Here is a 144,179-nt window from a genome sequence, read left to right on the forward strand (position 1 = left end):
ATTTTAATTAGTGGAAGATCCATTTATTACACAGAAATAAACATCAGATGTACTATATGTAATTTCTGAAACTGTAGAAGATTTAAATATTATTACACCAACCTCGATGGAATGGTGAGACTATAAATAATGGTAATATTAGCATAATTATTTAATTTTTGTTGTCTACAACATTTTGTTTCTTGCAATGTGTTAAGGAAGACTCAAATATTTAACATAAAAATTTTCCTTTTTTTCCGTGAAAAATTATTAATTTAATTAAAATAATGACATGCTATTCATTCACATTTCCATCCATCATTATGGTTAAATAGTTACGGATTGTCACACCCACAATACGGATTTGAATTCTTGGCAAGGCCTTTGGTAGGGTTAAACGTACTTTTTGACCTATGTGTTGATTCTTATGTAGTTAGGCATTAATTTTAAAAAATGATAGATCAGCTATAAGGACATTGATAGGCATATATGATGCATACACAATCCTCTGTATGATCTGTGAGTGTCAACTCTACTTTCTTGTTCTTAATAAATTTATTAGCTCGAAGTAGAGCTCGAGGCAAAGTGCAACTAGTTGAATGAGTTGGGAGTAAATATATTCAGGCAAAATGAGATTGCTATTTGTGTTAGGGGAGTGTTTGTGAAAATTTCAGCTTGTAGAAAAGTAATTATTGTAGAAAAAGTTTAAAGTTACGGCAGAATTAAAAGTGGGTAATTTTTGTAAAAAAAAGTAAAAAAACAGATAAAAGCTAAATTAGATAGTGTTTGGGGAGAAATCACTTATAAAATAAATTTAATTGATTAAAGACCATTTTGTGAACATATATTAAAAAAAGATACTATTTTTGCTTATATTTATATTTTTTGTTTGTCAATAATCATTATTCTTTCATAAAAAATAATAAATTTTATTACAATTAGTATATTTCATATTTATATTTTTAAATATCTATAAAAAATTAATTTAATAATGCTCTCACTAAATAATTATTTTATTGATTGATACACAATAATTAAACTTGTATCAATGAAAAAAATATATCAGTTTATTAATTAATCATAGCCATTTAGTTTATGTTTTTTAATAATAAAGAAATAATATAATTAGATAATATTGCAAATAAAATATAAAAATTATAAAATATTAAATATGTAAAAGTGTGAATTTGATTATTGTTAAATTATTCAATTTATTTAGAAATTTCAATACAACTTTAAAGATGATTTTTTTAAAAAAAAATAAAAACGGTAAAGTGGAATTAAAATTATTATAATGAGAGTAAATTAGTAAAAAAATAAAGTTGAATTTATTTATAAAAAGCCAAAGAAGTAGAAGTACGTACTTCTAACTTTTGGCCTAAAAGCACTTTTTTTAACAGTTTTAGGGAGTGTTTGCATGTGTTTAAAAAAGCACTTTCGAAGTGTTTGGAATGTCAGTTTCTGCTTCTGAAACAACTTAGAAAAGTGCGTTTAGGCCAAAAGTTAGATACACCTTGGGAGAGCCTTTAACTGTTTTGGTTTTTTCTTTTGTAAATAAATCCAACTTTATTTTTTACTACTTTACCCTTATTATAATAATCTTACATCAACTTTATCGTTTTCAATTTATTTTAAAAAATGTATATTTAAAGTTGATATCAGAGTTATTTAAATATTAATTTGATTTTTAACAATAATTAAATTTACGCTTTCACATATTTAATATTTTAAATTTTTATATTTTATGCGCTATATCATCTAATTTTATTATTTTGTTCACTTACTATTAATTGATTAATTAATAAAATAATTATTTTTCTTTGCAATCATACAAATCTAATTATTGTGTATGAATCAACAATATATTAGTTAGTGGTAGCATTATTAAATTAAACATATTTTTGAATATTTTTAAAAACATAAATATGAAATACTAACACGAAATAAAATTTATAATTTTTTGTAAAAAAATCATTATTAGTGACAAACAATAAGCAGGAAACAATATCTATTTAACATATAGTGACAAAACAGTCTTTCATCAATTAAGTTTATTTTAGAAGTGATTTTTCTCCAAGCGCTATTCAATTTAACTTTTATCTGCTTTTTACTTTTTTTTACAAAAACTACCAACTTTTAATTCTGCTACAACTTCTAACTTTTTCTGCAAAAATCACTTCTTTAAAAATAAAAATTTTTGCAAACACTTCCTTAAAAACAGAGACTAGCATCCTAAACACTTCAAAAGTATTTTTTTAGATTCAAAAATTGAAAAGCATTTTCGTGAAGCTCGCGAAACCACTCCCTATAACATGATATAATTAAGGACAATTATGATATTGTAATTTGATATCCCGTCATTAAATGATGGTGCAAAAGCATTAAAATTAAGAGAATAATTAAAAAAAACTCATCTTCAATCTCAAAAAATTAGATATTGGAAAAAATACTTAATTTTTTAAACAATTCCGACAATAAATTTTGCAGGTATTTAACAAAAGAGCTTTAACATAGACTAAGCATGATCGCTTGCATATATAGATAGATTACTCCGTAATTTCTCCCGAATTAAAATTTATAATTGGTTAAAGTCTAATCATCAAACCAGGCAGTTCAACACACGATGTTTTTAATTTTTGTCGATTCAAACACTTTCAAAATGCATCCGTCTTTTATTTTAGGTCGTTAGTATTCATATCTTTTTTTTTTTTGTAGTCTACAAGGCTTGAAATTTAGCTCTTAATACAATAACACTTTATTTACAAATTAAAGAAGGAAATAAAATTTTAAGATTTTGGAGGGGAAAAAAAATAGATGTGGAAAAGCTTTAAATAAAAATTATATTTACACTCGATTGATTTATATATTACTAACCTATTGTTTGTATTCTTATTGTTTGTTTTCATTTAGCAAATAGATTCCTCCGATAGTCAAAATTCATCAAATTTATTGATATTTAGTCAAAAAATTAAATAAAAATTTATATTTACACTCGATTGACTTATATATTACTAACCTATTGCAAATCAAATAAAATTTTTCTTACGAAACTTTAGGGGAAGGTAGTGTAATTATCCAACAAATTAAATTATCTTAATTTGCCGTAATTAACATATATAAAAATTCAAGAATATATAGATACACATATATATATATTTTGTTCTACAACTTTGAAATTAAAATCATCACTAATACAAATTAATTTGAACAACTTAAATATTTAAAAAGATATATTAAACTCATTAAAATTGTCAAAGAAATCAAGAATGTTATAGTCAAATTAATATCTAGCCGAAAATAAAGGAAAAATAATTTGAGGGGACTGCTTTTAGATTGCAAAAATTCATTAGTTTCAATAAATTATAGTAATTTCCCCTAAATTATTATTAATTTTGCTCACGAACGATCACCGGTCTTTTCACTAATAATTATATTGTATAAACTGGTCAGGGTATAGATATCACATGTGAAGAAACATACTAGCTAGTCGTAGAACGTTTGGGTGTATTATTAATTAAATAAGAAATAATTATACTCTCCTCTAAAATTTAATGTAATGAGACATAGTTTTCCTATAATTTGAAAAATTATATCTAGCATTTTTGAACTCTGCTTTTATCCAACTTATATGTTCTGTCGTTTGGTCAAAATTCACTAACTTTGTTGATATTAACCAAAAAAATGATTGAAAATTGACTTATTACTGACCTATTGCAGGTCAAATATTTTTTTTCGAACTAAACTGCCCTTATAACGGTGAAGATATACCTCCTCACATGCATTAATGCGTGAAGACTTACGAGGGTAATTTGATCATAAAAAGATTTATTTGACATGTAATAAGTCAATAATAAGTCAATTGGGGATGAATACAGATTTTTTTCGTTAATATTAATAAATTTGGTGAATTTTGACTAACATGGAGATTTATTTAGATAGAAACAAACATCAGGATTGACAAACATAATTTTTCAAACTATAGAAAATTTATGTATAATTATATTAAATTTCAGAGAAGAAAAGTATAATTATCCATTAAATAACGATAGAAAAGAGAAAGAAATTATATATATATGATGATGGGAGGGACTACGTATGTAGGTTAAGAATCACTGGTGTAGGTGTTATGGGTGGAGACAGACACAAATGGATGGGGACATTGCAAAAATATTGTGAGTTATGTCCAAACTAAGGTAGTTTTCATGTTGCTGCTTCAAATCCTAGAGGGTCCTATCCTTTGAGCTACATGACACTTTGTGCTATGTCAAAATGCCCCCATCACTATCCAATCAATTTACATGCTGTCTCACTCAATTTATTTATAAACTTATTAATAAAATATATGATAAATTATAGTTATTTTTTATATAATTCGATATAATTACGAATATTTCCTCTTTGTTTGAAAATTTTCAAATACCCCATCTAGTGAAAACTAATTACGTAGCCTCTAGAGAATTCATGGGGAAGACGATCTGACACCATGAGCGACAACCATTCAATCTTACTTTATCCACACCATGAGTTTTTTAATTCATCTTACTTTATTTTAGACTTTGATATCATGAACTAATTTATTTATTTATTTATTTTTTGCTAAGGCAGTTGGTAAGGCTAATTGAGGTAATGTGTTGAATATTTTTGGATTAATCTACAGCGTTATTTTTCTAGTCCATGAGTTATTGTGTTTGTACTATGATTTGAGAGTTTGATCAGCTTTGAAATTGCTTCAATTATGTTGATGAACTGAGAAGGGATTTTGTACAGTGGACAGGGTAATTCATGGTGTGAACTCAATGATATGTAGACATACATAAGCATCATTCATTTGTTGCATATATTTTTTACGGATTTTAATGCATTATTATCTCGAGTCTTAGAAGAGAGGAATCCACTAATTTCTCGGCAATGATAGATTTGGTATAACTTAAAAAAGTATATCAGATTAACTCGAAAAAAATTCTAGCTTATGAAAATATTTGCTCGTTCCTGATTTTTTTTTCCAAATCGTTCTTCTGCTAACTTTAGTAATTTATCTCAATAATAGTAATTCATCTCTCAGTTTTTGGTCATCCAATTTTTGGCAATTATTTTATTAAAATAATATATTGATAGTTAGTGCACTTGTTAGTAGCATGCACTTTTTGCAATCACTTTTCCAATCAAAACACAGTCAAAAGGTGTGTTCAAGTCCCACGAATGTGAATGTATATCTACTTCTATATTAGTTTATTGTTCTTTTATTTAATTTAAATTATTAATACATTAAAACTATTTTTAAATTTAAATATATTGAATCATGTAATAAATCATACGCTATAAAAAAATCAAGACAAAAAATTCGTGAAAAATCAAATTGCAGGTTGATATTTAATTTTTTTTAATTCAATTGAAAAAAGGAATTCTTGATTGAGCTATATGATTTTGTGTAAATACATATCTTATACCGAAGAATACAAAATTTGGTCAATTATGGAATTTTAGACAGTGTGTGTCTTATTATTGTCTAGGCCTAAGGCTAAGGGAATGGGAAAGCCCATCTTTAAGTAACCTCTTGGGCTAAAGAGCTAATCGGTTGGGCTAATGGGCTATAATCACGATATCAATGTCTCGGATCATATATTTTTCACCCAAAACATGGAAAACATCTCTACAATTGACGATTTGTGACACTGTAAATGCCATCATTTTTGTGATCGTTCTTAATTCAGAAACCTGTTGTGTTGAAAATCTAGTCGGTTGAGAAAAATGAGCTAACGGTTATGGTCTGATGTTTGTTATGCTCGTGATACGAGTTGGAAACTTTTGCCGAAGTGTTTAGTATGGTTAAATGTACGTCTTGTTGTTAGATTTTGAATTTTATTGACAGTATGACGCTATAGAAACCCTGACCAGGATGCAATCCTTTGTAGTAGGTGTATACGGAGTCACAACTGTACTTTTATTTTTATAACATAAAAAAAAAAAGCAAAAGAAAAAACAAAACTAAAGACTAGTGGCTTATAGGAATCCTTACTTGCACAGAAGGCACAAACAAAATACTGCTTGACGAGTCTGTAAGTGTCAACTCTACTTTTCTATTTTGGTAACACAAAAAAAAAAAAAAGGGAATAATAGTTATTAACTTATGGAGCATTGTACTATTAAACTTGAGGATCTTAATACCAAGAAATTGGTATAATTGAAAGTTTGATTTAGATTCTAGAATTTGATGTGAGGGTCACAGCCACATACCCTAAAATGACACTAACCTTGAAATGTGGCTTAACAGCTAAATGGGCGAATTACGAATATCTTTCCTTAATTGAAAAATTACTAATATTCTTTAATTTTAATGATCGTTTAATAATTAATTTAATTTAATAGATTTTCATTCATCTTTTATGGTGAATTGACCAAAACAACATGGATCGATGGTTCATGTCGACCATATCTATAAATATATCCCTATATGCGTCCATGTACAATTTTTTGCTTTCTAAATTATTTCTTACGAGCTGGCTTATTTTCTTTACGAATTACTAACTTAGGCATTGAGAAACCATAAAAAAATCACCGAAGCATTTTTTAAGCTCTTCTTGCACTGATTAAATATATTTATGTCATTTACGTATGTGCAATGATTCTATGTACTGTTTATGTTCTTTTGAACTTTTTTTATAGAAACAGGAATTATGTGTTATATCAATATCAATAAATTAGTAATATATATATATATTTATTTATTATATTAATAAAATTTATAGTATAATAAATTAATATTAAGTAAGATAAATATCTATTACGATAAAAATCTCTATTAAGTAACACAAACATCCACACCTTTGATCAAAATTGAGTCTATGGCTTCAACTTATTCATTGAAACTCAGTCAAAACCCCTCTTTATGCTCTTTTAATTTGACAAGAAGTTGTTTGGTGATTTTCGCACGCTATTAACTAGGGATAATGACACATCCCTACAAAAATTGATTTAAATAGAAATATATTACTCATTTTAATAAATATAAATAATGAGTTTCAATTACTAACGTTTTTTATTGGTTAAATTACCTTTTTAGTCCCATGATGCGATTTCCGTTTTAGTCCCATTTTGTATCAAAAAAATTTCGACTTAGTCCTATACCCCATTTTTTTGTCAAATTTCAATGGAAGAATGGAGATTCCGTTAGTGCAATTAGAATTTACTATTTTACCCTCTTTTGGAGAAAAAATTGGAGACGAAAAAATAAACAACCAACCTTTACAAAATTGAGGGGGGGGAGGCCAAAAAGATGAAAAAAATATAAAATCTCTCTGTGATATTGAAAATGTTCAAAATACCCTTTATAAATAATAAAGTATTAATTACACACCCTTTGATATGAAAAAAAAAATTCAGAAAACCCCCTAAGGCTAAAGTTAGTGGTAGATGCACGTTGACTGCGATTATGGGTTTTAAAAGTTTTTTTTTTTACAATTTTACCCTTCTCTCCAAGCTATTATATATAATATTATAGATGTTGTATAAGATATATGCAATGTTAAAGTTGTTAAATTATATAATTCAACAAATTTTAAAATAATATATAGATATTTATTAACAATAAGATATTCTTTTATATGTAAATATATAAATAGTTAATATTTTTTAATTAAATTTAAAAACAATGGGTAACTTACCTTATTCGTCCCATAAAGAAGGGACTTTTCCTTTTCAATCCCACAATTTACGCAATTTCTATTTTAGTCCTATATTTTAACGGACTCTCCATTCTTCTGTTAAAATTTGACAGAAAATGGATTTTGGGACTAGTTGAAATTTTTTAATAAGGAATGGGATTGAAAAGGAAATCGTGTAAACCGTGAACCTAAAACGGAAAAGTTCATTTTTTATAGGACAAAAAAGGTAATTTAACCTCTTTTATTGTAATTGATTGACCAATATGACTATTTTCTTAACAGAAAATTTTGTTTGCAATATAAAAAGATTAATTACGAAAAGTTATTTAAAATATTAAATTTTGTATTCTCGGGTTTCATTTTTTCTTAATGTTTAAATAAAGGAAGTAGAGGTTAGCAGGACCACTTTAGAAGCAATAAATAGAGGGTGTTTGGACGAGCTTATAAAATTTTTAAAATATTTTATAAGATATTTTAAAAAAATATCGTATATGATATTCCAATATATTTGGTTATTTTTTTAAGAAAATAAGATTATAATATTTAAAAATAAAATATTGTAAGTTTATGGAGTTGTTAAAAAGTAACAACGAGTTCTTAACTTAATTTAAACCTTTAACAAGTTAGTAATTTTTTTAAGATTAATTACAAATTTATCGTTAGTAATACAGCGTAAGCTCAACAATCTTATTTTATCCAAACATTTCAAGTTCTTGTTTTGTGAATATGATATGACACTTTATAAATTTCAGAAACGTCTAATAAAATGCATGAGCTTATAAAATATTTATTTATAAGTTCAACCAGACACCATCTAAGAGTGTGTTTGGCTATGTTTACCAAAATGTCTTATAGTATGTTATAAGAACTTAAAGATATTTAATCTTATTTTAAAAATAAGCTCTTAAGATATTTAGATACATAAGATGTCAGAACCTATAAAATGATAGAGTATTTGACATAATAAACTTTCCATTCTGTAATAATGACTAAAGAAGTCATCAAATTGTTGTAATTTTAAAATCATGGAAATAGATATCTTTGTATTGGAGGAAAGAATATCGATTATATGAAGGGTAAAAGTGAAATACAAATAAAATTATGAGTCTGTTTTTATTTATTGAATATTAAAATTAAATAGCTTATACGATATTCTAAAAAAAGTTAGGCAAAGTTAATTTCTTTTAAAGAGTTTATAAAATCTAAAACGTTTTATTTTAGAATCTTATAAACTCTTACAAAAAATTAAATAATTTTTATGAGCTTATAAGCTTAGCCAAACACCCTCTAAGTCTGAATTTTCAAATTTTAAAAAATGGGAACACATTTTTATTCCTATAAAATATAGGGATAATTACACTCGCCTCCCTGAGGTTCGTGCATTGGTGGAAGTACGTATAGGCTCTCTGTAGTTTGAAAAATTACATCTAACACCCCTGAGTTTGCTTTCATCTAACAAATAAGTCCCACTGTTAGTCAAAATTTATTAAATTTGCTGATATTAATAAGACGAATGAATGAAATTAATATATACTCTCGATTTATTCATTACTGACTTATTGCAGGTCAAACATTATTTTTGAACTAGTTACCCTTATAACGGTGAAGATAGATATCATCACATGCATTAACGCGTGAAAATGTATGATTGTAGTTTGGTTATAAAATTTTTTTTGACCTATTATAAATCAGTAATAAGTCGAATTTGATCCAATTAAAACTTATTTGAGCTCGACTAGAATAATAATCAAACCAAATTCAAACACAATTTTTGAAAACTCAATAATAATTCAAACAAGTTTGAACAATAATATGTTCGGCTCGACTCAAATTATTTTACACCCCTAGGGATAAATATATATTTTTTTCTGATTTTTTGTTAATATTCGCATATTCGGTAAACTTTGACTAACGGAGGGACTTATTTATAAGATGGAAGGAAACCTAAGAGGTGTTAGATGTAATTTCTTAAACTACAAAAAATTTATTTGTAATTACACCAAACCTAAAGGAGGGGAGTGTAATTATCCCTATAATAATGATAATTGATGAGGACATTTGGACTTGAGGAGTCAAAATAAATTAAGATCATTGTCATGTGGTCCTAAATTTATTCTTTCTTTCTTATTTATTTGCAATTTTCTTTCTTTTTAATATATAAAAGAGACAATTACCTAATTATATCAATATTTTAATAAATTGAATATACATTATGTGACAAATATATCTATATAACCAAAAAAATCATGAAAGTATATTATATATAATAAATGGTAACAAACTCGCATAAAGTGCGACATTATGTGACAAATAGCCAACGTCTAATTGAACTCAAATCTATAACTTTAAAATTGTACATGAAACATCAACTTAATTTAGCCACTAGACTAAAACAACATTAATACGACTTCGTTCCTGTTTAAGGATAAATCATACTTATAAATTAAATAAACGTCATATTCACAATGACGCATGAGGAGAGGAAAACAAGACAGCTTGATGATATAGCCAACCTAAGAAGATTAGTATGTGTCGGGAAACAACAGATGGATAAAATTTTATCCAAAATTGCAAAATAATTTGTCCGAAGAACTCGAATTTTCCATTTCAACGACTTACTTGCGTGATTGAACAGAATTTCAATTAATTACAGAATATTATAATAATCATATATGATCTAACCATTTATATAGAAACTCATTAATTGTTGTCCCTTATTAGAATGATCCATTTTTATTTCTTTTATTAGAGTCAATTTACTTACCAGTTTGCCTACGAACCTCCTTTAAGCTGCCCTAATACTCCTACCTGGCAGCCTAGCTACAACTTCAACTTTTAGGCAAAACGCGTAGCTCATTCATGATTTTGCAATAAAAAACAAGCCTTCCTGGAAGTGAATCAAAGCAGATTTTGATCCTCACTATTACAGCTGTTGAGAAGCTATTAAGATCCTGGTTCGAGTTCTGTTGAGTTCTAATACTTTTTTATTACTCTTTAAAATTATATGAAGCTCTCGAGTGACCTATTACATATAGAATTAAAAAAGAAGATAAAGAAACTCCTAAATCAAACACCAACAACTCAATAACTCAACTCGTTCGTACTTTGGATACCAATATAACCATTGAAGGTTGTTGAAGTGACTAATTCTTGAAAATTAGGAGGCCGGAGTATTCTCGGATCCGAGGCCGCTAATCAGTTCTGAACTAGGAGTTTGGGGGCTTATCATCCAAAGTACATTAGGGTCTACAAGCATTCTTGTTGGAGCAAAAAAGGGACCCAAATCCAGCAAATTATGTGGCATTCTCATCCATAGATCAAACTCATACCTCAACTTGTCAATATATCTCATTCTTATCACTATAACAATAATTATGAGACATACCCCTTCTTTCTGATTGTTACGTTCCAATACAATTTCATCTGCAAATTGCATGGCATATAAAATTAGGTACAACTTTAATTTAGAAGGAGATATTTCAAAGGGTTAATTATATTTAAACCCCCTCTAAAAATATGAAAGTATTCTTTTATTATTTTTAAAAATTCATTGTTTACATCCGACCCTCGAATTTGGACGAAAAATACTGATATTAGCAAAAAGAATTGCATACATTTTTATTTTTACCCCGTATTTAACGTTTTCATATATTAATTTTGTACTTATGAAGGAAAAAATATGATGATGTTAACATCACTCTTTATATATATATATGTATGTATATATCACATTTTCTTTATAAGTATAAAAATATACATCAAAATGTTAAATAAGTAACAAAATTAAAAATTTATGTAATTATTTTTGCTTATATTGGTATTTTCCGTCCAAACCTAATAAAAAGGGATAAATTGAGAATTTCCAAAGGAGTGTAATTGTAATTTTAAATTTTTTTAAAAGAAAGTATAATTTAATATTTTTAAATGAGATTTAAGCGTAATTAACCCTATTTGAAATATCCAATGAAATTATCCTTTTTGCGTAATATAAGATTTTCATATACGAAGTGGATGTTAATTCCGTAAACATGTAATAAATAGAAATATATTAGTAAAATAATTCAAGTTCAGTGTTCAAAATTAATAAAGATGTCGCAATTATTAATTGGATAAGTTTTTATAAAGTATCAATTAGAAAAGCATACCTATTTTTTAAAATTAAATAAAGATCAAAGGATCATGGATTAGACAATGATGCATGAATTTCACAATCCATGTGTGTATGTCCAGTTGTCATCGATCGTCCAACAAATTAATATCTAGTCTCTACTATGATATATATTCGTATTTCTTTTTAAATATAGGGAAATAATTTGAAATTATTGAGTTACTTATATTTAAATTAAAGGGTTGATTAATTATACTTAACCTCTCTTTAAAATACAAAATTAAATTTTTTATCAAAAGAATTTTGAAATTACACTTGCACGTCCTTCAAAAATTCTCTATTTACATTTGACACCATTCCGTTAGAATTTGGACAAAAAGTACTGACATTAGCAATAAAGCAATTACATAAATTTTCGATTTTGCTTCTTATGCAACATTTTCAAGCATATTTTTGTAGTTATAAAGGGATAAATGTATTGTACACAAATGTAGTGAAGTTAACGTCATTACATTTTTTCGTTATAAGTACAAAATTATTATATAAAAATATTAAATAATGGATAAAATTAAAAATTTATGTAATATTTTTTATAATATTAGTATTTTTCGTCCAAACTCTAACAAAAGAAGGTTATGTGTAAAAAAAGGGTTTAAGTGTAATTTCAAATTTTTTAAGAAAACGTGTAATTTTATATTTTTAAAGAAAAATCTAAGTGTAATTAATTCTAAAACCAACTTCATAATTTTTTTAAGGTTGCATGGGAGAAAAGAAAATCAAGTATCCGAGATTAATGCAAAGGATTGCCTATGGGGTATAGGGTCTATGAATTTGATTTCTCTAATAATTAGTCGCATTATTCGATGGATATTTGAGATTAGTGACACTTTTAGTTACACGATTAATGTAATCTTTAAAGCGTTTGAATGAGATGGAAAATGACGTTTTCTCCTTCTTGCATGTTGTTCAAAACGATGGTCATAAATGTATTATGCTAAGAACTCAAGTAGCAATTTTAAATAATTATTACAAAAGTTGTCATTTTCGTACCCACCTAACAGAAAACTTGAAAAGACTCACTAACGTTCTTGATAATTTACCTCTTTCCATAATAGTTTGAAATATCGGTTTAAATATTTTTTATTATAAAAAAAGAATTTTTTTTAATATATTCAAATTAATTCATGTAATAATAATGCGAATTGCGATCGCAAAAAAAATAACTTTTTTTAATTTCTGAATCGGAGTCGCGGACTGGGTCAGTGACTCCAAGCCGAAAATTAAACAAAAAAGTAAAATTTTGTGGAGTCTGTTACCGCGACTCGCATTATTAACAGTGAAGCCTTTGTTCCCATCCGCTGCCCCCTAGCTTAGCTTCAATTATACTATTTCTGTAGGTGATCATAGAAACCTTATAAGGGAGCAGTAGAAGATATTGTAAGGGGTTAGAACAGCTGAACCGAACAAAGCAAAAAAAACTACCATAAATCGTTGTAAGGACAAGACGACTATGATTGCTAGATAGCAGGTATGAACTAAAAGCTGTAGCCTAACCTAGCAAGGCCAATCCAGAACTCCTAGCTTCTACCGAGGGAAGCCTTATGCCAATCGACCGACGATGGCTCTATATCAGATAAAAGCTACTTGGCTCCACTTCATGCGGTATCTAACTCGAAATTTGCTTTCAAATCAAGTATATGGGAGGTGAATCAGAGGAAGAGAAAGCCCTCGTGTTTAACGGTATTTTTAATTAATTTAAATATATTTTTAGAATTTCTTTCTTTTTATAATTAAAAAATAATTAAACCATGAACTACCCTTCCCCCCCTATTGAAATTTATTATCTGATAGGTTTTTTTTATTGTAACCTTAGCATTTGTCTTCTCCTCCTTTTTAGTAGATCATGTCAACACTTGTTGAGGTTATGTTTATAATACATAAATATATTGTGTTTTGTAAAACATTATAATTATATATTTTAAGGTTGTAATTTAAATTTACATCGATATCTTTTAATTTAGTGTATTTATAATTTTATAAAGAATAATGGGTATTTGTGTAATTGAACCTAATATAAGCTATTTATCCTTTTTTCTTTTCTTTTTGGAGAAAAATGTTGATGTGTGTGTATTATCAAATTGATGTTTTCTATCACCATGTTTTATTTGTGTTTTTTGATAAACGAGCAAAAATATACTAATTCAATGTTAAAAACAATAAACTCATAAGTTGAAAAGAAACTATGCCTCTTTACGACCTTGCCCCTTATCCCTTTGTATTGTGCTAAACATGGCATGCTTTATGGAGGAGGGCTAGGGATGTAATTTCCTTTGATTTTTTTCGATGCCCATCGTGATTCATGAATTTCCAGTCTCCTCAGTTCTTGCACTCTAATAATAAAAGACGAATTACGTTGATAGTTAATGCTAACTTTATAATTTGATTAGACTTTTATTTCTTTCATACGGAAAATTCTAATTCGGATCCAACTCGATTGAACCTGAATTAATCATATGATAAATACAATGCACTTTTCATATGATAATTTGGTACTATCAAACCTAGTAGGGACAAGAATTTTTCCCATATCATATTGAATTTATTGATTATATGCAAGATCGAACGAAGAAAAGAAAAATCCAACTTAAAGCTTCACAATCTCGGATTCCTAGTGCTGAATTTAATGGTAGCTGGTACGTCTGTCATTGCTACACTACACACCCATCTCAACCAAAACACATAATTGGCTTTCAATTTTTAGTTTGTTAGTCTATATATATTAAGATTAGTTACAAGAAATGCCCTCATTTTCATAGATTATTATGATTTGACTAAGAATAATGATGTGATATATGAAAATTTGATGTACATTTTCTTTTTGGGGAAATAGCATTTTTTATCCCCTAATTTAGAATTTTTTTTACTTTTATCCCACTGGTTAAAAGATTCTTACTTTTGTTCCCATGACTTTCAAAAAGTTGTAGTTTTTGTCCTATGCATTTTTCTGTTAGATATTTAATAGAAAATGTGACGTGGCCGTTAAGTTGCATTCAATCAAAAGTGCCATTTTTTGAAAATTATAGGACGAAATGTGTGAATTTCGTCACTAATTGAACCAAAAGTGTGAAGACTTAGCACGTGATTTTTTCCGTTAATATATCTAACATATGTACTGCTTCACCTTTTTAATTGAGTGATCCATAATAAAATATACGAATATATATACATATATAGCTGCCAGTTTAAATATATATTTGGGGTCTAAAAATTGAATCAGAATGACAGAATCTTTCTTACATTCTCAGTTTCGACCTGAAATTTATAAATAAATGAGACCATATGTGAAACAATTTTATTGCAGATACTTTGACAAATTAGGACATGCACCGTACGAAGCAGAGGTCAAGTGCACCCCAAGACGTGCACTCAGGTTTCGGTTCGAACCGTCAGTGTGTCATGTTGTGTATGTATGGTCATTTGTCTATTTCTACGGTAGTCAGTTACTAGTAATTTGTGACACATTTTCTAGGTGTGTTATAATTATAAATTATCTCATTATTTATCTTTATTTACATGTCTAATAAGAAATAATAGGTATTTATATATTAGAATAAATACGACTTTTTGCTATGATAATCTACTATAATTAAAAATAATAAAAGTAACAGATACTAATTAACTACAACTGCATAACAGTTATTAACCGTTGTTTCAGCAATTGGGATCAAAACATTTGCTGCAATTAAAAAATATGAAAAATACTTTGGAGATAAGTAAATCCATTGCGAATGTTAATTAACTGTTGTCAGAACTTAAATTTCTCATCGATTTTGTCTGATCGTAGTAAATCGTATTGTTTTTGTTATGGATTTTAAATCATAGTAATTTATAAAGTCGGGAATGATTACTTTTTTGGGTAAATTATAACAACCTTCCTGAGGTTGAACATAATTACGAATATCCTCTTATTGTTTGAAAAATTACCAGTACCCCTTGATTTTAACAGTCATTTAACAATTAGTCCAATCCGTTATGTTTCCATCTATTTTTTGTATTAAACTTACCAAAATTCCCTTGTGGAGTAAACATTATAAAAATATTTTAATTTTTTTATGGACTAAGTGGATGATTCTTTTTATAATTTTTTAACTTTTTCCATCCACCCTATTCAATATTTTTATAAAATTTTATTTTTTTAAAAGAAAAAAATATAGTAAGGGCAAAGTTGATAAGTTCATACTTCCATCCAAGGATTATATACTTTTATCAAACATCAGAAAGGTATTTATAATTTTTCAAATAATAAAGAGATTTTCGTAATTACACCAAATTTTAAAACAGATTATTGTAATTTACATTAATTTTGTTTAAGTGATAGTATCCATGTAGCTGGTTCAAACCAACATAAATGTTTAGGGGAATAATGATACAACATTGTAATATACATTACATTATTCTCTATTAGCTGAAAATAGCGTCCTCGTATCTAACTAAAACACGCTTTCATTAGTACTTGTCTCGCATCCACTTTCACATGCATCTCATTTATGCTTCCTACCTAAATTAATACTGTCAACGCTACACCACATCTGGACCATTATTCTTTTTTTTTTTTTTTTTTTGAGAGGGTGGACCATTATTTATTAATAGGAAAAATAATAAGTTTAAATTAGAACGAGCTTCTTTAAGATTTTGTATAATTATAAATATTTTTTTATTATTTGTAGAATTACCAATAACTCCCTGATTTAACGATTGTCTAATAGTTAGCTCAATTCTTTAGTTTTCATAAGATTTTCATCCATTTTTTTGTGATGGATTGATCAAAATATTGCTGTGGACTATGAATTATAATTTTATTTATTTTTTAATTTTTATTATATTTTTTTAAAATTTTTCTATCCACCTTGTCCAATTGTTCTTATAAATTTATAATTTTTTTTAAATAAAAAATACAGTAAGGGCAAATTGACAATTCCAGACCTCCACCTGAAAATTACATAATTTCAACAAACATAGGGTATTTGTAATTTTTCAAACAATAATGGGGTATTTGTAATTATGTTAAACCGTAAGGAAAACGGGTAAGCTCTGGCGGAAGAAAAAGACTAAAATCGCAAAAATTAAAAAAAAAATGTAGGACCAAAATGCAATACCAGAAAGTTAAAAGGATAAAAACACTGACAAAAATGAGCAAATAGAAACAATAGCCACCAATTTCAAAAAATCAAGTGAGATGCACATAAATTTTTCGCAAGAAGGGTGAACTATCGGCAAAACTTATAAAGATGCAAGAACAAAATACTACTTAAAAAAATTAAAAGACGAAAACACCAACTAACCTAAGTTACGGGACTAAAATTGCATTCAAGCCAACTAAAAAATGTACTATGCAGGTTTATTGAATTTCTTAAATACAATCAATTTTACATGGACAATGTTGTTGGGAATATTTAAAAATTAGTACAAGCGTCTATATAATAAAGTACATATTAGCCAGAGAAATAAAATAATGTTTATATAATTAAATGGCTTGTTTTTATGTGTGATATTTTAATTGAAACTACACTCGATATTAAAAATTTTAAAAACGATAATTTTTCCCCTCAAAATTTACAACAAGAAGTTTGTAAATGCATTTAATTGTATTTTTAAACTTCCGTAGAAGTTGAAGACAGAAACAAGTGAGAAATTTTCTCTTTAATGTGATTAATTAGACTGTTTCTGTTAGAATGTATAAGAGTTGAAGAATTAATGCTTTCTTGTTGAGTATATTTATGTTTACTAATAATTATAAATAAACGATAATATCTCATTTGATAAACCGAGCAATATCTCGATTCAATCAATTCATCAATATGATTAAGAATGTTAAATAAAGTACAATCATTCACATAAAATGAGACAAATACTCATACGCTCGATGGAGACCTTGAATTTATTTATGGAATCTCAGCTTTAGCCTTAACAACTGGACTACGACATATTAGAAATGATGAGTAACAGAGAGTTGTACCAAATTAGAAATATGAATGTAAATAAGCGACCTGCAATGTGAATGATGTAAATAAGAAAGTTGTACCAAATTAAAAATGAATCGTAATAGAGATTAATAAATTCTCCTATTCTAGGACTATTTAGAGCGAGAATAGCCTGGAAATGAGTGTAATAGATCAGGGCAAAATATTTTTTTAGTTCCATAAAATAAGGGTAGAATTTTTTTTGGTACCACGACTATTGTAGGTGACGCTTTTAGTATCATAAAACACAAAATTACGTCTTTTAGTCCTAAAAAAAATGTTATTTTGGGTCTTTTTAGTCCCAAAATTACAATATTTTTTTAGTCCCAGAACCACAATACACGTAACTTTTGGAGATTAAAAATACGTAAATATGAGTTTTATGAGACAAAAAGCGATATCTGCCAAAGTTGTAGTACCAAAATAAATTTTGCCATTATTTTATGAGACTAAAAAAACATTTGCCCCATATATCATTTAGGAGTCCTGTGAAATTTAGTCCTCCAAAATTTTCAATAATTTATAGTAATGATGTGAAACGACCATCTTAACCCTATAGCTCTATGAATTATAAACCAAAAGAAGAAAAAGAAAACCTCATTATGCAAAAATACCTTGATAGTAGCAATAATCAAATAAAGAAGTTCAAAATATTTGCTTAAGAAACCAAGTTTGCCTTTCTTCTCAAGTGGAATATTATAGGATAAACTACAATGAGCTCTTCTGAAATTTGGTATAATTATAAATATTTTTTATTATTTAAAAAATTATAAAATACTCTTAATATTTAATGAAATTATGTAATTCTTAAATGGAAGAAGTACGAATTGCCGACTTTGTTTTTGTTGTATCTTAATTTTTAAAAAAATAAAAAAAGTATAAAAATTTGGACGAGCTAGATGAAAAATTTTGAAAATACGTAAAAAAAAAAAGTTACTTAATCCATAAAGAATTTTAAAAAAATAAATAAAATTATAATTAATAGTCCATAAGGATATTTTGCTCAATTGATTGTGAAAAAAATGAATAAAATTCTAATGAATTGGTAGTTGTTAGACAATGTTTACAATTAAGGATATTAATAAATTTTTCAAACAAAAACAAGTATTTATCAGTCTGTCAAATTTCAAGTCATAAATTAATGGGAGAAAGGAAAGAAATTAAGGATACTTAAAGAAGGCTAACAGTTGTCTGAAACTTTGGGCCCTCACCTCCAAAATCTCTTTTTTAGAAAGCAGTTGGAAGAGTTGGAGGAGAGCTTCCCTATTCTCTCATGCACACATAACAAAAGCTCCACTCACCTTCTCTTTCTTTATGGGTTGAGGAACATCAGCTACACACACAACAAGAAATGCACACACATTTTTCATCTCATTCTCAAAAGCAGCAAATAAAGTAGAAGAAGGGCAGCTTGTTTGGACGTATCTTTTTCCCTCTCATTTCTGCTGTCCTTTTGTTCTTTCTTCTGTTTTCTAGTGCGGGGAAAAGTTTCGAAATTTGAAGTCAGTTCTGGTTACAAACAAGAAAATTGAAGAGACCCTCTATATATATTGCTCTGGGACTCCCAATGAGACATGGGTTCAATCTGGAAAATGTTGGGAATCAGCGGTTTGGTTTTCACAGTCTTGTTCCTCTCGTTGGTTTGTTCTTCAGTTAGAGCTGACGTTTCCTATGATGATAAAGCATTTATCATTAATGGGAAAAGGAGGATTCTTGTTTCTGGTTCTATTCACTATCCAAGAAGCACTCCTGAGGTAGCAGTTTCGAATCTTTTGTATTTTTGCCCCTTTTGATTTCTGGGTAATGCTATGGATATTTACAGTTGATTCATTCACTAATTTGTTGGGTACAGATGTGGCCTGATCTTATACAAAAGGCTAAAGATGGAGGGTTAGATGTTATACAGACATATGTGTTTTGGAATGGGCACGAGCCTTCTCCTGGAAAAGTAATACAGAAAAATTTGTCATTGTGTATTAGTCTATTGCTCTTGTTGTTATGCAAAAGGAAATGGGCATTTTCAAGAAATCAATCTCTTTTGCCTTTATTTTCTGTGTAGTATAATTTTGAAGGGCGTTTTGATCTTGTAAAGTTCATCAAGCTGGTACACCAGTCCGGGCTCTATGTTCACCTCCGAATCGGGCCTTACGTTTGTGCAGAGTGGAATTTTGGGTGAGGCTAACATTCATACAGATGATTATGTTCAAATGTTACTTAAACCTTGAGTTTGGCTTAGCTGAGCAAATGCTTCTTGACCACTGACTCTACTTTCATCCTCTGTTCTGATTCAGGGGATTTCCTGTTTGGCTAAAATATGTACCAGGAATAGAATTCAGAACAGACAATCAGCCTTTCAAGGTTAAAACACTGTGGGTAGTTTATTGACCATGTGAACTTACAATTTTCTTATCTTTACTGTTCAAACTGTGAAGGTTGCTATGCAAAGATTCGTCCAAAAAATTGTCGACATGATGAAGTCAGAAAGTTTGTTTGAACCTCAAGGAGGGCCAATTATCATGTCACAGGTCCAAAAGAGAGTGCTTTACTTGTGATTTCTTTTTGTTTTATCCACACGTTTTGGTAATTTTGTTTTGACCAAATGTGTGTTGTGGGGATGTTTGCAGATAGAAAATGAGTATGGACCAGTAGAGTGGGAACTTGGAGCTGCTGGTAAAGCTTATACTGCATGGGCAGCGAAAATGGCTGTGGGACTGGATACTGGTGTTCCATGGATAATGTGCAAACAAGACACTGCTCCTGATCCCATTGTAAGAAATTCCTATTGTTACAATGTCTTTTCTTCCTCATTATTTCTTTTGTCCTCCCTTTTTTAAGACTTGGGACCGGTGTGGGGTCGGGGTAGGTAAGCGGGAGTCGGGAGTTAAATTTATGACTTATCCCCTAATGGACAGCCCAGCGGCTTGGATTCAAGATCTTGTACAGAAGTTTTGAGTTCGAACTTGGGTGGGTGTGAAAGTGTGTTGGTTGTGTCTGTATTAAAAACTATATATATATATACACACATATATATATATGACTTGTTCACATTCTAAATTTACTTGTAAAAGTTCACAGCGTTAGTAAATATTTAGATGAAAATGCTCTTGTGCTGTATATTTTTTATATAGTTAGTTATGTGTATGAGAAATTTGCAGTCTACATTCAACAAATTCTTTTTTAGAGAACTTTAAATCCTTTTATTAATTAAAAGAATAATGTTTTATTTGTAATCCAGAAAAAATAATTAATAATTTAAGGGATTCAAGAATATTAATTAGCAATTTAAAATCAAAGCAACAAATTAATATAATATGCAAAGAGAATATTAAAGCTTAAGAAATTATTTTCTGATTAGTTGAACTTAAATTTAATTTTTTCTATCATACTCATGTATTAATCAAGTTTTTGAGAAGGCATAAAAATTTACTTCCGAACCATACAATGCATACTCATCCAAATATTTATATTCTAAAACATGAAATTTGTTTTTACCGAAGAGAAGTTACTCACTTAAATCTAATAAAGATTACTCATTATAAAGCACTGACTAAATTCACCAAATTTTTGGAATTTTTACAGTTTAAAATATTCCTTGGAGGTGATAGGAACAAAGTACTGACTTCTACTTATTGGCTAGAATTCCTTTGGGTTCTACAGCTGACTTAATACATTGTTTCACTCATATAGATAGATACCTGCAATGGTTTCTACTGTGAAGGCTTCCGTCCAAACAAGCCCTATAAGCCCAAAATGTGGACTGAAGCCTGGAGTGGCTGGTGAGTTAATGCACTTGAATATATTTCTACTGCTGTTTCATATATACACCATATTGCTCTCAGACATAAGGTCATTTATTAGTCAGGGGTTTAAATCTGATCAATTCTGTCCAAGATGTCTTGTTGTTAATAATATCCCTCTTTAAGCCTCTTATATTTCCTTTAGGTATACACAGTTTGGTGGCCCTGTTCCTCACAGACCTGCTGAAGACTTGGCTTTTTCAGTGGCTAGATTTGTCCAGAATAATGGTTCATTCTTCAATTATTACATGGTAAGATGATTTCTCATCCTCTTTGAAAGAGGTCGATTTAGTGGAAGAATGGGGTGAAGAATTCGCAGATAAGAAAATCTTATGTTTCGTTTGCTTATATTCTTGGCTTCAGTACCATGGAGGAACAAATTTTGGTCGAAATGCAGCTGGTCTTTTTGTTGCCACCAGCTATGACTATGATGCTCCAATAGATGAATATGGTAACTGTGTGTAACATCAGATATTTTTCTTGCCCAGCTTAAGTTTTAGAACTTATCTGTTCATTGTATTTTGCTGATATTTTTCATTGGTACATGATCTAATATGAAATAGGACTTCTGAATGAGCCAAAATGGGGGCACTTGAGAGATTTACACAAAGCAATTAAGCAATCCGAAGCAGCTTTAGTTTCATCTTATCCCACGGTCACATGGCCTGGAAAGAATCAGGAGGTAAATTAGATATTAACTTACGTTAATCCAACTAACAAATTTCACCCTTGTCATGAAACTAGCTTTTTGCTATTAAAATGTGGTACTTACTTCAGCTCGTCATCCCATCCCCAGGTTCATGTCTTCAGATCAAAATCCGGGGCTTGTGCTGCATTTCTTTCCAACTATGACCGTACATATCCTACTAAGCTGACCTTTAGAAATATTCAATATGATCTGCCCCCTTGGTCGATTAGCATTCTGCCCGACTGCAAGACTGAAGTTTACAACACTGCGAGAGTAAGGAAACTGGTTCTTCAGTGGGTTTTCCTATGTTTTCCCTACTGTCTCATTGCATAGTGTTGTTGAATTTAAATGGGGACAGTGTTGCTTCATGCAACAAATCTTCCGCAAAATCAACCATGTAGACATAAATGAATTACATGCATGGGTGTTAATATTTGATATGATATGTATTTCTCGGCAGATTAGCTCCATGAGTTCCCAGGCAAAGATGGTACCTATAAGTGGTGATCTAAGTTGGCAATCATATAACGAACAAACTCCTTCTGCTGATGACAGTGACACACTAGCAATGGACGGCTTGTGGGAGCAAATAAATGTTACCAGAGACTCCTCTGATTATTTATGGTACCTAACAGAGTAAGTCTTTCGGTGATATCTTTTACTAGGGTCTTTCCTTTAAATGTTTTTGAGAGACAATACCAATCTTTATTGGTTATTGTTAGCTTATGTCATTGTTATACAAGTTCTGTTACCCTTTACAGAGTTGGTATAGCTTCTGATGAAGGATTTCTGAAGAGTGGACAGTGGCCCCTTCTCACAGTTATGTCAGCCGGTCATGCCTTGCATGTTTTTATCAATGGCCTGTTATCAGGTGAGTTAGCACTCTTTATCTTTTAATCACGCATATCTTTTTCATGCTCCATCAATGAATGTCTTACGTGCTTCTGGTTTTGTTGTAGGAACTGTGTATGGGAGCCTGGATAGTACGAAATTAACATATGGTGGCAATGTAGATTTGAGAGCTGGAATTAACAAAATATCTTTACTTAGTGTTGCTGTGGGTCTACCGGTTGGTCAAACCTTCTTCTCATGTCATTCATTCAGATTGTTGATCCTTACAGGGTTTATATCAAATCAAGTTTTCAGTTCACATTTGTTTTACTTAATCAATCACAGAATGCCGGTATGCACTATGAGAGGTGGAATACGGGAGTTCTTGGTCCCGTCACTTTGCAGGGTCTCAATGAGGGGACGAGGGACTTGACAAAGCAGAGATGGTCTTACAAGGTTTGTGCCGTTCTATCATTACAGCTTCCTTCCCTTTTCTGCAGAAAATACTTGAAATTCTTAAGAGCCATTGACGGTATACCCCTCCAGAAAAGACATGATTAACGGTTCTACAAGCTATGCAAGAGTTGTCAGCACCAGTAATCATTGTCATGATTCAGGAAAGAATGTATTGCAAAGTAAATATTTAATGAGACAGAAAGCTGGGAGTAACGTTTTGTTTATTCTACATGTATAGGCTGGTCTGAAAGGCGAATCACTCAGCCTTGACACTGTCAGTGGAAGTTCTTCAGTCGAATGGATAGAGGGATTGCTCTTGGCTCAAAAGCAACCTCTAACGTGGTATAAGGTCAAGTGGTGCTTAGCATTAATGATGAACTTCAACTAGATGTTAACTTAATAGACCTAATACATTTTTCTAATACGACTACGTCTGTTTGTCTGCAGACGACATTTGATGCACCAGAAGGAAGTGATCCATTGGCTATAGATATGATCAGCATGGGGAAAGGTGAAATATGGATAAACGGCCAAAGCATAGGCAGACACTGGCCAGGATATAAAGCAAAAGGCAGTTGTGGTGAGTGTAACTATGCTGGCACATTCAGTGAGAAGAAATGCCAAAGGGGTTGTGATCAGCCCTCTCAGAGATGGTAAAATGCATATCCACACTTTTGTTCGCGTCACTATATGACTTTGATGAGCAAATCTTACAAAATATTCATATAAAACTGGAAACATCAGGTACCATCTTCCGCGTTCATGGCTGAAATCAAGTGGGAATCTGTTGGTTGTATTCGAAGAATGGGGTGGTGACCCGACTCAAATCTCTTTGGTTAAGAGAACAACATAACAAAGTACGAGCACAATGTCGTTCAAGTGAAGATACCTGAATGGAGGATTTTACTTCAAAAACTTCTCTTCAAGCTTTCATCCAGAAGCCCACTGATTGCTTTGGGGGATGACAAATTGTAAAGTTATATCATTCTCCAGCCTGCAATATAGATAATGCACTTGAAAACAGAAACACATGTAAAGATGCATATCTGGTCCTCAACCTATTTTGTCGAGACAACGATACTTGTGTAGGAGTCAGTTGAACTCGAATGTAATGAAGCTACTTGCTAAAGTACATGTCAATGAGTACCAGGTTTATTGGAATATGCTTGGAGAAAAAAAGACATTGTGAGTTGAAATATCCAAGTGCACTAAAATCTTTATAAATTAATAATATCAGAATTATATAATTTTATTAATTTAAAGATGTATTAACTAATTGATAAATTAATAATTTATCAATCTAAAGAGATTTATTCCGATTTAATGAACCTATGTTATTCTCGATGAATAAAATGCCTTAGCAACTAATTATGCGAAAGGAAGCACTAGTAGCGGCAACAACTCTTTGCAATTTTTTGTTGCAGTAAGGTTCTGGATATAGTAAGAAAAGTCAGAGATAAAATACAATTAGATTTCAATTTAAGAAGAAACAAAGAGTAATAGAATCATATTTTACTAAGTTGTACTAGTTACATTTATAAGTTAATATAATTATTAATTTATAATATTGAAGGGACCATAAATTTATATAAGAATCTTTCTAAAAATTATCATCTTATTAATTTATCAAAATGATTAATTTACACATTGACCCCAAGTCCGGACCGAGAAAAAGTGTTATTTTAGAGAAGTTATTAATTTTTTCAAGTATTAATTTATAGATGTTGGAAACTACCATATTGTTAATCAGTCTGTCACATGGTACGAGGTGGCTTCATCTTTTTAATTCAGTTACCATCTATTCCGTTTCTTGGTGAAGTTTCTCCAGACTACATTCAGTTTGCCACCCAGGAAGGGGTGAGACATGGATAAAAGGCAGCCGCCATAACTGTAATGATGTTGACAGACCCAAGGAGAAGAAATGCCATTGCCAAAAGCCATCTAGGAAGGGTAAGAACACGTCTAGCACTTAACTAACAGGTGATGTTAATTACAGAAATAAGCTTGCACATCACTGGTAAATCAGTGAAATCTTACACACATTTCTGGGTGAAAGTTAATAGGCACTCTGTTGTACTTGTTTTTGAAGAATGACGCGGTCACACTGCAAATTTATTTAGTCAAAAGAACTTGTAATTATGATCAAGTATCAGGTCTCAAATGAGCACCCAGTCTTAACAAACTAAAGTATCACCCAGGCATAGATAAAGAATCTGCATCATCATAATTATCTCCCCCACTCCCCACACAATAGCCAGACCACCCTACAAATAGAGAAAGAGATCGACATTAACAATAACTCAATCTCTCAGTTGCAACTTTCTTATCTACAATTTCATACATGGGACTGTCTTACATCTATACACACAGATCAGATCTATCGAGGCTGCAAACACTTCTGCAAATATAGCAGTCAGAACTCATTACATGACAGCAAGGTTTTAAGAGGCAGAGCGTGTCTTTCTGCTCAGACAAGGAAGCTATTACACATTCAAAGCATCACATACATAATCCAGATCCTTGTTATTTTGAAAAACATCTTTCCCTTGATGTCTCCACCTGATTACTCTAGTGAGAAGATCTCTTTGCATCTGGAGGCCGTCTCCATCAAATTTAACTTGAAGTAATCTTTTGATACACTTCAAGAAATAATTACCACTCTTCAATTTCAGTTGGCAGACAAAATTCAGTCCCTCCTCTTCAGTTTCAAACATAGAAGGAGAAATCCTTTCAGTTACATCTGTTATATCAAAGACAGTTTTACATCCTGCAATAGCCTCAGCTTCCGTGTACTGTTCAATCCATGTCATTGAGTTTCCCTGCAGATCATATTTCCATCCAGAATTTTGTTTATCTGAAAACTTCTGGACAGTCCCAGTAGCAGCATAGTGCAAAAGCAGGGCACATCCTGCTGCATTCAGGTGATTAGCATACACAAGCAAGATGCCTAACGGGATCCTCCTTAACAACATGTTTTGGTGAATGCTGAATTTTTTTGTATTGGAAGTCATAAGGTGAACGCTTTTTCCAAAAACCTCAATGTACATGTCTCTAAATTCCTTGAGCCAAAGCCAAACTGTCCAACCATCCAGCTCAGGGGAAGTTATTCCATCCTTATCATGTAATTTAAGCCTACTAGTTTCCTTCATGTGAACCCTTTTTATGTCATTACATTCACTTAAGCTGGAGCACTTCAGAGTCCATAATTCTGAAACTTTAACTAGATGATCAACGATGAGATATTGATCAGATTCGCTGATGGGGTTCAAAATCCATGCAATAACATTTGCTGCTGCTGTGGAAGAAGATACTTCTGCATCAGGCATTAGATAACGCTTGATTGACCCAGGGATGGATCCGAAATGGAAACTATCTACAGGACTGTTATCACAAAAGAGCAACATAGATGCAAAAAAGAACCAACCGGGGAAGTTCATCACCATAGCCCTGTACGTCACTATAAACATTAATATTCCAGAAATAAACAAACTTCAGCTCAAATGATATGGTTATTATGGGATGGACAATAACATACCACATAGACTTGTGATCTACTATATTGATCTTGGTTCCAGCTTTCTTAAAAGATGTGACTGAATGAACTCCAGTGTGAGAACGTGCAGCACTTATATTGTCAATCAAATTCTGAAAATATTCCTGAGATATAGGTCCAGCCAAAATTCTCAATAAATGATGCTCCTGGGGAAAATATGCATGAGAAAATGGGAGCTTTGACCCAACTTCCATGGATATGCCCCACCACATTGGTCTCGAAATTACATCTAGCACTTGCCTTACAAACTCAATCTGAAGCTCCATTACAGAAGCCAAACCCCTGTTATGTAAAGCCAAGCCTACCAATTGAGTGGCAGTAATCAGATTTTCTAATTTGACTATAATTTTAGTGAGCGTTACTACTACAAAAAGAAAAATAAAACAGGATACTATAAGATTCTGGACTCGCCAAGAGATGCTTTGTACCCATCTTATTCCCAAAGAACAAGGTTAAGTACTTCACAGACAATGCGATATGCATTATGGTTACTAGATTTTACCTATTTCGAGAACGATGTTGGTGCAAAAATAGCATAAACTGAAGCTCATGCTCAGAAATTGTCCAGTAAAAAGTAATTGGAGGATGGATGACTCAGGTACAAATATTAAGAAATTCAATATAGGGATGAAATACTTACGTCATCAAGAACCACCCATGCAACAAGGCTCTTGTCTCAACAAACACTGATGGGGAAAGTACAAGGCAAATTACTTTGGATCTCCACTCTGTCCTATCATAAAATTCCATACTTAGTGGAAGAAACGGCCTTTTAATGATTTCTTCCAGAATTTGCAATACGTCTTGCTTCAAAATCATGGGATCTAAGTGCCATAACAACAACCTGCAAAGTAATAACAAGCTTGTGATAATTACTCATCCTTACCTCATGGTACAGTCAAAATAAACCAAATGAGGGCATATTAAAGACTTAAAATATATCTATTTGTCAGATTTAAGAGCAGGTTAAAATTCGGCAAGAGGCCAATTGCTAGTCATTGCTTCTAGGAGCCACTTTGAGATACCCTGAGTAAGCCTTTAATATTCACATCCATTTGGCAAAGTTATGGCTATTGGGTGCTTAATACTACTAGGTCCCTGTTCCAATACAGAAAAGGATGAATGCACAACCCCTCAAGATTCTGATATCCACAAAACAGAAAGGTAGAATCAAAACAATATTTAAGGTCCATCAAGGAGAAAATTCAGAGGACATGAAAAGGGACCTAATAGAGGCACTCTGGGAGGTTGTTCACTGAATGCTAATACTTGACCCTAAACTTAAAGCATCAACAGATGGTACAGCATGGGATAGCAAGGAGAAATGATCAAGCAAAAAAGGAACCTGATCTCATTGACTGGGTAGTAAAGGATTACTAATCAAATAAAGCAATCAGAAAGCATAACTTAAGAAGCAACAGGAAAATAACCAAAGCATAAGATTCCTATGAGCACGAAACTTGAATGGAAGCATGTAGAATATACTTTAGCAATGACATTTGTTTAGAAGAAACGAAAACCAGTGTTGAATGGTAATACATTATGAAAGTACTTATGCACCGCACCTTAAAGGTACTTCTCCATCCTTCACTTTGAATTCATCCGGCAAATGGCAACATAAGTTTGCAAGAGCAGAAGTGCTGGAATCACTAAACTTCACTTCAAGATTAGAAGTTGATCGTATTGGACGCGGAAAGCAGGGCTTAAGAGCTGCCACTCTGATAACAGCATACAAAAGCAAAGCACAAAGATCATCTGCAGCACATAAGTTCAATAAATTTCTAGTTTTGAGAGTGCTGTGTATATGCATAACTCATAGACATCTTTAATACACAGTTCAAGCATTTATGTTTTTCTTTTGCATGCTCCAAATTCTAAGTCATTGAAAATGAAAATTAATGCAATCCAAATCTCAAGAGCGATTATACAAGCTATGATTTCAATTTTCCATTTCCCTTTTGGTCGTTATGAGATGTATAGGAGTTCATACAAATCATGTGATCTACAAAATGCTTTGTGTAAGGCAGTTTTCCTGTTCAACCAATCTCCGTCTGTGACCAAATTCTTTGAATGCCAAACATAATGTAAGAAATACCCAAATCATCCAGGCAAAAACCAAGAAAGTCAGTTTGAAATTAATCTAAGCATAGAATGTGGTATTCAACCAAAGATAGGAGCACTGAGTAAGCATGGAAAATGTAAGCATCACTAACCTTTACGTCCTTCCAATTTCCCCAAAATATCAGCACACCTTTCCATAACATTGGCACAATCGCTTCTGGAAACCAATCCGCCTACCCTCAAAACCCGCTCTTCATTGGTTCTCAACACCGTACACTCAACAGAAGAAGATAATATAGTGACAATTGTTTTTACTGTGTATTCAATCACCGAATCATAGACCTACAAAAAAAAATCCAAAACCAAAAAACAATAAGAAAAAAAAATGAAAAAGAAAAAACTTACAGCATTGAACTCCGATAAATTAGTGGCGGATAAGGCGCGCGCGCGGGGGGCGAGGGGCATACCTGTGGAGCAGTGAAGCACATGAGAGAGAGGGCGGTGTCCAGAATGCGAACCCTGGGGGCTTCACTCAGGTTGAGCGAACGGTTTAGATCAGAGATAGAGAGGTCGACTTCATTTGTGGCCGTCGGATCTTGGGTTTGGAGATTGGATGCTAGTGCCGCGAAGAGAGAGGTGATCTCTGCAAATCTCGACATTGGATCGTAGAGAGAGGGAGGGAGAGAGAGAGAGTTTCCCGCCAAAAAAGGTGAAGAATGGAGTGACAGTGCGAGCAATTTGAGCTTAGGGCAGTCTTCGCCTCGGTCTGAGACGCTGCGGACGGGCTTAGCTCCTCAACCAACTTTAGCCTATCTTGGCGCCAAATAATTTGAGTCCAGTAAAATGTATTATTATTTTATTTGAGTTATTGAAAAGTTTACGAATTTATGTCTGAATTTGATTTAATTATTAACTTAAATTAAATTTAAATTAATTCTTAATTGAATTATATATATATATGTTCGAGTTAAGTTTGTTAAGTTTAACAAATTAAATTAAATACACTTTTATCAATTGATTTTAAGTGAGAGTTGAATAATTTAATTTATTTTCCAACTGAAACTTAGGATCCAAACCAATTTCGGGTCCTTTACAACCCACAATACCTCGATTTGAAGTTTGCGGTACCCAAAATTTGGATACTCGATTTAATCGGGTCATCGGGTAGATTGAGTACTCTTTTTTATTTTACAAAATAGAGGCCGTTCAATATATTATTTTAATTTCTATATTAATATAAAAAGAAAGGGGTTTCATACTCACAAATGGCAGTTAATGACACTGCTGACCAATTTTTTGTAAAATAAAAAAATGTCCTTCAACTAATAAAATAACTAACTCATTCCACTTTCTAAATTATACATTAACTAATAAATTAGTTTTTTCTTTTCTTTTTAATGTAATGTATTAATTTGTATGATTTGTTCTTATTTATAATATATTTTAAAATATAAAAAATTATTTATTATAAGTATGTAGGAACGACACGCCACGATGGATAGTTTATTATAATGAAAATTTTAAAACTAAAAGAATTAATTTTAATCAACTAAATTAAATAATAAAATACTAAATAAATTGAAAAAAAATAAATTAATAATTGTAAACTAAAATATAAGAAAATTAAACATCAAATATTAATTTTTGGATTTTTGATAGATTGATTTAACCTTTTTCTTGAGATATTTTGGGGATAGAGAACTACAAATTATTGAAGAAAAGGAAAATAAGAGAATATTTGGAAAGGATTTTTTGTTGGGAAGAAAGAAGAAGAATATTTGAAGGAAGGCGAAAAAAAAAAGATTTTTTTTTAATATTGGGTACTTGATCGAGTAGTTCGAGTAGGACTCTACCACCCAGTCTTGATCCGAATTCTTAAAATTGGGTATCATGTTACTTGATACTCAATTTTTATTTTTTTAAAAAAAAATGATAAAAAAATTCAAACCTGCTTAGGGCTCGAATTAAATATTTTTTAATATTTTATAAGATGTTCTGATAAGTTTATAAATAAATGTTAGAGTAATTCTTAATTTGACCAAAAATTCACAACCTGAAGGAAACCATTCTGCATATTTGGAGTTTGAACTTTTGTCATTTCTTTTTTATTAAGACTTGTAACTATTTCATGAGGGTTACTAACTTACTATTATAAAATCCGGATGAACTTTGCTTAACTTTTTCTAAAATGATCTTATAAATTCTGTATGATTAATATTTCATAAAATAAGCTAATATGTAAAATTGATAAAAATATTTTTCAAAAACTAGATATCAAACTGAGGACTGCGTGAAACGACGACTAATTTTTTAATAGAAAAAGCTTCCCATATCACACCCTCATCACATCTCACAAGATGTTAAATATTCTATAAGCTTTAATATTCTTTTTTCAAATATTTTGAAATTTATTTCTTGAAGTAGGACATGTGTCCTTCGGATCCGTGGTTTCATCGTACTCCGACAGATTGGGCTCCTTCTAGATGGGGAGCTCATTTATCGAGATTTCTTTACTGAAGGGACAATATTGAGCAACATATTTGTGACTAACATGTGATCCTCTGAATGGAACTATGTCCAAGTCGTGCATGCCATATTGTGTGTTATTTTGATTATACATCTTTTTTTTTGTTGAATTTACAACATGGCGATGTTAGGAGTAATAGTATACAAATTATTTGTCTAATGTGTTTTTGCAAAAATAAGAACTAGACTTATATATGGAACAATTTACATTAGAAATAGAAAAAGAGTCCCTCTTGATTCAAAATGAAAATAGAGATTATATTTATAATCAAATTCGATGCATAAAGACAATTATTTAGAACTAAACTCATATTTTCTCCTACTACTAAGTAAACCATTCCTATGGGTACTGTAACAAAGGTTGCGCCATTTCCAAGCCTAAGGATGGTGCTTCCTTTACATCACTCATTTATCCTTGTCATCATCTGCATGTCATTGTATATGTGAGCTCCACTACCAGTATCTAATATCTATAAGCATCATTAACTGATAAGTTAATTTCAATAAAGAATATATCAGAAAAATCCGAAGTCTGCAAGGTACTCTTGGAATTCCTCTTCCAATGCCCAAATTTTCCCCAATTGTGATACTTTTTCTTGTGAGTTCTGTTTCTTAACCCTAGCGTGAGTGTCTTTGTTATTGTTGTTCTTCAGAGAATGTCTCCCTTTCTTCACTTTCTCCTTTTTCGTCTTTAAGGCCTTAGGGGTTGATGACGAACCAACCAAGAGAACAAGCTTATAATTCACTTGTTTGTGAAGCTCATTTAACATGGATGCTAGCATGTAGTACCGAGCTTCAAGATTATCATCAACTTGCTTGTGATATTCTCTAAGCTCTTCCTCCTATCAACCTTCAGGGGGATTAGGCTTTGGTGTGGACTCGAGGACATAAGTTCCTTTTTTGCTTTCAATGAGAATTTTCAGATTTCAAAGCCAATCAATATAGTTAGAGCTCGTGAGTTAGTGTGTGTCAAGAATTGATGCAAGTGGATATTTTAATTTTTTCAAAAAGTATTTACAAGAGACAAATAGCATAGTGTAAGCATTCATTTATAAAAATATCTTTATTCTTTAAATATCTCCCACTATTTTATCAAACTTCGGTCACCTTCTTATGGGGTATCGAGAAATCATATTTCTTAGTAGGTCTGAAGTCCAACTGAGCCCATGAATGTACTAGCAAGATAAGCAACAATTGCTACTTCCATTAATATGGAATATTCAAGATACTTTGCCTCGTTTTTCTCTTAGACCCCTAGTTCGGGAGGCATTTATGGTACTCAATATCAAGCAATACTATCATATAACTATGACGATGAAGTAATTTAAATAAGCTAAACACCCTTTTCGTTGACGTCTACTGCACAGATGGAGCTAAATTTTAAAACCCAAGTCATGGTGCAATAAGCGTTCACCTCTACAAAGTCCCTTTTGCCGTCTCTGATATGTATACTTTATAGCAAAGCCAGTCAGAGATAGCGTACCAAGAAAAAGATCAAAAAATGGTGAGCAGAAAGCCGAGAATTGTGATAATTGGCGCCGGAATGGCAGGGCTCGTCGCCGCTAACAAGCTCTTCAAATGTACAAACTCGAAGCAACTCTTCGAGCTCTGCGTCGTGGAGGGTGGAACCAGGGTCGGCGGCCGGATTAACTCGTCGGAGTTCTGCGGTGACCGGATTGAGCTAGGGGCAACCTGGATCTACGGAATCCAAGGCAGCCCAGTCTACAAAATCGCTCAAGAATCAGCCTTGCTCCACTCTCACCAGCCCTGGGAGGGCATGGATGGCTTATTTCTCATAAGCAAATCACGTAGCAGAAGGTGGATATGAGCTTGATCCGTCGTTTCTTCAACCGATCTCGACCCTTTTCAAGAATCTGCTGAAATTCATTGAAGGACGATCCGTTGATGAAGATGGTTTAAGCTCTGAAATAGTGAAGCGTTGTTGGAGCAATTGTGGCCCTGGAAATCTGAGTGTTGGATCTTTCCTTAGGGGGGGCCTGGAGGCTTATTGGGGTTTTGTGAAAGATCAGAAACCACTCGATGGGGTTGGGAATTGGAGCAGGAAATCGCTGGAAGAAGGGGTTTTTGCCATGCATGAACGCGCTCGCAAGGCTTATTCGGCAGCAGATGATTTGGGAACTCTGGATTACAATGCAGAGACCGAGTATGAAATGCTCTCAGGGGAAGAGATAACTATAGCTGGAGGTTACTCCAGAGTGATTGATTCTTTGGCTTCTGTTTTACCTGCTGGGACGATTCAGTTAGGCCGTATAGTGGAGAAAATCGAATGGCAACCGGGTGGCTGCAGCCACGAATTGCGAATGGGAAATGGGGACGGCGGTAGGCCGGTGAAGCTGCGTTTTAGTGATGGATCAAGTATATCGGTTGATCATGTAATAGTTACTGTCTCACTTGGAGTTCTCAAACGTGGGATTCGCCAAGATTGCAATATGTTCATTCCTCCATTGCGTAGTCACAAGATTCAAGCGATTTCCAGGCTTGGATATGGGCTTGTGGATAAGGTCTTCTTGCAACTGCAATCCGATTATCAAGAAACCAATGATTTCAAATTCCCCTTCTTGCAAATGGTTTTTCATCCACCAGATTCTGAGTCAAGGGACCCCAAGATTCCCAGATGGATGAGGGCGGCATCTTGGCTGTATCCAATTTACTGCAATTCAAGAGTTGTGCTGTCATGGTTTGCAGGGAAGAAGGCCCTTGAAGTCGAATCTCTGAGCAACGAGGAGATCATCAACGGGTTCTCAACCACCGTCTCAAACCTGTTATCATCAAAATCACATCCCCAAGTGAACTCCACTTGCCAGAAATCACTAGATGGAAGTGAGGATTCTGGAGAATGCAAGCAAGTGAAGTTTGATAAAGTATTGATGAGTGAGTCGGGGAGTGATCCTCTCTTCTTGGGATCATACAGCTACGTAGCAGTTGGATCAAGTAGAGATGATATGGATGCATTGGCAGAGCCATTGCCACAAAACAGCAGTTATCTTGATTCCCTTCCATCACAATTGCAAATTCCTTTTGCAGGAGAAGCCACACACGGAACACACTACTCCACTACTCATGGAGCTTACCTTAGTGGGATCAGAGAAGCCAACAGGCTTCTTAGACACTGTAACTGTGATGTTGTATGAATAGCATGTTGATGCAACATCAGAAACTAGTAAATGCTGTTCGTTTTCGCTTTTGTTTTTATATATATCATGATATTGTGAATGATATAAATATTCAGTGCTTAGTAAATTTGGAATTTGAATATAATGATTGATATGCTTTATAAGGCCTAGTTTAGTTGTTGTTGTTGATTTTTTACTGCTATCAACGTGTGTACGTTGGTCTATTTTATTTGTTAGTTATAAATATTTTATAGGGATAATTACATTGTTTTTTTCGGAGGTTTGGTGTCATTACACGTAAAGCTCTCGTAATATAGAAAATTACATCTAATGCTCTTTAAGTTTGTTTCTGTCTAATATATAGATCTCGCTGCTAGTCACAATTTATTGAATCTGTTGATACTAGCAAAAAAAATTTGAATGAAAATCCATATTGTTTCTCGATTGACTTATCACTGACTTATTGTAGGTCAAACAATTCTTTTCCTAACCAAACTATCCCTATTTTATATTGATAATTGATATATTGCTTGTTGATAAATGAATTCCATATTGTAATTATATTTGATTCGCTCAATATATATATATATGTATATATTGGCTGATATGTATTTTATGATCTTCTAAAACAGAGTCTTTTTGAAATATAATTAATGTTTTTGAGAGTTCTATTGATGAAAATAGCTTGTAATTTAAAAGAAAAAATTGATATATCTTACTTCAAATTGGAAGAATGAATAAATCTAAAAAAATTTAGAAAGACATATATCTCCTTAAACTTCAAAATAGGGCTTGAAAGTAAATTGGAGGAAGTATATATATATATATATATATATATATATATATATTCACATTGATGGTTATCAAGATCTACCCGTACCACAATGGTTAAAAGGTTTTCACGAAAATTCTAAGATTAAAGGTGTAACACTCTATAATGAAACTATAACTATATCTTTTCTAAATATTACACTTAAAATAAATCATGTTAATACATACATATAATATGCACATAATCCATGTACTGTTTCAACAATTCTATTTCTCCAAAGGTTGTATACGTACTGTTTTCTTTTCTCATTTATATTATTATATGTATAATACCCATATTATTATTATATATATTGTAATACTAAAACGTGACACCACTTGCCACCCACTAAATAGTGGCAGCCCACGTGTGAAAGGGTCCAAATCCACTAGTAGGACCTATGTGGACGACTTGGCTTGAGCCAAAGCTCTTACTCTCTCACCTCAACAAGGTAATTGACAACAAAATAATTTAATTCAATCAAGTGTAAGTCAAATGCTTTGTGGCCTGAATATCGTCCCTAGCCCGAGCATGTTTTTAAGAGAGTTGAGGAGCTAGAGAGGGTTAATCGGCAGCAGCATGTTCAGTTGGAGCAGACCATCTTGTAGATGAAGTCGTCTTTCTTTTGGTGCTAGAGTGCTAAGCAGGACTGCACCTCTCAAGACTGCACCTCCTGCCGGTGAAGAAAATATTCCCTTTTCCGAAATGAAGGGGACTAAGTTGGTAGCAGGGTCTTCTTGATCAGCCTCTCTCCTGTCATGAAAAACAATTTATTTTTATAACTAGTTTATGCCCGACTAATTTTACTTCTTCTACTCACTTGTTCTAAACATGCCTTGCTACTTGTGTTTTTATCTCCATGTTATGTTGTTGATGTATTTTCTATATAAATATGGGGGCAGTTGGTATGCCTTTTGTACTACTTTCTGCAACAGTAGGATATTGGGATATCTCAATATGCTTAATACATGCATAAAAAACTCATCAAATAAAAAGTCAAATATGCCCATCTGGCATGCAAAATATGTTTTTCTTTAAAGTAGATATTAGGTGTTTCCATTCGATGAGTATTCCTAGCAAATAAGTTGGTGTAATATAACAAGAACACTTAGCTAAGTTTAGCTAGACAGCATATTTTTGCTAGGAGCAACATCGCATGACTTGCCAGATGGTGGTATGATGTTTTGAAGCAATGCTTTCTTGTATGCGTTACTATGTTGTTCAAGCAGGATTGCCAGCATCCTCAAGGTAATTCTATCCAGGACTATTACCTGCTTCAAGCCTCCCTTCTTAAGCTACAATGTAATGGGCTTCCCTTCCAGGCAGCTTAGCTAGTCTGTTGTAAAATTGAAGTAAGCAAATGTTAGAGCGCGAAAATATATGAGTATAAAGATAATACGGTTTGGTAATCCATCATATGTATGCTAGTAACTTGCAGCCTTCAAAGCTAAGAAAGTGTGTTGCTCGATGGGAACTTGCTAAAGTTTATAACCTAGAAGATGCCAGTTAAGGGTGGCTTACTAAGGCCCGAGTGCATCTTCTAAGGGTAGCTTATTAGGGCTCGAAACTAGTAGGAGTGCTCCTGAGGGCAACTTATTAAGGTTCGTAGCCAGTAGAATTATCAACTTTTTATTAGTGCAAAATATAGCAGGGGAACGAATACCACTCTTAGTTCAACATAGTAATGCTTATTAAATGAAGTAATAAATTTCGAGTAAGAAAAGGGTTTAGGAGTAGAACTTCTTGAAATTTTAGGCATTTCATGGTCGGGAGAGTTTTCTTTCAACTTGTAAGCACTGAATTTGACAATTAGGATTATTTGTAGCGGCCCTTTGAATTAGGATTATAAGTCAAAAAGGGTATATTAGTCATTTTTGTTCCAAGAAGGGGTTAAAATCCGTCAAAAATCAATCCATTTTGCATTAAGGGCACGTGTAATCCACCTTCCGAAGAGGGATTTAATGCGGGGTTTTCTAAATCATGGGGTCTTTCAACTTATTTTTAAAGCATAGGGATAACTAATTTGGGAAAACATAAGGGGGTAAAATAATTTGGCCTTAAAAATTAAAAAAAAAAGGACAAAATAAATAAAAGAAAGTTAAAGTTAAGAGCATATAGAAAATTGGTTAAGATTAATTTGTTGCTTAAATTCATTTTTGTGATTTTTCTCTATTTAAAACTTGAAGAAAAATGGAAAAGAATGGCTCATTGGACGAAAACTTAAGAAATACCACAAAACAAAGGAAAAATTGCTATCTTTTCTCTTTCAAATGAAATTTTCATTAATTTTAATGATTTTATTAATGAAAAAACTAAAAAAAAATAATAGTTTAATAATCAAAACTACAATCTCAAATTAGTTTAAGGATCAAAATCACAATCATCCCAAGAGCAGTATATTTTAGCAAACCCAAAATATGAAGAATTTTGATATGTTAAATTGAGTAAGAAAAAAAAAAAAAAAGAAGAAGAAGAAAGAAAAGAAAAGATTAAAAAGAAATAAAGAATGAACCAAACTAAAGTGCCCTTTTGGTAGAAACTTCAACTTTTGTCTTCACAAATTTGTTTGTTCAAAATGCGTATTCAAAGCAAAAACCACTAACAACAAATGCTGTACTCACATTCTGATTCTGCCCTCTTCTCTTCTCCCTAAATGGGTCAAAACCCTAGTCAACTATTTTTTCTTTTGCTGTTTCTTCTTTCAGTTGGCCGAATATTTCTTCAAGAAACTCTACCCACGTTGCATCTTCACTGTCATCGGCATACTCGCATCCCCCGGGGAGAAACCCCTCCAACTCCACGTCCCAGTCCGCCTCCCCGACAATACCCCCTTCCATCCACCACTCACGCGCCTCCGCACAGTCAAGCACCCACGGGCCTCTGCACCTCCTGGCTCCGCCGATGTCTATGCTGGCCATGACGGAGGAATCGGAGTCGGAGAAGGAGGAGCCGCATGACTCCTCATTTCCGTTGATGGTGACGTAAGCCGACGACGACTGGAATATGAGTGACGTGGAGTAGGGGTCGTCGATGAACCTCACCTTTATGGGGGGCGGAGGCGTCCCGAACAAGTCTAGAAGCTTCGACAACTCCGAAGCCGTGTCGTCGTCGACGATAAGCCACGAATCCATCACGCTGTTGTCGTCTTCCTGCGCCTCGTCGCCCACGACAACCCCATTTCCGGTAGTACTACTGCTACCCTCTTCCATTTCCATCCGCGTGCGATCTTTCTCTCTGTGTATGTGTGTGAGAGAGAGAGCGAGAGAGAGAGGATTCTTGAATCTTGGAGTTGGGGTTTCAGCTCTCACGCAAAATACATACAGAGGAGGAGGGGGTGTGCATTTTCGAAATGAGAATGGCGCTGCAGCGGCACTGGGAGCATACGGCGTCGGTTTGAGTGCAAAATACAAAAGTGGGTGTCGTCTGCGTGGGGGTGGGGGTGGGGTTGGGAGTTATTCATTTATGGAGTGTCAGAGAGCAGGTGGACGCTGGATTGCCACGTGTCCGGGCAGATGGCGATGTGATGACGTGGCAACAAAGGCGCAAAATGGCGGGAAGACGGAGAGAAAGAAGTGGCGATCTCACTCACCCTAGTGTATCTCCATGACGACATGTATCATTTTTTAAAATTAAATTATAGAGTAAAAATTATGATCATCTTCTTTTGAATTTGATATAATTATAAATATTTTTTTATTATTCAAAAAATTATAAATATTTTTTTTAAATTAAAAATAATTATTTAAATCCTAAATAGTAAATTGGCCATTATCATTACCTTAATTGAAATACTTTAAAAATAAAAATATAAAAAAATTTAAGGGTAGATAAAATAAATAATTATAAGGAATATTTGTTTATAAAAATATTTAAAAAAAATTTTAGAAATATATATAATTTTAATTTATAGTCCAAAAATGCATTTTGCTTAGTTGATCATAAAAATTCTATGAAAATCTAATAAAAGCTAACAAAATGGACCCTATGTTAAAATCAGAAGAGTACTTATAATTTCTTAAATAATGAGGAGGTATTTATAATAATATCAAATTTTGATAGAAGTAGTTATAATTTACCCTAAATTACATTATATTTGAAAATAAAAAAGTAGTGTACATGACGTGGGAATAATCTCTTTAATGTCGTACAATAATCTACCACTCCTAACCTATTTCAAATTGTGTCTGTTTCGAAACCGCTTTGATAAGATCCAAATCTAAATTTGTATGGTTTGACAGTAATTAATTGAGCAACTTTTAAGTTTGTAGTTCACATAAAATTTTAAAATATTCATAAATATTCGTCTTTTTTCATACTTCAATTACAATTTTAATATTTTTATTATTTCTTACGACCTCAACCATTTTACGTCTATTCTAACTTAGCTATCTAATTTAGGTATTGAAGGAGTATAATTAGAATCATCTCAATATGATTCTTATAATGTTTTTTGTTTTATAGGTCTTATATCGAGAGGAATCTAAAAACATGCATTTTATTCAAAAAGCATATTTCCCGAAATTTAAAGATAAACATATATAAATGAATATAATTTATGTATGAATCTTGTAAAAATAGAATAAAAATAAGGGATAATTACACTCCTCTCTCCTGAGATTTGGTGTAATTACACGTAGATCTCCTGTAGTTTGAAAAATTATATTTAAAACCCCTAATATTTACTTCTGTCAAACAAATAAGTTCCTCCGTTAGTTAAATTCATCAAATTTGGTGATATTAACAAAATAAATTGAACTAAAATTGATATTTATTCTCGATTAATTGCTAGTTTATTGCAGTGTCAATAATTTTGTTCAAACTAAACTCTCTTTATAACTGTGAAGATATACTTTATCATATGCATTAATGCGTAAACACACATGAGGGTAATTTATTCATAAAAATATTTATTTTACCTGCAATAAATCAATAATAAGTCAACTGGAGGTAAATATATATTTTATTTTATTAATATCAGTAAAGTCAGTGAAATTTGAGTTAACAGAGGAACTTATTTATTAGACAAAAATAAATTTTAGAAATGTCAGATATAATTTTTTAAATTACATAAAATTTACGTATAATTACATCAAATCTAAAAAAATAAGAGTGTAATAATTCCTAAAATAAAAATGAGAGAGAGAGAGAGAGAGGTGACAGTGACGCGGTGATTAATATGGGTGGGTTGTTGACTTATTTAAGTGTGACACCATGAGGTTTTGCCATAAAAACCAATAATTTAATTATGGCTATAAGATTGTTTGCTACGAATTTTCTATTCGATTCACAACACCACATATATATATATATTAAAATATATATTTATTTGTTCAGATCCTTATATAAATATAATTTAACAGCTCATTATTAAAAAAAATAAAATAGGTAGCATCAATATTTTAATTTATTATTCAACACGTTTCATATATTACGATCGATTGTTATTATTATTTAATTAAATACACAATTAAAAATAATTTCTTATCTTGTTTGAAATATATGGAATCTCAATAATTTATATCAGATTTAAGAGGAAACGCGACTTCCGTATGATTTTGTCATTTTTATTTTAAAAGAATAAATAAATAAATGATTTATGAGATTTGATAAAGTAATTATACATAATCCAAAATAATGTCATATTCCCATTGTAATGCTTATTTTTCTCTTTTTGTGCTTTGTGTTCTTTCTTTTGTCTTCTTGCTCACATGCACCGCCCAAATTCATCACTTAGAAGCGCGTTTAAAAGAAACCAAAGACGCGTGTTCAATGTGGCAACTTACAATAACGGGATTTTGCAGCACAAACGACAAAAAGTACAACTTATTCCTGCTATTCTTCTATGTCAAATTGGACTATTTAAGTTCATCCATACGTAATTTTATATCCGTTTTAGTAGAGAGCTTGTGGGCCCGGTTTGGTTTCATTTTTATAATTTTTTTAGTTTTCTTATATCTGATGCGAGCGGAAAAAAATAATATTTGGGTACACTTGAAATAGATAGTAAGGAAATATAATGTTAGGCATTAAGAGAGTGCAAATGAGTGAAATCGTGTTATTTTTTGTTTTTGTTTTTTTTTTTATATGCAAATAAGAGATTAACATTTAAGTATATGTTTTAGAAGAAAAATATTTTTGATCTTTCGGTTAGAGTTGTAGTATAGGTAACGCTAAATTTCCTACAAATTTGGTGGAAGGTCAACTCCTAACCACTGGAGAGTCTCCCCAAATTTGGTGGAAGGTTATCTCCAAAGGGTTGGTCCGATTGGAGGATCCATTGATGCTCGAGGGAGGGGGGGTTGCGAGCCCGATGCAGATAAGTGTATCTTGAATAATACCTTTTCAAATTTTTGGTGAGGTGGTTGAGGATACGTCTTTCTTAAGACAGAATCCAAGTTTTTTGGGTTTAGAGGTTACTTCCAATTGGGGGTGTAACGTGTCACTGCTAAGGCGGCACGTCCTTATCTGATTCTATAGGGTATGCCCTTAGAGGTTTTACGTGGACGCCACCTATGTTACTCGTGGACTCCATGTGAGGCTTGAATTTGGTTAGGGGATTCCAAATACTTAAGCTCTATGAAGCTCTTTTGGGTTTGAGCCGATCAGACTTTTTTTAAAAATCGATTTTCCATAAGCATTCTGCCGAACTCCCTAAAGGCTCTACTCAGACTAGGCTACCTAAGGGCACCCTGGGTCCTTGTTCGAATTGGACCTCCCAGGGGCATTTTCAGTCTTGCATTCAGTTGGACTTTTATGATCACTTTCTTTCTTTTGGACTACTTAAGCCTCTTTGAGTCAGTCCATTTTTGTGTGCATCAATATCGATTATAATTATATCGCAATTTTAATTTATTAACAATTAATATATCATGATTAACATCAATAACATTGTATCAATATCAAATATCATAACTATTTAATATTAATGTAAACTAATACTTATATATTGGTGGGATCAACTCCAAGAGGCCTCACTTTTACCAATTAAATTGCAGCTAGTCTTAATTGTTCTACACATGGTATTTTAAAAGAAATTATTAAAAAAATCTTAGTGATTTGTTTATTTTTTAAATTATTTTTGAGAAATCTTTTAATCCATTAATGTCATATCAAATTTCTCGATATAAATTTTTTTAAAAATATAGTTTTATTGATAGATTAATCTAAATATATAATTAAAAATATAAAATAATCAGAAGATTATGTATTTATGCATATAGAGTTATGATTAGGATTTTTTGTAAAACAACATTTGGAGGAAGATATTTGACAAAAAGGAATGCGTATGTTTTGTTTATTGGAACGTTTTAGGCCTCTCTGGGAACTCCAAAAAGAGAACCCAACAAATTCTCCCACACTGCTCCACAAAAATTGCTAAGATAAATTACAACAATTTAATTTGAGATTTAATGTAATTATAAATTTTATTATTTTAAAAAATATTAATAATTTTTTGATATTTAATAAAATTATGTAATCTTTGGATTGAGATTTCGAATTATAAACTTTGCCCTTGTCATATTTTATTTTTATTTTAAAAAGAATAAAAAATTATAAAAAAAATCTAATGAGGTGGATGAAAAATTTTAAAAATTTATAAAATTTCTCACGTAATCCATTAAAAAAATTTTAAAAATAAGTAAAATTAAAATTTATATCACACAATGGCATTTGATCAATTCACCATAAGAGTGGATGAAAACCTAACAAAAACTAACAGATTGAGTTAGATGTTGAACGATCGTAAAAAACAGGGGTATTGGTAATATTTCAAACAATAAAAAATATTTAAAAACTATATCAAATCTTTGGGAGCTCGTTGTAATTTACCCAAATCATTAACTAATCTGCATAGAAAAGATGAGATACAATAGCTAAAGTATGGCTTACTTCGATATCCTGATGCCCCTTCCTGACATCACGCTCTATCCCTAATTTTAGATTGTACTTAGATTGATTGATCTAAAGATGTAGATTTTAAGTTTTGAATGTGAAATCATTCGATTTTGTTTGGATAATTTTATATTACAAAGAATATCGTTGTTCTTCAACTATATTTTGAAGTATGTCTGGTAAAATAATGATAAATTTCAAATTCTTGTGATATAAACTCAATTCAATTCTTACCTCGAATTCAAATCCTTGTACGCAAATATAGCTTAAGTGATAGAATTATCATTAAACCTGAATTCATTGAGTAAGGAAGCCTTCTCAATTGCAACTATTTCACTTAATCAGTCTACAAGAAAAGCTTTATCAAAGTTTATGTAATGAATACAAATAGATACTCCAGTACAGTATGCCAACAGAGGATTTTCAATTAGATAACAGAAAGCCATAATCAAAGCATTGGAAAAACTGCAGATTCTTGAGAGATAAAGATGATTTTTCATCTACTGCAATGGTGTAATCTTAACAAAAATCTGAAACTGAATGCAGCATCTCTTGCTCCATCTTTGGTCCGAGTTAAACTTCTGCTCTTTTACTCTATCAACAATGTACCAGATATGTTCCCCAGCCAACTAGTCGATCTTGACAGACGAGTAAATCTTCCTAACAAACCAGAAGCAGGCGCAGAAGCCAATTGTCCCGGTAAGAATGAAGAAGGCATAAGCAATGATAGACATGTAGCCGAAGTAGAGAATGCCTGAGACGAGCTTTGTGATTTCTAGCTTAGTGCAGAAATAGAAGATTGCGTATAGAAAAAGGTATAGTGCTGAAGCTCCAGAATTCAAGTAGGATCTCCACCACCACCTGTAATCTTCGCTACATAGCTGAAAGTAGCATAATACTATGGTTATCTCAGCACAAGTGACCAAAAGAATTACAAACACTAGGAAGAGGAAGCCGAAGATGTAGTAAAATTGATTCAGCCACACAGATGTCAGTATGAAGAAGAGCTCGACAAAGACTGCACCATATGGAAGGATTCCTCCAAAAAGCATGGCGAAAAGTGGGTGAATATACCATGGCTGCAGGGGAATTGGCCGAGGAATTTTATTGGTTTTGACGGGGTCCTCTAGTTCAGGGGTTTTGAACCCCAAGAAACTGCCTAAGAAAACCAATGGCAGTGATATGCCGAACCACAACAGTACAAGAGCAAACATTGTCCCAAAAGGCACAGCCCCAGAAGATTTTTCCCCCCATATCATGGCATTCAGAACAAAAAAGATGGCGAAAAGAACAGACGGGAACATGAATGCTGTTTTTAGAGAGATCTTCTTCCAGTCTGTGCCTTTGACTATTTTGTAGAGGTAACCGGAAGAATAGCCAGCAAATAAGCCCATAAAAACCCACAAGAAAACCATAACCGTCATCAGCCCCCCTCTATTAGAAGGTGAAAGGAATCCGAGCATTGCAAATATCATAGTCACAAAGGTCATTCCAAAGACTTGGACTCCCGTCCCAACATACACACACAATAAGCTGGAATTGGATGGTGGTCTGAAGACATCGGCATGCACTAGCTTCCACCCGGTTTCCTCCTGCACCTCGTCTTGCTCCAGCTGATTATACTTGGCAATGTCTCTATATAGTGTTCTTGCCATGATCATAGCAACCATGCCAGATAGGAAAAGGACAATCATCAAGGAATTGATAATGGAGAACCAATGAATCTGATCATCATTCATAAGAAGGTACATATCCCATCTAGATGCCCATCTGATATCACTAGACTGCCAAAGGAACAACTCTAAGAACTTGAGAAAGGAAAACAAGGAATTATTGGAACTGGAAATACTAAGATGGCAAACCTCGAAAGAAACATCATAGGTGAATACTATCTCCTTGTCCGCATCAATTTCTTGAGGAAGTATACCTGGTTGAAGTACTGTTTGAATACCATGTTTGCATGTTGACAACTCTGTGTTGTTTTCATTCCATTTCTTGTAGTGGTGATTGATACTGGTGGCAATAGTCAAGTAAAAGATGAAAAGTAAGGAGTTTGAATACTAAACAGAAGCTTTAATGTCCAATTAGCTATATGGTGAACGGAGTCAATTCTCTAAACTTCCTACCAAAAGATAGAATAATTATATAACTTGATCATGCTGCTTGTTTAGACTTGAAGTCTGCGGCAGTTCTTTACAAATTAACATAAGAAAGATAAAAGCAGAATTGGGATAGGAGAACCACTCGGAATGGCTGAAAAAGAATATATAATCAACACACATTTCATTGTCCAAGGAAACAGCTGAAGATATAGAACAAACCTTAGAGGAGTGACCTCAAAACCAACAACACGAGCTGCGTCAGCGTCAGGATCAGGGTGATACTTAACTCTGAAGTTCAGATGGTTGTTTATAAAATATCTCTGATCTTTGCTCTGGTGCCAAATATAACAATCACCAATCAAGATTAAAATACAAGAAGTTCATATAATAAGAGTCCTGGTAAACATAAATGAATCTTACTCCAGAATATTTCCCTTTAAATCCAACTTGAAACCCTCGTTCATAAATTCTCCGCTCACCTCCATCCTTCCTCTGCCGAACAACTGCAACTGGAAGATTGTCCAGAATCCTATATGGCAATTTAGAAATAAACTTTATACAGAAACTGTAAGAAAAGAATTAACAAAAATCTGACCTGAGCTACCAATCTACGTGTATTGGGAAGTGAAAATTATTGTGATAAAACTGAAATTCATAGCAAGCTTGTCCATTGGAAACTAACTAGACTGTTTAACCTTTTCAAAAGAAGAATAAAAAGTTCAATGACAGAGACTTTATACGCGCTTCTACAACTAAATGTTTCCAGAATGATCAAGAACTTACATATTGACTCGATAATCATCATTAATCTTCTTTTTGAAGCTCTTTGCAGATGCAGCAGTAAGTTTCACTCGGCAGGCTATTTTACATGATTCTGGTTTTCTCATGCTAAACTGGAGTAGATATTGAACAAAATTAGATACAAAACAAAACCATAAGCTTATAAAGAGAAGTCCTTTTTATGAATAAAACAGCATACTCACACTATATACAGAATTCTCGATCCGATCACCCCGAAGAACTTCTCCTAAATTTTCTGCTCTATTCCTAATCTTTGGAGGTTTACAATAACTCAAGAAATAGTAGTCGTACGGCAGTTGTGTCTTTGTTGAGGAAAGTTTGTTCACTTTCACTTCAAGAGCTTCCCCCTGCATATCATTTAGAATAGAATCATTATCAAAATTATCAATGAACGGAAAAAATCAATAGATTGATATCAAGAAACTTCACAAGCAGCATCAGCACCCACAAACACGATTCATCAAGCTGATAATATTTATTTGCTCAGTGAAATGCGGCGTCGCATGACTAGTGTAAACACGGGCCTGTTTTTTGTGTTCTTTTTCAGACAGTAATTGAAGTAAAATCATATACATAATATGTATTCTCACTGACAATATATTAATTTAACACTACTCTTCAATATAAACTACAATCTCGTTAACTAATCCAAACACATTCTCATCTCACATGAAAACCTATACAAAATTAAAACACATATTTTCTACTAAAATTGAAAACACATATCACTCTTACAGCCATTAATTTCCAAAACTCGCACTCTATTCTCAATATGCAAACAACTACCCACATATCAACAACAGATAAATCATAAAACACACACACACACACTAGCCCACATTTGAAATCGAGAACACCAAGAATTTATGCAAATGCCTTTTGGGCGTGCATAAAAAGAAGAGGAGACTCACCGTCTGAAAATCACGCGGCGCAACGCCGGGAAGATAAAACCCATTTGCCGGCGACGCTTTGATCAGTAGTTCCACCACTACTACTGCCCAGAATGTGCTGATCATCATCATCCGCCCAATTTCTCCCATTACCAACTTCACTTCACACACAACAGCAATGAGGAGGTGGAGTGTATATAACCGTGACAAAAGGGGAAGAAAATTTGTGGGCTGGTCAGCTACGGGTGGAAGTAAAGCATCCTTATGCGGGAATTTCTTGGAGCCAGCCCAGTTAGCATTGAATGAATTGTACGAAAGCCTTACGCCCCGCCAGTTTTCAAGCTGCTGGTGGGCTCGTGTCTTCGTGGAGTAAACGGCGTTTTCTTTTCACTGTCTTGGTGTGTGCGAATATGGGGAAACGCGCTTTTTCTTTCATTTCCATGTTACTGTAACTATTACGCCTTTCCCTTCCCTTCACTAATTTAATTATTTTATAGTAAGTTTTTGCCAATTTGATTCCTTTATATTCGTTTGTAAGGTGTTGGGTATTTTTTTTTATACAAATAACTTTACATAAATTATAATATCTCATCTCGATATATTAAGTAATATTTTTATTCAATTAATATATCAATATTATTGAAAATAATATATAGAATAATTCACAATATTCACACGTTTGATGGGACTCAAATACATGATCCCAAACTTGTTTATACAACCTCCGTCTTAGCCATAATCTTTAAATTAAAAATTCATCATTGGGGTGCTAGGGTATTTTTAATTTACGGGTTGTTTGGGTAAAATTATTTAAAATATTTTATAAACTCATAAATATTTAATAAGATATTTTTAGAACATATAAGAAGTTAAATTTTATTTATAAATAAATTTTTTTTAAAGTATTTGAATAAAATAAAATCATAAAATTTATAAAATATTAGTAATGATAATTTTACAATGAATAGAATTAAAATCGAGGTAACTTATTAAAATATTAAGAAAAATGGGAACATTTTATATTTTTGTAAAAGAGTTTATAAATTATTAACATCATATTTTTAATCTATAAAATATTTTTAAAAGCTTATAAATTGACTCAAACACTCTCGTAATTAATGGGCACAAATTATATTGATATTGGTAAATTTTGAAGCCAACCAAGTGACAACTTGGGGCATTGGGTTTAGGGCAACAATATATATATATATGGTAAAATTAATACTTAAGTCAACTCTCAATTATTTAAGTTAAAAGATTGTAGAAGTAGAAAATGAATTCGATTCAATTAGCTTACAATATAAGACGTTGAATTAGTGCATGAATAGTCAAAGCCCTCAGTGCTAGGCTAGCTATGGATTTATGCTGTGAATTTCAATGGGATTGTTGAATCCAGTGTTTTAAAATTCGAACCGGTCATCAAACAAGAAAATTCAGTGGGTTACGAGTTACTGATTCAACCATTGGTCCGATCGTGGTCGAATCAATGATGTCATATATAATAAATAATTATAAAATAAATAAAATAGATATGTAATAGCCTAATACAATAAATGTAGCATAAAAATACTAAAAATTCAAATAATAAAAGTCAAGCCACAACCAAAATACAAGTTCCAAAACATTGAAAAGCTAATAAGCGTCCAACACTAATTATTCTAATTATCAAAATCATAAAAAGAAAGTGGAAGAAAATTGGGATTTAAGCATGTTTTAAAACAGGCCAAGACCCTGGTTCGCATGACCTGGTACCGGTTCGGCGGCCGGACCGCCGGGTCGGCCGATTCTCTCAAAATAACACAGTTTTTGGCTTCCATCCATTTTTGCCTTTTGTCGGACCCATTTTGTGGCCAACTCAGCGATTCGAGCGGTCCGAATTGAGTTTTAGAACATTGGTTGCATCAATCCAAAAGATTTCGCTCCACAGAATTGGATTCATCTCATATTAGTCCTATTATTCCTGCTTGTAGGAGCTTTTCTTTTTCTTTTGTGCGTAGGTCAGCTGATATGGTTGCTCGCTATCTCGCACGATGTCCTGTTCAGGAGGGTGCCGAACCTCCCATGTCTTTATTTGATACTTTGAGGGCGGATGCCCAACTTCATTTATAGTACTCCATGATTTCCTTTCCAAAAAAAAAAAGAAAAAAGAAAAAAATACTGCAATGAATTTCATTTGTATTTAATATGGTTTAATTTGAAACCGTTTGATCACTCGTTCAAATCCAAATCCTTTCGTCCCAGTAGAACCTTACAGATAATAAGAGATTTGGGTTAATTACATCCTCTTAAATAACATATTTATACTTTACCCCAGTCAAATGTTGGAAATTACATTTAGATCCCTTCCAAAAATGCAACATTTGCAGCCATCCATCTGCTGTCTTAACCTATAGATTCCGGCGAGAATATTATGCAGTCAAGAAATGTGAGAGATCTGAACTATTTATTAGTAGATGTGATGTACATAAGAAGGCATATTTGGACAAGAACATCTCATGCCTTGTAGGAATAGAGAATAGACAATTATGGACCAGTTCCTGTACAATTATGCTTAAGAAGTTCAAAATTATTACATTAAATCACACTTACTACTGCCAGAAGAGGCGGGCGATGGAAGTTCAGTTTCAAATCTTTCCAAAAACTCTCCAGCATCTTGGCGACGTCTGCTTTAGCAGGCTGCATGCCATGCATTGCAATCAGACTGCATGCCATGCATTGCAATCAGACTGCATGCCATGCATTGCAATCCAATGCATCCTACACGAGACTCATCTTCAACCCCTGTGAGAAGGGCAGTACTTGCCAATTCTAGGAATGAAAATCGTTCCTCTTGTCGCTATCTCATTGCTTTGTTGCACTAACAACATTCTGAAGGTAACAGCCGTTATGTGTTCCGTTCGTATGACGCAACACTAGTGCAATTAATTCCAGAACCTGAATGGAACCCCGTGCTCGCTTACACTGCCCCCAGACAATCGCCTCATCATCTTCCACAGCCGTTTTCCTTTGCCTGTTCTCAGAGGTCCTGAGCTGGAATGCCTTCTAAAAGTCTCGGACTCTTGTCTATCAAACTTAGCGGAAGAACTCAGTAGCTCTGACATGGAAAGATTTATCTCGACATCGACTGGATAATCATAATTAGAGACAGGAGATTGAGTAAGTAAATGATCTGGCAGTTGGTCTGAGTTGGTACTATTCCTAGCTCCCATTTCTATCGACATATCCTCTTGGCTACAACTTCCAGAACGCCATTCTCTCGTTTCATCACACTGATTACGTACGAGTTTTAAGGCCTGAACCACCTCACCCATAAAAGGCCTGTGTGATACCTCTGGTTGAACACACATTGAAGCAATAGCAGCTACTTTTGCTATACTATCAAATGGAAAATCGGGCCCCAAGGATGCGTCTACGATCGATCCTAAACCCTCTCTACTTGTTAGGAGAGGTCGTGCCCAAGAAACTAGATTTTCTTGACCAGGCGGCTGAGTCATGTCTACTGGTTTTCTTCCAGTTAGGAGCTCCAAGAGGACTACACCGTAGCTGTAAACATCACTTTTCACAAGAAGATGCCCTGTCATTGCGTACTCTGGAGCCACATACCTGGTTTGACATATGAAGACAAAGATTAGAATATGAAAGATGCATGGTTGAAATTCATTTGAAATATGGGGAAAAGAGCAAGAAAGAACATTAAATTGACCATAAAAATTGGCTGAATGTTTGGTGCTAGCTCCATGGTTTGGGGGGAAGTCATATAAATTGCGCATACTTCTCAGCTCTAATATCTTAAACAACGATGTGACGGAATCTCTTAAGATGAAACTTAAGTAAATTCGAGTAAATGCAAAGCCCTTGTGGGGACTGTGACTGAATCTCTTGCCAGTCAGATTACTGTTTTCCCTCACGACACTCATATGTTTAAGGACCTTTTAAGGATTATTGTTCTGGAAAACATTTGTGGACGCACCATGAGGCAAGGTGCTCCAAAATGCCTCAAGGTACTAAAAGCAGCATTTTTCATACAGTGCACAAGCTCAAGCACATACTCAAGCACTAGGGGGTGCATGCGCTTATTGCAGCAAAGCAGCCCCAAGTCGATTGTCGAGTGGCCAAGAGGAGTCTGAATGAAGATATTTTTTTCAAGGGCCGAAAGGTCTTTTATCGCTAAATTTTCAATAGACCAACATTTAAAATTGAAAATTTTCAAAATAAGATATAAACGCAATAACAGAAAAATTAAAGAGAAACTCTCTTAAAGAATTTCCTACTATTATTCTTCTCCAAATTTATCCTCAAGTTTCTAGTTGATTTTAGACAGACTTGTTCTATTTTGGTTTAGTTATCTACAGAGTACCAAACATCCCTCATAATTTCTTTTACTCTAGACTTGTATTATCAGGATCTTATTTATCCAAAAGATAAAATAAAATAAAGGCCCTAATTTCTTTGTTGCATTTCCCTCTAGAGACAATTTTTACTTATATCGTCATTCTGATTTTATGAAAATAATTTGTACATTGTTCTAATACCTTAAGACCTATTAGTTTAATCCTTCTTCTTTTTATTGCACGTTATTCCTTTCACACAAATTTTTTATTACCATTTTCTCTGATAGATTTTTACGCTGTTGATTATCATTAAGAAACTTCAATATTATTTTTTAATCTTTACAAATATTTAATATAGTGAATTCGACTTCTCATCTCTATTTAATCTAATATTCCAAAATGTTATCTTAGACCGAATAGGGATGATCTATAGCTTCTGATGGTAAAAAAGTCTTGTGGTAGTCGAGCAACTATTAGTGGATTTCAAACTTCAAGTTCCTCTATCCCTCTGTATACCAAATCAAAATATAAAGGGACAACTAATTCTATGTATTCTTAAGTTCGATCTTTATTTACTTAAAAGTACTAAGTAGAGGATGATTAGAACACCGTGTCTGTTCAGTATTATCCTTTTCTGTGAAGAGTGTTAGGATTGTGGTGAATAATGCAAATCTTTCCCTATTCAGAAATTTACACCCCGTCTTATTTGTGAAAGTGAATGCACTAAGTGCACTTTGGAGGATTTTAAGAAGAGGGTCGCACCAGAATGAGTGGAAACATGGGCAAGTCTGAAGTTCCACCTTTTCAGTTCGAATAGTGACAAAGTTATAATTTGTGAGCTATAAGGAAGGAGATTTACCCGAAGGTCCCCATGACACGGGTTGAGATGTATTTGTTTTCCCCATCCAATGCTGTACGTGCTAAACCAAAATCAGAAACTTTTGGGGTAAAATCATCTTCCAGTAAGATGTTGCTGGCCTTGAAGTCCCTATGAATGACACGGGGGCTTGAATCTTCATGCAGATAGGCTAGAGCTCGAGCAGCTCCAAGCGCAATTTTTAACCTGGCACTCCAGTTGAGCGGAGCAGTTTCTCTGTCAATGCCTGTAACAAGAATCATCGGTAGAGATTATATAACCAGAAAGGAAAAATAATAGTGACTGAAGAGTCAGAAATTCATACCATGTAAATGAGATTCCAGGCTACCATTTGGTATTAGTTCATACACCAAGCAGCGAGTGCGATCTTCTACACATATACCAATCAGCTTGACCAAGTTTCTGTGATGAAGTCGGCTGAGCATCTCAACTTCAGCCAAGAATTCACGACCACCCTGCTGATCATATCTTTTGAGTATCTTTACTGCAACTTTTGTACCATCTTCAAGCACACCACTGTAAACACGTCCGAAGCCACCTTCACCAAGTATTCTTGATTCGTTGAAGTAATCTGTTGCTTTCTCTAAATCACTTGAACAGAATGTCTTTGCGGAGCCAGTATAAGCTGCCATACTTGAACCTAGGGAGAATAAAGGAGAACTGGGACCACTTCCAAGCATAGCTACTGCCATGCATCATACATTTAGATCAGCAAAGTCTTTAAATTTGGAGTGGTAGATGAAACTTATAGATGCTTTTCAGCCATTGAAATGGAGATTTACGTGTCAGTTTGACATGGTGGAGGTGCACAAGTACAACCCACTAAATTTTTTCTTCATATTCAGCATTTATTTTCATCCTCAGCTTGGATACTAAGAGAAAACTTAACCAATTAAGATTTCTAGAACTATAACCAACAATCACCATGCTGAAAATGCTCTGCTTTAGTCAACGACCAAATCCTTCAATTTTCAGTTTTCGTGCTAGAGGCTTTTATCATTTTAGCATTATTCTGAAGTGACTAAGAAGTCTAAAATTTTAGGGGATTAAATTGTTCAAGCTACTGTAAGAACTGAAAAAGACAAAGGATGCCAAGATAACATGCATCAGAAAAATGAATATGTTTGGTGGATGCCAAGACAACAAAATGAATATACGTGAAAAAAGAAAAAGATATTTTACCTGATGATTTTGCAAGGGAACGGATTGTAGCTGGTGGAGGTGGATCTGTTTGGTGGACAGAGTCTCTATTTTTGTGCAATGACACCCATGCAATAGCACATAACAAGGCAATGGCCACAGAAGCAGAAGCGATTATTGCCGCAAGCATGCCTCTACTAAGCCCATTCCCCTGCTGCCTTCTCCTTATGTCTACAGCGAGGGGCTGAATAGTCCTTGAACTATTATCATGACCTGGGTATGGCTTACTCCCAATAATGCCAATGGCAGATGGAGGTAAAGGTGGAGACAGTGGAAGACCTATGTTTTGGGTCAACTCAGGTAGTCAGGTTGAGCTATGAACATGTATTAGATGAACTGAATTCCAGACAAGAAGGCTGATATCATTACCTGGGTATCGCACATATAGTACATCATAATCACCAAAAAGTGAAGGTTTTATAACCACTTGCTTGTGCCAGAATCTTTCAAATGTTAAAAACGGTGCAGTATCATCAAACTTCTCTTGAAGTGGTACCAAATCAATAAGGACGATGGTCTTCTCTGGATTATCTCCAGCAGCATTTGCTCCAATAATGCGAACTTGGCTTTGCTTCATAAAAATTCCAGCAGCAACTTCCGCTGCTAGTTCTGAAACCAAAGGAAAGAATGTATACAACGCCATAGTAAGACGGAGCCCCACTTGTATTGGCAACACGCAGATGCAGGAAAATCCCGGATGACCATATGTCAATGGCTCAGTGCATGTAAGTGGCGCACAATCTGTAAAATTGAACAAATTTTGAGTTTTGGTGTCAGTACCATAGGACGTATAACCTACAAAGAAGAATATCTACCTTTATGAGGAGGTGGAAGTGGTAGTGCTTGAACCGGTGGCAGCAACGGCATTTTGGGATTAGTTGGTGATGATCCTGGGATTATCAAACTGTGAACTTGACAATGAAACATTATATTACACTATATTCTGACTCTGTACAAACTGATACCTGCAGTTGTGGGCGGTGGAGCACTGCGCCTAAGATTAGCCTTCGGATCTGATTTTGTGTGATAAGGACCTGAATGGTGAAGTGATAAGCTTCAGAATAAATGAGAAATAATATGAACATTCATAAAATATTGTGAAGTAATTACGTGAATGAGCTTCCAGTGAAAGATAAACCTTGTTTGCTTGAAGCAGGAGGAATTATATGTGACAATGGGGCCGGAGTGATCTTGTAACTCCTACCGTGATGATGTTTCTTAGGGGAATAGAACCCTGGGGTTGACTTGGAAAATGGATGAGGAGTCGAAGCAGAATTAGGATGGCCCCGAGGTTTGCTTGCAGAAGGAGCTGAACTAGAAAGAGAGCAAATAACATTACTCACATGTCCATTGCTCATGAAGGATATCTTGACAAAAGTAGCACACAGATCTTCAACAAACCTTCTGTTTGGGAGTGGCTTATAGGTGCATAAGGGTTGACAATTCTACTTTCTGGTGCTGCAACTGGCATGGGGGCAATTTTCTGGCTAATGCTCGGAGGGGGCGTCGACACTGGTGACCCATTTTGTTCTATTAGAAAGACTAGCAATGTGAGCATTTGTAAATGAATTGCACCGATATGAAAACAAATGTAATAATAACAGTGAGAAGAACCATCCAAAATCAAGATTTTAGTAAAACCAAGCATAAGGCCTCTCAAGTAGCACTGTGTTAAATATCTGAAATAAAAAACACTCTCTCATATTCACCAGGAAGACTGGATGGAGATTCCTCAGGTAATATTAGTTTACAGATGGCGAATTACAGGGAATGCTTAAAGTGTTCATACATTTGAACAGTATAATTAACTTGTAAAGTGTTATGATCAGGTAATACAGATGAAGTGTTTATGTAGAGATAAACCTCACACAGGACAAACAATAACAATAGCAGAACAAATTTCTCAGCTTTCTTTCAAGTACCTGGAGAAATTGGAGAGACATGAGCATTACTGTCATGTCCTTTGGCTTGATGGGAATTTGGTGACATGGATCCTGGAGCCAATGAATGCACAATTTGCTCGTTCCATGGTGCTTCACTGGGTGCTGCATACTGAAAATCTGAATCAATTTGAACCATAAACATCTTGATGAGATGATCAACTAGCTACCTGAAGCTTGTATTGGAAACGGAGGGTATCCTGCATGCCAAGGCTTCAAATGAGGAGGAACAGGTGACATGGCTGGAAATGTGTCCTTGAGAGATGCTGGCGGTGGGACAAGAAGATATGGAGGTGGCACTGAAGGAATACTTGGCCATGGGGAAGCCGAACGACTTTTTGTCGTTTGAGGAACTGGTGCAGAATTAAGAGGAGGCATTATGACTTGAGACCGCAAACTCACTCCTGAAATGATAAATCATAACCAGATTGAGTTTAGACTCAAGGTCACACTTGAAAAATGATTAAAAACTATTAGAAAAGCAGATAGAGTTGGAGGATTGCTATGGTCTAAGAATTGACAGATTAAAAACATATATAAACTATAAAGTAATTATTTACTGCCAAAAAAAAAAAAAAACTAAGGTAAATATTTACTAGGAAAGCTACAATAGTACTCAAGTGGCTGCCTCTTTCAATTCACAACACAAACATATAATACCATTACTGCCTCATACGTTCAAGAATTCCGTTTTTACAAGAATGGAGTAGTAGCAAACTCGTATACTCGGGGGCCGGGGGAGAGATAACAAGCAAGTTATATATAGATCAAAGGGAGCCTTTTTCTCTACAACTTAGTTATTGAACTTCAGCCATAAGATAACTTATGCCACTGGAAGAACATATTTCAATTAGAAACATTCCCTCAATCAGCGAATGGACAATGTACTCAGCAGAAAATTCATTTGTCAAGCAGCCCTCAAGCCAATATTCAATTCGGTGAAATTAAGGCATTAGTTACCCTAACAGCTTAACTTGAGGCTAATCCTTTGTGGGATCATCCAAATGAACTTTTCTACAGCCAAGCTTATGCAGGACTCTTTGATGCTTCAATGAATAGCACGGATCAGCTTTTTGTCAGCAAACAAACTTGAGAAACAGATGCTGCAATCTATGCATTGATAACTATTAACTGTTACATTACATCAGAAAACTAACTCCCAGATCTTAGAATTTTACCAAAAGTTTCCGAGTTCACAAATCACAGTTCCTTTCCTACAGCTACTGTTACCAATCAAGAATGACTCCCCGTGCAAGCATTACCGGCGTTCCAAACAAGAATCAGCAAATTTAAAATCAAGAGAACAAATGGTTCTTATATCTGACAACAAAATTCAATTAAACCAACATATATGAAAGCATTACCAGCAGATCCTGGAATCACCATACAACAAGCAAAGGCAAAGAGTTTAAGCACCAACCCAAGCACTTGCAGCATCCCCATCCCCAACCCAGAAAGAAGGAGAAACAATCTCAAGAAAAAAACCTCCTCTCAAGCAGAGTAATCACACATACATCACAGAATCAGAACAAGCTAAAAGGGCCAAAACACGTTCTCCTCTTCCCAAGAATCAACCCCTCAAACAAAAATTCAATAAAGGCGATTTCTTGAAGCAATAACAAAGGGGTTTAGACTAAAGATGGAGACCCACAAGCAGAAAGAGTGAGAGGCAAGCAAAAACGCAAGAGAGAGAGGCATTTGGTTTCTTGGAAAGCCCAAAATGAGTTGGGCGATGCCATGAAAGAAGCATGTGGAATACCCCCCCAAAAAAAAGGGAAAATCGAACTTTTCCTTCTGATTAAAGGGGTGTAGAGAATAAGAGAGGAACAGCAACAAAAAATCCTGGGAATTTTTGCAGAGCAGTGATAGAGAGAGAGCGAGATTGGCATGTTGCAGAACAACAAGCGTTTCCACTGAAATCTCAACAATTAAGGTCTGGTAAAAGTGTAATTAAAGCTAACCATCCAAATATTTCTGGCTAAAAAACAAGAAAAACAAGCAACTGTTCTTGCCAAACAGTGGTAATAACTGGTATACTGAACCAGACATCACTGTTTTTTTCTTTCTTTTTTTGGTTTTTTACCTGAATTCAATTCTGTCTCTGTCCCTGCACCCTCACATGCACACACGTGAGGAGATAATTCTAAATATCCATATCTGAATATACATGTATATATACTTATTTTAATTATTCTTTCCTTTATAATTTAGTAGCACTAAAATTTAGTAGCACTACAATGACGCAGTATATAATAAACTTATTATTTGTAATTATATGTCATCTTATTTATAGAAAAATAATTTAAGACAATAAAATTAATATCCCAATAGTATTTTATTATATTAATTATTTATTGTTAAAAAATTATTTATTTTTCACTACTAATTATAAATATGGAGGTCAATTGCTACAATATCGATTTGGTCCACAAAATTTGTCTCATTGATATAGACCAAAAGCAATTTTCATAGTCATAAATAAAAATAAAAATAAAAATTGTTAATATTAAAAAGTAGAAACTTAAAAAAATTATAAAAATTGTAGGACATTTGGTCTCACAGGATATGAAGTTGTTTATATCTTATGAAATTAAATGTGCCACAATTTTATTATGTGGGACCAAAAATATTATAATATTTATTCTATAAAATTAAATATACTAAGCTCGTAAATCAAGCGACAAAAAAATATAACACAACACATTCTATCGTATGAAATTAAAAATATAATTTCCCTAAAATGGATGTTGACACTTCTTAAGCATAAGTGAACATTGTGCACGTGTAGATTCATGTTTTGACACCGATACGTAACCGATTCCTACCTTTGAGGTGATCGAAGTGGACTTGTTCACTAACCTGTCCAAGTCTTCGTCCCCTACCACAACATGTCATCAGACTCGTCACTCATTTATTTAGATGGTGATAGTCTCTTATATTATACCAAGGGAGATACATTTTGCGTACATGAAGTATGTTTTCTTCTTTAATTACCCCTCTAAATTAAATAAATTTTTATTTATCTTATATTCATGGATAATTTTTTAAATTAAATAAAAATTGATAAAAAAATCTAATGTATATATTGGTAATATCAATTTATTTAAAATGGTAAAAAAAAAATTGCATACAAGCGCACAATAAACACATACATCCTACAATACCTAAAACTCTCAAGACTATTATAAATATCTCATATATTGTTTTTTAAATCAGATTACTATTTATTTGATTTGATTACTCAATACACTCTCCTCAAAAAAGGTCAAATGCAATTTAGCCCCTTGTGTTTTAAAAAAATATTTAAAATACTCCCCTTGTAAAAAATAAAACAGCAAAAAGTCCCGATTTGATTTCAGAAATATAGCAAAATACCCCCTCAGATCGGAAGGTGTATCGCACGCGTCCTTCATGCAACTTGGACTTAATTTTTTACAATAAATTAATTTTACATCTTAATTTATGGTAATTAGATCTTACTTAATACAGTTGAAATTTTGGAAAAAATAAATCAACGGTTAGATTTCATTAAATTTGAATCAAAGGTCTAGATTTAATATACAATTCAATAATTTCACTTAATTTATATTAATGGTCCAGATTTAATATATAAATTTTATCATATTTTATTTGTTAAATATAAATAAAAAATAATTAAGTATATTAAAAAAAATTATTGTCTCCTTCCCTCACCACACCAACGCTCCTCACCGCCGACCTCCTCCTCCCAGACGGGCAAATCTGCGCGCGCACTCGCTTCGGTTCGCCTCCTCCTTTATGCTCGCCCTCGCTTCCCCATCTGTGATTCCGCCTTCGCCTCTTCCTCGTTCGCCCGTCTCCCATCCTCTCGCCCTCTTCCTCCTCCCCATCTGCGAGCCTTGGCGCTCATCCCCGCGTCCCCTCCTCCGCTCATGTCCCGCTCTGGCACCGGCGTGCCAACCAACGGCGCCAATTTTACTGTTTTGTATATGTATATATATGTACACATTAAATATAATATATATACATATACTTAAATATTTTATATTTAAATATATTATATAATTTTAAAATATTTTATATATTTAAGTAATATTGACAAGATATGAACCATTTATTTATATAAGATAAGATCTAACGGTGTTAAAATAAAGATAAAAATATTATTTTAAAATTAGAAAAATTATATAAAATAGAGATGGAGCGTGTAATACGCTTGTGAGATAGAGGGGGTGTCTACTAGATGAATTGTTGTGCCGAGGGTAAAATTCCTGTTTAGAAAAAAGTGGTATAACGATCAGGTTTGCAGTTATAGTGATGGGATCTTGATCCCTCATGCGTTCTAAGCTCTATCTTAAATTTTATTTACTTTATTAATTAATATATACATATTTATATATATATAAACTGTGTTATTTATTTTATTAAAAAAAATTATACATTTGACGTTTATGTATTAAATAAAATAGAAGATTAAATTATGAATGTTGTAACTCAAATTTTAGACATTAATTTTAATTTAGTAGAACCTAATTCAAATTAATATTTGTATGACTCTCATAATTGATTTGTTTTCTATAAAATGAAAACCTTCTCTTATGAAAACAAAATATATTTGTTTTTTAGTTATAACAAAAAAAATGTATTTTTGTTTTTTAATTATGAAGATAAATGTAATTTATTTATTTATTTATTATTATTTATTTATGAAAAGAAATGTATTCCTAAACCCAAATAGTGTTCGGCAGAGAAAAGGAATTGGGCCAGAAAGCTTCTGGGCTTTGTTTGATGAAGCAATGCTGGAAGGATTTTGGGCCTACTCTATGTATCTGTTGGAGATAACACTGAAAAACAGAGTATAAGGTTCAAAAGACAAAAATATCCTCATCTCAATTTTTATTTACGGTATTATCTATAAATATACAATAGGAATGTGGTAATTGGTAGATTTAGAAACATTATTATGAACTAGAGAAATTGGAAAAGTATTTGAAATTTATTTTTTATTTTTAAAATGAGTTCATTTTACTCTCCCTTTTATTTTTCTATTTATCTCGTTTCGGTAAAATGACTTTCTATCTGATGTTTTTTGAAAAGGGCACAAACTGAACTCTAAACTTACGAAATTGCTTACTTTTAGTCATCTGGCAGATTTTCGGACAATTTTACCCTTATGAGTGCATATGGCTAAAACTGTCTTTCAAAAGTTGTATATGGGTAAAATTGTCCGAAAATCTATCAGATGACTAAAAGTAAGCAATTTCGTAAGTTACTGGATCTAAACAAAAATGGATATAGTTATCGGATTAAAATTAAAATTAGGCATATTTAGCGGACTAAAATAATATTTTTCCATTTTGTGTAATGAACAACTTTATCTCTCCTCAAAATTCACTACCATATATTGTCTGCCCACTACCCCATTTGAGAGCCCATCCATCGACGCTCATATTGCGCCCCTACCCATCGCCAATTAGCCCACCATCGGCACCTTCTCGGCTTTCTCCCGACCGCATAACTCTTGCCCGTGATCCCTTCTCTACTCCCCATTTTTTGCTGGAGCACCACCATCATTTGAAAGTCTACTCCAAAGTGATCATTTCATTCTTCACCATTGCCGTTCGCTCTGCCCTTGGTTATTAATTTTTATAAAAAATTTATTTTATAAATTATAATGATTATATAATAACTATAATAATTTTATTTTTATAAATTATAATAATTCATGTAATATAATTACATCCAACATGTCATCCAACTCATTTTCTAAAAGTGACATAACACTAAAATCTCCAAAAAAATATTTAATTGGCATGTCATGTAATTTTTCGATTAAAAATCAAAATTTCGGCCATCGAAGGACGAAATTTTATCAATTTTGAAATTAATGAACTTACAAAAAATGAGCATAATTATCGGACTAAAATTATTATTAAGCATATTTAACGAACTAAATAAATAATTTTTTTAAATAAAATTTTAATTTAATATAAATTTAGATATATTATAAATATATTTTAATTGCCCTAGGTTGACCAGGAGGGGCATTTTAGTTATTGTTGCTAAAAAAGATAGACTTAGATTGACTAGAGGGTAGTGTGAGCCATTATTCATAATATATGAGTGATTTTTTATATTAAATTTTTATATGGGGTTTTCGATATTTTTTCATATCACAGAGAGTCAAAATGAATTTAACTCAAATAGAAATGAACCAGTCAATGAAAAATGACTACGCAAGGGAAAGTTACAGGCAGGGGTATACATTTTTCGTCTCGACAAAACAACCACATACAAAACACATGATGTTCCTATCTATATTTTTATAAGAGTTGGGCCGTTGGACTAAATGTATAAAAAAAAGGGGCCAAAAATGTAGACCCGCATCTCGTCTGATAAAAAAATAATTTTCTTTTATAAATATAATATACTTGTCATGTAATTGATTTACAATTGAAAACAAGTATTTAATTTCATTGGACCAAATTGGAAAAGAGTCAAGTGTAGAAAGAGAGGTTGGCCCAGAAATGAAGTGTGAAGGAGTGGACCTTGACCAAAAGTGTAATGCTTAAAATCGAGTCATTTTCATGACTTGTTTCCAGCTATACATATGTGTGAACAAATCTATAGCATAAGACATCATGCTAATATTCAAAGTTTCCAGGAAACAACCTTTGCTTTTGTCTTTTTCCCATTGAAAAACTATAAGTTATCATGAAAGTGAGATATGTGGTTGGATCTCTTCATCAAAAGATTAGGGTCTTATTTTAGATATAAAAAATCAACACCACAATCATTACAACAAGATAAATATGTCCGCATTTTAAATGGATATGCTTACTTTGTTCAAACAATTTTGCACCAAAATTGAGTATTAATTGCCTCTACGTTTTCAAAAGGGTAAATAATAGATATTTATTAGTGTTGTAGATCCGACTTTTTTTACATATTCGAAATTAATAGAAAAATTGGCGATTTTACTCGACTTGAAAATCCAACCACAAAAATATCAGTGAATTGAACCACATAACTTCACCTTATGTGTTACATAATACGTAATCAAAATCTTGATGTTTCGTATGGTATATTTGGTGAAAAGACTCGTGACGCCAACGTGGCAGTTACAAATTATTAATTTTTAGTTTAATGGGCTTCGAACGTGAGAACACCTCACTACAAAAAAATTAAAAATTGAAAAAAGAAAAATCTAGATGAAAACAGCCCACAACAACCATAGTACTTTTAGTATGGGTTGTTATTGTGTCCCTTTTACCATTGTTAACATCAAACCTAACAATTTGCTAGAAAAGTGCAGCTGTAATTACATATCAGTTTGATGGGACTTTATATGGAAACCATACTCATTAATTAACTCTTGCATTTGCTTATATGTTCCTTTTACCCCCCCCCCCCCCACCCCCGGCTCTATATATATACACTAACGGGAGCCACACCGTTTTTATGTACATATAATAAAAAATATTTTATATTTTAAAACATATCATAAATAAAATTAAAATACATTAATTCAACTATTAAATTAATATAAAATTAAGAGGTTGAATAAATTATTTATTTTATCAATCGAAGGGCTTTTTCATAACACCTTATTTCTTTATAATATATAGTATAGATAAGTCTATAAGAGATATGATATTTTATTATAATTGGCATGATTAATTATTATAATAAAAATAAAAAAATTATGATAAATATCAATAAATTATAATTGTCCAACAACTACGTTTAGAAATATGACAATAGTATTTATTATAACTAAAAACTATAAGTAAATATTTTAGTCGTAGATTAATCGTGATAAATGTTGTTAAATTATAATCAAATTTTAAATTTCATATAAGTTTATTGACCGTGGTCGGTAATATTAATTTATTATAATTATTAAATAAAAATTATTCATAATATAGAAAATAATCTTTATTATTATTATTATTTTTGTCTAATGATTCCTCTTTTCATATTTGTATGTTTGATTAATTGGTTGTACTAGCTACGGACTCGTATTTCATTTATTTAACACTTGAATTAATTAATTGTGTTTGACATTTTAATTTATTATTCCTTATTATTATTATTTAAGTTATCTTTTAAAAAATTAGAAAGTCTCTCTCACATCAAACAATAGTTATAATATTTATTGTAACTGAGTGGTCCATATCACCAATTGGACTGTATGTATACTTAATTAAAAAAAACAAATCTTACTCTTATTATATATAGTAATGGATAATTTCGTTGTCCTCTCATAAAATTTCATATAATATAATTAAACATCATTTAACAAATAAATCCATTCATTAATCAAGTTTTATCGAATATTTACTGATATTAGCAAAAAATTGAATAAATATGCATGTTTACCCCAATTGATTTAGGACTGACTTATTACAGGTCAAACAAATCTTTTTCTAACCAAACTCATCTTATAAGGATGAAATGTGCCTCCTCACATGCATTAGCGTATGAAAATGAATAAAAGTAGTTTGGTTAGAGAAAATTTTATTTGACCCTGTATTAAGTCAATCGGGTTTAAATATAATTTTTTTAATTTAACAAATTCATTGAATTGCAGTTAGTAAATAACTCAATTTGTTAGACGAAAACAAACACCAGGAATACTAGATAATTTTTTTTAAATTACATATAATTACACTAAAAAATAAGAGATGACGTGTAATTATCGCATATAATAATTAGATTGGCCTTTGGTTCCTCCAAATGGTTGTTGACTTTTACAAGAAACGCATTTTTTTGCAGCATGCGCTTATTTAGCTGTGTCTTTATTTAATATTTCCAGCAAGTTTTTCTAAAATTTACACTTTTTTCCTGTCCACATTAAATAATACGCAATAGAGAGAGAGAGAGAGAGAGAGTTTCCCAAAATAATAATAATAACTAGTGTTTCTTTTCCCGAAATAAAAAAAGATTTTTTATATACTTACTATTCACCTATTAAAAAATAATAATTACAGTGTTCTTCTTGAAATTTGATATAATTATATATGGATCTCCTATAATTTGAAAAATTATATTGAATACTCCTTATGTTTGTCTCCGCCTAATAAATAGATCACTCAATTCGTTAAAATTAACTGAATTTGTAAAATTAAATAAATTATATTTTCCTGATTGACTTATTACTAAATTATTGTATATCAAACAAAATTCTTGAGTTGTCGTATATCAAACAAAAAAGAATTTCTGATCAAACTACTCTTATACATCCTCATATACTAGTGCATACAGGGAGGTATATTTTCATCCTTATAAAGCGTAGCTAGTTTGATAAGAAAAGTATTGTTTAACTTGCAGTAAGTCAATCAGGAGTAAATATGGATTTTCATTCGAATTTTTTTTTCTAATTTAACAAGTTTGGTGAATTTTGACAAATGAGGAGCTCTATTTGTTAGATGAAACAAATGCTGGGAGTCCTATATATAATTTTTCAAATTACAAATAAGCATTTTTTTTTTTTTGTATAAGTTTAAGTAAGCATAAAAAAAAGGTTTTAATTTTATGATACGACGGAATTTTGGAGTCATGAGGGGTTAGATTCTCCTCGATTACGTGCATAGGTAGATTGCATATAACGCCTTTTGAATTAAGAGTTATGGTCGTATAAAAGTTCCATCGTAAGATCATGTATTTCAAACATTATACTCTGAATCTCTGTCGATCTAAATGCTTTTACAATGCATTCGTCTCATATTCTGCATAAAAAATAAATCTTTACAAGTATATTTTATAGTTTCTCTTTTTCCTTGATAGGGATACATCTTATTTATCGATAAAGTGATAAAAATACCCCTTCCCCAATAAACAAAAATATCCATTCTCTGTTTGGGCTACTCGACCCGACCCAACCCGACCCGATTCAATGACCCAACTTAGCAACTCGACATTTAATTCGTTGACTATCTGAGAATGCTAGGCTTAGGATTACGCCATGTGACCCGAATAAATGAATATATTTGGTCCTATAAATACATTAAACTACTTCATGTACGTCTATCAGTAATTACTTTTGTATCAGCATTAAATATTTTCACCCAATCTCCTACCAAATCATACCCAAACTATACAATTGAGCGTCAGGAATTTTCAATGTCATGTTCGATGTTCAGAATCTAATTGCATGCAAGAATCGTCTCCAAATTTACTCAAGTGTAGCTTGAAATAATTAAATTTTTAACAAATTTCTGTATTAAAATACTCAAACGAATCCATGAGTTCCTAATTACTAAAACCTGAAATGTAAAAGTATCTATCAGTTTTATAAGAGTAAATTACAGCTACTTTTGCAAAATTTGGCATAATTATGAATATATTTTTTTATTATTTGAAAAAAATATAAATACCTTTTTAAATGGAAAATAATGATGTAGTCATTTGACGATGAGACTCATTGAATTTTTTAAAAAAAAATAATAAAAAATTGATGATGGGTAACATAAATAATCCATTCGAAATCTTAGTCCATAAAATATTTTAAAAATTTCCACAAACTATATAAATTATAATTCCTAAATTAAAATGACATTTTGATCAGTTTATCACCAAAAATGAATGAAAATCTAACAAAGCCTAATAAAATAGACTCATTGTTAGATGAACGTTAAATCAAAAAATATTTATTTTTATTCAAAAACAACAAAAATAATAATAATATTTGTAATCATGCGAAACTCCTTTAAAATTTATATTCCATGTGTGTCTATTTAAGTGATCCCATGTGAAAGGAGCAGTGGCACTGCAATGCACAAATAAAGAGATGGACAAAGCATAAAAGTTCATTCATACTAAAAATACACATTGACTGTCAATCAATCCTATTCATATTTGTTCTATTAATATATCAAGTGGTTCGTGTTCACACACACATGTATTTAATAATAATAATGTAATAATTAAGCGATCCATGTTCATACATACCTGCATTCTAATAAATTATTATTTTCAATCTGATATATATATATATATATATATAACTACAATGGGTAAGGAGTTGGAGTCAAACGAAATTTACTAATGAAGACGAGTTAAACCATGCTCTTATTATTATAGTTAAAAAAAAATATATTAGGACAACGAGGACTTATCTTAATAATTCAAAAAATAGAGTAATTGCAGAAGCTCTACTCAAATTTGACATAATTATAATATTTTATTATTTTTAAAAATTATAAATATCTCCCTAACAAATACTCTATCATGATAACAAATTGCAGTGAAATATTTGTTAGACAACTTTAATTTGATAGAAATACTAGTAATTTTTCAAAATTAACTTACAAAAATTTATTGTAATTTTACCCTAAAATATATAATATATGGGGTTGGATGAACAAGTGCTTCTTTATTTTTATAATAATTGTTTTCAAATTGTTGTTTTTTTTTTGACTAAATTATAATATTACTTTAATTTAATAAGTGGATATTTAATTAATTAATTAATAAATCTATCAGAAAATAGAGTATTGACATGTGAACTCAAGTACCAAGAAGAAGAAGGCCGATCCATCCATGCACCGTACCGTTGTTTCTTATTTGTATTTTTTGGAAAAATAAATATTGACGACTTTACTTGTTTTAGTGTCGTTGGCTATATTGAGATGAAGTTTGAATAAACAATCGTAAAGCATGAAAAACACCATATTTTCAGTCCTCATTTTACCATGAATTATTCACGGAAACATATAGAAACAAATCAATATGATTGATCAGTCACTATTAAATTGTACTGAAAAAATCAAATATTTCTTTCACTATCTTTGTAAGAAATCAGGGTTCACATTATTTTTTTATTGTTATTTTACAGGCTATCGTCCGACACGAAAATATAATTATTTTTTTTTCTGGTGGATATTTTATTCGTTTGCAACTCTTGCGAGGAAAAAAATAATATATATATATAAAGAGATTCAATAAAAGAGAACAGGGAATTACGTACTTCTAAGTAATATTGCAACAACACTGATTCCATAGCATTAGATGGACTAACAATGAATATTGATAGTAAATTGTATATTAAAATTATTCAAGAAAATAAGTTACATAGACAACAAATCAATATGAATATTGCACATGTGATTTTTTTTCGATAAAAATCTTGACTAAAAAATAATTATAAATGATAAAGTCCAAAATTTCGTTAAGTTGAGATTGTATGTTGATACAAAAAAAGATTTAGATACTAAAATATAAAAGCAATCATAAACCGAATGACAAGATATAAGTATCCCTTCTTTTCTATATTTTTAAGGGACACCAATATTGATTTGATCAATTTAGGTAAATATAGCATGTCTCCTAAGTACGAGTTCAAGTCTCCCCTCAAGTACTTCCGCGACTATAAACAAAGCTAGAACAACTTTAAGAAGGTCGTGTTCATAGTTTTCTTCTGGTTCTTTTACTTTGTATGATGAGATTAAAATAAGATAAATAACTTTATAATTTTAATCATATTTTTATCACAATTAATGACTGATCAATCACATTAATACCGAACTTGAAGCAAATAAAGTAAATAAAAAATAAACTTTGACCGACAAGGATATCAAGTTTAATCTCTTTAAGTAACGGAGACCTTAAAGTTTAAGTTAGTAAGATTATTTAGAGGAAAAACTACAATAAGGGTAGTAAAAGTTTGAACTTAACATGAAGTGTATGTATTTATAAACATTATCAAATTGTACGATTTTACAAACCGTTAATCCATCTTTGATCAGACAACTGTGCATATTAGGTGGTCGGAACTCAAATGTGGCCCTCACATCAGCATATATGTACATATTTGTCATATTATTTGTGGTGTTTGAGAGAAAAGAGTTGATTGGGCATCACTCATTATCTTCCAAACCACTTTTTCCTTTGAAAATTGGACACCACTCACCACTTGGTAGTTGCAGCAACTCTAAGGCTGTAATTCTGCGATTGCTTTACGATACCTAGGCAGGCAACGCAGGCACGCACATCGCACATTGCACACTGTTCCCTTTTGGCCTCTTGCGGCTTTCCATGCACATATGCTGCGGTTTTCTGCCTCATCCATGTGACTTCAATCACCCAATTCCATTCCCTCCACAATAATTAATCATTCCTTAATTATATTTATTTATATATTACATCATTTTATTAATTATGCAATATCAAGCTGTACAATACCATATACATATATCCTCTTTTTTTTTAAAAAAATAAATTCTTTATATTATATTTGTAAAGTATGTTCCTCATAATATATATATATATATATATATATATTAGTTTGAATCAGGAATTGAGAAGAAAAACACAAATGAAAAGCAAAAGAAACGAAAATAAATTGTGTTTGCTTGTGACGTGTATTCCATCTCGCTCCACCTATCAAGTCGACGTAGTGTTTGATTGTAGGAATATATTTTTCGTACAAAAAAAAAATACAATTTTAGAAAATATTTCATTATTCTAAAAAAAAACGATCGCATCTCCTATAATGTAATATTTCTTTTTTACCTAAGATTTTTTGCATATTATATAAAATATTATCATTTTTATTTCACATTCAATCAAAAACAAACCAAAAAAAATATCTTATCTCGAGTTACTTATTCTATTGCATTTTTTTTTAATTAAAAACAAAATGAAATTACAAACAATCACAGTTACGAATTTAATTTATGGGAATATAGACAAAAATGAGGTGGAAAAAGTTTTGGTTTAATTAATAAATAGGCATCAAAATTAATTAAGATTAGTTGGTAATTTGCTTCCTTCACGTTCAATGATGCAAACACTGATTTGAGATTGTGCTTTGCAAACTCCTGTAGCTTTGTCTCTTTCCAATACCCTCTCTCTCTCTCTCTCTCAATTTATTTATTTATTTATAATAATGGGGAATTTAGGATTGGTTCGTATAAATATCCTTTTGTTTGGATCTGGAAAATTCTGTGTACGAAAAACTCCCTCCTTGTATCAACCTCACTTTGTTTCAAGTGGTTGCAAAGTCGTGTAATATCATTGTTCAAGACTCAAAAGAGACACCATTTCTATCATTTTAGAAGTAAATTACAACCAACTTTATTTTTATTTGAAATAATTATATATATATTTAATTATTTAAAAAAATTACTAATATATTTATAATGTTTGTTCTTTATCTTAAAAAAGAATAAAAATTTTAAAAACGAACAAGATAAATGAAAAAATTAGAAAAAGTTGTAAAAAATTATTCGCTTTGTCCATAAAAAAAGTTTCAAATTTTTTTAAAAAGTAAGTAAAATTATAATTCATAATTCACAAAGATATTTTGATCAGTTCACAGTAAAAAATGGATGGATATTTAATGGGAACTAGTTAGTTGTTGGATGACATTAAAATTAGTATAGGTAACTTTTTAAGTAACAATGAGGTACTTATAATTATGTCAAATCTCATGGAAGCTTGTTGTAATTTTACCCTGATTTCGGTGCAATTTTGAGCAAAAAATTATCAATCAGGATTGTAGTGTCAAAAGAGTTTGTTCATGAATCTAATAAGTTGGATTACCAATGATATCATGAATAAATTTGAGATCAATTCTCACTGAAAGTGTAGGTTTTTCGTCTCATAATATGTGAATTTATTATTTTGTTCAATATTTTTTTTATTATATTAATGTATTGATCTAATCAAATGTTAACTCAATTATTGAATTTATTGGAACATTGATGCAATTATATAATTATTGTGATGGGTGTCGAATCCACCAACAATAATTCCTACGAACATTTTTGTAAAAGTATGAGTAGGGTCGAATCCACAGGGATTGGTTTTAAATTAATTCCTTCAAAAAAATAAAAATAAAAATAATTAGGGGTTTATGATTGTGAAGAAGAATAAAAATAAAAACTAAATTAAACTAAAAAATTAATAAAATTAGAAGAGATAAATATAAGAGAAAAGTATTATAGTTAAAGACAGGATCATGCTTAATTCTACGGTCGATCATAGATGCAAAGATAACAATTATTCATGATAGATAAGTTGGTTATGGCCATTGGTACGACCTAACGGCCTCATCTTTCCTTACCTTGTGGATAGTCAAGGAACGTCCGTTGACTAAATCCCTAATCAATAAACAACCTTGGGAACGTCCTCAAGATTTAATTTACCGACAGCATTAAGAACTAGAAAGACCAAATTCTAACCAATAAATTCCTACGAGTATTTATTTAAGTTAGATTGTGCATTCCCCACAATACAGTCGAAAACTTCTACATAATCAATTATGCTATGTTACCACTAGTTATTGAACTAAACAAACAATTACAGATTCGTAAGTTCAATTGGCTAGGCAAATATTCTTGACAATAAATCAGATTATTTATAATAAAAACACAGAGAACAACACAAATACCAATATGAATAAAAGTAGAAAGTATGAATTAGATCTCACAACTCGTTGGATTTAGGCATTCACCAAATTTTCCACCGGAATAAGAGAACTAGCTAGACATGCTAATGGAAAAACGTATGAAAATCAAAGTAAGAAAATATTATAAAAACATAGAGAAATAAAAGAGTTTAAAAGTTGTCTTTTAAAGTGAATTACATCACCTATTTATAATAGCTAGATACCTAATTCTACTAAGATTAAAAGTAGATTCCTAATTGAACTAAAAGACTTATGGAAATAAAATTATAATCCTAGTTAAACTCATTCATCAAAAGGTACTCCAAGCAACTCCAAATTCTTGCTAAAAATTGAGTTTGAGTCTTGTCTGAATTTTCAGTTTGGTGCTCTTCTTCATTTTCCATTTCATTTGTCATAATGCTGCAAAATAATATTTAATTAGGAGCATTTGTTCATAAAATAGGTCAAAATATTGCATGAAATAAGCACAAAATGCGATCCTATCACATTGCTTCTATCAAACAAAATTCTAATAAATCAGGTTGAATGAAGTTTGATGTGGCCCATAAAAAAAGTCCGCCCAAAAAAGCCGAAGCAGTTCGAAAAGAAGAAATGAATGCAGGACCCAGTTTAGGGAGGTCCAAACCCAAAAAACCCAATCCAGGTAGAGCTCCCACAAAGTTCGACAGATAGCCTCAAAAATGAATTTGCCAAAAGAATCCCAATCCGTTCAAATCTACGAGGGCCCCAATCCAAGAAGTGTCACATGCCCACAAAAAAGTTTAGGGAATTGAAATCTCCCAGCTAAAGTCAAAGTCTATCTCACATAAGTTGCATCCACGTAGGAACTCTGGAGACACACCTCATAAAATCGGATAAAGACCAACAATCCTCTTAGGGACACGTGGCTCCTTTAGAGAGAAATAATCTATAAACTCTAAAAGCACTTCTGATGGGAGAAGGGGTCTCCTAAACCATCTCCTTGGAAAATCCTGGAAGACATCTTTATCCCTAGAAGATGTCTTCATCCACAGTAAACTCTAACTGTCCTCTGAGAATCACAAGTCTGCAACCGCCAAAAGATAAACCTTACCCGAATTTGGAGGGGATCATCTGAGGATTCCACTGAATTTGAGGGGAATTTAGCATTACCTGACAACTTCGAGATCATGCTCTTCCAATTTGTGTCATTCTCTAACCAACTTAGAATTGCTTATAAATAAAGAGCTCTCTCAGAGAGAGAGAGAGAGAGAGAGAGAGAGGACATGTTTTAGATGTTTTTATACTTTGAGCTTACATACTATAATTTTCACCTTCAAGTTATTGCCTTAATTGAAAGAAACGTTGTATTTTCTTACTTAAACCTTTTTTTTATATCAATCTCTCATTTATCATGCAAAACAAGAAATAATATTCTCTTCATTACTTATTTACACTTTTTTATTTTTTAACAACTTATTTTATTACTTTCTACTCCAAATGAACCGAACATTACTACTTTTTGCTCCTATAGGAGTTGAATTTGAATTTGAGTTTGAGCTTAAACATAAGTATCATACATTGACGAGCTTTTATGAATATTTTTATTTTGGTGTAACCAACGAGCTATTTTGATAATCTCCCTTCATGATAAGTATTAACATAAATTATTACAAGAAAAACAAAAGAAATTAAAATTGTTGCTAACTTCACGTAATGCTTACTGAAATCGAAATATATTATACAAATTATAATTCTTCACTCTCTATTCCTACTTGATTCCAGACTACTAGTAACCGACCTTCATTTCTTTTATTTGAAACAAGGACATCCATTTTATTACTCTTTCAATTTTGACCACATGCCCCTTATAAATCACAGTCGCTCATCTCTCCTCCATTACTCGGTCCTCTTAGTTTCCACTTCTTCTGAGTCTTCTCTCTCATTCCCCTGCAACTATAAAGCGTCCTATTCCAAGAACGACATCGCATCGGGAGCCATGAACGGAATTGAGCTCGTGGCGAGCTGGTTTACGCCTACTGTTCTTTTCTGCGTTCTGAATCTAATGATCGGCACCATATTCATTACGTCCAGCCTCAAGCCTCCCAAGCAGCAAGAAAAGCTCGCCGGCCACGACGACGAACGGCAGCCGCAGCTCCTCCGCGTCCCCTCGCTCTTTGAACGGGTCAAGTCCATTAACCTGTCGAGGTACCGTGCCGAGCAGTGCGACCCCGTCCACTACGCCGTCGAGGGTCATCAACAGCACAAGCAACAAGAAAAGATCGGAGGCCACGACGACGACGAACAGCCGCCGCAGCTCGTCCGGGTTCCGTCCTTCTTCGAACGGGTCAAGTCCATTAACCTCTCCAGGTACAGGGCCGAGCAGTCCGACCCGGTCCACCACGCCGTCCCAGCTCAAGAACAAGAGGCTCATCAGCAGGACCCTGAGTACGAAACTGAAGAGCCCCATCATGTGACGAGGAGCAAGTCTGATACGGCGACACAGGCATCGGCGACGGCGGCATTGAGGGTGTTGAAGAAGTGCGCGAGTGAGAAGGTGGGCAAGGGAGAGGAGGAGGTGGAGGAGGATCCACGGAGGCCGGCGACTACGAGGGAGAGGACGGCGGCGTCGGGCGGGGAAGATGAGGCGGTGGACGCGAAGGCGGATGATTTTATCAACAGGTTTAGGCAGCAGTTGAAGCTGCAGAGGCTGGACTCCATTTTGAGGTATAGGGAAATGCTGAACAGAGGGACGGGGAGGTGAAGAGGAGCAGGATGCAGGAACAGGGAGGGGAAACCCCCCTCGTTTGTAGTTGACGAAAATGCCCTCCGGGGTGTATTGGTCCTTTCACCTTCAGGGTACAGTACAACATTGCATAAAATAAGATGTCATGCATTTCTTTCACAAACATTTTTATTTGTAGCAAGTTCGTTATTGCTGATTTTTTATTTTTTTTATTTTAATTTTTTGGTATAGTAAAATGCCGAAAATGCAATACCAAGTATGTTTATTAAACACATAGTGGTATTGCATACCGCATTTTATTTAATATATACACATCATATATGTGAAATATTTTATTAAATACATAGATAATATTAAGTTATATAGATCTATATATATAACAAATGCTAATGTGAAATGCAAAGATATTTCGCAATAAAAAATCAAATTGTTTGAGTACATAATTTTATAGTAGAGATTGATGTTATCTGTAATTTAACAATCTTAAAATTATATTTAAAGATCTCACGGTGCGGTTTTAATTTTTGAAAGTTATTTTCAAATATGTTATTGGTGATTTTTATTAAATAATTATATAAATTGATATTTTTAAAATTAAAATCAATGGTGCGTTTTTTGGTAGTTTCTGGTGATTTGCGATTTCAATATTTATAATAAAAATAAGACGTCGAGGCTAACAAAAATCAAGAAATAAAATAAGTGTTTGTACGTAACAAGCCAAAAAATACGAACAATATGTACATAGACCACCAACATTTTTCACAATTTTTAAGTAGATTAAAATATAAGAGCATATATACTAATCCAACAAAAATTTTATCAAATAAAGATCAATGATCGATTTTAAAGAGAACAGAGAAAAATGACGGAAAGACTGAATATTGAATGTGGTAAGAGAGAAAAGAGAGAAGAGGAAAAGGGGGAGAAAAAATGAATAAAAAATTGGGGCATATTCAAATGCGCTTAAAATTTGTATAGGTTTAAAGAATTAAATATATTTTATTTCGTATAAAGTTCAAATATAAATTTTACGAAAATGGATTTGTAACGAGGGTATTTGATAATATATGAATTTTGGAATTATATATCAAACTATATACATAATTTAAAAAATTAATTATATATTTAGCTATTACGATTCGATTTTTTACGATTTTTTTAAGTTCTAAATTGAAACTAAATTAATAGTGCGGTATGATTTTACTCAAAATTTAAAATTACAATTTGAAAAATAAATTATAAAACATAGTTGAAATTGAAAGGGTCAATGAGAAAGGAAGTTGTCTAATGTTTTTCATGTAATAATATCCCGTACGATGACATTGGCTAGTTAGGCCGTTGAGATGCTGAGAGTATATACTATACTTCGCTATATATTTATATCTAAATTAATTAATTTTTTTTGAATTATAAATAATGGCTAATGATACTATTTCATTAAATTTTTGTGAAATAAAAAATGCCTTTCAACTGATAAGATAACTAATTTAAATAATTTTTGTTTCTTTTTTTCTTTCTTTTTTTCAATGTAATGTATTGTTTTATTTATCTGACACTTATTTATAATATATTTTAAAGTATGAGAAATTATCTATTACGTACACTCAAAAACAGTGTGCTCAGCGGCTAATTAATATAATGAAAAAAGATTGATTCACTTACAGATATTGATTTATAACACTGTGATAACAATTTATGTTGGTTTATATATTTTAAAATTTATTTAATATATACATATAAAAACAAAACCAGTAGTGTTATTTATATATATATAGAGAGAGAGAGAGAGTGAGAGAGAGAGAGAGCTCTCATGCCGAGCAGTGCAGATTTGTGTTGCAGTGATCAAGGTAGCATTGGTTAAGGTCGCAAGGATAGAGGAGGGCGGTGGGGGGTTTGAGGTGCGATATTTCCTGAGCTTTGCACTGTCCGGAGTGGTTCATCATAGGTTAGAACATGGGTGGAAAGCTGGTTGTCTCCATCTATCTATATTTCAGTCGGTTTGTCTCCTAATGTCTATGGTTGCCACTCCACTCTTCATTTATATATCTCAATGGGGTTAAATATAATTTACCCTTGTGTTAAAGAAAAATGAATAATTTATTCTCTTATGAAAAATAAAATAATTATTTATTTTTTATTGTTATAAAAAATAAAGTAAAATACTCGTCGATGCGTTTTGTGAATCACGCACGGGTTTGTTAATTACTTTTAGTTTTTTAATTTAAAATTTAAAATGACATTTATACTTTTATTTAAAGGTTGTTGAATCTTGATTTTAATTTTAAGGTTCAAATTTAACTAATAGATTAATGGATTAGATTTCAATTCGTTGGAATTAACCGTTTAAATTTAACTAAAATAATAATTAAAACTATGTATAATTAAATTTGAATATATATATATATGTATGTATGTTTAGAAACAGAGAGAAGGAAAGATGGTGCCGGGGGAGGGGTGTGGCGGCTGCGGGTTGGGGAGGAAAGCGAAGGGGAGGGGCCGGGGATGGGGGTGGATTTGGGCGCCGGGAGGGCAGGGAGTGAAGGGTGGACGCTGCGAGTATATATTATATTTATTATATAATTAATTTAAATTTGACTGAATCGATTTGGATTAGAATTTTCTGTAAATTCCACTATCACATATTTTGTCAAGTGTCGGATCTTCTAGACATGGAATATGTATATGCAAGTATGATTTCAGGCCAAAACTGTTGGTAAAAATGAAGTGTGCTTGAATGGTATATCCACATAAGTGTAGGTAAGAGTTAAACTTGTTGGGAAAAATTGCATATTACATCCTAAAAGTTATTTCATTTATAATTTTAGTTCCGTTATATTTTAACTCACCACAATATAGCATTTTATAATATAAAAAAATCGATTTGTAACTTATTTCAAGTCTTAATACCGTTAGATTTCTGATAGGAAACAACCTTAATTCTCTTCAATAACAGAGATCGTATCATACACGTGTTGTTCCCGTAAGAAATTTAACGGAATTAAAGCTTGAGATTGAAATTGCAAGTTTTTTGGAACTTTTGAGATGCAATGTGGCAAGTTCATAAACAATTGGACCAAATTGCAATGAAACTAACTTGTGGGACGTCAAAACACTTTTTCCAACTGTCAAGATAATATTATCTTGTACGAATTGTGTTAATCTATTAATAATTTGTCTATCAAGATATAACCGTACTTTATTATCTCAAAATAGCTAAACAACAATTTTGAGATACTACAAGCCAGAAAATATTTGGCAATAAAAGGACACAGAAATGTAGAAACATCGAAGTAATGTTTATAATAAATGAAAATGGAATCTGAAAGGATTTGACACAGAACTACTCGACTATCTACAGCAATTGTGGTACTATACCTGGCATTTGGGGTTGTGTATTAATTATCATCAAATATTAAAATTTATTGAAATCCGTTGACTTTAAACGGTCGTAATTTATAATGTCAACAATTTAGAACTGAGTTATAATAGCCTGAATAAAAGATGTTATGATCCTAATAGAATTTAGTTATTTACATTATATTAAAAGACGTTTTGGTAGTTTAGTGAAGTTTGAGTGGGGTCACCACGTTAAAGTTCAGATTTATTTTGAATAAGAATTTTATAAAATAAAAATTTTTATGAAACGATTCGTAAACGTTCTTGAATTGTTAAATTAATTTGACAAAAAAGTATGCACAACGGACTAACATAATTAAATGTTATTCTTAATAACAATCTAGACTTTGAATCCGGAAACGTTGTATATAGTTTTTATATGCTTGATCCGTTTGTGGGTCCTATTCATGATCATTCGGGATTTGAGATTCTTGACACTCTTAATAATTTTGCCCAAAAAAAAAAAAAAAATAGACAAGCAAATTCTGGAAAACAAGATACGACCAATTATAGAAAGTAAAGTACAAAATTTTACTCAATCAAATCAAGAATACGCCATAAAATATTCAACAACAGATTCTACACACATTTCCATGATCCATTTGCTGCAAAACATATGCAGATCCAATGTTCAAACAAACATCAACACTCACACAAAAATAGAGATTTGTACTGATAAACCATTCATCAAACAGTAGAAGAACCAGGTTGATGATGATCATGATCATCATCTCCCTTGAAGAACTTCAGTTCTTTCTTGACCATGTCCAGCTCTTTCTTCACCTTCTCCATCTCGGCCCGCAGCCTCATCTCCACCTCGATGGGGCCGTGCACTGGATTCTCCCTCCTCATTCTCGCCTCCAGAATAAGGCTTTCCACAGTCTTCTCCCGCTCATTCTCCGCCACCGAGTTGAGTATCTTCACGGCGTTCTGAATCCCAAACAGCCTCTGCACGTTCTCGAAATCCTCAGCCCTTTCCAGCGGAAAGTACCGCCCGAGAACGCAGCTCTCGTCGCACCTCTTGCGCTGGTACCTGCACGCAGCGCAAGCGCCGGCCGGCATATCAAACTCCCCATTCATTTTCTGCCACGTACGTTTTTCTTCTCTTCTGCGGAGAATTGATTTTTATATGTATGGACAGATTGCGTTGTGCTGTAAAGGAATCCTGGTTTTCTCTTTTCTTGATTTCCTTCGCGGAGACAGCGTCATTGTAATAATTGCAGCTAATTAATTTAATTTAATTCTTGAATGTCTGGCCATAAAGACATGCACTCTAGAGAAATAAATGCAATTTTCATGTAAAATGCATATGGAGAAATTTTAATCTAAGTTTAAATTAATTATATAACAAGTGTAATATATTTATAATGTGATGGATGTATAGTTCATGAAAAATGACCAATAATAAATGACACTTGCATGGAAGAAATTTGCGTTCAAACCAAGAGGGCTGCTAACTTTTTGAAAGGGAGTGGGTGGTGGAAACAGTAATAATTAGGAATAATACTATTTAAGCTTGAAGAAAATTGAGAGGGGTATGGTAAAACAGAGATGAAATTTTGAATTATGGGGATAATAATATTCTAACAAGAATTAGATATGCAGGAGAAGCATTTAAGGAGTTGTGTGGGAATAGTTATGTATGCTCCTATTGACTGAATATCAAATGGTAGAAATTAAGTCATAGCTACAATTAAGTAACATATATATAGATTGAAGTCATCAATAGTACCAGAAATACGAATTGAATTTTGTATTCTTAATTTTCTTATTAAGTTTGTGAGCTTGGGCAATTCCATGAGCTTGGTGAAGACACGATTTCATGCCAGTTGCGACAATGAGGTATAACTTAAATGACCGAAGCTGAAACTCGGTAAGTAATTATAAGGTTATCATGATAGTCCTGTCAACATATGAATGTTGTTCTATTTTAATAATAAATATTGATAGTAATTATTAATTAGTTATAAGTACGTTATGTAATACTGATTTCTATAATTATTTTCTTAATGTTTGTGGTATGGAATAAAGGATGGATATATTTTAAGAGCATTGGGACGGAAGTCGAAAGCGAAGTGCCTTGATTGCGTGGTTTGAAGATGGAACTTCAAACGATCATAACTTTTGATCTGAAAGGAGTTGCAACGTGATTCACCTATTGTTTCGATCATCTTCTCGAGGAGAACCCAATCCTTGGTTGAGGGGCCACTGTTAGTCACAAAATTCTCATTTCGATTACTGATGGACGTTAGTCCTTGAACTTTTTTATTTTCAATTGACTTCAATTAAGTTTCATACTTTTTATAGTTGTCTTCCGGGCCTCATATTTAACAAGCTAGTTACCGTCACACATACGGTTCCTGCAAACATATAAAAAGAATTTTGGTGTAAGATGATAAGAAAAAAGAACAAATTATAATTATAAATTGTAATGAATATGGAGAACTAAGTTGAGAGAGAAATGTGGAGTATTGGGTATAGTTAAGAGAAAAAAAAATATATTATAAGATTATTAAAAAATATTGAAATTATTAATCTGACCAAAATTTTCAAAGGGAATAAATGAAATAAAGGGTAAATTTAAGTATTCAAAAATTGATGCCATAAAATATTTTTTTTTATAATAGTATAAATTATTGTTAGGATGTTAGGATATTTTTGGGTCGAAATTCTTTTATTTTTTAAATAGTTCAAAATTTAGTCTGTTTCGGGCTTGTTTTAATTAGACTAGAACTGCAATCTCTACGACTTAACTATATTCCGAACACAGGAAACTTTTCCGAACCGGCAAGAGAGGAAGAGAGAGCGAGTTCGTCAGTAACGGCAGAGAAGCCCCGACCGGTTCGGGGTTTATACTGCGACGTTTGTGGGTTACCCGCTGAGTACTGTGAGTTTGGACCCGATTTTGAGAAATGCAAGCCCTGGTTGATCAATAATGCGCCTCATGTTTACGCGGATCTTCTCAAAAGTTCCCCAAAACTACTGCCAGCTGATAATTTATTGTGGAAATATTTCTGATCTGATTTCCTAACTCTGAATTGGTGGTTGATTTTAAGAGGCTGGTGACGTACGTAGACGCTGATAAACTATCCGAACACCTCCGGTCCACTTCTGTCTCCCATGGTATATATATCACGGACACACATAAAGTACGTGGATGGGTATATGTATGTATCCACACCCTCACATATGTACATGCTTGGTGTGTGTGTGTGTGCGCGTTTGGAATTTCTGGTTTGTGTTTAATGTTTTCTCTTTTGATGTATTTATCCGTAGTAGTTGACTTACTTTTGCTGCTAATGTTGGGGGTCGACCACCACATATGATAATCCGATGCCCAGTTATATTTTGGAATTCTTTACAGCATAGTAGAGAGTCATGAAACAAGTGTTTGAATTTAGTTGATTTTTAGTATCCAGAAGATGTTCAATCTAATTCATGAGGATTTTGCACCCGAATAATATAAGATTTTGTGTAGTCTGCTGTTAAGAGAAGCTTTATACAACCTTCATGTAATGAGGTTGCCTCTCCATCATTTTTCTGTCTGTACGAATAGAAAGAGGAGGGTAATTCGGTTGCCTACGCCTGCATGCTGTGTGGCTTGTGGTGGGACTTGCAATTGATGTTGTTCACCTCACCTTCTGTGGTTTTATCTACAGAGTAAGTTGAACATTATTGATCAAGTGGGTAGCCCCTTGCTTTAACCAAGGCTTTTTAGGTGGAAAAAGACTTTCTTTCGTTCTTTGTTAGAATTAAATGGATACGGAACTCTGCTGAAACTGTGTATTCATTTTTTTCCGGAAGAATCTTTGCATGTCATGTCGCTATATAGATCACTTCTAGTTCTTTGAAAACATTGTACCTGTAGGAATATAACCAGGATTTGATTTGAGTAGCAAGAGAAGTGGCCTTAATTTGTACCTTTTCTTTTACAAATTCTTGTCAACACAATGAAATAAGTATTGAGAATTATTCACGGGGATTGAAATCAGGAACACTATGAATTATTATCTCCTTGGATCCGCCTTAGAAGTTAGACTGAGCGCACCCCTCCGATCAGCTTCAAGTTCCGCACATTCTCTAGGAGATAGGATATCATGTATGGACTTTATTTTAACCATAGTCCATAAATTCTGGGATTTGGCACATCCACTATTGGTGTTGCCTGTATCTGCACCAGCAGTTTATCACATGTACAATAGTTAAGAAGATGTACCTCCACAATGTGATTTTGTGGGATCCTTACAGGACCCTGCAACACACGGATTAATAGAAGTTCTAGCCTTCTTGTCCTGGCAATTACCTCCTGGATTTTTGCTAAAGATGATATGGCTCTATTTTGAGTTGTTGAGAAGTTGAGGACTATTATGCCTGTCGGGCCTATGGCATCTGTGAGCAGCTCATGATAAATTGGTGTAGCCTATGTCTTATAGGATTGCAAGCTACCAAAGCATGTATAACTCATGGTCTTCCTCTGCTCATGATTTCAAGCTATCACTGAAGCACGAAATTTGTGAGTTGTGCCCAAACTTGACTTCCCCATTCCGGTCTCAGCTGTATTTAAGCTGGATGTAGAAATTCAAGATAGTACCAGGCGCAGTTGAGATCATTGAATTGATAAAGTATAATTAGGCTTTTTCGGCTTGTAAGCATGTAACCGTTGAGATTAACAAACTTAGCATACTGGTTGAAGTAACAAGCGGAAACGATGATTTTGTAGGAGAAGCTGCAAGTTATTATTGAAAAGACGATCCCAAACAAGCGGAAATGCATCACTACTGTGAAAGGCTACATCTACGATTGCATCGTATTCTGAATTTGTGTGCATTTTGCTTCTTTTTATATGTTAATTAGTACAAAATAGCTCTTTAATGTTGCAACTTTCAGGGGTTAAAGATCAAGTAGGTTTTTTTCCAGTGGTGGGAGTTGCCTCTGCAAAGTTTTAAGCGAATGTCTTGTGACATACAGTGCTATCCCCAGATTTTGATCTTAATTTGCTGATTGAAATTGCTCCGGGTATGTGTTAAACTGCTAGACTTCAATGTAAGTTGTTGCACCTCATATTCATCATGCTACATTCTATGACTTGCTATTGCGATATCATTGTTTCTTCTTTTAATGTTTTGTTAATTAAAGTGAATTAGCACTTCTCTTAGCTCAATCCTCATTGAGTAACCACTAACTTGGTAACATTTTGATTTTAGATCACCACAACTTCGTCCAACTTACTCAATTGGTATGGTTGTGGGTTTGAGTCCCACAATATCCGCGTATGTCTGCCGTTATCATAGTTTCTTGTTTGAATGTAATCAATCTTATTAAATACTGAATGACTTAAATGAATTAAAAACAAAAACACTTGGTTTGAACTTGCAAGTCATCGTGTCGGCTGATTTGTGAAGTTGAGATTTCACTGCTATATGTGATGTTTATTTGCTATTTAAGCCTTATCCAAGTTACACTGTGTGCCTGTTTGTTTGTGTTTTCATTCACTTTTCATCATAATTCTTGAATTAAAAATTTTAATAGCTGAATCATCAATAAACACATTGAAAAATATGTGCTAAAAATTCAAGATTAAAATACTATGCAATTTTTTTTTTTTCACAAATTTATAATGAATACTTAATGTTATAAAAGTTGATGAACGTAGCAGCCCCACTAAGGAATCTTAATGATAGGTTTGTATTATGTATTGACGATTGCATTCATAAATTTCTAATGGAAATCCACCCGGAGGATTCAGATGAAGTATAATTAATTCAAGGGTAAAGTGCATGGCATTGTTCGGTACCTTTGTTCCAATTATTCCTTTGATTGTCAAAATTAGTAAATTATATAATTCTTTTGTTGACGTTAGCATTTTTCGTCCAATTCCTAATGAAAGAAAGTCAAGCGTCAATTCTAAATTTTCTAAAAGGGTGTAAATATAATTATAATTTTTTTTAAAAAATATAATTTTATATTTTTAGAGGGAGTTTAAATGTAATTAATTCTATATATTATAGTATATGAGTTGCAAGAATACTTTGAAATAAAATATCTTAATTACAAGCTATTATGATTTTTTTCGTATTTGTACAAAAAAAAATACATTTTTTTAGTTTGGAATGCTACGCTAATTGAAGCTATATTCTTCTAGTTTGGGACAATGTAGTTGGTTTTTATGAAGAGTAAATTACAACAAGAATTTTTGAGATTTGGTATAATTATAAATATTATTTTATTATTGACAAATTATCAATACCTTATTGATGTTACAAAAAATGGTTTCTCAAGGAAAAATGGTGATGAAAAAATGTTTCTTTCTTCTTTTACAGGTCTTGCTTTCTTTTCTTATTTGCTTAGTGTTTTTCTCCTCTCCTTCCTTTTGGTGGTGTTGGTGAGCTATTTATAGACGGGCTTGGAGCGAGCAGCTCGTATGCAAATCTTCAAGAGAGATCTTCTTTTGGTGGTGTTGGTGAGCTACTCTTGCTTTTCTCCAAGTTGTAGACTCCTGCTTCTCTGTAGACTTCTGTTTGTAAGACCTTCTCCACTTGATCACGTTCCTTAGGTCGTAAATTTTTGCTTTTACTGAGGTCATAGGTTTCTCGTTCTCACTTCAGTTCGTATGCCTCTAATTCTTCCTTAGGCCGAAGATGTTTTGTTCTCCCTCAGGTAGTAGATGTTTTTGTGTTTGCTCAGGTCATATACTTCTAGCTTTCTCTCAGGCCATAGATGTTTTGTGTTCTCCTCGTACACTCCCACTTCGTAGCCCTTTTACTTGGTAGCTCTTCTCACATTAAGTTAATAAATCATAATAGTATTATTATAACAGTATTATATTATTATAACATCCGTGATTTTCACGACCGTCTAATTGACAATGCCCAATTCCTTACTCTTCGTTAGGTTTTCGTCTATTTTATATGGTGTATTGACTAAAATGCCCTTGTAGACTAAGAATTGTAATTTTATTTATTTTTTAAAATTTTATGAATTTTTTATGGACTAAGTGGATTATTATTTTTTTATAATGTTTTTAAAATTTTTTCATCCACATCATTTTAATTTTTTTTATTATAATATCTTTTTTTTTAAAAAAAAAGACTTAATAACTCTAACCTCCTCACACATAATAAATAGTATAGATATAGATAAAATACACACATCAAACATGGTAAAATGGATGCTCAAACTTCTAAGTTTTTGTATTATTAAGTCAAATATATCCCGTTACTTGTATAATTACATTATTATGTGATTTTTTTAAGGTAATTACTTTATTATGCAATTGTTTTTTGTGTTAGAAAACAAAAATTATTACTATTATTATTATTAATCACATGTCTTTTAACGATGTAGGACCTAATTACAAGATGACAAAGTTCAAGATTGGGTAGTGGGGCATCAAGATTTTACATATTTGTACTCAAAAGATATAGCTTTATTGGATTTTTCCTTTGTGTTCCTATGAATTCAACATGTGTTTCAATCACGTTATAAAGAATCTTTTATTTAAATTCAATTTAATTTTAATTATATTTTTTTTAATTATACATAAAGTATATGAACGACAAATATATTACACTTGACAGTTCAAATCTGGTCAAACAGTCCAAATTAAAATTTCCACACATTGTAGTACGTTTTCTGTTTGTAGACATTTGCGTTTTGTGAGTTCCTATTTTTTTTTATTACCTCTTGCATAAATAATAAATAGTGTCACAAATGTCTGTCTGATTTTCTGTTTAAGGTACTTTACCTTATTACATTCATTTTTCACTAACATGAAAAACAAATCAATTAAACTTTCTGAAAATTCTCAAAAATATTACACATACTTAATTATTCTTATTACGTGGATCATGCATCACTACACGAAAATCAGGATTTAGAGATGGAAACTTTTGTCTCTAAAACAATAATTTATACCGTCGCTAAAAATAAATAATTGTAGAAAATTTTAAAATAAATAGCCGTAGAAAATTTCATCGCCGTACTTTGTAGCTGAAGGTCCATGGTTAAATTTTATTTAATAATTTAAAAAAATTGTTTCCCCACATTAAATTTGTCTCAACCTTATCAAAATTAAAATCAAATATTTTTCCGTCCCTAATTTTTAGTCTCTAATACCCTGTTTTTTTCGACTAACACTTTTGAACATGACGTACAATTTGATTACAACAACTCGCGGACAAGAAATACTTATTACTCGTATGTTGTATATTTACTATTTTTATAAATTGGTCAAAGCTTACACCCTTCACATGAGATAAGATATCAGATAATACTACAAGAAAGAAAATATTAGCTACTGTCAATATATGAAATAATAATATGAAAGTTGTCGTTTTAGTTTAGTAGTAAAAGTAAAACTTTAAATTATGAGGTACTAAGTTCATGTCGGTTTGGTCTACCTTCGATTAAGAATGTTCGCATAATCGAAGAAGAAGCATAATTGTGAGATAGGAAAAAAATGCAAGTTACCCTTTATGATATGAAAATGAATTAAAAAAAAAAAATCAAATTATCCCTCGTGTTTTGTAAAATAAAGCAAATTATTCCCTATCTAAATGGCTGATGAGAAGTAATTTGCATTATTTTTCAAAACACATGGAGATAACTTGCTCATTCTCTTTTTACAAGGGAATTTTTACTTATTTCACATATCATATTCGGGTAAATTATAATTAATTCTTTTGAGATGTATACCGGATAATTGTATAACAGAAGATAATACAAATTTTACATTACAAGGGAGCAGAACATTTATGGTAGAATACACTATAATAAAATGACTCAATAGCTCCAAAAATTTAGTGTTAAAATCAATTTCGAGTTAATTAGCAAGTAAAATTTTCATGGCTAACCTACATGATTTAGTATATATTTTAAACAATTTGTTGCTAAATTTATTAGCAAGTAAATACATATTTTGCATTAAACAATATAAATTAGTACGAAGATTTTTACTTATTAGATAGCTCCATGCTGATTTTTTCCGCAACTATTAAACCATTTTCTTTGTAGTAATATTAAATGCTGAAAAATTGTAATTTTGGTTGTGTAACTTAAATAGTGATAATTTTTGTTTGTTTGATTTTCAATTTTATGGTTAAGCCTTGTAATTTTAAAATAAAATAGTATATTAATAACAAAATCTGCTTGAAACACAAATTTTATCGAAATATGAGGTATCCACCAAAAGTTATCACTGATTTATGTACTAAGTGTTGCCATATATTTATTTATGTACTAAATGATAATATATGATCATAATGAACAAGTTTAGTAGTGACAAAAGTTAGTGTTCAATTACTATTGATAGTGACAAAAATTGTCGTATGGACAAGATTGCCACGTCATTTTAGTAATTTTCAATTATGACAATTCATCAATAATATTCTAATTTAGTGATTAAGGTTCATATTAAAGTTTTGTAAATTAATTCAAGATCATGGATTTGAGTTCCATCGAATGTGTGAGTATTTATTTTTTGTGAGTTATTGTAATTTATTTATTATTATTAGTCATTTTAATGTATTGATTGAATTAAAATATTATTTAATGAATTGAGATGTGTTATTATAATTTATTTAGTAAAAAAAAAAATGACAATTTAAATGTTGATGTGGACGTTCACTAAAAACAATAAAAAACCACTTGTTTTAGTAAGAAACTCGAGTAATTATGAATAAGGAAGAAATTATGTGTTCTAATATATACATATATTTAAGTTTTATTATAAAAAGGAGAAGATTAGTGATAAAACAAATTAAGTGGTAATTTTGATACTAATAATATATATTTAATGACAAGAATTTTGATAATGAATTTCATTTTTTTAATATGTGATAATTAGTTGTGTATATAATTTGTGACACATATACAATAACGTAAGATGTAGTGATAATAAATATTTATTGTCAATATACTTTGTACTATAGTAAATTATCATTATAGATATGTTACTATTTTTTATAGTAATAACTTCATATATAATTTTTATTATTAATAATTATATCATGACAAAAATCAAAATTACTATCAATATATATATATATATATATCTGTATATACATTTAGTGATAAAACTAAAAATATACTAGATACCTTATCATGAATATTATATTTTATTGCAATGCTTTCTTTCCTGTTTTACTGTATCTATAGTTATATACGTAGATTCTTTATTTTTGCACCATTTTGCGTATATATATATATACATATACATATTTGAATATATAAGTTATTTAACGTTTTCGTCATCTAATTTTTTAAAATAGTTTATTTGCTCCTATAAATATTTTTAAAATATTGGTGATTTTAGTTTTGTTTTCGCTTGAAAAGTACATATGTCTTTCATGTGATATTTTAAAATTGGGCTTTTGTTCCTATTAATTCATTTCTACCAGCATTTTTATCCTTTGACTTTTTCGGGTAAAATTTTGATCTTGTACTTTTTTTTTTTTTAAATTTTTGCCATTTCAATCCTTTTCTTTTTTTTTAATTCACTCTTCTGGTCAATGAAATTGAACTTCGACAAACAGAATAATTGAAATCGCAAAACGTAAAAGTACGTAGAATCAAATGCTACTCTGAAAAAAATTAAAAGACGAAAATATGAATTAATCTAAATTACGATAACAAAAAATATATATAATCCTATTATGTATACAAAACAAGAAGAGGTGTGTATGTGGAGATTGTGTGGAAGTATGGAAAGATTTGTGGTAGTGTGTCTAAGCTATTTTTGTACTTAGGTTGCTTTTGTTGGACATGAGAAGGAAGAGGATGGCATGTGCATTAATGTGAAAAATCTTGTGAATAGATTTTGATGCTGTGTGTGAGTGATGGGACTGTTTCTGAATCACTGATGAGCTTTTGTGGGCTACACCTCTCCATCATCTCATCCCCATAAAGATATGCACTATCTATATATCTATCTACTCATTAAAAAAAATACTGTTTGAACTAAAAGAAAATTTGCAATTCACTTCAATTTTATGTATGAATTTCAAATATTTCGTATGATTATAAATATTTTATTATTATTTAAAAATTAAAAATACTTTTCTGATTTTTATATTCGTGTAACAATAAACTCATTCTATTCTGTTAGGTTTTTATTTAATTTTTATGATAAAATATCTAAAATACCCTTTTGAATGATTTATTATAATTTTATAAAATATGTTTATAAATTAATATTCTTAATGAATCATTTACTTAACCCACCCTAATAATATTTTTTTATTTTTCAAATACTTATTTTTAAAAAAAAAAAATCATAAGGTAAAGTAGCAATTTTTACCTCACCATCTGTAACTACATAATTATTTTTTATTTTGAGGAGTATTTGTAATTTTCAAACAATAAGGGAATATTTACAATTATGTCACATCTCATGAGAGATAGCTATATTTTACTTCAATTTTACTTATTATGGATTAAATCGTGGTAAATAATTATTATTAATTATAATAAAATAAAATTAATACAAAAATTTAAATTATATATCCACCATGAAAACTATGTTCTTGCCATGGTTATGAACCATTGGAAATACTTTTGTCCTAGTTTTTACTCATGATAAATATTTTAGTCATATTCATAAAAATCACGCCCAACAACTGTTGCGTGACCAGAGTCAATGACTATTTGCTAGATTTATTTATTTTTAATCATGATAATTAATCATGATTAGAAATTAAATTTCTTTTAGTGTAAACCAAATTTAATCAACATATTTAACATTTCCTTTAACAAAACGAGCATAGGATTAGGCATTTTATAGAACGACTTATTACAGTCAAACAAAATTAATATAAATTTTAGATTTTGACCACGATCATTCCAAATTTGTTATAATTTTAGCTATGGCTAAAATATTTATCATAATTTTTTATTATGCCAAATAATTTGACACTACTTACAAAAACAACGATTAATAATCTTTATGCAATTATGGTTAATTAATATTCATTATAATTTTTTTACTTCTGACTATGACAAGTCATATTCCTTCTGATGCATGGTCGCTCCTAGTTGAGGAAGTCATTTTTGTTTAAATATGAAGGAATTGTGGGAGATATTTTTTTAAGAAATAGTTAAATTAAAAACGTACTAGAATTATATAAGAATATAAATAATAATTAAATATAAATATAGTTATGATTATGTGTTTTAATAGTATATATTTTGAGAAAAAACATTATATAAGAAAGTGAGAATATTTTATTGACAATAGAAACCCAACACATATAGTGAAAGATTTTAATTAGGTTGGGTGCTAACTTTATGACCTAACTTGGATTGTGAAAATGATTCTAACAAATAAAACCAAACATATTGAAAGATTTTAACTAAGTCGGAAGCTACCTTTATGACCCACCAAAAATAAGATGCACCCACGTCCACTTGTTTAAGTATTCTTTTTTGTAATTATGGTCATCGTCACATGCGATATTTGCGAGTATATAAAAAAATTTATAGTGTGATATAGAATTGTGAAAAATAAACAAATATGCTGTGATGAGAGAAGAAAAAGAGAAGTCCGTAAGAAGAAAGAAAGGCTGAGTGAGGTTAAAGAGGTAAAATAAATTATAACTATGAGTTTATTAATTATATATCATAATTTTATATTTATATTTTGAGATTTGTGAATTTGTTAAGTTTTAGCAAGTTGAAAGGTGTTTTTGTAAGATTATTATTATTATTATTATTATTTTATTTCTCGTTTCAGAATAGTGTCTCGTTACAATTACGCCACCAGCACAATAGGTATATTAGACCTAATCTCCATTGAGTCGAGCATTATGGATTGATTCATAATACATTCACATAAAATATTGGTGAAAAAATCAAGTGACAATCTTAAAATTGTTATGAAGTATATATATCAAGTTATAAGAATCTTGATACGTCACACTATAATCATTAACGATAAAACTTGTGTATAAAATTATCACTATGGACAATTGGTGATACGTTTATAGTGACACCACAATATTGGTTGCCACTATTTATGTTTCACAAATTAGTTGTGTTTTTATAATTTTTGTTCAACATCTTCTTTGTTGCTAATTTTTACTAACCAATGATAACTTTTACAAAATAATTAGGTGAACTACATGGAGCATCTTTGAAATTTGACATAATTATAAATACCCGCTTATTTTTTAAAAAATTATGGATGATATTTTTTTAATATTTTATGAAATTATGTAATTCTTAGATGGAAGCTCAGAATTGTCAATTTTATTTTTATTGTATTGGTGTTTTTTTTCTTTTCGATGAAAAATTTGAAAACATATCGGGCAAGGTAGATGGAAATTTTTATAATTGTAAAATAATTATTTAGTCGTAAAATTTTCAAAATATTCTAATAATAAATAAAATTATAATTTATAGTCTACGAGAATATTCTGTCAGTTCATCATAAAAAATGAATAAAAAGCAAATGAAGACTAACGGATGGGACTAAATGTTAGACGATCATTAAAATCAGAGAGTATTGGTAATTTTTCAAACAATGAGAGAGTTTTTATAATTATACAACAAACTTTTGAAGAGCTCGTTGTAATTTACTAATTAGTTATAACTATTAAAATTAAAAAACTCAGTCTCCATAGTGACAAATCATAAATTCTTATTGCTTAATTAATACATATAAATTAGTTACAACATTATTTACTCTTTTCTCTTTTTGCACAGTTGTGCTTCAAGTGGTGCAGATAATTAAAGTCCAACCAAATAAAATTTCAAATGTCTTCTAACTAGCAATGTTTCACGTGCACAATGACAGCCATGATACTCTTTCCATTGCCAAGATTTTCTTGGTACAACCTATTGGATATGGAACCAAAGAAAGACCAACCCTCCATACCCATTTATTCGGTTCTTTCTCTTTTGTCTGAATCGAACCTAACCATCACTATTTCTATAGTATTATGAGTTCGTCTCATGAAGTTCTTTGTTTAAGGTTCAACGAAATGTCACCCCAAGTCAATTATTAATACCACCACGTTTTTACTATTTTTCTTTAATTCAATAAACAACCTATTCTATACTGTCGGTGCTAGTTTTCTACATGGACTTGCATGTGTAACACAATTTTGAAATAATTTTTGAGTGTAACTGATCCGGACGAGGGACCGAGGTCATTTTGAGGATAGTCCAGATCAGGTGTTTGGAATTTAAAAAGATCGTTAGATTTGTCGGGTAATCTTCATAAAAAAGTTTTTGATACTTAGGTTACTCTGTGAGATCGGAAGAAAATCTTATAATGTTAGTGTAAAAGTAATAAAATGCTTGTATGGGTGCACGTGGCATGATCTCAAGCTCTCAAGACAGAGCGATCAACGATCCTAATTTCGGTTTGTTGACTGACTTGACCAGATAAATAATATGCAAATCTCAGTCCTATTCAGATATTTTAGCTTAACTGGGGTAAGGGAGGGGGGTATTCCAGTCCTTTTGTAAGTGTAACTAAGAAAAAAGCTTAATAGTTTTATCACATGTTCTTATTCAGGCCTAACATGCTTATGAAATAAAATTAAACTTTCATAAATTTCATACCTTGATTTGACCGCTTACCGTCATTTTCACGCTCTCGATTTTTTGGACTTCTTCCAACCACACTACTTCAATAAATGATTTGAACATACTTGGCTCATTCAACAATAAATACGGTAAGATGTCTAAAATACATCAAGATTCGAGGTAGAATATCAATATGGAGAGATTGATCAGGTAAAATTAAGAAATGCTATAATTCTTAATATTATGATAAATAATGAGTGTCGAATCTACCGGATATATTTTTCTACTAAAAACTTGTGAAAGTGATGAGTAGGGTTGAATTTACAGAGATTGGTTTCAAATTAATTCTTTTTAAGAGTAGAAAAAAGGGGGGGTTGTTTAAAATCTAAATCTAAAGCTAAATAGGAGAAAGAGAGAGGATAAATATGAGAAAGACATTTCAATTTAAAGATGGAACTATGCTCAATTCTACAGTTAATCATAGATGCAAAGACGAAAATCATTCATGATAGATAAATTGGTTATGGTTATTGGTACAACTTAACAACCTCACATTTTCTTACGCCCGTTGACTAAATTCCTAGTCAGTAAATAACCTTGGAACGTCCTCAAGATTTAATTTACCAACAACATTAAGGATTAAGAAATACACAATTCTAACCAATAAATTCCTACAATAATTTATTTGAGTTAGATTGTGCATTCCCCACAATATAATCGAAAACTTCTACATGATCAATTATATTTTGTTACCACTAGTTATTGAATTAAATAAATAATTACAAATTTACAACTTCAATTGTCTAGGCAAATATTCTTGACAATGAATTACAATACCTATTATTCATAAATCAGATTATTTGTAATAAAAGCACAGAGACCAACACAAATACCAATATAAATGAAAGTAGAAAGCATAAATTAGATCTCACAATTCATCGAAATTAAACATTCACCAAGTCTTTAACCGGAAATAAAAGAACTAGTCTAGCATGCTAATGAGAGAACAAATAAAAGAAGAAGAGAAAATATTATAGAAAAACGCAGAGAATATCCCCCATAATGAGAGATCAAAAGATATCTACATTGTGAATTACATCACATATATATACTAACTAGTTACCTAATTCTACTAGAACTAAAAGACTTAAGGAAGTAAAATTAATATCCTAAATAAATTCCTCCAGCTAAAGTAGTTTTCAATCAGCCAAAGGAGTCACATTTCGCCTCAAATTTTCCAAATTTCATTTCTTGAACTTCCTTTTTCAATAGTATTTCACATGAATGTATATACAGTGTATTTGTAACAGTAGTGTCTTGTTTTATTATTTCATCTGAATATGTTCGTTGATTTAAAAATATTTATATATTAAATTAGCACTTGAGTTTAAATATATTAAATTGTGTAATCATGAATAAAAAAAATCACATGATTATGCACTGTTTTTGTAATATATATATATATATATATATATATGTATATACTATATGTGGTTGAAATCCACAAGTATCATTTTAATTTGACAATACGTATACATAGGTTGTCCACTTCCAGCCCAAATCTTTGCTTGGGACCTGAGAATATATCCATGCCTTGTTTATTTTTGGATAAACATATAGCATCCAAGGGATTTATTGCAACACTGTAGTTGCACAAATTAGTAGTAATATAGCATGATACACACACACACACACATACATGAGATCGAGCTGAGTGCAAGATTTCACACACACATGTAAGATTTTTGCACGAGTACTAGCTAGTGATGAGTTGGATATGTGTGGCTGGCTCTATCCAAATTAATGGGCACTGCCATTTATTGACAATACAGTTCATAATGGTGTGAGATGCATGGTGGTTTGAGGAAAAGGAGAAAAGGAGAGATTTTCCATGCATGCATGTCAGTAATTTACTACACACCATTGCTCGCTCATGTACTAAACTTTGGAAAGTGTTGTGGACATGATGTTTGCAGTCATAAACTCATGAAATGTGCTCCACTTTGAATTTTCTTCTTTTGTCCATTTCACAATTGCATTCTCCAATTAATTAATCAGGTAATTATGTAATTATTTTTATCTTAATATCTATACATATATATAACACTAATATATATGTGTTGTTCCTTAATTAATTCACAAATATTATACATATATATGTATGTGTGTGTGTTTGAAAATATGGAGCTAACTAAATTATTTGTTGTTTCATATAATTAAAAGTAGAATGGGAACAATGAATGTAGGAGATTTTTCTTTGCCTTTATAATCTTTTTATGTATGATATTTGTTATTTTATTTTAACTGGTCATGACTAGCAACTTGGCAGTGGATAATTTTCTTTGGTTCTTCTAAGGTGGGAAGTCGTGTTTTTTTTTTTTTTTTTTGTCTCGTAACTTAGGCTTATTATATTTTTTGATTTTATTTCTCACAAATTTTTTTTAAAACAACTCCATAACTTGTAAAATGTCTTATTTTTAGTTTTTCTGCTAGTTTTCATTAGGAAATTGATGGAAAAAAGCCACATGCAACTCATATCGTAGTTATCTTTTTAGAATTGAGGAAAATGGTCACATGACTTGCACCTTATTTTTCCGTCAATTTAATAATGAAGTTAGTGGAGTACAAAAAGTGAAAAGTTTTTAATGGTAGAGGAATATTTTCAATAATTCTATAAGCAATGTGATTAAAAGTGTACACCGTCTGAATTATGGGATGAGAAATATAAGGAGTATTTATGTAAATAGACCTAAACTTAGAATTTGTCGATGTAATTTACTCTATTAGATAGAGATATAATGCTAAAATTGTTTATCAAGACAGATGAGCATTTTGGTCCATTATTTTAGTAAAATCATCACGATAGAGCATGCTTAGTTATAATTTTGGTCCTGTCAAAATAGAAAGTATTTTTCTTTCTAAAAAAGAAAGGAATTATCGAGTCTCGCCAGATGTATAAATATTTATCTTATTTAATATCAATCTATTATGATGCGAGTTCTTTTGCTTATGATATTTATATTTACCCAAGAAAAAAAAAAAGAATGAAACATAGGGATTGGATTGATGGCACCAATTAAATAAAAGGGGCACATTTAGGACCGATTTCTCTAGAAAATTACAACTTACTGAAAATTGATCATTGGATTGGGAATTTCCGATCTTCCGACCATACACTGTTAATGTGGACTTTTAAATATTAAAGATGAGACACTTCATGCATGCGTATGTGGAATATTATATATATAGACAGTATAAAATTTTTACTGTTCGGATTTTCAAAAGGCCCCATCCAACATCTTTTCCGGAGAATCCAAATTCTTCATTTTGTACAATTTTCCAGCAAGCTGTACAATTTTCGGTGAAATTTGTACTAATTGTGCAGTTTTTTAAGAGTACATTGCAGGCACTTCCTCTAAAGTTTGTGAATTATAAATATTTTATCGTTGTTTATGATCAAGATTGGACGGACGATTTTTCAAGAGATGGAGGTTTGGAATCCTGAATGATTATTCCAAATGTTTGGTGGTTCCTGAGAAGAGGAAAGCACGTTAGGCTAGCCGGGATGGTCCCCAGCAATGACCTTCTGATGTCTAAGTCAATTCAAGTTTGAGATGGTGAATAGCGATCGATCTCAAGCATTAAATGGGATAGCGAGTAATAAACACGTCTCAGCATAAAAACAATAACATGGGGGTATTTATAGGACCATATGTCTGTACATGCTTGATTCATGTGGCATCATTTTAAGCCTTGAACTGTCAGACACTGTATGGTCAAGATCTCAAGTCCTTGGAGCGGGCTTCAATACGGTCGATGTGACGGGTTGGACCAAGTGACTCGACCCGAAGCTGGGGATGTGAATCCTGGGTCCAAGTGTTATTTTGTCTTGGAAAGGGGGTTATTTAGGTCTTTTCTTAAGTAGGTGTGATACACTACTTCTAATTTGAGAAATTACAAATACCTTTATAATTTTAATGTTCGTTTAAGAATGACTTTTACCCTTTAGTCTTTATAGGTTTCTATTCAATTTTTGTGGTAAAGACAAAACATCATTTTGGATGATGAATTATAGTTTTATATAATATTTTTTAATTTTGCAAATTATTTTCATTGACGAATGCCTTATGTATTTTTTCAATTTACCCACCATCAGATTTTTCTTTAATTTTTTTAACACTGTTTTGTTATAAAATAAATCAACAAAGACAAAGTAGTAATTTCTCCTTCGTTGTTTAATTAGGAGCTATATAATTATTTTTATTTAAATAGATATTTATAATTTTTTAAACAATAAGGAATATTGGTAATTATACCAAACTTGGGAAAAGATGGCTATAATTTATCATTTTTTTAATATTAATATCCTTAACACTACTCTCTATTATATATATTCTACGAATTAAACATAAATGCTAACCCCTAATAATCATAGGATCCGAATTGCAATTAAGCCACCAACGTGTAGGTATTAACATTCTCCATTTCGAATGCAACCATGGAGAAAATTGAGGGCTCAAACCTTAAGTATATGTTTTATTCAAATCAAGTTTGATCGAATTAAATCAATCACATAGCAAGTATAATATATTTGTTGTATAACTAATCACAATCTTTAAATTGTACACTAATTATACAATAAATGTTTTATACTTATCATATGATTAATTCCGATTTAACCAAATTCGGTTCGATCAATAATTTCTAGAATTTTTTTATGACTAGCTACACGGGCTTGGTAATGATAGTTAGAATTTGACTTTAGAGATTTGGGTGTTGCCTCCTCTACCTACAAAGATGATCTCACAATGAAGAAAGAAAATCTTGTTGCTGCTTTCCCAATTCCTTTCCAGCATATTAATTGTGAATCTTAACCCTCAACACTGTCCTCATACATAAATAGCTCTTGTCAAATCTAAATTGGCTAACATCAAAGATTCTTCGCGGCGTACGTAATTATGAGTTGTGGCCATCATAGCTTCATCCCAATTGGGAAAGAAACCAATGCACCGCACACATACACACATTATATTTATATAATGAAGACAAATGTCCCATATTTGATATAAATGAAAAGTTTGAGTGATTTATATATCTCAAAACATTCTATACTTATATATATATATATATATATATAATAAAATACTAGCTTGCTTCCAATTGGTGGAGCGTGGAGGGTAATAGAGGGCAATACACATATGCAAGAGTGTAAATTTCTTGTAATTCCAAAGTAATGAAATGTGAACACAGCTGGTTTGGTTTTCAATCTTTATGAGGAGAATATACTCACTTTTGGAGCAAATGGAGAAATGTTACAAGCCCAGCTTGTCCTTTCGTATCTATGCTAATTATTTCATGCACCCCATGTCAAAGATCTCTGTCCTCATGCAAATTTTTCTCTATATAAACCCTCATCTTCATCTCTTCCATACACACAACACCAACCCCTTTCTCCCTCTAATCACTTTGCAAAATGCCAAACCCTTGTCTCATTTCTTCTCATGTTGCTATTCTAGTCATCCTTCTCAGCTGTATTTCAATGTGCAGCTTGGGAAAGTTCACTAGTCCACTCCCTAACGACATCGTTTCCCTCGATCTTGCCACTAGACTCCGTAACGATCCCCATTCCATCAACATAGCTTCTAATGACTATGGAAATCTTGTCCATGAAAGCCCTTCTGCGGTTCTTTACCCTTCATCAATTGATGACATTGTTAATCTCATCAAATTCTCCAACAACTGTTCCACACCGTTCGGCATTTCCGCCAGAGGCCGTGGCCACTCCGTTAGAGGGCAGGCCATGGCCCGTAGCGGTGTCGTGGTCGACATGCCTTCCCTGAGCCAAAATGGGATTGGAGTAAGGGTTTCTTGGGACCCCTCTTTAGGGTATTATGCAGATGTTGGTGGAGAACAGATGTGGATCGACGTTCTCCGGGCCGGGCTGGAACACGGGCTTGCGCCCGTTTCTTGGACAGATTACTTGTACTTGAGTGTGGGTGGGACACTCTCTAATGCTGGGATCAGTGGACAGTCGTTCTTACATGGCCCTCAAATCAGCAATGTTCTTGAACTGGATGTTATTACTGGTACTATAATCATGTGTTTGCATCTTTCTCTTTCGTTGTGTAAATAGACATGATCATGCATACCATCGAGAATACTAGGTATCAGGTACAGAACCAGATTACATAGTATAACATATAAAATTGTCGCTTTTGGAACTTTATTTAGGATTAGGATCAGCATTTTCTGTGGACCTACGTTCACAAGTTTCTACAGTAAAGTACTTTTCTTTTTATGATATTTGCAAGAATATAGGAACCAGTTTATATTTATGCTCTTGAGGCCCATTTGGGCAGTTGAGAGATCTTGTAGGTAAGATTTTTCAATTGTAATATTACACCACGTGTTAGGTACAGAACACAACAACATATAGAACTATATCAGACCTTGACCAGTCTGTCTGATTTATCACGAGAGTGATAGAATCTTTAATTATAGGTGTAAGCCAATTTGGTTTTAGAATATGTCATAGGCTGCAAAAGAGATTGAGGTTGTCATATTTCTAAATTTAGATTTAAATTCAAACTAAAATAAAAAATTTAATTATTTAATATTAATATCTTAACTTTTCTTTTTCTTTTCCTTTAAACGGAGCCAATAAGATTCACCCAACACAAAACTTTTTTTCCGGCCTAACTTTGACGTCATGTTAAACGATCAACTAATCTAATAATTTAAACTCATAGAGAAGAGCATTATTTAATATTATTTAACACAGTTGAGCACATCGAACTATATCTTAGTTATATATAAACAATAATATTGTTTCTAATTAGTAAAGTAGAATCACATGTAGTGCATGCGCAGTTAATCATCAATAATAATATAAGGGAAAATTGAAATTTTTATGCTTATTAATTGAGAGAATGATATATTCAGTTAAATTAAAATAAAATTTTAAACTGTGAATAAACAGTAATTTAGATGTATTGTTATCATAATTGTATGGTATTAGGCATAGGAATACACACACTTTGAATTACTCATATACGAATTTTCCCATCATATAGGCAAAGGGGACTTGGTCACTTGCTCCCAACAGATGAACTCGGAGCTCTTTTTCGCAGTTCTTGGTGGGCTTGGCCAGTTTGGCATCATCACCAGAGCAAGAATTGTCCTGGACAAGGCACCAACAAGAGTACGTAAGAACATATATCGTGTTTCCATGAGTGCGTGTAGTGTGTAATATTGCTAGCTGGCTATTCATGATATGTAATTTCGCACAGGCAAAATGGGTGAGATTGCTTTACAGTGATTTCTCCATATTCACAAGAGACCAAGAACACCTCATCTCCAGCACTGTCGACAATCCCTCTCCAGACTATGTGGAGGGTTCCCTGATCACGCACCAGAGCCCTCCAAATAACTGGAGATCGTCCTTCTACACACCCTCCGATCGCTCCAAAATCGCTTCTTTACTCAAATCCAAGAAAGGCCTCCTCTACTCCATTGAACTCGTCAAATACTATGACGATCAGACTGCCGACTATATCGATCAGGTACTTTAATTAGTTGATTAGTTTTCATAAAAGATATACAATAACAAATTCATAATTTTGGTTTGATTTCAGGAACTTGAGGTGTTGCTCAAGGATTTGAACTTCATTCCGGGCTTCGTTTTCAAGAAAGACGTCGCCCTCATTGATTTTCTTGGTAGAGTTGGGAGAAGCGCGGCTTCCGACGAGAATAATCACTTGGAAGCTCATCCATGGCTGAATTTATTCGTCCCGAAATCCCGAATACTGGATTTCAATGCCGGCGTTTTCGTCGACATAATTGGGAGGCATAACAGCACCTCAGGGCCCATCCTTTTCTACCCACTCAACAGAAAGAAGTACTCTTTCTCAAACTTCACTTTTTCTGTGCGGATCTTTTGCCATATTTTTGTGTCACGCATTAACGCGACAAATGTTCTTTTTGGAATCAAAAAAAATAAAGCCATGTACATTTATTAATGTGGCTCGAAAATGTGTTAGAAGGTCTTTTGTCGTATTTTTTACTTTAATTTAGCTGTAAAATATTGGTAACATGTTGAGTTTGCAGATGGGATGAACGAATGTCTGCTGTCACACCAGACGAGGATGTTTTCTACACTTTAGGGCTACTGCAGTCGAGTGGGGCCGAGGAGCCGGGGGAGTATGATAAACTAAATAATGAAATAATTGAATTCTGTGAAAAGGATGGAATCAAGATCAAACAGTATCTTCCCCACTACAAATCCGAGGAAGATTGGATGGAGCATTATGGTCCCAAATGGAACACTTTTCTGGAAAGGAAGAACAAGTTCGATCCAAGAATGATTTTATCTCCGGGCCAGAGGATTTTTACTTCTGCAATAGCCTACTCTGATGTATGATCATGAGTTGAGCATAGGATTTAGATTTGCAGAATAAGTAGGTTTGTATGAATAGTCTAGCTATTCCAGGCATGCATTAATTAGTTAAAGTCACACTTGTTATCAAGAGTCTAACTCTTTTCCCAAAAAAAAAAGGGGTTAATTGCATGAATTTCTTTTGAAAATGTGAAATTATCGTTTTTTTTAAAAAAAAATTGAAGTCATACTGGCACTTATTTTGAAAATTCTCGATTTATAATTATGCCATTTTGTTAGGTTTTGATGGAAAATGCTGGCAATACCAAAAAATTTACATAGTAAGTTTTTATATTTTTTAAAAGTAAATATTTAATATAATGTATATAAATTTTATTATTATAATTAATTTCAATTCCACTTCATACAACAAAATACATTTATTTCAAAATTCACTATATATTAAAAATATTCGTCATTTCCTTTTTAAATAATGCATTTCACATTGTAAATTACTTATACTTTTTTATTGTCCATATTTTATTTTAGGAAAAAAAATTTGTTCACACGGGGTAAAAATATATAGAGAGACAAGCCGTTATCTATTGTTCCTTATTTCTTATGCAAAAAGGGTGCGTATATCAGTTGCAATTTTGCAAGCAATCTGGTCATGATGATGATTATACCTACAAAGTACATATATATATATAATATATGTATATATCGCTATAGTGAAAAACATTGGTGTCCCTTTATAACAGGTCGTGCTAATGATTGTGTCGCGTTATCACAATTTTTATATTTGCAAGGCGGCTAAAAAGATATGTAGATCAGTAGGTGCAATCAAATTGCTCTTTATTATATACATACATATAATATATATATAGATATAATTTTGACATTTAAAGCACAACAATGACCCGTGAGATAAATGGGAATATTTGCCCTTACACTTTTTTATCTTTAGGAATTTGGAGTTTCAAAGTGATGAATCAATTCAGTCTGTTCATTGATACGAGAATTCGGTTGAAAATGGAAAAATGATTTTTATTGTTTACTTTATATTTTTTATTTAGCTTCTATTTATTATTATTATCTTAATGGAATTTCTAGTTCATGTTGGTTTTGATTAAATTAAAATTAATTATATGATGAATGTATTATGAATTGATGATTCACATACAATTTAAGTAGCGTCAATAAATTTAATTCATTTGAATATATATATATTTAATTATATTTACTGTTCCGTATATTAAGAGGTGGCAAAATAAGAATCCTGAATATAGGGATGATAAAAAGTATTCAAAATTAAATTTTCCATGTAAGCACTTGCATGAAAAAAAAGTAAAATGATAGAATTTTGTATTATGTCTATAATTATAAAAATAATATTATTATTTTATATAATATATATTAAAATAAAAAATTAAACATCCCCAAATCGGCTATCCACCTACCTAATCCATCCCCAATCTGGCCCGACGCCACCACCGTCCCCTAGTAGAAGGGGGTGACGGCATTGCTGGCCTCAGGAGGCAACGCGACGTCCATGGAGACGGGGATTGGGGGAGAACGTGGTGGCCTAGTAGGGGGCAGTGGGGTGGGGGTTTTAAAAATTCGGTGGCCAGAGTCCTACAATTACAAAAGAAAAAATTCGAGGTACTTTTTTCCATCTCTATATTTAGGGCTCTTGTTTTGCCACCCCCTAAAATACGGGACAGTAAATACAATGAAACATATATATTCAACAGGAGCCAACCCGTCTCATCTTAGGGCTTTCCGAGTTATCCGCTGTGACCAAGGGCTCATACTAAATGTGCCTTTTCATTTTGAAGCTGTTGTATTTGGCGAAGAAAGTTCATAACTCTCAATTTCAATAAGATAGAAACTTTTCTCATCAAGACAATCATAAGTTTGTGTGAGTACTGTTGTGCTGACTCCTTTGATGTCTCTAATAAGTCCAACTCAAATTTTAAGAAAATTATAAACTTTCGTTCAAAATGATCATGTCAATAAGTGAAAAAATTGCATTTTCGATCCCATACAATAATAAAAAATATAAATAATAAAATATATACATATATAAATATATAAATAAATAATAAAATATATTTTAAAATAATAAAACAATTGAACCATTTATTTTTTACGATTAGAGCTGAATGGTTGTTATAAAAAGGGGATAACGAACAATTTAGCAAAAAGTGAACGTAGGCTGACTTAACAAAAGAGGAGAGTATGCAATATTTTAAAAAATACATGTCGTTTTTTGCCTATTCTTTTAACATAAGGGGTTTTTTTAACTAAATTTTGAAGACACAGGGGGGTTTTATGCAATTTATCCTTTTTAAAATGGAGCAATTTAATTCCATGCCTAAAAAGATAAATTGCTTCATTTTGAAAAATATAAGGTGGTAAATTATTGTATTTTTAAAAATATAAATAAATAAATTTGCTATTTCTTTCATAGAAAATAATTTGCTAATTTTTAATATTACGAGTAAATTGCTCGCATTTTTTCCTTTAATCTAATCGTGCGGCTCCCTTTCCATATGTTCTAAAAGAAAATTCCTTTTATACATCCGACTTAAAATCACACGCATTCTCAAAGAACTCCACAAGAAGTACACCTTTTTTCTAGAACATTTACAGATGCTTTCCAGATTTCATAAAGAGTTGTCGTCTTTTATGCAGATTGGTTTTCAAGTTGGTATACTTTAGAATTTTATTTGCCGGGATGGGGTTCGTTGTTCATACTGGAATCGTACAGAGACAGACAAGCCGCTTATTTGTTGTTCCTCATTTTTCATGCAACAAGGTGCCTACATACATACATATATATATATATATATATATATGTTAGCTGCAATTTGCAAGAATTCTGGTCATCATGCATCATGAATGATGATTATTCGTGCAGGGCTAACATAGTGAAAGACATAGCTGTCTCTTTTATAACAGCTCATGCTAATGATGTCGTCCACGAATTTGATTTGCAAGGCGGCTAAAAAGAGATATGTAGATGCAATCAAATTATTGTTTTTTTCTTTTCTTGTTAAGTATTTTTGCTAAAATTGTTATATAAGTATATTTCACTTTAGACATTCGTGCAACGAAGAAATGATTCCAACAACATAATGATTTTTGGTTTCTGCATGCGTGCGGTGCAACCACACAAGACAGAAAACGGAAGATTGCAAATAAATTAAAGTAATTGGATTGGGTGCATAATGATTTTGCTAAGTTAACACGTGATTAGTGATTAGAGGTATGATTAATCTATCAACTTTAATGTGATAGGTGCAATGATTTCCATGTAATATATATTTGTTATGATGATATTATTTCAAGGGATAATTATACACTCTTCTTCCTGCTATTTGCTATAATTATGATATAATTTTTTTGTGTTTTCCAATTATATATAGTTTTCATAACGTTTGTTTCATCCAATAAATATATCACTTTATTAATCAAAATTTACTAATTTAATCTGCTGATATTAGTTAAATAAATATTCGTATTATCCTCTTACTAATTTATTACAAGTCACACAAATCTTTTCTAACTAAACTATTCTTATACATCTTCACATGCTAATTAATGAACGGAGGAGGTACATCTTTACCCTTATAATAAGGGTAGTTTGATCAGAATTATTTTTTTTTACCTACATTATGTTAGTAACAAGTCAATTGGTGGATAAATTTGAATTTTTATTCGATTTTTTTCATTACAATTCAGTACATTTTGATTAACAAAAAAAATCTAATTGTTGGACAAATATAAACGTCACAGGAGATCTACGTGTAATTAATTACATCAAATCGTAAAGGATGGTAGTGTAATTATCTCTTTTTTTAAAAAATATATATTTTTTATTAATAATAAAATGTGTCTAACTGTAGTTAAAATGTTACGATTATTTATTATTATTCATGGCAATTAACTGTAATTAAAATGTTATAATTCTTCTAATGTGGTGATTATTCACCTCCTTCTTAACTATTATCATATAGGCATTAATTTCATTTTCTCCAATTAATTTTCAAAAATTGAATCGCAATCATCGGCATATAGATTTTTATAATAATTTAGAGATATTAATGTATCGTGTATTGAATGTTGTAATAATAATATGTCACTTAATTTAGAACTACCAACGTCTTTCATAAAAAAAGAAAAACTGCAAGCAACTCTCTTTGATATTACAAATGAACAAATTAAACTCCTATGATAAAAAAAAATTAGCAAAATACCTCCCTATATTTTTTAAATTAAAGCAGTTTACCTCCTTAGACAGGAAAGTGGATTACTCTATTTTAAAAAATATGGAGAGATAAATTGATATTTTTTTCGATAGAGGGTATAATTTACTTATTTATAATATTATCATGAATAAATTATATTAAACCCTAATAAAGAGTTCATTAATCTGGACTCATTTTAACTTATTATTCAAAATTGGATAAGAAATCGAATAACTAGATAGAAATCTTTCAAATTTTCTTGAAATATTTATCAAATCTCAAAGTTAATGTTTAAAATAATTATTTTCTCTATATATGGTCTGGGACCAAAATTATCATAAATATGGCATTAGATGGCCTCAAAAATTGAAATTATACTTACACCCCTTCAAAAAAATTTCATTTATAACCGTACCGTTTTCATGAAGTTTGGATGGAAAATATTGATATTTAAAAAAATTTACATAAATTTATAATTATATGTCTCATTCAGCATTTCGTATAAATTAATTATTAACAACATAGCTGTCTTTTTACTCATCAACTGCTAATTTTACTCAGCAGTAATAATTTGGGAATAGTATTTTATTATGGTTAAACTTTTTTGACTATATATATATTATATTTATCCGCTTACAAATATAAAGTTATTACTATATTATATTCATCAATAAATTATATGAAATGCTGAAGATGAATAAAATTAAAAATTTATGTAAATATTTTGCTAACTTCTGTATTTTTTCGTTCAAATACTAACGAAAATGATATAATAAATTTTTTTAAAAGAGATGCAAATATAATTTTTAAAAAAGAATTGGCGAAAAGTGTAATTTCGTATGAACCAATAATCTAATATATAATAATCTTTTAATTCACAATTACTAATACAAGTTCATGTGTGTTGAGTTAAAGTGTGCTCTTAAAAAAACATGCCCGACAAGTTTCCGAACGTTTAGAGAGCACAATTACACTGACTTTGGAGGGCAAATTACATATTAAACACTTTGAACAGATCTATTGTATGTGTGATAAACGTCGACCCAATTGAATGCACTAATAAGGACCCGGCCCACTTGACCCAGATACAAATAGATCCATCACCCATGAGCGTTGCTATCGGGTTGACCCAGTAATATATATCTATATTTTACCCATTTCTCTTCATTAATTTCAAACTTGAGTTAGCAACGCGATCCTATACACATCGAAAATGACCAGTCACTCCTCCATTTGTATAAAGCTAAATATTTCCTGGCAATTCCTTTTTAACGTCGCTCTGGATTTGGACACCAACGCATAAAGTAATTCCTTTGGTAAATGATTCATTAAGATGTGGTTTCGCTCGAGGGAGACTACAGCCCAAGGCCAGGGGTGTTAGATAATGCCCATACCTGTCGGGTGAAAGAGCACCGCAACAGGATTGGCAGGATGGATTCACTTCCCTCTTTGCATAATGGGCACTGATTCGGTTGGATTCCTCTTCGTCTAGCGATGATTTAGGAGCCTTGTGACAGATTCACCACCCAAAATTGATGACTTTCGGTGGAACCATTCGATCCATAATCTCTGCCAGTATCCCGGCAGCCTCCCCAACTTGAGTTGATGATTCAGCTCTCGCTTGATTTAGGCGCTGCAACTCCGACTGATGTGCCTTTCATACTGTGAACATCCCGCGCGTTTTAGAGTAATGACAGATGAATACATTCGGCCAAATTGAATATTACCTTGTGTTTTCAAAATTCAGCTAAAAGTCTCCCTATGATTTAAAAATAAGCAAAAAAGTTCCTCTATTTTTTTTAAATATAACACATTTGCCCCTCACCGTTAGTTGAAGATAACAACATTAATTTGCGGTCAAAACACCATTATATCCTTATCTATTATATATTATTTCTTATTTTCATGATCGTTGGATTTGTTTGATAGCATAATAGCTTTAGAATTTAATCAATACATCTCAACCGTTACAACTAAATTATTAAGGGTTAAGATTTAATCAATTTTGATATACATTATATCTATAATTATAAAATATAAAATATAAATTTTTATTTATAAAAAATAAAAAATAACAAAATTAAGCCCACCCCCCTCCCCACCCCAACCCCCTCGCACCGCCCAATGCAGAGGGCGGCAAGAGTGATGACGTCGTCAAAGGTACAGGGGTGAGACGTGGGGGTCGCGGTCGCCCTGATCATCTCTGAGCGACAGCGTTGTAGCAGTCACCTAAGCTAATTTGGCCGTCGCCCAATTTTTTTCTTTTATATTTTTAATAAATTTAAAAATTGATTTAAGAAAAAAACAAAATTTAAAAATAATAAGATATTTTGATTTAAAATTTTAAAATTTAAAAATAGTAAAAGAAAGTATTAAAATTTTAAATTGTAAATACATTTATAAAATTTAAATTACTTATAGTAAATAATTTATCAAAATATATTTAAATTAGTTAAAAGATATTGTTGTTATTGTTCATTAATACTTATATTAATAAATATTTAAATTTTTAAAAATGAACTTACTATATTATTTTTTGTACTGTGGTATTAATTTAATTTCTTAATTTAAATTATACATTTTATTAAAAAATATATACTTTTTTTTGTGTTTCGATCTTTAAATAAATTTATTTAAAAATAAAATTATTTATTGTCTAAAAACAAGACCAGTGAGACGCTCAACAAAAAGATATAAGCCATGGCAAGCATCTATCTGGTTATTAGCAATTAATATTTATTTGCAATTTTTATCTACGCTTGTGATCACTTGTACTCAGTAATAACAATGTTTAATTTTATGATCAACAACATGATATTCCTTCTCACTTAATCATAAAACATAGGTTATATTACAATCACCTTTTTTTTTAAAAAATTGAGAAATTACATATATACCCCTAATTTTAACGCTTGTACAATAATGAGCTTATTCTATTAATTTTCGTTAGATTTTTATCTAATTTTTATGGTGAACCACCCAAAATAACTTTTTCAGAATATAATTTTGTATACATTTTTATAATTTTATGAAATATTTTCATGGACTAATATGCTATATGGATTATTTACTTTACCTACCCTCAGAATTTTTAACATTTTTTCAAACACTTTTTTTTTTAAAAAAAAAAGAACTTTGCAAGGGTAAATTAGTAATTTTTACCTCACCATCTAGGGGTTACATAATTATTTTTTATTTAAGGGGGCATTTATAATTTTTTAAACAGAAAGATATATTTAAAATTATGTCAAAATTTAGACAAGGTAGCCGTAACTTACCCTAAAATATATTCAGTTTCGACATTTTGACATAAAGCCGATCACATCATTAATATTAAATATCTATGTCTAATATTATGAGAGCTATAACAAACATATACTAATCAATATCAAATAACTATATTTAATCAACACCCATTATTAAAATAGAATAACTCATACTATTCAAATAGAATGAGATCCCATAAGTTGGTAGAATTCAAAATCATAACTTTAGAATCAGGGAAAATTTACATTTTTGGTCCCATAAGTGGACCAGTTTCTAATTTTAGTCTCACACGCAAGCCAATTCGCATATTTAGTCCCATATGTAGATTTTTTTTTTCAATTTCAGGGTCAAAGGAGGGATTCCGTTAAAAAATTTATGCCAGCCTCAATTTTTTAACTGAATTCCCCTTTGGTCCTGAAATTGAAAAAAAAATCCACATATGGGACTAAATGTGGGAATTGGCCTGAGTGTGGGACTAAAATTAGAAACAGGTCCACTTATGGGGACCAAAAATATAATTTACCCCATTGTCAAATGCCCTATCCATCAAGTGGATAAATTACATTTTTGGTCCTATAAGTGGATCTGTTTTCAATTTTAGTTCCACATTCATGTCAATTCGCACATTTTAGTCCAATATGTGGATTTTATTTTAAATTTCGGGACCAAAGGGAGGATTTCGTTAAAAACTTAACGTCAGCCTCAATTTTTTAACAGAACCCTCCCTTTGATCCTGAAATAAAAAAAAAAAGAAAAATCCACATTTAGTCTAATTTTTTAATGGAATCCCCCCTTTGGTCCTGAAATAAAAAAAAAAAAGAAAAATCACATATGAGACTAAATGTGCGAATTGACCTGAGTGTGAAACTAAAATTAAAAACAGGTTTACTTATAAGACAAAAAATGTAATTTACCCTTAGAGACTCTAATTTCACTAATTGAACCAGGTGTCATGGCCCCTAATGTATTATATTCACACAATTTGTCAAACTTGTTAGGTGTAATGTCAATATATGTGTAAATTGACTACCAATCAAAAGTAAAAGTCATTTTTTATTTCGCATGAGAATCTCACGTCATTTGAAAAAAATAAAATATATGTATATATAAAGGGTGAACGCATCAAATGTATTATCATTTGACTATATAATTAATTATTTATGCATATATAGATTATAAGTCCTCGTTTCAATTCTTTTGGCATGAGTATCTCATCCTGAACGCAACCTTAATTTCTTATTCATTTGATTTCATAATTAATTTATGTATCGAATGCATGTCAAATATATATATATTTTTCCTGATTGCCTAGGATTTTCATACGTATATCCTTCCAAGTTCCACGCAAATCCCTCACAATATGATATTACAATATGCTTACTTGAATCGTTTGTTAGAAGAATTAATCACAAACTTAATTAATGATTAATTAGCCTGTACTACTGCTGTTTCACATACCTTAAGTTAATAAAAGTGTCAAATATATCTCTATGGCAAAAACGTTAATTAATACATGCAAATTATATATAGCTAGCGCTGCCGTAAATTCTAGTTTAAGTAATTAGGGTCGAAAAATAAATCGAATCACACAATTTTAATTGAATATTAATCCATAAAACCAAACTTTAAATAATGTCGTTTTTGTTGATAAGCTTCCAAGCTCAATTAATTAGTGTAAAAAAAATAAATAAAAAAAATTAAAAATATCAATTTACTCAGGTTCAATTAATGTTTGATTCAATTAAAGCTCGTTTGAGCTTGATTAAATTAATATATACTCAAACCAAATTCAGAGGTAATTTTTCAAGCTTGATAATAATTCAAACAACTTGCATAATGATATATTCGACTTGGTTCAAATCATTTACAGCCTTAAATCACTATTCTGAAAATTTTGGATTATTATGATAATTATTGATTTGTTGAGTCAATAATCAGCTACAATTAAGATATAGATCAAACAATTACAATCACGTAAAATTACTAGCTCTCATTCTTTCCCTTTTAACATGATCTAGCTAGATTTCTCTACTTCCATTCATCGTAAGCTATTTTACAAGACTTAGTCGATGAAACTCATCGTGAATTTGAATCCTACCAATATATAGGTGTTGATTTATTTTAATATATAATAACTGTCTATAATAGTATTAATTTATTTTTTATATTGATTGTTGATTATAGAAATACATGTTCTAAGCATAATTCAATTATTGCAATCGAGAACCAATTCATCAAATGCATGTAGCAAAGAATATTCCAATCTATGAAATACATTATAGTATGTAAGGTCAAATAATTAAACAATCTTGATTTTCTTGTATTATATATATCCATTTCCTGCACTATATACATATAAACCCTCTTAAGTATGATTCAAAACTGTCTTGCATCTCCTCAAAGGCCCTGTAAAATGGGAATCTTTCTGCTATTACTCATCATCATCAGCTGTTTCACTCGAATTTCAGCAAACCCTTCTGCACAATCATTCTACGACGAAAAGGTGCTCCGAAATGATTCCGACTCCATCAAGAAAGCCTCCAACGACTACGGAAACATCGTCCACGAAATCCCGTCAGCAGTTCTTTTCCCGTCTTCCGTCAAGGAGATTTCTTGTCTCGTCAGGTCGTCGAACGAGCGCTCCCCTCCGTTCACGGTGGCGGCGAGAGGGCGTGGGCATTCGGTGAGGGGGCAAGCGATGGCACGCGGCGGGGTGGTGGTGGACATGACTGCTCTCAATAAAACCCGGAGCCGGATCAGGGTTTCTGGGAAGGAGTCGTCAGGGTTTTATGCGGATGTTGGGGCTGAGCAGCTGTGGATTGATGTGCTGCGGGCAACGCTGAAACGTGGGCTGGCGCCTGTTTCGTGGACGAATTATTTGTACTTGAGTGTGGGCGGAACGCTGTCTAATGCTGGGATTAGCGGGCAGACATTTCAGCGCGGCCCTCAGATCAACAATGTTCTTGAACTTGACGTTATTACGGGTACAAGTATAAAATATAATGGGTGAATAGGAATTTACCCCTTTTGATGTTCTAAACGACCAAATTATTTTACTATGAAAAAAATATAACAATTTATTACAATATATTTTTTAAGATGAAACAATTTACCTCTTTATCTAAAAAGGTAAATTGCTTCATTTTAAAAAACATAGGGAGGTAAATTGTTGTAGTTTTAAAATCATAAGGAGGTAAATTACTATTTATTTTTTCATAAAAAATAATTTGCTTATTTACAATATTAAAAAGGGGTTGCTTGCATTTTTCTCAAAATATAATATTTCAAATTCAAACTATTGAAAAAATTATAATTACTCATTGAAAGTTCTAGCTTAAAATGCAGAGAATTTTGAAAGAATTGGATTCTAGTTCCATTATCTATTTTATTTTATACATACACCCTATATATATGATTTTTTTTACAAATAAAATTGATATATAAAATAATCTTTGTAGAATTCATGAATCCAATCCGAATTCAAAAACCTCCTAAAAAATTAAATTTTCTCTTTGAATGCATATGAGAATAGTTATATATAATTATATGTTTAGTAATTTTTGTACAGTTATAAGTGAATAGCAATTTACTCCTATGTGATATTGAAAATGAGCACATTAATCTCTTATGAAAAAAATATAGCAATTTACCTCCCATATACTTTTTAAAATGAAGTAATTTACCTCCTTATATAGGGAGGTAAATTGGTTAATTTTAAAAAAACATAGAGAGGTAAATTGGTTAATTTTAAAAAAACATAGAGAGGTAAATTGGTTAATTTTAAAAAAACATAGAGAAGTAAATTGTTGTATTTTAAAAAATATAGAAAAGTAAATCATTATTTATTTTTTCTTAAGGGATAATTTGCTCATTTACGATATCATAAGGGTTGTTTGCATTTTTTTCATTTTATAACTAATAAAATTTTCCATCCTTTTGATTAGGTAAAGGGGAATTTATAACTTGCTCTAGAGAGAGGAAAGCGAAGCTATTTTTCGCAGTTCTAGGTGGTCTGGGACAATTCGGCATCATAACCAGAGCAAGAATTATCCTAGAGAAAGCACCAACAAGAGTAAGCATATATATATATATATTGACGATCCTAGGCCAATATATTACATATGTGTATGTGTATCAAAAAATTTATTATTACAAGTCATGGGCAACACAAATTATTTACCAAATATTAATTATAGATCTAAGTAAAATCATTTACTAATCCAACGGAAACTTGAGTTCCGGCCAAACATATTATATATATATATATATATATATTATAAATGCAGTGTAATATAAGCCGACATAATATCCATTTGTAATAATTTATAAGATCTGAACTCCTGATATATGAGTATGAGATGTAGGTTTCACTAATTTTCCTAATCAATCTGGTCAAACCATCGTTTTCAATGAAACGTCGTCCACAGTCCACTACAATTTATTACGTGCCTCAAGGTGAGAGACTAATGATATAATAAACGGATTTAATATAATTTATCTTCATGTAATATTGCAAACGAGTAAATTATCCATCTATAAAAAAAATAGCAATTTATTCTTCTATGTTTTTCAAAATGAAGCAGTTTAATTACCTCTCTCAACAGGGAGGTAAATTACTTCATTTTAAAAAATACAGAGAGATAAATTGCTGCATTTTAAAAAATAAAGGGGAAAAAATTGTTATTTTTTCTTCATATGGAGTAATTTGCTTATTTACAATATCACGGGACGATTGCTTGCAACTTTCCCTATAATAAACTACCTGCGGTTGCTTGCATTTTTTCCTATAATAAACTATAGGTTATATTCTCTAAATTTTGGAAATATTTGTGCATTTCTTCCTTTTGTTGGCTTACTTCATTTCTTGTGTGTCCATAGGTAAAATGGGTTAGATTGATATACAGTAATTTCTCCATATTCACAACAGACCAAGAACATCTTATCTCCAGCAATTCCCCAGATTATGTGCTAGGTTTCCTCATCATAGATGAGAATACAACAAATCAGTGGAGATCTTCCTTCTCCTCCCCTTCCCGCCAATCCGACATTGATGCATTGTTAAAGAAGCAAGGCATCCTCTACTCCATTGAACTGGTCAAGTATTACGACAACCGGACGACTTCAACCATTGATAAGGTCTCATTAATATATATTTCATTCATCGTCAATTATTTTATCTGTTATATTTTTTTTGTGGCCAAGTTTTAGAGACCCACTATCCGGTTCACTCGGATGGCCCACTATCCAACCCACGACCCAGTTCGACCCAATCCGGACTGCTCCACCATTTAATCGGTGTCCAACTTCCATGGGAGTCTTCCTTAGTCAACGAAATGACTTAAGAAATGACTCTATTGTTGTCCTTATCTAGCGTGTCTTCTTATCTAGCGTGTCTTCATCCTATATAAAGGCCTCTTCCTCCTCAACTAAGAGGCACCAAAAAACAGAGAGAAAAATTGAATAGCCTTTTTTCTTATTCTCCAACCTTCTTTGTGAAATTTTTGTGATTAAGATCTCGGTGACCAAGAAAGAGAGAGATCTGTGTGATCGAGGGACAAAACTTTTGTGGTGTTCTTTGGGTAGTAGTGCAACCGTGAATCAGGTTGTGGGTGTGACACTCTTATGTATTCAGAGGATCTGATTTGAATCTGAGCCTAATTGATACTACAGTATTCTTTTCGTTTGATTTATTCATATCTAATGATTTTTGTAACCTTTATAATTTGTGTAATTATTTTGGTCTATTAAAGAGTTTTGTACTCTATATTCCGCTGCAGTAGTCGAACAGGTATTTCTGCTATCCACCCAACATTATCTATGATTAATATGTACGTACAACTTGTTCAATTTCAACATTATGTGCACTGTTGTTTTGAAAACTTCGTATGCAGGACGACATGCACGTAACGTTGTTTTTGCTGTTTCCAGGACTTTGAGACGTTGCTTAAGGAGCTGAACTACAATCCAGAATTCATCTTCAGAACAGATACCTCCCTCTTCGACTTCCTTCATAGAATTGGAGATTTGGACAGCCCGACAGGGCCATTGGACTCTCATCCATGGCTCAATCTCTTCATTCCCAAGTCCCGAATTTCTGATTTCAATGCTGGAGTCTTGGCCACCTTGCTTCCCAAACTCAACGAGTCCTCCACCATCCTTTTCTACCCATTCAACCGGAAAAAGTACCCCCCCTTTCTCAAATACCGATCATCTACATTATTAGGGGAAATCATTTTTTCGTGAGGTATTTTAGGGTCAGTATACTTTTGATCACATTATTTATGGGAGTCTTATTAAGTGTTCCTTAAGTTATAAAATTCTCACTTAATCATTCATCAAATTTTATTAGGATTTTGACAAAAAAGGCATGTGCTAAGCATATGGCCATAAATTTTTGTCCATCTGGATAATGGCCACGTACTTAGCATGTGTTTTTTTCCATCAGTATTCGCTGTCAAAATGCTAATGAGACCTGATGAACTAATTAAAAGTGAGATTTTCGCGATTTATGAGACTATTAATGAGAATTCCATAATTAATATAATGAAAATTATACTGACCCTAATATAACAGACAAGAAATGCCATTTCTCCAATATTATTACCTAACACTCATTAGTCATCAATTTTTGCTAACCAACTACTAATAAATAAACAACTGTAGTCATCAATTTATGCTAACCAACTATTGTAATAATACAGATGTAAGTTTACAACTTTTTAGTGAAACTTGAATTCATAACATCAAATTGGGACTTCAGTTTTACCATTATGTTCATAATCAGAACAATTAAGCTTCCTGGGGGCATTTCTTCACAGGCCATTTTCTTATACATCAGTGGGGTTAAATTGCATTTTGCTTTATTATGGTAGATAGTGCTATTTCCTAAAGAGTTTAAGGTCTCAAATTTGTGCAGATGGGATGATAGAATGTCCGCAGTAATACCAGAGGAGGATGTGTTCTACACACTTGGACTGCTGCATTCAAGTTCGCCCAATGCATACCAGATATATGATGAATTCAACAGCCAAGTTCTTGGATTCTGCAAAAGGGCTGGCATCAAGGTGAAGCAGTATCTTCCTAATTACAAATCTCAGGGAGACTGGATACAGCATTTTGGCCCCAAATGGCCAACTTTCCGACAAAGGAAAGCAACCTTTGACCCCAAATTCATATTATCACCTGGACAAGGAATTTTTAACTCTGCCTGAATAAGATTGATTTAGGCCATAGTTTGAATAAAAAGATTGAAGGTCTTTGTGAACTTTGTTTCGCTCATGTTTAATGCGTTGATTGTAACTTCATGCAACGTTAATTAAACTAAGATTTGTGTTTTTTTTTCTTAAGGAGGCCCAACTATCCTCCAAGCAATTCGAACCCATGGCCAAAGTCATAAGTGCAAGGTGTTCTTACCAAGAAGCCACCTTGTCTTGTCTAAACTAAAATTTGTGTCAGCATGATTGCATTTTAATATTTAAATTGTAACATACGTTCCTTCATTTTTCTGGTTAGTGGTGTTGGTGGATGATTATGGCCTTAATATTTGTAACTGTTCTTCAATTCCACATCCCACTATACCGTATCATACACAATATTATATCCACTTACTATCCATTTATCCTACTATCTCTTGTAACTTTCACATTATTGTCCATTGATTCACATTGAAATAGTGAATGAATTCTACACCTATAAGAGGAGGCATCAGTTTCCTTATTTTGAGATTCACACATATATACAAGATAGTTTATATACAATTACGCTATAAGAGAGAGATATTAGTGAACAAAGTTGTTTTCTTGTGCAGCTTTCAACTCTAAAATATTTGTAAAGTGAGTTAGAGTTATACGGTATTGTCAAACTATTGTATCCTGAAAGAGAGAAGTCTAGAGTAATACTACTAGACTAATAAGAATATTATATTACAGTGGGCTTGAATCTTCTTAAAAAGAGCCAGATACCCGTGCGTCAACCAAAAGATATTTTGTATTTTTTCAACTGTAATTGTTATTTCTACAATAATTTTAAGAAATGTCAAATGATTATAGTTGAAACACTAGCGGATGTCAATATAGGGATCTCAACAAGCCATTTCGCTTCAATGATACTCATTTTAAAAGAGAAAAAATAAATTTACCTAAGCCTTTATCAAGGTTTTTTTTATATTCTCACTACAAAAAAAATTCAATAAAATAGATGACACTAATATGAACTGGATATCCCCAGAGGTTTAAGTCCCGACGAGGCACCTTTCCGTTGCAGATGATTTGATCGAGACGGCGACGGTAGTTGACATCATTGAACTGGATTTCTCGGGCACAAGTTACTGCGTGGCCTTCCAGGAGAATGGTGGTTGCATGGGGAGTGGACCTGGAAAGCTGGAAATTCACGGAATGAGAAAGAGGAGAAGGATGAAAGTAAGCACATTTCCAGGCGTATAGCAAAAGGTTAGCATGATCAGGGAATTTGAGCAGAAGGTGGTGACTATCAATCAATCAATCAGATAATTTCTTGCAAAGATCTCATGCATTAAAAATGACCCGGGCCAGCATTGTAAATGATTAAAAATCTGACCGCGGGCAGCATATTTTCATTAGCCAATGAGGTCTAAATTAACCGATAAAGTTGCGATTCATGATAGTAGAGGTCATGTGTTCGAACTCCACTTTATGTGTCAAATGTTGTTTCTACTTAATAGTAGGTGGTGTTTCTACTGTAAGACGGTGGTTTGATTTAGTGTATTTGATATTATTGATCATAGATGATTATTGTAATGGTTGTTAAATATTGATATCCGACAAGAATTATTGTGATAAATTTATTTCAATTAATAATAATTCATAATTTTTACTTAAAAAAAGGAGTTATATTTTTATTAACATGAGACAAATTAAAGACAATTAAGGAATTAAGTGTTTTCTAATTAATAATATAAGATTTGTTTATGTGGAAAAATACCTACTTTGACAAAACTCAAAAAGTCAATCCCCTTGCTTCAGGGGTGGAATTGTGTTTAGATAATTAAAGGTGAGTTGACCTCAAATTACCACTTCTTGCTGTCTAAATTATAATAATTGATTTTGACATAATAACTGTTGATGATTCATCTCATCAGCTATAAATTATGATATTAAATATAATAATGTTGAGATTGTCATCAATTATAATTAATAAATTATAATCACTTCTATTTTATTACTCAAATAATAATTTTAGGAAATAACAAAAGTTATGATTCGAACTTTCAATAATCACAACAAATGCTCCTGCTATTAAATTTTGTGTAGATTTTTTATTGTGGCGAAGTCAATATCTGTTGTTATTATATAATGTTTATTCTTTTTTTTTTTTGTTAATATAATAAAATCAGTGAATTTTTTGTAATATAGCAGTAATTTACTAATTATACATACCTGATATTGATAATCAGTATATTAATGATGGTTGATAGTTAAAATACATGAAAATTCTTTAAGAAATAATCAGAAAATTCAGTTATTTGCTATCTGAGAACCAATCCATGAAATGCAAATAGCAAAGAATTTTTCAATCTATAAATCAGTTATAGTATGTAAGATGAAAAAATTAAAGAATCTTGATTTTCTTGAATTATATACATCCATTTCCTGCACTGTCTATGTATATAAAAATCCTCTTCAGTACGAATGAAAACTGTCTTGCATCTCATCAAAGGCATTGGAACTCTCTGATCTTCTCTCCCTGTAAAATGCGAATCTTTCTGCTCTTACTCATCATCATAAGCTGTTTCACTCGAATGTCAGCAAACCCTTGTGCACAATCATTCTACGACGATCGAGTTTTTGCTGAAATTCGAGTGAAACAGCTTATGATGATGAGCAATAGCAGAAAGATTCCCATTCTACAGGGAGAGAATGTTGAGAGTTGAGTTCTCAGCTGGTTTTGAGCTTCAGTTTGCAACACAGAGCTTCAAAGTAATGTTCTGTTCAATTTTGACATTTTCAGATAAAATCTTATTACTAATACTTCCTTTCCCTCTTGGTGTATTATATTCAAACAATTTGTTAGATACATGAAACTCCTATTCATTTTGAAATGTCCATATATTATATATATATATATATATATAAATAAATAATTGAGTACCAAACAAAGAAAAATCATTTAAATTTCATTTTGGCATGAGAAAAATCATTGAAATGTCCATATATTAAATTTCATGTCATTTGGGAAAAAAACTATAAAGGGTAAACGCATCAAATTTCTGACTATTTGATTATATTAATTAATTATTTATATATATATATATATAGATTATAAGTCGTCGTTTGAATTTTTTTTTGGCGTGAGAATCTCTCATGTCGTCATGTGCAGTTAGAAATGAGGATAAACGCAACCTTAATTTTCTTATATATCATTTGATTTTATAATGAATTTAATTATCTATCGAATGTCAAAGATAGATTTTTGGAGATAGCCTAGGATTTCACACATGTATCCTTCCAGGTTCCACGCACATCTCTCAAATATGATATTACAATATGCTTACTTGAATCGTTTGTTAGAAGAATCACAGGCTTAATCAATGATTACTTAGCCTGTACTACTGCTTTTTCAGATCCTTTATATTAATAAAATTGTCAAATATATTTCTAATAGCTCGTTAAAAAATGGCATTTTTATTTTTGATACTATAATTATGACGACTGGCGCTTTTCGTATCCTTGCATGTTGTCGTTAATGGCATTAACTCCTATTGACTTACGTGACTTTGACTGATTTTGATTTCAAATGCCCTATTTAATGGTATAAAAAAAATGTATCTTCTTTGTACCATTAAAAAAAATATATATTTTGACGAGCTTTGGCCACAAACTATAAGAATTTTTCTTAAAAAAAATGAAAATGTTAGGAAAAATTTATGTTAGTGTATATAACGAATAGTTTTAAAATTATAATTGTTTTTATTTCTGATAATCTTTGGGATAAATTTTACTATTTTTGAAATTAAATCATTATTTCATCTAAAAATATATTAATATTTGAGCAAAAACTATAAAAATTAGAATATATTTTTTGAATAAAGTATTAGATAATTTTTTTGTTAAATATAAATTTATTTTAAAATTATAATTATTTAAATTCGAGATAAATTATAGAAATAAAATTAAAATTTATTTCTTATTTTTTTCAGTCAAAATTTATTAAAATATTTTTAGAGTAAATAATAATTTAATTTTAGAAATAATTAAAATATGCTAGAATTTTTCTAAAATAAATATAATAAGTTATAAACTATTTTATCATATATATTAAAATAAAATTTATTTATTTTTTAAATTTTTAAAAAATTAAATTTTATTTCTTATAGTTTATGATCAAAGTTTATTAAAATACTATTAAATCATTTATAAAATTTAATTTAAAAAAATTATTAGTTGCTACAGTTTATCTCGAATGTAAATAATTTTAATGTAAAAATTAATTTATTATTTAATAAAAATTATCTAATACTTTTAGTCAAAAAATGAATTTTACTTTTAATAGTTTATGCTCAAGTATTAGTATATTTTTAGATTAAATAATAATTTAATTTAAAAAAATAGTAAAATAGATCCTAGAAATTATCTGAAATGAAAATAATTATATTTTTTGAAATATTTATTATATATATTAAAATAAAATTTTCTTAACATTTTTATTTTTGTAAAAAATAATAAAATTTCTTATAGTTTGTGGCCAAAGTTGATGAAAATATATTTTTTTCTTTTATTGGTCCCAAAAAAATATTTTTTTTTTTATACTATTAAACAATGCTTTTGAAATTAAAATCAGTCAAAGTCACGTGAGGCAATAGGAGTTAACGGCTACATGAGAGGCAAATGGCCTCTGGCATTAACTTGGGACCAAAAAGATGTATTTTTGTATTTTATGGTACCAAGACGACACTCGCAATAATTATGGATCCAATAATAACAAAAATGACATTTTTGAATGGGACCAAAAAGAATTTTGCCCTATGAGTGTTGGTCAACTTTAATATACATTAATTAGTTTTTGTAATATAGTAGTCATTTATTAATTATATATATCTGATATTGATTGTTTGAAAATTAAAATACATGAAAATTTTATAAGTAAGCAGAACTTTGAATTAATGCTATCGAATGCAAGTAGCAAAGAATTCTTCAATCTATAAATCAGTTATAGCATGTAAGGTCAAATAATTGTTTAATCTTGATTTTCTTGTATTATATACATCCATTTCCTGCACTATATATGTATATATAGACCCTCTTCAGTATGAATGAAAACTGTCTTGCATCTCATCAAAGGCATTGAAACTCTCTGATCTTCTCTCCCTGTAAAATGGGAATCTTTCTGCTCTTATTCATCATCATAAGCTGTTTCACTCGAATTTCAGCAAACCCTTCTGCACTATCATTCTACGACAAAAAGGTGCTGCAAAATGATTCCGACTCCATCAAGAAAGCCTCCAACGACTACGGAAACATCGTCCACGAAATCCCGTCAGCAGTTCTTTTCCCGTCTTCCGTCAAGGAGATTTCTGGTCTCATCAGGTCGTCGAACGAGCGCTCCCCTCCATTCACGGTGGCGGCAAGAGGGCGTGGGCATTCGGTGAGGGGACAGGCGATGGCGCGCGGCGGGGTGGTGGTGGACATGACTGCTCTGAGTAAAACCCGTAGAAGGATTACGGTTTCTAGGAAGGGGACGTACGCGGATGTTGGGGCTGAGCAGTTGTGGATTGATGTGCTGCGGGCGACGCTGAAACGTGGGCTGGCGCCGGTGTCGTGGACGGATTATTTGTACTTGAGTGTTGGCGGAACGCTGTCTAATGCTGGGATTAGCGGGCAGTCGTTTCAGCGCGGCCCTCAGATCAACAATGTTCTTGAACTTGACGTTATTACTGGTACAAGTTTATAAAATATATTATTTCAAATTCAGACTTTAGGAAAATTATAATTATTTATTAAAGTTTGACCTTAATTAAAATTTTCAGAATTTTGAACAGACTGAATTTCCTGTTGCAATTATCATTGCACCATCCATTCTATTCACATATATACGCCATATATATAAAATAAATAAAATTAATAACATGATCTTTATAATATACAAAGCATGTATATATGAAATGAAAATGCATCATGAGATCCAACCATATCAAACCAAAGAGAAAATCTTTTATTCTCTCTAGGTATTTGTGATGCATTTACTCTCTTTCAATGCATATGATATTAATGATATATATATATATATATATATTTCGGTTTAGTAATTTTTGTACAGTTTTAACTAATGGAATTTTCCACCCTTTTGATTAGGTAAAGGGGAATTTATGACTTGCTCCAGAGAGAGGAAACCCGAGCTATTTTTCGCAGTTTTAGGTGGTCTGGGACAATTCGGCATCATAACCAGAGCAAGAATTATCTTACAGAAAGCACCAACAAGAGTAAGTATAAATGTATATATACATATATATTCATGATCCCAGGCCAATTACATATGTGTATGTGTATCAAAAAATTTATTATTACAAGTCATGGGCAACACAACTTATTTACCAAATATTAATTATAAATCTAAGTCAAATCACCTGAGTTCTAGCCGGCCCAACATTTAATACATATAATAATATATATATATATATATATATGTGCTTTGTAATATAAGTCGTAGTATCCATTTGTAATAGAAGATCTGATCCTGCTGATACATGATCACTGAAATGTAGGTTTTACTAAACTTTTCCTAATCAATCGGGTCAAAACATCTTTTCTAATGAAACGTAGTCCGCATTCTACTACATTTTATATGTTATGTGCCTTAACAAGCTTAATGCAATTCCCCTCCTATATCTTTTCAATTTTGACGTTTAATCGTTTACTATTTTAGGATAGTAATTAATAAATCATCTAACTTTTAATTTTTATGCGATTGGCAACAACATTTGCAAACTCTGGTGATTGAAAAATCAAAATCGCAAAAAATAAAATAGTTACATGACTTATTTGTTATCCTACAAAAATAATAGCTTAAAACGCCAAAATACAAAAAATACAGAAGAGAACGAGAACTACACTTTACCCAGCCTTAACGCGAGGAACTAAATATCGAACAAACTATAAGTTATATTCACTAAATTTTGAAATTTTTTGTGCAAAATCCTCCATGTCTTCTGCTTACTAATTTTCTTGTTGTGGCCATAGGTAAAATGGGTTAGATTGATTTACAGTGATTTCTCCATATTCTCAAGAGACCAAGAACATCTTATCTCCAGCAATTCCCCAAACTATGTGGAAGGTTTCCTCATCACAGATGAGAATATAACAAATGATTGGAGGTCTTCCTTCTCCTCCCCTTCCCGTCAATCCGACATCGCGGCATTGTTAAAGAAGCAAGGCATCCTCTACTCCATTGAACTGGTCAAGTATTACGACAACCGGACGGCTTCAACCATTGATAAGGTGTGCACAATATATATTTCATTCATCGTCAATTATTTCATCTATGATTAATATGTACGTACGACTCGTTCAATTTCAACATTATGTGCAGTTGTCTTGAAAAATCCGTATGCAGGAGGACATGCACGTAACGTTGTTTTTGCTGTTTGCAGGACTTTGAGACGTTGCTTAAGGAGTTGAACTACAATCCAGAATTCATCTTCAGCGCAGATACCTCCCTCTTCGACTTCCTTCATAGAGTTGGAGATTTGGACAGCCCGACAGCGCCATTGGACTCTCATCCATGGCTCAATCTCTTCATTCCCAAGTCCCGAATTTCTGACTTCAATGCTGGAGTCTTGGCCACCTTGCTTCCCAAACTCAATGAGTCCTCCCCCATCTTAATTTTCTATCCACTCAACCGGAATAAGTACGCCCCCTTTCTCAAATGCCGATCATCTATATTATTAGGGAAAATCGTATTTTTCGTTAGATATTTTAGGGTTAGAACACTTTATAGTCCGACATAAATTACAAAAATTTTCAATTTTAGTCATTTTATCAAATTTTGTATTATTTTGACGGAGAAGGCAGCTGCACATGCATGGCTGTCATCCAAAAGGTCTTAGAGTTAACGATCATGTGTTTTTCTATCGAAATACTAATAGAATATGAGGAAATGGCTAAAAATGAGAAATTTAGTAATTTATTGAACTATTGATGAGACTTCCATAATTAATAGAATGACGAAATGTAAATAACCCTAAGATAGAAGATGAAAAATACCATTTTCCTATATTATTACATAACATTCATCAATCATCAACTTATAATAATCAATCTCAAATTTGTGCAGATGGGATGATAGAATGTCTGCAGTAATACCAGAGGAGGATGTGTTCTACACACTTGGAGTTCTGCATTCAAGCCCGCCCAATGCATACCAGATTTATGATGAATTCAACAGCCAAATTCTTGGATTTTGCAAAAGAGCTGGCATCAAGGTGAAGCAGTATCTTCCTAATTACAAATCTCAGGGAGACTGGATACAGCATTTTGGCTCCAAATGGCCAACTTTCCGACAAAGGAAAGCAACCTTTGACCCCAAATTCATATTATCACCAGGACAAAGAATTTTTAACTCTGCCTGATTCAGATTGATTTAGGCCAATTTGGGTTAAAGTAGTGGAATAAAAAGGTTGAAGGTCTTTGTGTACTTGTTTTGGCTCATGTTTAATGCGTTAATAGTAACTTCATACAACGTTAATTAATCAAACTATGATTTGTCATTCTAGATATCATGGTATATATATAAGGGGTGATTACATGTATGCCCTTAATTTGTGATTCATTTACAAAGCATTCATGTCTTTTGTATAATTATACACATACACTCATAAAAAACGTACTTCATTTACACAAACCACTACTGCTTTTCTGAAAAATTGTACATGCATCTAAAAAAATATCAACAACATTACACAAAATTATACTCGCTTTTGGCAGTTAGGGCAGTTTTCATGATTATGCAAAAAATAGGATTGATTTGTATAAATAAATCATAAATCAAGAAATGTAAATATAATTATCTCAATATATGAATACCCAAAATCCCTTGAATGGAAATTTCTTTTTTTTTCAGAGAAGTAATTTTTCGTATCAAGATTTAGGTTAATGATTAATTCAATACATCTACAACTACAAAGTGATTAACAAAATTAAAAAATTAAACAAGAAGTTAGCATAAGCAAAACCTATATATATAAGGTCATATTTATGAGGAATTACATTTACAAAATTAAATAATTATTTGCCTTTTGAGAGTTCAAAGTAGGTGCTTTAAGATTGTAATTATAATTATAAATATACTTTATATTCAGTATTGAAGTTTTTCACAATTATTCTCTGAGGTATATTACTGAGAACTAATTGTATGAATGCAATAATAGATAAATTCTTGCAATGCTGAGGTTCCATTTGGACAACCACAATATATATTTTTCTGTGTTATTGCAGGGAGACAATGTTGCTCTACCACCCATCGCCTTTTCTATTCTGGTTGTGTAGCTGTGGCCTTTTCTTCATTGTTTTTCCATTTTATCATACTTTCAATATTAACATGTGATCTCTATTGTTTGAATCCTTAATTTTTGTACTTTTGAAAGCATCCAAAGGAGCACGGCAGCAGTTTCATCTCAACTTTTTACTCCATTGTTTCTTTGTTAATTAATTCAAATATTCTTATCGAAATTGTTCAACTAAAATAGTGTTTCATTCATAAATAATTAGGTGAAATAGTGCTTCATAAATTCTACACGCATTATCCTTTACACAAGTATTTTGTTTATCCCATAATTCTCTTCCTAATTCTTGAGTTTCAAAATGCTACAACCTTCTCCCTTAATTTTCTGGAGGGCATTCTTCCCATACTATAAATGCTTTTCTGCAGAAAATTTGATGAGCATTAGGACATATATATACACACATAATATTTGATATCCGGACGTGAGCATATGAAGATGTTATGATATTGATAATATTCTTTTTAAAAAAATGATAGAATTATACATCTAAATTAGCCACATTCGTATATATCGCTAAACACGAGATATTGCTATGAAAAAAATAAACCAATCATCAATATATAGTTGGAAATTGGACTTTTTTAATTTTCCATTATATAATATTTTTTATAATTATTTTAACAACTTAAATTCTTGATTCTTCATATTTAATTTGCTCTATCTACCTTTTTTGTTTATTTATTGGAAACTCATAATTTTTAAATATAATACAGCTATATAAATTAGCAGTAATAAATAAAAATGAAATTGCATATTAGAGTAAGTTCTTTTAAAATATTAGAATGCCATTATAATATGAAATAAATTGAATATATTAAAGTTTGATTAAAATTTAACCTTATAATTTTCTTTTATTTTTTTACAACTCTTGTGACATTTTAATTAAAATAAAAACAAATATCTAATATTTCATTACACCGATTTACAGAAATTGACTAAATCAGTACAGGGACAAAATTGAAAGGAGCAAATTGATATTTTTACTGCCAAACTCCGGGAGGTGTTTTTCGTTGCGTCATTTCTCTCTGGTTTTTGGCTATGCTACCAAAATTATAACACTGCGATGGCCTTTTCATCAGTGGCTTCGAATTTCCTGTCCCCTTCCTCTGGAGTTTCTCCTTCACAATCTCTGTTCTTTCTTGAATTGGGTGCACAGACCCGTTCGTTACAAAGCTTCAGACCTCGGAAACTTAGAATTTCGTGCTGTCAGAAAACGGTTCAGCTCGAAAATGAAACAAAGCAAAAGGCTTATCCGGTGAAAAAGAAGAGAAAGCCCAGGCCAAGTTTTCTTGAACAAGTTCAGAGCAAATGGTCCATCAGAACCCCGCCTTTGAGGGAAAATTTTCCTTGGCAGGAAGAAGAAAGTGGTGGTACAAATCAAGAATTTGAAGCACAGAGGTCAGTGTTTTCCAGGGATGTTTCTTCTGAAGAAGAAAGTGAAAAAAGCAGTTGTGTGAGTGAGCCAGAGAGATCTCAGAGAATTAATAAGTCAATTTTAGCTCCTTGGGTTCATGGAAATGGGAGAAAAAATGTGTTCAATTCTGAGGGTTCGAGAAATATTCAAGAAAATGTTCATCCAAAAGACGACGGCCTTCATGGGATTCAAGAACATTGGCCGAATGAGGACCCTTTGGTCAGTGTTGTCGTGGGCTATGAGGATTTGGTAAAGGAAGTGACAGAAAATGGCAGAAGTGAAGAAGAAGTTGGCGAATTTGATGATATCCCAATTGGATTGTCGGAGAAAAATGAGATTTTGGGTAATGAGGAGAGTGAAGATTTTGCCGCTATGGAGGACTTATCAACTATCTCTCTAGAAATCAGTAGTGAGAAGTGTTCTAATGATGCAAATGATTTAATGAGATTACCATGGGAGAGGAAGATTGATGAGGAATTTGTGAAAGAGGAGAAGTCAAGGAATAGGAACACAGAGTTGGCAGAGAGATTAATACCCGAGCCAGAGTTAAAGAGGCTTAGAAATGTTTCGTTGAGAATGGTGGAGAGAATGAAAGTTGGAGCAGCTGGTGTGACACAGGCATTGGTTGATGCTATCCATGAGAAGTGGAAGCATGAGGAAGTGGTGAAATTAAAATTTGAAGGTCCTCCTTCGAAGAACATGAGGAGAACACACGAAATTCTTGAGGTCAGTTTCCACTATCCTTGATTGGAAAATGATATAACTGTATCTATATCAAAAAAGTATAGTAGTGATGGCTAATTCGAGCTCATGGTTTTGTTGGTGAATTTTATTTGAGTATCTATCATGTTCATAAATATTAGTGGAATCACCTTTATACGGTAGCTGCTGGTTATATTGAGTGCACGGCCAAGAATGTTTTATTCCCTTGTGGATGAAAAAGAGTTGTTTTGCTTTTTGATCTATAACGTTTTCATCAACTAGGATCTGTGTGCTGGATCCTTCGTTTCTTATATTGTTCTGACTTGAGTGCTATATGTCAGAGTAGAACTGGAGGTTTGGTAATATGGAGATCTGGAAGTTCAGTAGTCTTATACAGAGGGATGACGTACAAGCTTGATTGTGTAAAATCATATAGCAAGCATGTTCAAGGTGATGCTGGAGCATCAGGGTCTTCTCAAGAAGATTCTCCTGAAAGCATCAAAGTTAAACGCCTAAATGGAGCTGCAGAATCATTCGGAGTGTATAACTCAAAGTATTATAACAGTTTATCTCAAGAAGAACAAATGGATTTAAGTGAGCTTGACCTTCTGTTGCATGAGCTTGGCCCAAGGTTCATAGATTGGTCGGGTCGTGAACCACTTCCTGTTGATGCGGACTTACTGCCAGCTGTTGTTCCTGGATTTAAGAGTCCATTTAGACTTCTTCCTTATGGGACTAGACAAGCTTTGCGAGATAAAGAAATGACTTATTTACGTAGGACAGCAAGATTACTGCCTCCACATTTTGCCCTTGGTATGTTGGAAGTATATAAGATATTTCGTAATATTCATTTAACTAGTTTTGGTTTTTTAGTGGCTGTATGTTTCTCATTAATTTAGGGAGAAACAGAGATCTGCAAGGTCTTGCGATGGCCATGGTAAAGTTATGGGAAAAGAGTGCTATTGCAAAAATAGCCATCAAGCGTGGTGTTCCAAATACTTCCAATGAAAGGATGGCCGAAGAACTCAAGGTTAGCAATAAAGAAAGAACTATTTAGTTATATCGCATATTACTAGCACTTTCTTCAATTCATTTCCCTCTAATTATTTCTGGAAGCAGAACAGAGGAAAGAAAAAAGAACTAAGAAATAAAGAACAAAAAGCAACAGTAGCTACAACATAAAAAACACAGAAAATTTTGGAATGGAAGTGATTGGGAGTAAAAACAAATTTCGGCAGCAATACTTCACGACCATCATTATTTTGCTAAATAGCTTCTCAACTTGTATTTTCATGCAGATATTGACTGGAGGAACGCTAGTTTCCAGGAATAAAGAATTTATTGTCTTCTACAGGGGCAATGACTTCTTGCCTCCTGGTGTTTCTAGTGCATTAATTGAAGCAGAGAGATCAACGGCCCTCCAACAGGATGAGGAAGAGCAGGCTCGGCAAAGAGCTGCAATGCTGATTGATCCAAAAGCCAAAGCATCTAAACAGCCATTAGTTGCAGGGACTCTTGCTGAGACTATCGCAGCAACCTCACGATGGGGGACCCACCCTAACAGTGCAGAAAAGGAGAAGATGATGAGAGATGCAGCTGTAGCTAGACATGCTTCTATGGTCGACTCTCTTCAGCGGAAGTTAGCTATTGTATGTTGTTATATAAAAGATATGGTTAATGAAGTTTGTCCAAATACATCCAGTTGCCACACTAATTACCAATATGATATCTGTAGGCAAAAAGTAAGATCGGGAAGGCTGAGAGGGCCTTGCAAAAAGTGTTACAGAATCAAGAGCCAGAGAGTCTACCCACAGATCTGGAAACATTAACCGACGAGGAAAGATTTTTGTTTCGTCGGATTGGTTTGAGCATGAAACCTTATCTGCTTTTAGGTAAGATTCATGTACTATATTTATGGCTCATCTAAATGGACTGTATCTCATTTCTTCATTCACTCTTAGGGAGGCGAGAGGTTTTTGATGGTACTATAGAAAATATGCACTTACACTGGAAGTACCGGGAGTTGGTGAAAATAATTGTAGAACGCAAAACTTTTTCACAAGTCAAGCATATTGCAGTCTCGCTGGAAGCCGAGAGTGGCGGGGTGTTGGTATCCATGGACAAAACTACCAAAGGCTATGCTATAATAGTCTATCGTGGAAAAAATTACCAACGCCCTCTTACATTTAGGCCGAGAAATCTTCTCACAAAAAGACAGGCCTTAGCCCGTTCTATTGAACTTCAGCGACGCGAGGTAGTATCTGTTAGATAGCCTGTATTAAACCTTTAGCTGTGTGTACTGATAACTAATTTGATCCAAACTATATTAAAATTTCTGCAGGCACTAAAGCACCACATCCTGGAACTTGAAGAAAACCTTGAGAAGCTAAAGCAGGAGCTAGTATGACTTGCTATTCTTTAGAAATCTATTAACAATGTTAAGTTTCATGATTCCTATGATTTTTGACACATAATTAGTATACTTTGGCAACAAACTTACAGGAAGAAATGGTGACTGCAAATAATAATGGCGGGGAGGCCTTGGCTTTGAGGACCGATGCAGCTGCATCTGATTGCAATGATGATGAAGATGAGGAGACGGTGAGAGACAATTTGTACTTCTATGTCCTTATAGGCACTCATTCTGATTCTAGTTGTTAACGCTTCCTACATTGTTCTTTAGATTTTTTAGTAGTTGACAGCTAAATCTGATTTCTTGCAGTTGAACCTTGGCAAATGCTGTCTTATAATTGGTAGATGAGAGTCACTTTAGCTTTTTAGTTTGATTGCTTTTCTCTCCTCTTTAGAACTGGATTGTCCGGGTTATTCTGCTTTCATCGGTCCTCTGTTTATTGAGTTGTTCAAGCACAATTGCCGATTATCTTTCAGAATGTAAGTCTGGACTTTCAGATGGTTGCTATTGCCTGAAAGAATTTTAGTTCATGTTGCAGGAGTACAATTACGAGAGTTCCTAAGGACGAGTCCCTTGGTACAAGATCGACGCTTTTGTTGGGCAAGGAGACGGAAAGAAGATACGGGACAAGATGTACATAAAATCCCATGCTCAAAACGAAGACACGTTCTTATGCATTCTAACAGGGTTGGTCCTTGGAAAATAGGAACGTTTTGTGAAGTCATCCAATGCCTCGATGTTTTGGGCTATCAGGACAGGTAGCTTAAATGTTTGGCTCTTCACAATTTCTGAATGAGATTTACTACAACTATTGTGAATAGAGCAACGGAAACGGACTAAATCGCCATATCTTTCTGAAAGAAATGGTGCATTTCAAGTTTCTTGCACAGAATGTTTGTGGTTTTAGTGATGCATTCTACTCATTTTGGTGGGATAATTGCAAAAAAAGGTCCCTACTAATTCACCTCTGCTATAGCTAATTTAGGCCTCGTTTGGGAACTGGGAAAGGATAGGTAAAGTAAAAGGCGAAGGGAAAGAATATATTTTTCTCTTTTAAATTATTTGGAACGGTGGAGACAAAAATAAATATCAAATATATTAATCTGTTGGGTTCGGACAAAATAAACTGCAAATGAAAGATTAATTTTGTAAATTTACAATCTAGTCCATTTCTGTATTAGAAAATAAATAAGTTAATATTAAAATAATTTTAATTATTAAAAAAATAAATATGAATACTTATTAATATAAATGCATCTAAGAGTAATAAGAATGATAGTTTTGTTAAATGTCAATATCTATAGTAATAAAAAAAGAAAAGTTCCTTCACCTTCACAAACGGCAGTTAATGATATTGCCATATCAATTTTTCATGAAGTTGAAAATACTCTTTATGATAAAACAAATAATTTATTTCAACTTTTTAAAATTTGTATTAATTGATAATTCTTTTTCTTTCTTTTTATAAATTGTAATGTATCCGTTTATATATTTGACTCTTACTTATAATATATTTTAAAACATAAAAGATTATTTATTATATACATACATAAACAACGTATCACAACGGTTAATTTTAAATAAAAAGAGTGGGTTCGGTTATGTATATAGATAAATAGTAAATTAACCAAAATGCCCATGAATTATAATTTTGTTTATTTTTTTAAAAATTAAAAAAAATTAATAATTTTATTTTTCCAAAGAAAAAATACACGTGAAAAGTTGCAACAAAATTTGAATTAGAAAAATACAAAAGGCGATTATGGTATAAAAGAAAACCTTGTTTTGTTTCTTTGTTATATGATTTTGCATCATAAAAACCTTCGCTTAATTATTTTCTTGAGTTGATTATGGCGGCTTTCACGAAACATTAGAATAATTGCTGACTATCTTTTTAATTTCATCAATTATCTTTTATTATTACAATCATAATAACTATATTATATTTAAGGATATAATTGGCGTATTCCAAAATTTAGTATTGCAGTGTTAGATGATTGTGAAATTTATTAGACCACTTAATTTTTAAGGATAATTACACTCCCCTCTCTTAAGATTTGGATTAATTACACATAAATCCTCTGTAGTTTAAAACATTACATCTAGTACCTCTAAAGTTTACTTATGAACAAATAAGTTCCTCCATGATATCAACAAAAAAAAAATAAAAAAAAATATATTTACTTCTGATTGACTTATTATTAATTTATTGCATGTTAAAATGCATATTTTTATATCGAAATTACCTTCATACGTCTTCACTCGTTAATGCATGTGAGAAGGTATATCTTCACCGTTATAAGCATAGTTTAGTTAAAAAAAAAAAATTATTTTACCTGCAATGAATCAATAATAAGTCAATCAAGAAAAATATTTTCAATTCATTTTTTTATTAATATCAATAAATTCAATAAATTTTATCTAACGAAAAAACTTAGTTGTTAGACGGAAACAAACCTCAGGAATATTAAATATAATTTCTCAAACCATAGAGGGTCTACGTAATTGAACCTCAGGGAAGGAACGTATAATTGTCCCTAATTTTTAGCGGCAATGTGTAACACCATAATACTAAATGTTGAAATACACCAATTATACCTTTAAATACACCAATAAATTTTTGCTCAAATCAACTTTAATTGGGGATAAGTAAAAAGAAAAGGAGCCAAAATATTTGGAACAAGTAGTTTCGGAAAAAGGGATACATTTAATTTTCTATTGCCTTCCTTATTTATTTTTTTTCTTTTATATGTACATTTGAGTCCAAAATGCTTAGGTATCACTGAGTTTGCATATGCAGTCTACAGAATATAGATTAAAACAACCCCGAGAATGCCTTCCTTATAATTTCTAATGCTTAAGTCAGCAAAATTATACCAATAGGAAGAAAGCTCAAAAGAATATCAAGGATAGCTAAAATTATCTCTGAGCGTAGAGAACGTGTATTTATAGGCGGGATTGAATTGTGTTTATGCATGAGCCATTAATGTTTATACTCAAATTCAAATTGGTTCAATACCGAACCGGTGCAACTTGAATCAATGAAGTTCAGATCCAAAGCATTTTAGACATTAAACAATAAAAAATTCAGAGTATTTATGTCATTTCATGGTATGCAAATATAATCTCCAATACATATACGGGGAAATTTGATTCCGCTCATATGAATTTGTACCCACATGTATTATGAATAGTAAGATTAACATATGGGGATGATATTATTTGCGATCAAATGGCCATAATTGATGTGGGTATAAACTCATTTGGATGCATCGCAAAAACCTATGTATACATGAACATGAATATTGTCGCATAACATGACCAACCAATCATATGCTTGTGCCCCAATTGAGTTTCTAAAATTCAAGATGAGGCATGATCTCAGCAAGAGAAGTTAACCAACAAAAAGAGATACCTTTTCTCTGGAAAAGACATAAGATTTGGCAAATATGAATTAATCGATGAATGATCCCCGCTCAATGGGAACTGGGGTAATGATGAGCATCTTGAAAGCACAATGCAGGTAGGTACAACCAAGAAAAAATTAAGCATCTCTTCAACTTCAAGCCAGCTAAGCACAGCAGAGTATTTCTATCTCATTCGTTCCCTGATCAGCCAAACTAACGGCTAGAAGTTGATCAAAGAATAACTTACATTTATGGTTGGTGAACTTGATAACCATCAGTACTGGATACGACCTTCCAGATGGAGAGCCTAATTGCAAATCTCAAGACTCCATCTGTTCACAAATGGGAGGTAAATTTGCAGAATTATCACAGCACATATTGAAGTATATGAGTTTCAGAAATTAATTTACCTGTTGCAAGATAATCCTCACCTCATTGCAAGCATTCCTTTATGAAATGCAAAACGGCTGAAACTAATTCATCTTGGTGTGAAGAATATTTATGATCAGCCCCTTCAATTATTTGCAACTGGTGGTTTGGTATGATCTTGGCGAATTCCAGTGCATCTTGTACTGAGATGGTTTTATCGGCTGATCCATGAACTGTTAACACCCTGTATATACATTTTGACAACTTAGCACAAATTTTCTGTATATAGTTACAGTAATGTTATGGAAAGTAGTACATAACTGGGTACAACAGAAACGTGGACTATCAGATAGAAAAGGAACCAATATCATGGAGTTACACCACTCTGATGACAAACCAAGATATACGTATGTTTCTAAATACTTCGATAACTCAAAGTAAGTCATAAGCCTTTGAAACAGGTTTAGGGCGTTACCCATTTCTAAGCAGGTTTCTATCTACTAAAGAGATATTGGGCAATGAGTCCATTAGCGGCAATGAAATAGAACTGTTGAATCTCGTGAAGCCAGAATTATAACACAGAACTGACTTCAAGTGTCTGGCAATTCAGAATGAACATTACCAGCTATTGGATCTGGGCTGTCAGATCACAACTAGGCTTGGAGAACACTGGGATAGTATCTCACTTAAATGTGCCTCTTTCTGGAGATGCTTGTCTAAATAGCCACAGATCAAGAACATCATTCAAGGTGTTACCAATTTCAATTACTCCAATGAGTTCAAATGATCTCGTATGCTCATCATCCAGCTAATTTGCTGTAGATCAGTAACACATCTGAAACCTTGAATCCTTTTGGTCTTTGCAATTAGTCACAAGGGGCGATACAATGTAGCAACCCCATGCAACCATGATCTTTCATAGAGTTGTACTGTAGCGAGCATTGCATTCAAGTCTAAAAAAGAAATAATATGACTTATTTCCATCTATGGTTGCCTGAAAAGGAAACCTCTTCTCTTTCCCTTTTCCTTTCTCTGTTTCTTTTGGATTGACCTAAGACAGCAGATTGATTAGTTATGGATAATGTCCATATTACTATAACTGGAAAACCTAATGGAAGGTTCAAGTTCAAAATGGAGGCGAGCTTTTAAAACCTAGGGATGACAATGCATAGAGTGGATGTATGAAGCATCAACTTGTGTTTAAAGAAGATCTGGGACTTATCCTGTAACTGTAGAGAACAAGCACCACTGTCATCACACAATCACAATAAGCTTCCTTTCTGTTGGAAAACACAAGATGTGCATATCCATCTAATGGTGAAGGTTCTTTTCTATTTACAATCTCCGGGAGATCCACTCTAACCAATAACAGGAGCTCTCAAATAAACATCAGAAAAATCACCAAAAGAGGCATATAAACCCTTCTATAGAGCTAAAACGTAAAACCAAGCCACTTACTTCTTGAGACACATATACTAAATAAATTTGACAAACCATACTCACCAGCAAAAAAGAACCATCCATGTGAAGGCAAGATGACAAATATTTACACATAAAAACAACAAGAGTTTGAATCAGAAGACTAGATGTTATTGTTCAAAGGCAAAGAAAAAAATGGAATCTATTACCTCCTACTCATATACATTTTGGGTGAATTTCTCTGGGTTCTACTGGTAAGTTCAAATATAGAAACCCATGGCATTTTCTGAAAATTACAAGGTATTCATTCAGAATGTCAAAAATAAGGAAAAGCCAAGACAGGACGTAAATAATACAGAGATTTCCTAGCACAATAATATAGGCCAAATAATAGATGCAGGTTCCATTCACTAAACAATTTGGTTAATTTCATAAGGAACCGTAAAACTAGGGCGAAAGTCTACATCGCAATATTAGTAATTACTTTCCAAAGAAAAGAACCATTTACATAAATTCTCTGGTTCATCCTATCATCCGTCACTAGCCAAATATGATAAGGCCATAGGACCAAGCACACTTTGAAACCTCAATATCCCTGAAAATCACCACCTATATGTGGAAAATAAAAAGTTACATAGATTCCACAACTTCCTTATCAATAAAAAATTCAGTAGAATAACCAGCCCATATTAACTAGTTCCAGAAGATGTTACGACATTGGCCAATAGATTTGAGGGTTGAAATTGTAGTCATAAGGGATAAAACATAAAGATGATTCCTGAACTATGCTGCAGTAGGTCAAAAAATAACATGAGAGATATCTTATTAGATGAAATTAACATCATGTTTACCTGCATCTCTCGTCAATTGAGAGGCATGCTTCATGCATGTTCGTGTTGAGTCGCTCCAGCAAACTCTCCTCAGTGACTCGATAATCTCCTATAAAAATCAAGGAGACAGCAAACTCTATTTAGTAACAAAGCTCTTCTGAAATCACTATGAGGGAAGGGTATCCATATATTGCTTGCATACAGTTCTTAGTGAAAGATTAAGCTATTTACACATAACTTCAACTGAATGAGGGCAACAGACAACAGACTGGTCAATCAGTTCTGTACTATGGTAAGATACTTTGATGACCTAAAAATGTTGAAAAGAACTACATCATTCTTCTATGCATGTGTACTGTGATTGTATCCCAAAAGAAATAACTCAAATAGTTTCAGGATGATCCTTCAAAAATAGCAAAAGAAATTTATTAGCATGAAGAGTTGTTTGCTCCCGTGCTCCTAACTTGGGTTCCAGCAATACAGTGATCTATATTTGTACGCATGATCCTTTAAGTGAAAGTGATTGTTACCTGCTGAAAAAATTTAGCAGGTGTTACTTCTAAAAACATGCAAATTATTACCAGATCTAGTTTTAACATCAATGTGCCCCTCCTTCTTGATTCTTTCCAAGAAATCCTTGCCCAGGCGTTCTTCAATGCCTTTCTTGAGATCATAACGACCACAGACATTAACCACAGCACCTATATCATCATACTTTGATGCATAAAGGAGGACAATATTGCCACCTGCAATATGTGGAACACAAGTAGAATGAAGATGCAATTGGTCAGCATATCGAAATCCAAGCAGAACCGAATGCTCGAAAAATCAAAATATCAATCGGGTGGTTTGGGGTGGGGCAAAATAATCAATTTTCTTTAGGATCTCTTCAAACTTCTATGTTTAAGAGAGGAAAAGGAAAAGGGAAATTCTCAGTATTGAGAGCATCCAATCCTCACTCCAGTATAATCAGGTCCGACAACTTAAAAAATACAAAAAAGATTCCGAGAAACACCAAAAACTGAGCAAACTAAAGAATCCTCAGGACGAATCTCGAAAATGGGCCAGAATAACTATTCTGGAGTGTGCTCACCCATATACTGTTATCTTGAGTTAAATGAGTTACCAAGAATGCAGGTCATTCCAACTTATCAAAGATAGATCCGCAAAGAAACAGAGCTATGAACAAAACAACTTCGAGAAGAATAACTTATCTCTAGAATCACAGAGAAAGGGCCAGAATGGTCGTCCAGAGGTAGCCAAGGGCATTAACTCATACTATGTTATTGGTCATTCGGGATCGCGAAACAAATTATCACAAGTAGTAATTAGTTGCATTTTGTTTTACGGTAGAGTTAGATACCTTCACATTGTCTGATACGAAACTATTGTTAATCTCCTAACATGATACAGGCACACATAAACATCCATCACTGTGCATATGCATTAGATAACAAACAATAGATAGACATGTGTGTGCTAGTGTGATGTAACCTTTTCCCAACCAGGAAAAAGTACGCAAAATCACCAGAGGCACTAAGAACAGAATCGGTCATGGGGATGGTTTTTTTAATTACAGAGCAAAAGGATATATTTAGAGAGAGGAGATGCATGATAGTTAGGCAGGCCACTGAAGAATGTATCCCCGAATTTTGAACTTTGGTAATTCAACAAATTAGAATGGGAATCCATTCCGTATTTGTATTTCTTATTGCAACATTCTAAGATTATTTCTGATATACCTTTACTATGCCCAAGAACTGCAACTGTTGAACGGTTTACTCCAGCAAAGTATTCAATCACAGATCTTAAGTCTTCAGTCTCACCAGAGTAGTTACCATAATGGAAAGGGCCTTCACTTTCACTGCAAATCAAATTAAAACATGAAACCATGAAACTTAAATAAATTAACCAATAATACAGCTGCGGAAGGAAAAGGAAAAAATCGTAGCATACTAGGAAGCGAGTAATATAGATGAAAGGGAAAAGGAAAAAGAGTTCAGCCAGGACCGAGCAGTTACAGTAAATACTCGTGCCTCTGTGTAGTAACTCCTGCTGTTATGTTGTGTTTATTTTATCAGATCTAATAGAACACAGGCATATATTCGTTGACATGTCCATAAATCTTTTGCACGAACCTTATTTATGCCTGATAAAGATCAACATCAACAATTTTTAGTTAACGTTTTGGACCAAATACAGAGTAGGAGCCATTTACTTATGGATGGTAGAATGATACTCGCTTATATTGTTGTGGCACTTCCTTTAACACTCTAATATAATGTGCTAGCCAGAAGGTTAGGATGGACATGATAACACAACTAGTTCAAAAATCCGAATGAGTATAGCTCAGGATAATCAAAAAACAAAGAAAGAAAATGGGTTGAAGACCACACAATGTGCATCAAAAGTTTCACAACAGACATAATTGGCTGAACTTCCAGCGACGCACTCAATTCAAAGGATCACCAATTCCGGGGGCCACCACCATAAGGCATTAAGACGCATTGTTTGGAAAAAAAACAGGGAAACATTCTAATGGAAAATGTGCCCGTTTTGGGGAAATTTAAAGCTGAATATGGATAAACTTCTATAATGTTCTGAAGTTTGAGAAATGTATTTCTGTTTTCCCTTAAAAGAACAGCAATCACTTTGGCAGTGTTAACCAACTGGATGGCATCTCATAATGATAAGATAGACAGCAAGAGAAAATGTTCATGAAAGTTTGTTACACCCTGTTCGAGCTATGCCCATTTTTACACTTTGACATCTAAACTTTTTTTTGTGTAAAAGTGTAAAAACAGTCATAATTCAGATGGCAAAATGTAATTAACCCTAATATTATTATTGCAGAAAGCACAACAGGATACACCCTGTTCTAAGACCTCACCCATTTCCAGAAAAATCGAAGCGAAATGCACTGATTCCTTCATTTTCTAAAGCAGCAGCAAGGTTGACCATCATGGTGGTGTCCTGCATATTGAAAGATCTAGGGATGAATCCAATAAACTAGGGACCATGAGCTCCTAATCTGCTTATTGGTAAAACACAGAAAAGTTCTTCCCACACAATAGTTTACTCAAAAGTCAAGCAAAAACTAAAAATAGAACAACAGTACAATGAGGCTGTGAAAAGTAAGGAATACTTCATCACTGGCACCTATTGTTAGTTATAACATTGTCAGCATTCACTCAACGACATCTGTTATTTTGTCTGTTTAATATCCAATTGTGGTGCAGTAGTTGATCAAACCAAAGGATTACACAATACAATTTAATATTGGCTTCTCTTCTTCATTGAAGCTGATAACACCTTTTTTGTTAAAGTATTTATTTTTTGCAGTTAAAAGTCATACTTTGGAAACTCTATCAATACTATAAAACTGAATAATTGATGAGTTTGTTTTTAGGAGGAAGGTACATGTACCCCAGCACAGGAAAACAGGATAGACATCTGCCAATTTCTCCTAACGTAACTGGAATCCAGAATGCAAAACAGGCTGCCTATGATCTTGAATAAGCTTTATGTCTTTTTACGAATACTAATTCCTCAAAATTCTTGGTTAAACACCTATCTATGAGCATGAAACATTGTGTCACGACAGACCCGAGGGTTACAAGTCAAATAATCTCTCTGAAAATCAAACCTTCTTAGGATAAATGATGTGTGCATGCGTGTGGGGGGGCGGGGGGAGCAAACAAAATGAATAGAAGAAAAATGAGCACACTTCTTTCATCAAGTCCTAGACAGTCATAGATCTAGAAACATAAACCTGAAATTCTCTGCCCAAGTGAAGATCAAAACTCGAATACATCCACCCATGACATATAGAAAAGTAGAAGCTGCATCAACAATCGCAACATTTCCATTTCACACTCACAAGGTCTGTTCATATCAATGCCTACGTTTTCACTATTCCTCATACCACAATTTTATCATTTTAAAGAACTGTAAGTTTGATGTCACAAGCTTAAGACCACTATTTTGGCATTAGTAGATGCAGTGAAACAATAATATTGTTAACAAGTTCTGGATAGAACACCTAACCATACAAATTTACTAACATGGTGAGAATTTTTGTGGATGAAACAGAAGTCACATTAGGACCTAATATTGCAATGCTTGATGTAACACTGACCCTATATGTAAAATACTTGGTATTCAAATCAAGTGAGAGATAGAGAAAGTTAACCAAGATATCCATATTGCATCTAATATTTCATTTAATTCAATAGTAAAGCTTTGTTTCACATATTTCTATTCTGTGGTTTTCCAATATTAATGTTCACTCAGTGTTGAAGATTGCAGAGGGTTGTAGCTAGAACGTTCTCTAGTATCTTCATTATTTCTTTTTCCTGGCATCTATATCTATCCTTGATTCCTGGGTAAAGTACAGACATGATAACAAAATGCACCAGAAGAACACAATACAATGCTGCTCAATAAGAGGTTCTCAAATAGCTTACTCTGCCATTTTTATTTTACAAAATACAGGAAAATAAAACTTTTTATCAATCTAATGCAAAATGCTCTTAGGAAAAGCACTTCCATTACTTTTAAAGATGAGAAGCTACATGAAGTAATGCCTTCATTTTCATATTATCTGGTAACAATTTAAAAGGAGCTACTTAATATAACACCTTATTCTGTACTTCTTCAATATAAAACTTGAAGGACATTAAATCTTATTTTTTCTTTTTTCTGGTCCATCTTTTTTCTTTCTCTACTGAAGGCATTACTTAGTGTACAAAAGTGGAAGGATAAAAGTAACCAGCCAAAGGAGCTCACTTACCTTTGAGGCCCGAAAACCATGGCATAAAACTACAATTTTTCCTGATCCAGTCTCATGCAGCACACCACTAAGTTTTTCACCACGCTTGTTGAGTATTGTTATTTTCTGCTGCATAGCTGCTGAAACATTGTAATTAATATACAGTAATAACACGAAAGCACCAAAGTCTACAATCTTTTTTCAGAGTGTAATACCCCTTTATCTCTTCCTGGTAGGATAGCAAAGATAGAGGGGATGGGTATTGAGTTCCGAAATCTAAGTAAATGAGAGGTTTCTGGAATATTATAAATCCACATGCAAGTTAATTTCCACTAACCTCACAATTATCATCTAGGGGAAGAAGGAAGAACATCAGGAAACTATATTTTTATTTTGAATTTATGCAAATTCAGTTCAAAAATCTAAAAGGAAGGTTTTCGAATATTATAAATCCACCATACAAGTTAGTTTTCTGAACCTCAATATTATCATCTAACAGAAAGAGAGAGAATATCAGGAAGGAAACCATAACTTTTTAAAGTTTATGCAGATTTAACGATTCCTGAAAATTCCAAAAAGCAATATGTAAAGAAAACAAACAGTAGCATTAGGACCCTTAGAACCCATGGATAGATTGAACAACTTGACATTAATTGCTTCTCAACCCCAATCAAGGCTCACTACCATGTATAAGACAATAAGGTTTTAGCTTGCACAATTTACTGAACAACTCATGTATTCATATTTCATCCATCCGAAGCATGCACCCACGGGTTGAGGGCAGAGAGATTAGCTAGCAGAACAATAGTGAAAAAAAGAAGGATGATGTAATTTCTCTCTTTTCATGTTGAATTCTTTCTCATAGCATGTCATAACAAGCAGTAGGTTACAAAGCCCAGAGCAAATAAATTATGGTATTTACACCTGTGGCAAATACACAATGACTTGGGATTCATCCGCAAAACATCATAAAGCGAACCCTATATGGCTCAAGCGTGCGGTAGAGGAGCATGCTCAGCCATACCTTCTCAACTTAACATTGAAGAAGATAAGATACTTTTACCTAGAACAAAAGAGATCATTAAAATGTGCACATTTCACCCCCAAAATAAGAAAATGGTTAACTTTAAGTGCACAAACAACGACCCACATTATCAACTCTTTACAAGCCCGAGTATACAACAATTACACCCTTGTCGAAGCAGTATGAATGTTGGGCAGAATGCTAGCCATATCAACTAATTATCTAAAAGTTAGGCAGCTGAAGACCTTCCCACTTGTATTCAATTTGGGAAACCATAATTACATAATTGGAACAACCAGCTTCCACCCAGTTCTTCTTCTATATACCATTCAACCTTTGACAACTCAAAGAAAAGGAAACATTGATGCTCAAGAGTCAATCATTCACCCACATCAGTCATCAGACTTCATTTTTATCAAAAATAACGTTTTATTTCCACATAATGTTACAGTAACGATCATTAATTTGGAGACGAAGACTTTTCTCACCTGGATTCTGAGCTACGACGAGATTTCTTTTGAACTTGATGCTGTGGATGCGTGAAGAAGAAAACCTGAGCTGTTGAAGAGCAAAGAATGGTGAAAAAGGACTCTTCTTTTGAATTGACACATTTGGGAGCACTAAATTTGAACCAATTAACATTTTTTTTATAGCGAATTTAGAGTCAAATGAATAATAAAAAGTGAATGGATTGGATAAACAAATAGGAATAGCTGAAACCTGAAAGCAAAGCTGGTGAGTGGTGATATAATATGACTCATCAGTGGTTAGGATGGGATTCGAGTGTTCCACGCGCGCGCATTTCTCTACGTCATATTGTCGGCTAAAATCCATATTACGGTATCCAAAATGTTTAAAAAAGCCTGTGATTAAAAAAAAGAAAAAAGAAATAGTAGATAACCCCCTATATTATTTAAAACGATGGAAATTACCCCATTCTCCTTTATAATTGTATTTCACGCCCAAAAAAATGTAATTGGGCAAGTATTTTTCGCCCGACCAAACTTACCCTATTTTAAATTATACATATTTATAAAATATAATATAAAAATATATATCTCAAATTATATGTATATATATATATATAATTCAAGAAATTATAAATGCAGATAACTGTTGTGACCATCCCTCTCTAGTTTGCTAAATGTGATTTCTCTTTATATTTGTAGTTGTCACATTTTTATAACAATTAGTTGGATTATGTTGTTTCTCCATAATAGGATAGAAAACACCTCTAGTTCTCCTCTTTGTATTTGAGAGCGCCTCATACGTAATTAGGGGCATTCACAACTTACCGGTGGTATCATTTGCTTTGAGACGAAAAATATTGAATCTTGAAAATAGAAGAAAAATGAAATCTATAAAGAGCCATCAAGAAGAGGAAGAAGAGGGGGATGAAAAGTTTGGTACCAGAGCCTTACGTTCCTTGGTTGCGGATTAGTGGCGGACGACACCCATCTTGTGAAACTTCGCAAGGATGTTGATGCTCTCAAGGATCAAGTTCGAATAAGTACGATGATTGTTGTCTTGGTTGTTCACCATTCGATGACTGCCGCATCCTTTGTTATGGAAGGCGCTGAGGACTCCCAAAACTCACAACATCAGTTGGTACCAAATTCCAACGGAGAGTTCTAAGGTTGAATTTTCCAAGTTGGACGGTGATGATTTACGAGATTGGGTGTTCAAGTGTGAGCAATTTTTTGAGGTTGACGACACACCTTTTGATGTGAAAGTCAAGCTCACAGCGGTGCATTGAAGGGCCCTGTAGTGGCATCAGCTTTATTTGAAATCAAGATTTACCAGAGCGGTCCCCAATTGGGAGGAATATGTAAGAGTTCTGTACGACCAATTTGGTACTCAATTATATGACGACCCTATGGCTGAATTGATGAACTTGAAACAGGTGGATACAATGTAGCACTATCTCGATAAATTCGAAGAACTTTTGAACTATATGAACCTTTTAGAGGCGTATGTTGTCAGTTGTTTATTGGATGGATTTCGAACAAGCCATTTACCTTACCAAAAAAAGAACCTCACACTCGTCTCCATTTCCCCCTAAACCTTCAGCAACGTCCTCAAAACAGAGTCCCTTATTACCCTCAAAACAACACACCACAACAGTCATTCACTACTAAACCACCCCACCAACCCAACCATAACACCAAATTTTCACCCTGGTATGGATAGAGATTAACTCCACACGAATTATGCTTTGTGTGTGATGAGAAATACACTATCGGACACCAATGCAGTGGTAGGAAACAACTCTATATCATGTAAGTACTCGAAGAACAGGAGGAAGTTATGGTTGAGGAAAATGATGGGAGCAAGCCAAATTGCATTCTTGATGATGGTGATAATTATACACCAGTTTCCTTGTGATTTAATGTAATAACACATAAATTTTTTATAGTTTGAAAAATTACATTTAATATTTTTAACATTTATTTTCATTCAACAAATAAATCCTTATGTTGACCAAAATTCATCAGCTCTCCAATATGTAATCCCCATGTTACTAACTTATTGCAGATCACACAAACTTTTCCAATCAAATGCCCTTCTACATCTTAACACGAGCTCTGCTAAGATTTAACATACAAGCACCCTATCATTGTTCAAAAAATTACAAATACCTTCCTAATATTTTATGAATTTATATAGAGATTAAAAATTGCCAACTTCATCCCTATATATATATACTTAAAAGAATTAAACATTGTAAAACTATCAAACAAGGTGTATAAATTTCAAAAAATTATAAAAATTACTACGTAGTCGATAAAAAAATTTAATTTTTTTTAGTAATGAATAAAATTATAATTTATAATCCATAAGAGCTTTTTGATCATTTCACAATAGCATTGATGAAAACCTAATAAAAACTAACGAATTTAACTAATTAACCGTTAAAATCAATTGGTATTGATAATTTTTCAAGCAGAGAAACTTATTTAATCATTCAAATTTCAAAAAAAACTCAATGTAATTTACCCAATTTCAAAAATGAGGTATGTGCCGATCTTTTTATTAGGCAGTGAGGTGTAGTGTCTATAAGACCATCAAATGCGTACCATGTAGTCTACACACGCGGAACTCAATATGGCCGAAAGGTGCAACGAGTTGAGTTCTCAAGTGTCGGATGCCATACAAAATTATACAAACACGACCAACAAAATTGAATCGAATGCTGACAATTAAGTGGATGCTTAAAAACCATTATACCATTATTCAAAACATAAAGCAATGAACCCCAAATTTTATAAAGGAAAACTACGATAAAATCTTTAAACAGTCTAGAGCTAATTCTAATGTTCTTCCAAACCTTGAAGAGTGTGATACAATCATGAAAACAAATCCTGTGGCGCAGGAAGGTTTGTTGGTGTTTCGACTTAGAAATTTCCAACAACTATTCAGCAATGAACTGAAGCTGAACGAAGAGCAAAAATCATGAACTGCGACCAGCAAACAGTAAGCACAAAAAGTAAAGAAAGTAGCATCCCAAACAAATTGTGGTAACGTGCCAACCAAAATTCACCTTCCGTGACTCTTTAACCAATCAATTCCATTAGTTGCGAGGAATAATCACTCGATACTTAAACAAGAATGTGGTGAACAAATAGCTATGAAATATTTGCAAAGTACACCTCTGTCACCTGTGGAAAATGAGAAAGAAAACCACAACAGCAAGTTCAAATCCGTGCAGAGAAAATTTAATATGTA

General features: G+C 32.2%; 13 protein-coding genes, 1 long non-coding RNA gene and 1 pseudogene across 29 annotated transcripts in view; 8 read left to right on the top strand and 7 right to left on the bottom strand.

The window, feature by feature from the left end:
- The first annotated feature begins 18,989 nt into the window (after nt 1–18,989).
- Nucleotides 18,990–24,736, top strand: LOC105173617 (beta-galactosidase). 2 transcript variants are annotated; one of them, XM_011095425.3, is made up of 18 exons: nt 18,995–19,522; nt 19,621–19,716; nt 19,828–19,940; nt 20,060–20,126; nt 20,201–20,293; nt 20,393–20,536; nt 21,456–21,544; nt 21,711–21,816; nt 21,929–22,016; nt 22,129–22,247; nt 22,362–22,526; nt 22,714–22,889; nt 23,015–23,124; nt 23,213–23,322; nt 23,430–23,540; nt 23,779–23,889; nt 23,988–24,193; nt 24,285–24,736. In XM_011095425.3, exons 1-18 carry the CDS (start codon nt 19,343–19,345, stop codon nt 24,391–24,393), a joined length of 2,193 nt encoding a protein of 730 aa, XP_011093727.1. In that variant the 5' UTR covers nt 18,995–19,342; the 3' UTR covers nt 24,394–24,736. The 2 variants fall into 2 exon arrangements, with proteins under 2 accessions (XP_088731914.1, XP_011093727.1); XM_088875788.1 differs by lacking the exon at nt 24,285–24,736 and having other exon boundaries at nt 18,990–19,522; nt 23,779–23,882; nt 23,988–24,128.
- A 1,112-nt stretch (nt 24,737–25,848) lies between these two features.
- Nucleotides 25,849–29,954, bottom strand: LOC105173618 (acyl-CoA synthetase family protein). Its single transcript, XM_011095426.3, has 6 exons — nt 29,622–29,954; nt 29,307–29,496; nt 28,659–28,848; nt 27,734–27,937; nt 27,076–27,375; nt 25,849–26,987 (listed from the first exon to the last, which is right to left on the bottom strand). Exons 1-6 carry the CDS (start codon nt 29,811–29,813, stop codon nt 26,024–26,026), a joined length of 2,040 nt encoding a protein of 679 aa, XP_011093728.1. The 5' UTR covers nt 29,814–29,954; the 3' UTR covers nt 25,849–26,023.
- Nucleotides 29,955–32,943: 2,989 nt separating this feature from the next.
- On the top strand, nt 32,944–34,968 carry LOC105173619 (putative polyamine oxidase 5 pseudogene; annotated as a pseudogene).
- A 1,112-nt stretch (nt 34,969–36,080) lies between these two features.
- On the bottom strand, nt 36,081–39,045 carry LOC105173620 (uncharacterized). 2 transcript variants are annotated; one of them, XR_848760.3, is made up of 3 exons: nt 38,247–39,045; nt 36,897–36,961; nt 36,081–36,378 (listed from the first exon to the last, which is right to left on the bottom strand). XR_848760.3 is itself a non-coding variant. In XM_011095428.2 (2 exons), the coding sequence occupies exon 1, from the start codon at nt 38,838–38,840 to the stop codon at nt 38,292–38,294; it is 549 nt and encodes a 182-aa protein (XP_011093730.2). In that variant the 5' UTR covers nt 38,841–39,045; the 3' UTR covers nt 36,627–36,961; nt 38,247–38,291. The 2 variants fall into 2 exon arrangements, 1 of the variants encoding a protein (XP_011093730.2); XM_011095428.2 differs by lacking the exon at nt 36,081–36,378 and having other exon boundaries at nt 36,627–36,961.
- A 4,758-nt stretch (nt 39,046–43,803) lies between these two features.
- On the bottom strand, nt 43,804–47,686 carry LOC105173621 (transmembrane 9 superfamily member 7). The gene is made up of 7 exons (XM_011095430.3): nt 47,333–47,686; nt 46,604–46,768; nt 46,404–46,513; nt 46,041–46,149; nt 45,840–45,952; nt 45,381–45,531; nt 43,804–45,302 (listed from the first exon to the last, which is right to left on the bottom strand). Exons 1-7 carry the CDS (start codon nt 47,459–47,461, stop codon nt 44,148–44,150), a joined length of 1,932 nt encoding a protein of 643 aa, XP_011093732.2. The 5' UTR covers nt 47,462–47,686; the 3' UTR covers nt 43,804–44,147.
- A 2,049-nt stretch (nt 47,687–49,735) lies between these two features.
- On the bottom strand, nt 49,736–57,683 carry LOC105173622 (receptor-like serine/threonine-protein kinase ALE2). 2 transcript variants are annotated; one of them, XM_088875438.1, is made up of 12 exons: nt 57,024–57,683; nt 55,830–56,063; nt 55,642–55,764; nt 55,121–55,249; nt 54,858–55,028; nt 54,685–54,753; nt 54,535–54,609; nt 54,089–54,460; nt 53,702–53,998; nt 52,824–53,201; nt 52,502–52,745; nt 49,736–50,914 (listed from the first exon to the last, which is right to left on the bottom strand). In XM_088875438.1, exons 1-12 carry the CDS (start codon nt 57,100–57,102, stop codon nt 50,233–50,235), a joined length of 2,853 nt encoding a protein of 950 aa, XP_088731564.1. In that variant the 5' UTR covers nt 57,103–57,683; the 3' UTR covers nt 49,736–50,232. The 2 variants fall into 2 exon arrangements, with proteins under 2 accessions (XP_088731564.1, XP_011093733.2); XM_011095431.3 differs by having other exon boundaries at nt 52,824–53,204; nt 57,024–57,681.
- A 15,202-nt stretch (nt 57,684–72,885) lies between these two features.
- Nucleotides 72,886–73,953, top strand: LOC105173623 (pathogen-associated molecular patterns-induced protein A70). Its single transcript, XM_011095434.3, has one exon. It carries the CDS (start codon nt 73,011–73,013, stop codon nt 73,773–73,775), a length of 765 nt encoding a protein of 254 aa, XP_011093736.2. The 5' UTR covers nt 72,886–73,010; the 3' UTR covers nt 73,776–73,953.
- A 3,707-nt stretch (nt 73,954–77,660) lies between these two features.
- Nucleotides 77,661–78,233, bottom strand: LOC105173821 (LOB domain-containing protein 22-like). Its single transcript, XM_011095702.2, has one exon. The coding sequence runs from the start codon at nt 78,231–78,233 to the stop codon at nt 77,841–77,843; it is 393 nt and encodes a 130-aa protein (XP_011094004.1). The 3' UTR covers nt 77,661–77,840.
- A 1,643-nt stretch (nt 78,234–79,876) lies between these two features.
- Nucleotides 79,877–84,655, top strand: LOC110012799 (uncharacterized). 3 transcript variants are annotated; one of them, XR_016062786.1, is made up of 4 exons: nt 79,877–80,320; nt 81,874–82,169; nt 83,474–83,613; nt 84,498–84,655. It is a non-coding gene; the product is annotated as an uncharacterized LOC110012799 (long non-coding RNA). The 3 variants fall into 3 exon arrangements; XR_016062787.1 differs by having other exon boundaries at nt 82,041–82,169; XR_002287979.2 differs by having other exon boundaries at nt 79,877–82,169.
- A 12,460-nt stretch (nt 84,656–97,115) lies between these two features.
- Nucleotides 97,116–100,328, top strand: LOC105173624 (cytokinin dehydrogenase 3). Its single transcript, XM_011095435.3, has 5 exons — nt 97,116–97,765; nt 98,753–98,880; nt 98,969–99,241; nt 99,314–99,576; nt 99,786–100,328. Exons 1-5 carry the CDS (start codon nt 97,153–97,155, stop codon nt 100,096–100,098), a joined length of 1,590 nt encoding a protein of 529 aa, XP_011093737.1. The 5' UTR covers nt 97,116–97,152; the 3' UTR covers nt 100,099–100,328.
- A 9,581-nt stretch (nt 100,329–109,909) lies between these two features.
- Nucleotides 109,910–114,919, top strand: LOC105173822 (cytokinin dehydrogenase 3). Of its 3 annotated transcripts, none has more exons than XM_011095703.3 (5): nt 109,911–110,557; nt 111,518–111,645; nt 112,452–112,709; nt 113,502–113,755; nt 114,490–114,919. In XM_011095703.3, the coding sequence occupies exons 1-5, from the start codon at nt 109,945–109,947 to the stop codon at nt 114,782–114,784; spliced, it is 1,548 nt and encodes a 515-aa protein (XP_011094005.2). In that variant the 5' UTR covers nt 109,911–109,944; the 3' UTR covers nt 114,785–114,919. The 3 variants fall into 3 exon arrangements, with proteins under 3 accessions (XP_020553289.1, XP_011094005.2, XP_020553288.1); XM_020697629.2 differs by having other exon boundaries at nt 113,502–113,817; nt 114,490–114,621; XM_020697630.2 differs by lacking the exon at nt 112,452–112,709 and having other exon boundaries at nt 109,910–110,557.
- Nucleotides 114,920–119,865: 4,946 nt separating this feature from the next.
- Nucleotides 119,866–123,371, top strand: LOC105173823 (cytokinin dehydrogenase 2). Its single transcript, XM_011095704.3, has 5 exons — nt 119,866–120,483; nt 120,899–121,026; nt 121,784–122,041; nt 122,194–122,450; nt 122,877–123,371. The coding sequence occupies exons 1-5, from the start codon at nt 119,922–119,924 to the stop codon at nt 123,169–123,171; spliced, it is 1,500 nt and encodes a 499-aa protein (XP_011094006.2). The 5' UTR covers nt 119,866–119,921; the 3' UTR covers nt 123,172–123,371.
- Nucleotides 123,372–125,073: 1,702 nt separating this feature from the next.
- On the top strand, nt 125,074–129,525 carry LOC105173625 (CRS1 / YhbY (CRM) domain-containing protein). 2 transcript variants are annotated; one of them, XM_088875384.1, is made up of 9 exons: nt 125,074–126,244; nt 126,562–127,033; nt 127,120–127,250; nt 127,519–127,869; nt 127,956–128,112; nt 128,182–128,474; nt 128,562–128,621; nt 128,723–128,821; nt 129,160–129,525. In XM_088875384.1, the coding sequence occupies exons 1-9, from the start codon at nt 125,168–125,170 to the stop codon at nt 129,193–129,195; spliced, it is 2,676 nt and encodes an 891-aa protein (XP_088731510.1). In that variant the 5' UTR covers nt 125,074–125,167; the 3' UTR covers nt 129,196–129,525. The 2 variants fall into 2 exon arrangements, with proteins under 2 accessions (XP_088731510.1, XP_088731511.1); XM_088875385.1 differs by having other exon boundaries at nt 125,075–126,244; nt 129,172–129,525.
- A 2,547-nt stretch (nt 129,526–132,072) lies between these two features.
- Nucleotides 132,073–142,268, bottom strand: LOC105173627 (uncharacterized). 6 transcript variants are annotated; one of them, XM_020698037.2, is made up of 10 exons: nt 141,875–142,268; nt 141,174–141,316; nt 140,942–141,011; nt 139,451–139,569; nt 137,549–137,631; nt 136,401–136,522; nt 135,240–135,404; nt 134,680–134,767; nt 132,451–132,653; nt 132,073–132,372 (listed from the first exon to the last, which is right to left on the bottom strand). In XM_020698037.2, exons 2-9 carry the CDS (start codon nt 141,285–141,287, stop codon nt 132,473–132,475), a joined length of 942 nt encoding a protein of 313 aa, XP_020553696.2. In that variant the 5' UTR covers nt 141,288–141,316; nt 141,875–142,268; the 3' UTR covers nt 132,073–132,372; nt 132,451–132,472. The 6 variants fall into 6 exon arrangements, with proteins under 6 accessions (XP_020553696.2, XP_011093740.2, XP_011093739.2 ...); XM_011095438.3 differs by having other exon boundaries at nt 132,472–132,653; nt 141,864–142,268; XM_011095437.3 differs by having other exon boundaries at nt 141,864–142,268.
- A 1,427-nt stretch (nt 142,269–143,695) lies between these two features.
- LOC105173628 (putative pre-mRNA-splicing factor ATP-dependent RNA helicase DEAH5) overlaps nt 143,696–144,179 on the bottom strand; it is a 6,153-nt gene continuing 5,669 nt past the window's right edge. For 2 of the 3 annotated variants that reach the window (XR_016062832.1, XR_016062831.1), the window contains exon 5: nt 143,696–144,112. The gene's annotated coding sequence lies outside the window, so the exon portion shown is untranslated. The other variant, XM_011095447.3, reaches the window with a different exon arrangement.

Source organism: Sesamum indicum, linkage group LG11 (genome assembly GCF_026168435.1).
Source record: "Sesamum indicum cultivar Baizhima isolate 11 linkage group LG11, ASM2616843v1, whole genome shotgun sequence".
NCBI classification, from domain to species: Eukaryota; Viridiplantae; Streptophyta; class Magnoliopsida; order Lamiales; family Pedaliaceae; genus Sesamum; species Sesamum indicum.

Bases quoted from the DNA above. Each gene is read 5' to 3' on its own strand.
- LOC105173617 (XM_011095425.3), top strand. From the start codon at position 19,343: ATGGGTTCAATCTGGAAAATGTTGGGAATCAGCGGTTTGGTTTTCACA. The intron at 20,127-20,200 runs GTTAAAACACTG...CAAACTGTGAAG, and splicing joins CAGACAATCAGCCTTTCAAG to GTTGCTATGCAAAGATTCGT. The intron at 20,537-21,455 runs GTAAGAAATTCC...TCACTCATATAG, and splicing joins ACACTGCTCCTGATCCCATT to ATAGATACCTGCAATGGTTT.
- LOC105173618 (XM_011095426.3), bottom strand. From the start codon at position 29,813: ATGTCGAGATTTGCAGAGATCACCTCTCTCTTCGCGGCACTAGCATCC. The intron at 29,497-29,621 runs GTATGCCCCTCG...TTTTTTTTGTAG, and splicing joins TGTGCTTCACTGCTCCACAG to GTCTATGATTCGGTGATTGA. The intron at 27,376-27,733 runs GTAAGTATTTCA...TTTACATAACAG, and splicing joins CATGGGTGGTTCTTGATGAC to GGGTTTGGCTTCTGTAATGG.
- LOC105173620 (XM_011095428.2), bottom strand. From the start codon at position 38,840: ATGGAAATGGAAGAGGGTAGCAGTAGTACTACCGGAAATGGGGTTGTC.
- LOC105173621 (XM_011095430.3), bottom strand. From the start codon at position 47,461: ATGGGAGAAATTGGGCGGATGATGATGATCAGCACATTCTGGGCAGTA. The intron at 46,769-47,332 runs GTGAGTCTCCTC...AATGATATGCAG, and splicing joins CGCCGCGTGATTTTCAGACG to GGGGAAGCTCTTGAAGTGAA. The intron at 45,953-46,040 runs GTAAGATTCATT...ATTTGGCACCAG, and splicing joins TTAAAGGGAAATATTCTGGA to AGCAAAGATCAGAGATATTT.
- LOC105173622 (XM_011095431.3), bottom strand. From the start codon at position 57,102: ATGGGGATGCTGCAAGTGCTTGGGTTGGTGCTTAAACTCTTTGCCTTT. The intron at 56,064-57,023 runs GTAATGCTTTCA...TTATCATTTCAG, and splicing joins GGTGATTCCAGGATCTGCTG to GAGTGAGTTTGCGGTCTCAA. The intron at 55,765-55,829 runs GTAGCTAGTTGA...TTCAGTATGCAG, and splicing joins GTTTCCAATACAAGCTTCAG to CACCCAGTGAAGCACCATGG.
- LOC105173623 (XM_011095434.3), top strand. From the start codon at position 73,011: ATGAACGGAATTGAGCTCGTGGCGAGCTGGTTTACGCCTACTGTTCTT.
- LOC105173821 (XM_011095702.2), bottom strand. From the start codon at position 78,233: ATGAATGGGGAGTTTGATATGCCGGCCGGCGCTTGCGCTGCGTGCAGG.
- LOC105173624 (XM_011095435.3), top strand. From the start codon at position 97,153: ATGCCAAACCCTTGTCTCATTTCTTCTCATGTTGCTATTCTAGTCATC. The intron at 97,766-98,752 runs GTACTATAATCA...CCCATCATATAG, and splicing joins TGAACTGGATGTTATTACTG to GCAAAGGGGACTTGGTCACT. The intron at 99,577-99,785 runs GTACTCTTTCTC...TTGAGTTTGCAG, and splicing joins TACCCACTCAACAGAAAGAA to ATGGGATGAACGAATGTCTG.
- LOC105173822 (XM_011095703.3), top strand. From the start codon at position 109,945: ATGATTCAAAACTGTCTTGCATCTCCTCAAAGGCCCTGTAAAATGGGA. The intron at 111,646-112,451 runs GTAAGCATATAT...GTGTGTCCATAG, and splicing joins TAGAGAAAGCACCAACAAGA to GTAAAATGGGTTAGATTGAT. The intron at 113,756-114,489 runs GTACCCCCCCTT...AAATTTGTGCAG, and splicing joins TACCCATTCAACCGGAAAAA to ATGGGATGATAGAATGTCCG.
- LOC105173823 (XM_011095704.3), top strand. From the start codon at position 119,922: ATGGGAATCTTTCTGCTCTTATTCATCATCATAAGCTGTTTCACTCGA. The intron at 122,042-122,193 runs GTGTGCACAATA...TGCTGTTTGCAG, and splicing joins CGGCTTCAACCATTGATAAG to GACTTTGAGACGTTGCTTAA. The intron at 122,451-122,876 runs GTACGCCCCCTT...AAATTTGTGCAG, and splicing joins TATCCACTCAACCGGAATAA to ATGGGATGATAGAATGTCTG.
- LOC105173625 (XM_088875384.1), top strand. From the start codon at position 125,168: ATGGCCTTTTCATCAGTGGCTTCGAATTTCCTGTCCCCTTCCTCTGGA. The intron at 126,245-126,561 runs GTCAGTTTCCAC...GCTATATGTCAG, and splicing joins GAACACACGAAATTCTTGAG to AGTAGAACTGGAGGTTTGGT. The intron at 128,113-128,181 runs GTAAGATTCATG...ATTCACTCTTAG, and splicing joins GAAACCTTATCTGCTTTTAG to GGAGGCGAGAGGTTTTTGAT.
- LOC105173627 (XM_020698037.2), bottom strand. From the start codon at position 141,287: ATGGATTTTAGCCGACAATATGACGTAGAGAAATGCGCGCGCGTGGAA. The intron at 136,523-137,548 runs GTGAGGTCTTAG...TTTGATTTGCAG, and splicing joins TTCGATTTTTCTGGAAATGG to TGAAAGTGAAGGCCCTTTCC. The intron at 134,768-135,239 runs GTAATAATTTGC...TGATTTTTATAG, and splicing joins TGATGTTAAAACTAGATCTG to GAGATTATCGAGTCACTGAG.